This window comes from Ovis canadensis, chromosome 3, assembly GCF_042477335.2.
Source record: "Ovis canadensis isolate MfBH-ARS-UI-01 breed Bighorn chromosome 3, ARS-UI_OviCan_v2, whole genome shotgun sequence".
In the NCBI taxonomy this organism is placed as follows: Eukaryota; Metazoa; Chordata; class Mammalia; order Artiodactyla; family Bovidae; genus Ovis; species Ovis canadensis.
Window position 1 is genome coordinate 139,130,790 of NC_091247.1, and position 140,618 is coordinate 139,271,407.

The 140,618-nt window shown below is 49.0% G+C and overlaps 4 protein-coding genes, 1 long non-coding RNA gene and 1 pseudogene across 13 annotated transcripts in view; 4 read left to right on the forward strand and 2 right to left on the reverse strand.

Annotated features, from left to right (window-relative positions):
• Positions 1–34,835: 34,835 nt before the first annotated feature.
• On the reverse strand, positions 34,836–39,741 carry KRT18 (keratin 18). 6 transcript variants are annotated; one of them, XM_069580735.1, is made up of 9 exons: positions 39,534–39,741; positions 39,094–39,189; positions 37,968–38,906; positions 37,105–37,187; positions 36,664–36,820; positions 35,954–36,118; positions 35,726–35,851; positions 35,316–35,539; positions 34,836–35,022 (listed from the first exon to the last, which is right to left on the reverse strand). In XM_069580735.1, the coding sequence occupies exons 3-9, from the start codon at positions 38,379–38,381 to the stop codon at positions 34,902–34,904; spliced, it is 1,290 nt and encodes a 429-aa protein (XP_069436836.1). In that variant the 5' UTR covers positions 38,382–38,906; positions 39,094–39,189; positions 39,534–39,741; the 3' UTR covers positions 34,836–34,901. The 6 variants fall into 6 exon arrangements, with proteins under 6 accessions (XP_069436836.1, XP_069436839.1, XP_069436842.1 ...); XM_069580738.1 differs by having other exon boundaries at positions 39,388–39,628; XM_069580741.1 differs by lacking the exon at positions 39,534–39,741 and adding an exon at positions 39,388–39,531 and having other exon boundaries at positions 37,968–38,885.
• A 17,990-nt stretch (positions 39,742–57,731) lies between these two features.
• Positions 57,732–71,748, forward strand: LOC138435747 (uncharacterized). 4 transcript variants are annotated; one of them, XR_011255219.1, is made up of 5 exons: positions 57,732–57,821; positions 66,075–66,256; positions 67,132–67,173; positions 67,346–67,583; positions 68,460–69,026. It is a non-coding gene; the product is annotated as an uncharacterized lncRNA (long non-coding RNA). The 4 variants fall into 4 exon arrangements; XR_011255218.1 differs by lacking the exon at positions 67,132–67,173 and having other exon boundaries at positions 68,460–71,748; XR_011255217.1 differs by lacking the exon at positions 68,460–69,026 and having other exon boundaries at positions 67,346–67,613.
• A 4,000-nt stretch (positions 71,749–75,748) lies between these two features.
• KRT8 (keratin 8) lies at positions 75,749–83,367 on the forward strand. Its single transcript, XM_069580742.1, has 9 exons — positions 75,749–76,260; positions 78,711–78,919; positions 79,552–79,612; positions 80,057–80,152; positions 80,735–80,899; positions 81,171–81,296; positions 82,055–82,275; positions 82,394–82,452; positions 82,935–83,367. Exons 1-9 carry the CDS (start codon positions 75,916–75,918, stop codon positions 83,105–83,107), a joined length of 1,455 nt encoding a protein of 484 aa, XP_069436843.1. The 5' UTR covers positions 75,749–75,915; the 3' UTR covers positions 83,108–83,367.
• A 30,947-nt stretch (positions 83,368–114,314) lies between these two features.
• On the forward strand, positions 114,315–128,444 carry KRT78 (keratin 78). The gene is made up of 10 exons (XM_069581944.1): positions 114,315–114,330; positions 120,685–120,856; positions 121,110–121,400; positions 122,436–122,496; positions 123,202–123,297; positions 124,108–124,272; positions 124,629–124,754; positions 127,028–127,248; positions 127,498–127,532; positions 127,614–128,444. The coding sequence occupies exons 1-10, from the start codon at positions 114,315–114,317 to the stop codon at positions 127,934–127,936; spliced, it is 1,506 nt and encodes a 501-aa protein (XP_069438045.1). The 3' UTR covers positions 127,937–128,444.
• Positions 128,445–128,537: 93 nt separating this feature from the next.
• LOC138438179 (cytochrome c oxidase subunit 7A2, mitochondrial pseudogene) lies at positions 128,538–128,907 on the reverse strand (annotated as a pseudogene).
• Positions 128,908–133,359: 4,452 nt separating this feature from the next.
• Positions 133,360–140,618, forward strand: part of KRT79 (keratin 79) — a 10,615-nt gene continuing 3,356 nt past the window's right edge. Inside the window, exons 1-4 of the mRNA XM_069580744.1 lie at positions 133,360–133,836; positions 135,717–135,937; positions 136,997–137,057; positions 137,178–137,273. Of these exons, the coding sequence (XP_069436845.1) occupies positions 133,360–133,836; positions 135,717–135,937; positions 136,997–137,057; positions 137,178–137,273 (855 nt within the window). The remainder of the gene's footprint in view (positions 133,837–135,716; positions 135,938–136,996; positions 137,058–137,177; positions 137,274–140,618) is intronic.

Sequence of the window (140,618 nt, forward strand, 5' to 3'; positions counted from 1 at the left end):
TTTTCCTGGCTCAACTATCTTGCGCCCCAGCTGACTGGCACCCCTGTGCTGCTCCTTGACAGAAATATCACTGCCTAAGTATGCTCTTTGGCTCCAAACCTTCTAGGTGTGCACAGGGCTGTTTAACAGGAGCACTGTTTGCACTGAGTGGTGGTGGTGGGGGGGGCGCTGGTGACTCATTAGAGCAGCAGGAGTCCACCCTCTTCAAAAGAAGAGTGGCAGTGAGCAAGCAACTTTCTTCTAGGAACTTTACATCTAGCGAGGACATGTGTGTCCAAATTCAGGTATAAAGTTAAACCTGTTGTCAATATCGGCCTCCTCCCTTCCTCAGGTATGTCATGTGACACTTTTACTTTCCAAACATCTTTCTGCTTAGCATGTGTGTCAGTCCCAGCATAGCCCAGTGAGTGAGAACAGGTGAGGAAATCCAGAGAAACCTCCAGAGCAGCTTAGTTGCGGACCAGATCGCAGGCCTGCTGCAGTTGCACTGACGCAGTGCTGGAGACTTCCTAGAGCCGGCCCCCTGGGCAGCCCGGTAGCTCTGACGGCCCTCAGTCCAGGCTGTACATCCAGGACATGCATGTGAACTCCTGAGATGATGTCGGTGGCAGTATGGTGTCCAGGAAGACCTCTATTCCTTTCTACTAGCCCCTGTAGCTGTGTGATCTCAGGCAGTCACTCAACCATGCTCAGTCTCAGTTTGCTTACTTGTAAGATGAGATTTAAGTTATACTATGAAATTACAGAAACTTAATAAAACCTGTAAACAGTGGTTACATCTGGAATAAGGTAAGAGGCTGGGCATCTGGGATAGGATGAAGACTTACTCTTTTTTGCTGTTTTATTCTCTGGTTTGTTTTATCTTATTTTTAAAATTTATTTATTTTTTTGGCTATGTCTTGTGGCATGTGGGATCTTAATTCTCTGACCAGGGATTGAACCTGTGCCCCCTACAGTGGAAGCCTGGAGTCTTAACCATTGGACCGTCAGGGAAGCTACTTTATTTTTCAGATTCCACATATAAGTGGTGGCTCAGACAGTAAAGAATCTGACTGTAATGCAGGAGACTGGGGTTTGATCCCTGGGTTGGGAAGATCCCCCTGGGGAAGGGAATAGTTACCCACTCCAGTATTCTTGTCTGGAGAATTCCACAAACAGAGGAGCCTGGTAGGCTGTAGTCCATGGGGTTGCAAAGAGTCAGACACAACTGAGCAGCTAACGCATACGTAAATGGTAACATACAGTATTTGTGCTTCTCTGTCTGACTTGTTTCACTTAGCATAACGCCCTCCAAGTCCATCCATGTTGCGGCAAATGGCAACATTTCATTCTTTTTTTATGACTGAGTAGTATTCCGTGTGTGTGTGTGTGTGTGTGCACCAAATCTTCTTTATCCATTTTTCTGTTTCATTTATTTTCAGCCATACCACATAGCTTGCAGGATCTTAGTTCCCTGACCGGGATGGAACCTGCGCCCTCGATAGTGAAAGCACTGAGACCTAACCATTGGGCCACCAGGGAGTTCCCTATCCATTCTTCTGTTGATGGATATCTTGGCTATTAAAAATAATGCTGCTATGAACATTGGGGTGCATGTATCTTTTGAATTAGTGTTTTTGTTTTCTTTGGATATATACCCAGGGGTGGAATTCCTGCATCATATATTAAGACATCCCTGGAGGAGGAAATGGCAACCCACTTCTTGATGGCAACCCCAGTATTCTTGACTGGAGAATCCCATGGACAGAGGAGCCTGGGAGGCTACAGCCCACAGGGTTGCAAAGAGTCAGACATGACCGAAGGGACTTGGCATGTACCCTTGTTAAGACATACTTTTCACTGTATATCTTTTTTACCATTCAAATTTGTGGTTGTGATGACTGAGTTTATGTGAACTTGACTAGGCTAAGACATGCCCAGATTGGTAATAAAATTATTTCTGAGTGTGTCTGTGAGGGTATCTTTGGAAGGTATTAGTATTTGAATCAGTAGATTGAGCGAAGAAGATCCTCTTCACCAATTTGTATGAGAATCATCCAGTCTGCTGAGGGCCTGAATAGAACAAAAAGGTGTAGGAAGGGTGAATTCGCTCTCTACTTCAGCTGAGACGTCCACCTTCTGCCCTCAGACATTGGTGCTTCAGTGGGTCCTTGCATCAAACCAGGACTTATGGGCCCCATCAGACCGTTGGGCCCCAATTCTCAGGGCTTTGGACTCAGAGTGAATAACACCACTGACTTTCCTGGGTCTCCAACTTGCAGACGGTAGCCTGTGAGACTTCTTGGCCTCCATAACCATGTGAGCCAATTTCCATTATTCTTGTCTTGGGAATTCCCTGGTGGTCCAGTGGTTGAGACTCCATGCTTTCACTGCGTAGGGCCCAGGTTTAATCCCTAGTCAAGGAACTAAGATCCCACAGGCTGTGAGGAATGGCCAGATATAAATAAATCAATCTTGTCCTTCATATCTCTCTATATTTCCTATTGGTTCTATTTCTCTGGAGAACTCTGACTGACAAGGTAATTGAAGGGCAAATGTTATTAATTCAATAAAAATGCTAATTGACCAAGAAATAATTATTAGCTCATAATAATTCTAATTAGCCAATAAATGTGCATGAGTTCTAAGTAACTTCAGTCATGCCCAACTTTTGGCGACTCTGTGGACTCTAGCCTGCCAGGCTCCTCTGTCTATGGGATTCTCCAGGCAAGAATACTGGAGTGGGTTGCCATGCCCTCCTCCAGGGGATCCTCCTGACCTAGGGATCGAATCCAAGTCCCTTATGTCTCCTGCATTGGCTGGCAGGCTCTTTACCACTAGTGCCACCTGGGAAGCCTCAGGCCAGTAAATAAATATATCTAAAAAATAAAAATAAAACTGTGTCTTTCTCCAGTGGCATACTTGAACACTCCTTCCTCTACAGGACAAAATTATTTTTAGAAAGAATTTTTTTTTCTTGATTCATTTTTTAGCTTCAGAACAATTAGAAATTTAAAAACATTTTTTAAAGGATTTCCCTGGCAGTCTAATGGTTAAGACTCATGACCCCCAGTATAGGGGTCATAGGTTAGATCCTTGGTTGGGGAAGTAAGATCCCACAAGCCATGAGGTACAGCCAATTTTACATATATATATATATATATATATATATATATATAATATACATATAATATATATATACACACAAGATATTCAAATTCAGTATAACATTTTATGTATGAACTAAAGTTTACAACTTACCAAGCAAAATATTCTACCTTGCAGTTTGTAGTCATTATTTTTAATTTTAAACACAAATAAAATTTTGAAATGTCCACACAGAATGATGAATTGGAGTAAGCCAAAGGTTGTTTCTTAATAATAACTGTGTGTGGTCATTGTCTATTTCTTATCTACAGTCTAAATAAACCCAGAAGATGTATTATCACAAAGACTGGCTGGGGAAGTTAGTTCAATTGCTCAGTTGAGTCCAACTCTTTTTGACCCCATGCACTGCAGCATGCCAGGCCTCCCTGTCCATCACCAACTCCCGGAGCTTGCTCAAACTCATGTTCTTCGAGTCGGTGATGCCATCCAACCATCTCATCCTCTGTCGTCCCCTTCTCCTCCTGCCTTCAGTCTTTCCCAGCATCAGGGTCTTTTCCAGTGAGTCAACTCTCGAATGAGGTGGCCAAAGTATTGGAGTTTCAGCCTCAGCATCAGTCCTTCCAATGAATATTCAGGACCGATTTCCTTTAAGATGCACTGGTTGGATCTCCTTGCAGTCCAAGGGACTCTCAAGAGTCTTCTCCAACACCACAGTTCAAAAGCATCAGTTCTTTGGGCTCAGCTTTCTTTATAGTCCAACTCTCACATCCATACATAACCACTGGAAAAACCATAGTCTTGACTAGATGGACCTTTGTTGGCAAAGTAACGTCTCTGCTTTTTAATATGCTGTCTAGGTTGGTTATAACTTTTCTTCCAAGGAGTAAGCATCTTTTAATTTCATGGCTGCAATCACCATCTGCAGTGATTTTGGAGCCCCCCAAAATGAAGTCTCTCACTGTTTCCACTGTTTCCCCATCTATTTCCCATGAAGTGATGGGACTGGATGCCATGCTCTTCGTTTACTGAATGTTGAGTTTTAAGCCTATTTTTTCACTCTCCTCTTTCACTTTCATCCAGAGGCTCTTCGTTTTCTGCCATAAGTTTGGTGTCATCTGCATATTTGAGGTTATTGATATTTCTCCTGGCAATCTTGATTCCAGCTTATGCTTCATCCAAAGGCTTGGAGAATTCTGAACTGTTACAAACTTCTCTCAAAATGAACAGGGTATTTGCTGGGTAAAGAATATTATGTTTATTGATAGATAAATAATGAAAATGTTCATTTGAAGTTTACACATTTATTATCAAAACTCAACAGTCATCATGGCAATCATTTAGCACTCGGACCAACAAAAGATTTCCTTATGAAATATTTGATCATTGACCTTATTTTTTACTTTTTGGCCAGGTGGCATGACTTGCAGATTCTTGCTAATAGTTCCCTGACCAGGGATGAAACCAGGGGCCCCTGGCAGTAAGGGCAAGGAATCCTAACCACTGTGCTGCTAAGTCATTTCAGTCATGTCCAACTCTGTGCGACCCCAGAGACGGCAGCCTACCAGTCTCTCCCGTCCCTGGGATTCTCCAGGGAAGAACACTGGAGTGGGTTGCCATTTCCTTCTCCAATGCATGAAAGTGAAAAGTGAAAGTGAAGCCGCTCAGTCGTATCTGACTCTTAGCGACCCCATGGACTGCAGCCTACCAGGCTCCTCTGTCCATAGGATTTTCCAGGCAAGAGTGCTGGAGTGAGGTGCCATTGCCTTCTCCGCCTAACCACTGTACCACCTGGGAATTCCCTTACTGACCTTGTTTAGAATTGTCTACATATGAAGATAAGAAAAAACAGGCTTTTAGTCAGTTTTATTTTTTTTAAATTTCTCTACTGACAACGAGCCCCCTTGATGCCTAATTCAGGGTGGACGGTTCCCACAGCTCCGCTCTCCTCACAAGGTCCTTGTTAAAGACCAAATGGGATAATATCCTCTTGGGTCTCAAATTCAACTGCTGCAGAGTGCAGAGAGGCACGTCTGTAAAGGGGTGTAAGTCACAGAGCGCTATGCGGTCCGTGGAAGACCAGGAGGGCGTGCCCTGATTAGAGATGTTCGCTATCAGTCTTCTTTCTTTCTTTCCTTTTTTTTTTCTTTTTTTTTTCTTTTTTTTTTTTTTCTTTCTTTCCTTTTTTTAAGTCATGTCAGTCCTGTGAGCTAGGCAGGAAGCACCTTTTAAAATTTTTTATTTCTTCTGGCTGTGCTGGGTCTTCGCTGCTGGGCGGGCTTTTCTCTAGCTGCGGTGCCCAGGCTTCTCATTGCAGGGGCTTCTCTTGTGGTTCCTGGGCTCTAGAGCTCAGGCTCAACAGGTCTAGTGCACAGATTTAGTGGCTCCCCGGCAGGTGGGATCTTCCCAGACTAGAGATCGAACCTGTGTCTCCTGCACTGGCAGGCAAATTCTCTACCACTGGACCACCAGGGAAGCCCTGTTTCCCTTTCTGAGACAGGTCCGTCTGTCCATGGGGTGGGCTGACAGTCTATGACACCCACCACTAATAAACAATTCAGACTTAGGTCTGGGCTGACTTCAAAGGTCTTTCCACTATACCATAGTGAAATATCTCCTTACTTTTAATTCATAGGTAGGTACTGACATATGTCCCAAGTCAGAAAAATAAACAAGGGAGCCCTGGAGAAGCGGAGAGCTGAAGCAGGTGGGAGTTATATGAGAAGTGCCTGCTGGCCCCTATGATACAGAAGGAGAGAAGGGGATGGACCACAGGGACGGCAAGTGTGGCTCTGTATGAGGGGAAAGGTGCAGGGTTGTTCTATCTGTGGGGTCCTCACAGTGGAACAGAGAAAGCAGCCCACCTATGGGAACATTTACAATGCGAAGTTATTTTTTAAATGATCAGAGAGATGTTTGTTGCAATTCAGTTTATGATGGCAGAAAACCAAAGTCAATGTAAATATCCCAAACTAGGGGAATGGTTAAATAAATTGCTTTATATCCATTCAATGAGGGGATACTCTTCAATCCTTAAAAATATTATTAGAGGAAGAATGTTTGACAGGGAAAGAAATGTCCATTATATATGTGATATGTGAAGAGATTATAAAACAGTGGGTACAATCTAATCTCACTTTTGTGAAATTAAAACAAGTATGTGAAAGTCGCTCAGTTGTGTCTGACTTTTTGTGACCCATAGACTGTACACGTAGTCCATGGAATTCTCCAGGCCAGAGTACTGGAGTGGGTAGCCTTTCCCTTCTCCAGGGGATCTTCCCAACCCAGGGATTGAACCCAGGTCTCCCCTACTGCAGGTGGATTCTTTACCAGCTGAGCCACAAGGCTCAAGCCCTAATAGCCACAAGCCCTATAAAAGACCTTGAAAGCTACACATCAAGGTGTTAATAATAGTTATCTCTAGGTGGCGGTATTCTGAAGGTTTAAACTTTTTCTTATTTCTGCTCATCTGTGTTTTCTAATTTTCTACAGTGAACACATCTTACTTAGGTACAGTAAGGAAAAACCACATTTACCTTTTTTAAAGCATGGTGAGAGTCACTGGATAGGAATCAAAGATTGTGTTAATAGGTTAGTGAAAGTGAAAGTGAAAGTCACTCAGTTGAGTCTGAGTCTTTGCTACTCCATGGACTATAGCCCCCCAGGCTCTTCTGTCCATGGGAATTCTCCAGGCAGGAATATTGGAGTGGGTTGCCATTTCTTCCTCCAGGAGATCTTCCCAGCCCAGGGATCGAACCCAGGTTTCCCTCCTTGCAGGCGGATTCTTTACGGTCTGAGCCACCAGGGAAGCAACTGAGCTAATCTGGAAGAGAACCCAGTAAAAGGCCAATGACTTTCCACCCAGGATGAAGGAGAGTGATAGGTGTTTGTGTGTGAGGAGGGGCCGAGGTGGGGTGGGGAGGAGATGGAGGGCATGACCAGGAAAGCTGGGATAGCTTGGGTACAAAGAAGCTGTCAGGGACTGGGGCTCTGCACCTGCCATTACCAGTCCCTTGACTGCTGGACCATGGTCTTTGCCTCTCTGTCCTTATCTCTGGCAAGGCCCTGCAGGAATGAACTTCAAGCATAGATGAACTCTGGATGTGACTTTGTCCACTGAGGTCATTTGCATTCCAAGAAGCTGTGATTCTATGAACTCTGCCCAGTGAGAAGGTCGAAAAGAAATTGGAGGTGAATATGGGTGATGGTTGTTCAGTCGCTCAGTTGTGTTGGACTCTTTGTGACCCCATGGACTGCAGCATATCTGGCTTCCCTGTCCTTCACTATCTCCTGGAATTTGCTCAGACTCATGTCCATTGAGTTGGTGATGCCATCCAAGCATCTCATTCCCTGTTGCCCCCTTCTCCTCCTATGCTTGATCCTTCCCAGCATCAGGGTCCTTTCCAGTGAGTTGGCTCTTCACATCAGGTGGCCAAACTATTGGAGCTTCAGGTTTAGCATCAGTCCTTCCAATGAATATTCAGGATTGATTTCCTTTAGGACTGACTGGTTTGATCTCCTTGCAGTCCAAGGGACTCTCAAGAGTCTTCCCTAGCACCACAGTTTGAAAGCATCAATTCTTCACTGCTCAGCCTTCTTGGCAACCCACTCCAGTATTCTTGCCTGGATAATCCCATGGACAGAGGAGCCCGGTGGGCTACCGTCCATAGGATTGCAAAGAGTTGGACATGACTGAAGGGACAGCATACACGTGCAGCCTTTTTTATGGTCCAACTCGCAAATCCGTACATGACTACTGGAAAAGCCATAGCTTTGAGTAGATGGACTTTGTTGATGAAGTGATGTCTCTGCTTTTTAACATGCTGTCTGGGTTTGTCATAGCTTTTCTTTCAAGGAGTAAGCGTCTTTTAATTTCTTTGAAATTAAAATTAAAAGAATGTGGGTGGAGCAGCCGACTGTTAATAGCTTTGGCCAGATGGTGGTGCTATAAGGCAGAAAATCAGAGCACAGCGCAGTAGTCCCGGGTTAGGCTGGACCAGCCATCTACTTCTGAAAAGCCACCAGGGGGCAGTCGAAGGTTAAGAGGATGCGGCTTCCCAAGGGCCTGCTGGAGCCAGCGGTGTACAACACCATTCAATAAAACGGATCATTATAACAATGAAGTGCCAGGGACAAAACAGAATAATTCAAACAGGTGCAGATCTTGAAGCTAAATGCTCAGAGGGAGCTCAGAGGACCTGTCCAGCCACTGCCCTCCCCCACCCCCTCTCCCCTACACACTCCTGGCTGTGAGCCTCCTCCCTCACCAGGCCTCTTCCTTTCCCCTCTCTGTTCTTCCTCCTTACCCCACATTCTCTGAGCACCTTCTGGGCACCAGAGCACTTGACCAGAGCCTGGAGTGGAAGCCAGAGCCTGACAGATCCCTTGAGGATGAGGTAGGAGGGAGCTAAGTGGGGGGCAACGCGTATGAGTAGCATGGGTGTGTGAAGTGTGACGGTCACTCTCAGGTCCTTGGGCTGGAAAGGGTGCCTGGTTACAAGAGCTGGGGGAAGCTCAGTGTCCCTGAAGGCTGGAGAAACTGTGTCAGTCGCTCAGTAGTTGCCCAACTCTTTGCAACTCCATGGACTGCAGCCTGCCAGGCTCCTCTGTCCATGGGATTTTCCAGGCAAGGATACTGGAGTGGGTTGTCATTTCCTTCTCCAGGGGATCTTCCCGACCTAGGAATCAAACCCAGGTCTCCCGCATTGCAGGTGGATTCTTTACCATCTGAGCCACCAGGGAAGCCCCTGGAGAGACCATGTAGTTTGCACATTTCTGAAACCACTGAAGGATTCCAGGTAGGTGACAGACATGATGAGATTTATTTATTTTTCGTTTCTTTGGCTGCACAGAGCAGCATGTGGGATCTTAGTTCCCTGACCAGAGATCGAACCCTCGCCCCCTTCAGTGGAAGCCTGGAATCTTAACCACTGTACTGCTGGGGAAGTTCCATAAGATTTATTTTCAAAGAAGACAGTGCTGGCTGGCCTGTCAAAGAAGGCTAATGGGTCATAGGTGGCCCCAAGAAGGCCTTTACTTAGGGAGACCGTGTAATACAGAGACGAGATGGCTGCAGGCTGGATGCCAAGTGTAGAAGAAGAGAAGGGAAAAGGTTTGGATTTATTTTGGAAGTAGACTTAGTAATTCATTAGGTGCAGAGGGATGGGGTAAGAGAGAAGAGGTCAAATATGATCCCCAGGTTCTGGGAGTGAGCAGTTGGATGGGTGTCACTTATTAAGCTGAGCAATAATTAACAAGGAGCTGGTGAGGAGTTAAGATCAATAGTTCAGTTTTCAGTTTTGAATAGGTTAAGTCCAAGATGTCTAAGAGAAATTCAAAGGGATGCATCAAGTAGAAAGTTCCATTGACTAGTCAGGAGCTCAGAAGGAAGGTGTGGATTGGACATCTAAGACTGGAAGCCTTTGGTCTATAGCGGATGGAGTTAAAGTCATGGCAACGGGTGAGATTACTCAAGGGAATAATACACAGGGATAAATGCAGAGGCATACCAATGTATATAGAGCAGATTAAAGGGATGAGCTGAGAAAAGAGGCTGAGGAGCTATACATCTGGAGGAGAACCTGGAGTGAGGTTCAAGGAAATGAGGGAAAGAGAGCGTTCCGAAAAGGAGTGTTTATGTTTGGCAGCTGAAAGCTAAGAGGTCAAGGAATAGAAGGAGTGTCAAGCATCCACTGATTTTGACAATGTGGAATTTCTTGGAACCTTGGCTGGTGCAGCCCTCATGGGAGCCCTGGCCAGCCTGGAGTGGGACGAGGAGTGAGTGGGGGCAAGGGAGGGGAGAGCCTGTGGAAAGGAGCGGAGAACTCAAAAAGGGGATGTGGTCCGGGGGCCTGTCTTAAGATGCGTGCCACTAGGACACGTTTGAGAGTGAGAAAGAAATCTGATGGAGGAGGGAGAGGAAGGCCAGTTGATGCTGTTTAAGAAGGGATGGAGTCCAGACCGTGGCTCATGCTCTTCCCTAAACATGCAGTGCCCTATCTTAGCACCGCCTTGGACGGATCCTTCAAGGACCAGCTCAAATGTCAGCGCTTTTGGGACATCTGCAAGACAAAGTTTTGTCTCCATGCACTCATAGTATATATATAGCTGGATTATAGCTTTTGTCATATATTATTGAAAACAGAGCGTCTGTGCCCCGGCACTGTGCCTGGCACATATATAACAGGCCTTAATAAATTACTTTGAATGGACAGCCAGATGGATGAATGGGTGAAGTGTCAGCACCCTATACCATGTGGTGAAGGAAGGGCGATGAGGGGGTTGGCACTGTTTTTTTTTTTTTTTTTTTCCTGCAGGAGTGGAGTCCTGACAGTTCCCAGACCCCCTCATATTATCTCTCAAGGAGCTTAAAGGATCCACCCAATGTGGACGAAGAAACAGAAATGCAGGCAATGCCCGGCTCCTACCAGTCTATCCACACAGCAAGCCTGGAGGTCAGAGGTGAGGGGGGCCAGGCTGGGGTGGGGGTCAGGAGAGGTGCCTGAATTCCTTTCTCAGAGCACTTAGCGGGGATCCTCAGGTATTTTCTAATTAAGATGAAAAGCAGCAGCAAGGGGCCTCTGGAATGTAAATGTCAGATAAGATCAGTACCCCTCCCCTCCAGGAAGCTCCCATTTTCTTTCTTCTAGGATGAATAACACATTCTTTCCCAGGAACTAGTTTCTGCCCCCTTTAGTCCCTGCAGTTTATCCTCTTTCCTGGGGAGAGTGAATCTTTGTTTCCCAAGTGCTTTCCTTGCCCCCAACTTCAGGCCTTGCCTCCAACTTTGGGTCTCTTTGCATCTCTATGGCTTCCTCGCCTTATTTGGGGCCTGTGCCTCTGAGTCTGGAGGGGAACATCTCACGTTCAGCATCATATGAACATCTCCTGGGTTTGGCCTGGGGATAACTGACCCCTGCTGTGGGCTTTTCTACCCTCTCTCTTCTTGGGGAGTAGAGCAGATGGCATCATAGAGCCAAAACACATTCATTCAAAGAAGCAATTCCAGCCAACATACGGGAGCAGGCACCCCAGAACTAAACGGACAATCTCAGCCAGAGGTCTTAATGAGAGGGCACCAGTTATCCGGTGCCAGAGCTGTGGGGAAGGCTTCAGGGAGGAGGTGTCCTTAGTGCTGAGCCTTGATGGACGTGTGGACCAGGAAAGAGAAGAGTAGCAGGGACAGAGAAGCGTCAGGAGGGAGCTGAGGAAGCATTGCGAGGGAGCAAAGAGTTTGAAGAGGAGACAGGCAGGCTAAGTAGGGAGACAAACACAGGGTCGTAGGAGAGATGGAATGCAAGGATAAGGAGGTCGGATTGTATGCTTTCAACAATGGGACTTCACTGAAGGTATCTGTTAGGGGAGGGAGTGATGATAGGGGACAGGTGTGGATTTACAGATTAGAGAAGTAAGGGTCCCAGAGTAGAGAGGTAAGGGTCCCATGCACTCTTATCTCCCCCACTCCTCAGCCTCTGCTGTTGCTGTTGTCCCAGCAGGCCCGGGAGTGTTTGGTCCAGGAGGACCAGGAGGCGTGGGGCTGAGACACGTGCCCCCATCTCTCTACCCAGGGATTCTCCAGACCTTGGGTCTACACTGTGCGAATGCTTCTGTCCACAGTGGAGCTTCCCTGCCTCCCGGGTGGCACAGGACAGGGTGAACTATTCTGGACCACAGGGCCTGGCATCTTACAGGGAAGGGTTTAGTTCCTTGGTACCACCTGACTTCTGCATAGCACACTGCGACCTCAGTCCACCGGGAGGGAGGCGGAAAAGTGGGGATGGGGAATGGAGAAATGGAGGGCAGAAATTCAAGAGCAAGGTGGTGGATGGTTTGGGGCTAGCTTACAGGGTTCAGGGGTATATCCCAGAGGCTCAGTCTAATCACAGAGGCTCCCCAGAATATCTCCTTTCTCTCTTGTGACCCCAGACCCATGCCTTGTTGACTTCTGGGGGTCAACTGCAATACACATGCTTTGCTCCTCTGGGAGTTACAAGTGAAGTGAAAGTAGCTCACTCGTGTCCACCTGCTCTTTGCGAGGCCATGGACTATACAGTCCATGGAATTCTCTAGGCCAGGATACTGCACTGAGTAGCCCTTCTCTTCTCCATGGGATCTTCCCAACCCAGGGATCGAACCCAGGCCTCCAGCATTGCAGGCGGATTCTTTACCGGCTGAGCCACAAGGGAAGACCATTCATAGCGAGTTACAAAGACCAGGTCTAATTTCTCTTCTCCTGAGTGACAGGCCCTCAGATCATAGAAAGCAGAAGGGAACTCAGAGGACACTGAAGACTAACCTACATTTTGTCAGTGAGGAAAATGACCCAGAGGGGAAAGAGCCACATTAGAGTTGCCTAGTGAGTCAGCCTGGCCCAACCCACTTCTCCTGACACCGCCCTGGGTGCTTTTCTTACCTCCCAAGCTTTCTTTTCTCCACCCCAAACTCTCCTCTCCCTGGAGATCTTACTTTGATCTTCACTTTTAATTGTGTGTGTGTGTGCACATCCTATCTCTCCTTGAGTTCACCCTGTAACTTATACAGTTTTGCCCGCAGGGGCCTGGCAGTACAGGATGGTCCAGGAAGACTTCACTGGGTGAAGGAACACTTCGAGTAGTCCTTACCCTCTGAGTTCCTTCAGTTTCAGTTCGTTTTGTCCCCAGCCGGAGCTCCTCCAAGGTGGGTTCACTTAAAGGATGAAGCAACCCAGGTGAGGAGATTGCATTGCTCAAGGTCGGACTGCTGAAAGGGTGAGGCCACGGCTGCTGGGCAGCAGGTATGCCCCCGGGCCGCCTCGTAGTTGTTGAAGTATGAAAACATTGCACTTGTGTCTCAGTTGGGAAATAGTCACCGCCTGAGCGGTCCCTGTCCCACCCCCTACTCTGTCTTGTCTTCCTGCGGTCCCTGCCCATCATCAGCTCTAAGGTGTTCAGGCTTGGAATCTGTTCGCTCTAAATTTAAGCCTGGGCTGATACAACAAGTCCACAACCACTGAACCCAACCCTGAGGTCCAGATGACTCCTGGAATTCAGAATCTTTTAGATTTTAGAAAGGAAACGGAGTGCATATAATGTTTAAAGAAAATCACAGTGGGGGTTGAGATGGCCCCTGGAATCATGAAATCAGATACTTTACTATTTCATCAGGGAGATGTAGGAACATTCCTCCCAGGTGAGATATATAAAACCTAGACACAGCCTCATGTCAGGGTTTCAGGTAAGTAAATTACAAAAAAACTTCTAGGGACTTCCTGGCAGTTCAGTGGTTAAGACTTCACACTTCCGCTGCAGGGAGTGTGGGTTTGATCCTAGGTCAAGGAACTAAGATCCCACATGCCACGCAGCCAAGCAAAACAAAACAGAATTCTGGTCTTCAGAGGTTTCTGGAATTTGAAACTGTTGGTTAAGGGCTTGAACATTATGATACTGCCTTTTAAGGATGATTTTTCATTACTTGGTAGGAGCTTGAACGAGCCAAAGAAGTTGCTAGGAAAGGCTAAGGAGATGTGATAGAGGCCTGGGAGGGGGTGGCAAACGAGAGATAGCTCCAGGGGACCCCAAGAAGACTTTGCTTTGACCAGGGCTGTCACAGTCCAGCCACCCTTAGCCCTGCCAATGGAGGGATCTGAGAGCTCTGAGAAGCAGAGAGATCTGAGAGCTCTGAGAAGCAGAGAGATCTGAGAGCCCTGAGAAGCTGGGGCTGGTGCCAGACAGGCCCAAGGAAGCACTAAGGTGGACAGCAGGCCTTGGCTGTCCCTTGCTCAGACCCTGGCTGAGCAGAGCCATGTTCAGCAGGCAGGATGTCACCTCCTTAGTTAGGTCTGAGATTTTGAGGCAGCTGAGGAGCTGGCATCCTAGATAGCAGCTGCAGGGACAAGACCTTTTTGTCTGTGCTTTTGGCTCAGCTCAGCCCTAAGGTATGCTCCTGTCAGCCTCAGGTTATCTCCCTAGAGATGGGCTGACTGCCTGACACCTGGCATTCGCCTACCCATGCTCTCTTGCCATTGCCATAGCCAAGAGCAGATGCAGGTTCTCTGGGGCGCTAGGGACAAGTGTTTATTGAATGCCTGTTATGAGGACACCTTCCCTGATGGCTTAGATGGTAAGGGATCTGCCTGCAGTGGGGGAGACCTGGGCTCGAGCCCTGGGGTGGGGAGAATGCCATGGACAGAGGAGCCGGGGGGCACTGTGTGCAGGTGTTAGTGTCGCTGTCATGGTTGACCTTGGGGACGGTGTTCTCAGTATTCTCTCATCTGGATTGCACACTGCTCCCAGTGCCTGTCTCGTTTACTGCCCTGCCATTCCCTGGCTTTGAATTCAGCTCATGACCTTTCTCATATCCTCGTCTCATACTTTGTTGACTGAATTTTTATTTGAGCACTCTGTTGTTTTGAATCAGTTAGGGCTAAGGTCTCTACCAGGAGTTCAGGCTATCTGAAAAATAGGAACCTGCCCTTCCTTTCTTGAACACGTGTGGAATGCAGGATCGACCCCAGGGGAGCCCTTCAAAGGAGAGGTGGAAAACGGTGCCTGGGGCCAATAAACATTTGCTCTGCACATTCCTAAAAGACAGCAAGATTTATAGTTTTAGCACGTCCCACTATAAAGGCTATTTACCTGACTGGGGGAGGCTGTATAATTTCTGTACCTGGAAATTAAAAAATACGGTAACTATATTACATGAGCTAAGTATTCAACCCACATACTTTAATATTCATTCGATAGCTTTTGTAATACACAGGATTTTCTTCTGGCTAGAATGGCTTACGTTGGGGCCTGTTGGAAAGTCTGAGGTTTCCTAATAGTGTGCAGCTGTGAAGTGGGGCCACAGACTGAAGAAGTTTAACCATTCTCCCAATGGGTTCTATTTCTTTGCACAAAGAGGGTTTACAGAGGGAGAAAGATGATTTTTTTTTTTTTTTTTTTGGCCATGCCACAAGGCTCCGTGAGGTCTTAGTTCCCTGACTAGGGATTCAACCCAGCCCTGGGCAGTGAGAGCACAGAGTCTTAACCACTGGACTGCCAAGAAATTCCCAAAAGATGACTGTGGACAACTTCAAAAATCTCCTTACTTGACCCCTGGGTCGGGAAGATCCCCTGGAGAAGGGAATGGCAAGCCACTCCAGTATTCTTGCCTGGAGAATTCCATGGACAGAGGAGCCTGGTGGGCTACAGTCCATGGGGTCTCACGGAGTTGGAGACGACTGAGGGACTAACACTTTCACTCTCCTTATTAATCTTTCCCTCAAGTGTTCTGCTTACAGCGTCCCATCTTGATAGGTTATTCACTCATTTATTTGTTCATTCATTCACTCATTCATTCAAGCGAGAATGAGGGGGACTCTCCTGCTGATTCAGTGGCTAAGATTCTGAGCTCCCAGAGCAGGGAGCTGGGTTCCATCCCTGGTCTGGGAACCAGATCCCACATGTTGCAAATAAGACCGAGTGCAGTCAAATAAATTAATTTTAAAAAAACTAATGAGAGTTGAGCTTTAAGCCAACTTTTTCACTCTCCTCTTTCACTTTCATCAAGAGGCTTTTTAGTTCTTCTTCACTTTCTGCCGTAAGGGTGGTGTCATCTGCATATCTGAGGTTATTGATATTTCTCCTGGCAATCTTGATTCCAGCTTGTGCTTCTTCCAGTCCAGCGCTTCTCATGATGTACTCTGCATAGAAGTTAAATAAGCAGGGTAACAATATACAGCCTGGACATACTCCTTTACCTATTTGGAACCAGTCTGTTGTTCCATGTCCAATTCTAACTGTTGCTTCCTGACCTGTATATAGCTTTCTCAAGTGGCAGGTCAGGTGGTCTGGTATTCCCATCTCTTTCAGGATTTTTCAGTTTATTATGATCCACACAGTCAAAGGCTTTGGCATAGTCAATAAAACAGAAATAGATGTTTTTCTGGAACTCTCTTGCTTTTTCCATGATCCAGTGGATGTTGGCAATTTGATCTCTGGTTCCTCTGCCTTTTCTAAAACCAGCTTGAACATCTGGAAGTTCACGGTTCATGTATTGCTGAAGCCTGGCTTGGAGAATTTTGAGCATTACTTTGCTAGCGTGTGAGATGAGTGCAATTGTGTGGTAGTTTAAACATTCTTTGGCATTGCCTTTCTTTGGGATTGGAATGAAAACTGACCTTTTCCAGTCCTGTGACCACTGCTGAGTTTTCCAAATTGGCTGGCATATTGAGTGCAGCACTTTCACAGCATCATCTTTCAGGATTTGAAATAGCTCCACTGGAATTCCATCACCTCCACTAGCTTTGTTCGTAGTGATGCTTTCTAAGGCCCACTTGACTTCACATTCCAGGATGTCCAGGTCTAGGTGAGTAATCACACCATCGTGATTATCTGGGTCTTGAAGATCTTTCTGTACAATCTTCTGTGTATTCTTGCCACCTCTTCTTAATATCTTCTGCTTCTGTCAGGTCCATACCATTTCTGTCCTTTATTGAGCCCATCTTTGCATGAAATGTTCCCTTGGTATCTTTAATTTTCTTGAAGAGATCTCTAGTCTTTCCCATTCTGTTGTTTCCCTCTATTTCTTCGCATTGATCACTGAGGAAGGCTTTCTTATCTCTCCTTGTTATTCTTTGGAACTCTGCATTCAGATGCTTATATCTTTCCTTTTCTCCTTTGCTTTTCACCTCTCTTCTTTTCACAGCTATATGTAAGGCCTCCTCAGACAGCCATTTTGCTTTTTGCATTTCTTGTCCATGGGGATGGTCTTGATCCCTGTCTCCTGTACAATGTCACGAACCTCCGTCCATAGTTCATCAGGCACTTTGTCTATCAGATCTAGTCCCTTAAATCTATTTCTCACTTCCACTGTCTAATCATAAGGGATTTGATTTAGGTCATACCTGAATGGTGTAGTGGTTTTCCCCACTTTATTCTGTCTCAAAAACAAAGACACCTGACTGTTTATAGGTGACTTACCATCTGCTGGAACTCTGCCAAGTCTCAGGGGTACAAGAGTGAGCAAGACAGCCTAGTCTCTGCCCACAGGGAGCTTTCAGTGTAAACTTCGCTGTGCAATACAGTAGTCTTAGCCACTACCCGCTACTATGACTATTTAAATTTAAATTAATCGAAATTAAATATAGCAAAAATAAATTTCCTCAGTCACATTAGCTATACTTCAAATGCTCAGTAGGCCCTATGGAGTTAATGACTAACATACTGGACAGATATAGTATACTTCCTTTACTGCAGAAAGTAAAAGTTCTTTTGAATGCTATCTAGAAGCAGAAGGAGGAAGAGGGATGGGTAAGACAGATGGGTCATATATCCAGATCCAGATACATGTCATCAAAATGACAGAACGAAGTGCTTTAGATTGTGGCCTTTAAACTTTTTTTTGATTAAAATCCACAGTAATATGTATACATACATACACACATATATATTTATAAAACAGATCTCTCTCTTCACATTAAGAGTTTCATGAAACAGTATAACAGTATCCACCCTTACCACATGGGATGCACTCCAATTTAGTTTATTTTACCCTATTCTATGAATTTTGTTAAAAAATTATATGTATATGCCGGTTAGACAGCTCTTCTGCTCATACTCCTTCATTTGAAAAACTCTGCCTTAAACATTAGAGAGGGTAGGGTGAGGTGATGGGGGAGAGAAGACTGATGCAGGAGTGAAGAAGTCTTCCCGGAAGAGATTGTAGTGGCTTTGGAAGACGAGGGAAAGGAGGAATTAGTCTGGCAAAGCGAGTTAACTTGGGGTGGAGGACCTGGGCCACAAGGGGCTGTAGTTCATTCCCCAAACCTAGGTGGCTTCAAAGTCTCTTCCTGCTCTCCTCCCTCCCCTCGCGGGCTCCCAAGCCCTTTCATCTGGCCTTGAGTGTAAATCATGAGCTCTAGCAGGGGACACAAAACAGCTCTCCAACACAGGTATGTGTGGGAAAGGCCTGGAGGAAAGTCAACACTCATATAAATGAGTGTCTTCAGATCCTGGGGGGTTGGCTGGTGGAGAGAGCTCAGCTACTTCGGTAGGGACCTGCTGACCCTACTGCCTGGGCTGGGGTAGGGGGGAATTCTGCCTGCTTTAGGCCCAGGGCATTGAATCCCTAGAAGTTTACCCTAAATCCCTCCTGTTGCAGCACCAGCCACTTCTTCATGTTCTGGTCAGGGCCTTTGGGAGAAGCAGCTTCCCAAGAGCTGAGGATCACTAAAACCATTCATTCATTCAAATTCTTTGTATGTTTTTAGGTAGAGCAGTGCTTTCCCAGCTTAGGCCCAAGCAGGGGGAGTCCAAGGCCAACAGTGGAGCTGAATCTGTACGCAGTGCTTGGGGCTCCCTCTACACAGGTTAGGAGAATAAGAATCACTCACAGATGGCTCAGACAGTAAAGAATCTGCCTGCAATGCAGGAGACCTGGGTTCAATCCCTGGGTTGGGAAGATTCCCTGGAGAAGGAAATAGCAACATTCCAGTATTCTTGCCTAGAGAATTCAACGGACAGAGGAGCTTGGTGGGATACAGTCCATGGGGTCGAAAAAAGTCGAATATGACTGAGCAACTAACACTTTCACTTTCACAGATAATATCTCACTGAGAAGGGAGTTCTGTGTAATTCTAGCGGGCAGAGCTGTGTCTTGAAGGTTACAAGAAGGTAGATTTCAGCCCACTATCAGTGGCAATAATACTCTAGTAACTAGAGTGCCCAATGGGGGCACTATCTTCCTTTCAACTTTTTCTTTAATATTAGAGTATAGCCAGCTAACAAAGTTGTGATAGTTTCAGGCGGACAGCAAAGGGACTCAGCCACACATATACGTGCTTCCATTCTCCCCCAAACTCCCCTCCCATCCAGGCTGCCACACAACATTGAGCAGAGTTCCCTGTGCTATGCAGTAGATCCTTATTGCTTATCCATTTTAAATATAGTGATGTGTGCATGTCCATCCCAGACTTCCTAAATATCCCTTAAAGGGACACTATCTTAAGTCACTTACAGGCTAGCTTTAAAAATGTTTTTTTTTTTTTAATTGAAGTATAGTTGATTTCTAATATTATATTAGTTTAAGGTATACAGCAAAGTGATTTCAGATACAGGCTATCCTTAAAAAGATTATTCATTTATTTTTGGCTGTTCAGTGTCTTCACTGATGCACACAGGCTTTCTCTAATTGTGGTGAGCAGGGGCTACTGACTAGCTGTGGTCCTCGGGCGCCTCACTGCAGTGACTTCTCTCGTTGCAGAGCACGGGCTCTGGGGCACATAGGCTTCAGCAGCTGCAGGCCTCTGGCTCTGGAGTGCGGCTCAGTAGTTGTGGCATACAGGCTTAGTTGCCCCACTGAATGTGGGATCTTCCCAGACCAGGGATCGCACCCGTGTCCCATGCGCTGGCGGATTCTTAACCACTGGACGATGGGGGAAGTCCTTTACAGGCTATCTTAAAGTCTTCACACACAGGACAGATGTCAGGAGGGCCACAAGGAAGATTCCTACCCTGAGAGACCAAATTTGAACCTTTGTTACTTCTGAGGACAAAGCAGACCCAAATCCCTAATCTCCTGGAGCCAACATGGCTGGGAGGTGGGAGGAATGGGAAGTCAAGCACTGAGTGGCCTGGGCCGCCTCCTAAAACTCTGGGACTGTAAAATGTGCGGAATTCTAGGGAACATCATGACTCACTTCCACCTGTATTATTTCAAGTAATCCTTACAGCCACCCATGAAGTAGTTAGGGCAGGGCAGGCCAGGCCGGTGTCTACACCTAATAAATGTGTGCTCAAGAAAGCAATATCTTTATTTCACTCATGAAAAAACTAAGGCCCCGAGGGTGGCTGACTCCAGGTCACAGAGGTAGTGACAGGCTGGGACAAGGATTTGGATTTCTTTTGCCATGGCTTGTGGGATTTCAGATTCCTGACTGGGTTCAGGGGTTGAACCTGGGCCCCTGCAGTAGGTGCGAAGTCCTTAACCTCTGGACCACCAGGGAAGTCCCAGGGATTCAGAGTTTAGAACTTCCCTGCTTTTCACACCCCAGTGGGTGACCCAGCCCAAGCGGAGCTGGAAAATCTTTCTCCTTACCCCTCTTCACCAAGGAGAGCGGAGACCTTCCCCGGGGTGGGGAGATGGGAGAGGGACCTGGGCCAGAGTGAGGAGACTCACTAGTTGGGAGGAGTCTGTGCGCCACCCTTCTGATTCCTTGTGACCAGTCGGCATAAGCAAATTGTGGCAGAGAGGGAAAGAGCAAGGGAGGGCGATTATGGAAACTGAAGAGAAGAAGGGGGAATTCTAGTGCTCACCTGCTTATCATAATATCCAGCCTTAGATAGCACTTACTATAGGTTAGACGTTGTACAGGAGGCAGTGACCAAAACCATCCCAAAGAAAAAGAAATGAAAGAAGGCAAAATGGTTGTCTGAGGAATCCTTCCAAATAGCTGAGAAAAGAAGAGAAGTGAAAGAGAGTGGAGAAAGGGAAAGATACACCCATCTGAATGCAGAGTTCCAGAGACTAGCAAGGAGAAATAAGAAAGCCTTCTCAAGTGAAGAATGCAAAGAAATAGAGGAAAACAATAGAATGGGAAAGACTAGAGATCTCTTCAAGAAAACTGGAGATACCAAGGGAACATTTCATGCCAAGATGGGCACAATAAAGGACAGAAACGGTATGGACCTAACAGAAGCAGAAGATATTAAGAAGAGGTGTCAACAATACACAGAAAAATATACACAAAAAGGTCTTAATGATCCGGACAAGGGCTTTCCTGATGGCTCAGAGGTAAAGAATCTGACTGCAATGCAGGAGACCCAGATTCAATCCCTGGGTCAGGAAGATCCCTTGGAAAAGGGAATGGCTACCCAGTGCAATATTCTTGCCTGGAGAGTCCCATGGACAGAGGAGCCTGGAAGGTTACAGTCCATGGGGTCAGATAACCATGATGGTGTGGTCATTCAACTATAGTCGAACATCCTGGAGTGTGAAGTCAAGTGAGCCTTAGGAAGCATCACTATGAACAAAGCTAGGGGAGGTGATGGAATTCCAGCATAGCTATTTCAAGTCCTAAAAGATAATGCTGTTAATGTACTGCACTCAATATGTCAGCAAATCTGGAAAACTCAGCATAGGCCACAGGACTGGAAAAGGTCAGTTTTCATTCCAATCCCAAAGAAAGACAATGCCAAAGAATGTTCAAACTACTGTACAATTGTGCTCATTTCACATGCAAGCAAAGTAATGCTGAAAATCCTTCAAGCTAGGCTTTAGCAGTACATGAACTAAGAACTTGCAGATGTACAAAGCTGGATTTAGAAAAGGTAGAGGAAACAGAGATCAAACTGCCAACATCTTCTGGATCATAGAAAAAACAAGAGAATTCCAAAAAACATCTACTTCTGCTTCACTGACTATGCTAAAGACTTTGACTGTGTGGATCACAGCAAACTGTGGAAAATTCTACAAGAGGTGGGAATACCGGACAACCTTACCTGCCTCCTGAGAAACCTGTATGCAGATCAAGAAGGTACAGTTAGACCTGGACATGGAACAATGGACTGGCTCAAAATTGGGAAAGGAATATGACAAGGCTGTATATTGTCATTCTGCTTATTTAACTTATATGCAGAGTACACCATGTGAAATGCTGGACTGGATGAATCACAAGCTGGGGAGAAATATCAACAACCTCAGATACAAAGACGACACCACTCTAATGGCAGAAAGGGAAGAGGAACTAAAGAGCCTCTTGATGAGGGTGAAAGAGGAGAGTGAAAAACCTGGCTTAAAACTCAACATTCAAAAAACTAAGATCATGGCATCTGGTCCCATCATTTCATGGTAAATAGATGGGGAAAAAGTGGAAACAGTGGCAGATTTTATTTTCTTGGGCTCCAAAATCACTGCGGATGGTGACCACAGCCACGAAATTAAAGAAGCTTGCTCTTTGGAAGAAATGCTATGACAAACCTAGACAGCATATTAAAAAGCACAGACATCACTTTGCTGGCAAAAGTCTAGAGAGCCAAAGCTATGGTTTTTCCAGTTGTCATGTATGATGTGAGAGTTAGACTGTAAAGAAGGCTAGGCACTGAAGAATCGATGCTTTAAAACTGCGCTGGAGAAGACTCTAGAGAGTCCCTTGGACAGCAAGGATATCAAACCAGTCAATCCTGAAGGAAATCAACTCTGAATATTCATTGGAAGGACAGATGCTGAAGCTGAAGCTCCAATACTTTGGCCACCTGCTGCAAAGAGCTGACTGGGAAAAGACCCTGATGCTGGGAAAGATTGAGGATATGACAAGGGGGCGACAGAGGATGAGATGGTTGGATGGCATCACTCACCAACTCAATGGACATGCTGCTAAGTCACTTCAGTCGTGTCCGACTCTGTGTGATCCCATAGACGGCAGCCCACCAGGCTCCCCTGTCCCTGGGATTCTCCAGGCAAGAACATTGGAGTGGGTTGCCATTTCCTTCTCCAATGCATGAAAGTGGAAAGTGAAAAGTGAAAGGGAAGTCGCTCAGTCATGTCCGACTCTTCGCGACCCCATGGACTACAGCCTACCAGGCTTCTCCGTCCATGGGATCCTCCAGGCAAGAGTACAGGAGTGGGGTGCCATTGCCTTAGTCTGAGCAAACTCCTGGAGATAGTAAGGACAGGGAAGCCAGGTGTAATGCAGTCCATGGGGTTGTAAAGAGTTGGACAAGACTTAGGGACTGAACAACAACATAGATTAGATGGGTCCAATAAGCTTTACATGTGTTAATTCATTTAATCCCCCCCAACATTGGAAGGACTGATGTTGAAGCCGAAACTCCAATACTTTGGCCACCTGATGTGAAGAGCTGACTCATTGGAAAAGACCCTGATGCTGGGAAAGATTGAGGGCAGGAGGAGAAGGGGACGATAGAAGATGAGATGGTTGGATGGCATCGACTCAATGGACATGAGTTTGGGTAAACTCCAGGAGTTGGTGATGGACAGGGAGGCCTGGCTGCTGCGGTTCATGGGGTCGCAAAGAGTCGGACACGACTGAGTGACTGAACTGAACTGAACAACCCCAAGAAGCAGGCACTACCCTTAGCTCTATCTTAGGAACAAGAAAACTAAGGCACTGATAGGTAAGGAATCTGTCCCAGGGTCACCCAGTCTGTGAGTGGTTTTCCTGGGATTTGAGGCTGGGCTGCCTAGTGAGGGGGCTGCCACCCCTCGGTCCAGAAGCCTCTTCCCTTCCTTGTTCCCTCAGTGGGCACCTGGCCAACCCACTGCCCTGGCACCCAGCGGGCCCTACTCAAACCAGATCACATCCAAGATCTCCTCCAGGGCTGCAGTCCTCCTGAGTGGAGCTGAAGGGCGAAGAGGAAATGTGAGAAATGTGAGAACAAAAAGAAGCTTTGTGTCGGGGTGGGATTCCCCTTAAAGCCACAGCCAAGGTGGAACGGATGGGGGTGCTGAGAAGGACGCAGAGACGGCGCCAGAGCGTGGAGCCGCGGCAGGAGGGGGTGGGGACCGGCGGGCAGGAAGCCGGACCCTAAATCTCAAAAATTCTCCTTAAAGGACTCTGTGGAGCTGGCGGAGCTGCTTCTCAGCTCTGCGCTGCCCGTCTCGGCTCGTTTCCCGAGCAAACCGCGTGGGGAAGCTGCATTTCGGCCCGCACCCTTGTTTTCCCACTGCGTCCCCACACCCCTGGGTCTGCCTCTCCTATCCCCAGTCCCCAGTGGCGTCAGCAGGGGGCGCCTGGGTGTCTGCAGCCCCAATTCCCTGTACCGTGGCCTCTGCAAATCTGGGTTCGCGCCCGGTGCAGGGCCTCTGTATCCCCAGAACTCCTCAGTTGGGTCTCCTGGTTTCCAGTTTGTTCTGGAACTTCAGGTAGCACCCAGGGCGAGTCCCGGGGCACCTGCAACGCCTCAGTCTCCTAAGATAAGAAGGAGGAGCACTTTCCTATCATAACACATAGAACTCAGGGGGAAAAATCTCAGGTATGTGTGTGTTGAGCGCGTATATGTTTAAGGTAAGGATCGAGTATTAAAAAGTAATCTTATGGTTATTTTTTGAGAGAATAAATGAGAAGCATTTTACAAACTCATTTTTAAGAAATTAAATTTTTATTTTGAGATAATTGTAGACACATGCAGTTGGAAATAACACAGAGAAATCCCACGCACTCTTTACCCAGTTCCCCCAAGGGTAGCCTCTTGCAAAACTGTAGTACTATAGATCACAGACAAGGCTTTGATCTTCATGAAGTAAAGATACAAGACATTTCCATCGCCATAAGGATCTCTGGTGTTATCTTTGTATGGCCACAAACTTTGCTCTGGCCCCATTTCCTTCTTAACACCCATGCCCCTCCCCCAACCACTAAATCACTAAGTTGTTCCCCATTTTTATGATTTTGTTATTTGGAGAATGAAATAGACATGGAATCATACAATATGTGACATTTGGGACTGACTTTTCTCAGCATAATTCCTTGGAGATTCACCTGTGCCATCGCATATAGCTGAGAAATATTCCACTGCAAGGATGTGGTACTGTTATTTAACCATTTACTTGTTGAAGGACATCTATATTGTTTCTAGTTTTTAGCTATTTTAAGAATACAGTTGCAGAACTTCTCTGGTGGTTCCAACAACTAAGACTCTGCGCTCCCAATGCAGGGGGCCTGGGTTCATTCTCTGGTCGGGGAACTAAACTCTATACGCCTCAACTAAAATATCCTGTGTGTCACAACGAATAAATCAATCTTTACAGATAAGTTAATTAAAATTTTTTTTACAAAGGATAAAGTTGCTTTTCCAGTACAGATTCTTTTTGTGAAGATAAAGTTTTTGTTTCTCTAGGATCAATGTCCAGGAGTGCAAGGCTGCATTGTGTGTGAGATTTTTAAGAAACTGCCAAATTGGATTTCAGAGTTGTGCTATTCCCTGCCAGCGATGTATGAGTGTTGCAGTTTTTCCACATCCACTCCAGCATTTGGTGGTGTCCATTTAAAAATTTTTAGTCATCCTAATTGGTGTGTCCTGATATCTTGTTGTGATTTTAGCTTGTATCTCCCTAGTAGTGATATTGAACATCTTTTCATATGCTTGTTTGCCATCTGTATATCCTCTTCAGGGAACTGTCTCTTCAAATTTTAACCCATTTTCTAATTGGATTGTTTATTTTTTACTGTTGAGTTTTAAGAATTCTTTATATGTTCTAGACAGTAGTACCTAGGAGATGTATGGTTTGCAACTAAGTTCTCCTAGTCTGTTGCTTTTCATCCTCTGAACAGCTTTTTTCACAGAGCAAACATTTTTAATTTTGATGAAGTCCTACTTAACAATTTTTCCCTTCTATGGAGCTTGCTGTTAATGTTAAGTTTAAGAGCTCTGCCTAGCCCTGGATCTCAGATATTTTCTCCTATACTTTTTTTCCCTTAGAGTTTTTTAGTATTGTGTTTTACATTAAAGTTTGTGATCAATTTTGAGTTAATTTTTGTACAAGGTGTAAGACATAGGGTTGAGATGGTGGTGGTTGTTTTTCATTTGTGATTGTCCAGTTGCTCCGATACTGCTTGTTGAAAAGGCCATTTTTTTTCCTTCATTGAATTGCTCTTTTCCTTTTGTCAAAAAGTGGGGATATTTGTGTGAATCTATTCCTGGATTCTGTATGTCATTCCAGTGATTTGTATGTCCGTCTCTCCACCAGTACTACACAGTCTTGATTACTCTAGTGAAATAATGTGTTCACATCATGTGGACTGATTTTTCCTACTTTCATGTAATTATTTTAGCTATTCTTGTTTCTTTGCCTTTCCATATACATTATATTTTTATTTTAAAAAGCTTTTCTTACTTTACTGTAGAGGAAAAAATAGTCTTGTGACTATAAAAAGATTGCAAAGATGTTAAAACTAATAATATCAGCTCCATTGGTTTGTTGTGAGGATTAAATGTGTGGGTTGTTGTTGGGAAGTCGTATCTGAGTCTTTGAGACCCCCATGGACTGTAGCCCGCCAGGCTCCTCTGTCCGTGAGATTTCCCACACAAGAATATTTGGAGTGGGATGTAAATTTTAGAATAATCTTGTCTCTACACACACACACACACACACACACACACATACACACACACACACAAAATCCCATTTCATTGTTGATGTTGGCAATTTGTTTCTTCTCTCTCTTTTGATTTGTCGATTTTGTCCATCTTTTCAAAGAAGTTGTTCTTTTAAAAAAAAATTTATTTATGTACTTATTTTTGGCTGGCTCTTCATTGCTACAGGGAGGCCTGGCGTGCTGCGATTCATGGGGTTGCAAAGAGTCGGACACGACTGAGCAACTGAACTGAACTGAGCTGAACTCATTGCTACACACAGACTTTCTCTAGTGGCGGCGAACAGGGCTACTCTCTGGCTGCAGTGCTCACGCTTCTCATTGTGGCCTACAGGCTTCGGTGCTTCACAGCACGTGGGGTCTTCCCAGATCAAGGATTGAGCCTGTATCTCCTGCTTTGGCAGGTGGATTCTTTACTACTGAGCCACCAGGGAAACCCCGCAAAGAAGCAGTTCTTGGGACTTCACTGGTGATCCAGTGGATAAGAATCTTCCTGTCAGTGCAGGAGACGTGGGTTCCATACCTGGTTGGAAAGGATTCCACATGCCTTGGGGTGACTAAGCAACTACTGAAGCCTGTGTCCTTAAAGCCAGTGCTTTGCAATAGGACAAGCTGCTGCAGTGAGAAGCCTGTGTATTGCAATGAAGAGGAGCTCCTGCCCCCACTTCTAGGGAAAGCTCTATGTAGCAAGGAAAACCCAGAGCAGCCAAAAGAATGTCCTTTCTTTCATTATTTTCTCTATTGCTTTTCTGTTTTCAGTGTCACTGTTTTCAAAATTTCTTCCTTTTAAATTTCCTTCTTTCTGCTTGCTTATGGTTTATTTTGCTGTTCTTTTTCTATATTCTTGAAATGGGAGCTGAGCATGAATTCCCCTCTCAACATTGCTTCATCTGTATCCTACCATTTTTGAGATAATGTATTCTAATTTTCATTCAGTTCATTGTGGTTTTAAATTTCTTTTGAGACTTCTTTGACTCATGGGTTACTTAGAAGTGTGTTTCATTTCTAAGTGTTTGGAGATTTTTCTCTTATCTTTACGTTGTTTTCTAGTTTGATTCCATTGTGGTCAAAGGAAACATTTTATATGATTTAAATTCTTTTCAATTTTCTGAGGTTAGTGCTGTGGCCCAGGATATAGCTTGTCTCAATATATGTCCAGTGGGCACTTGAAAAGAATGTATATTCTGCTGTTGGTGGTGGTGAACTGTTTTATAAATGACAGTGAAGTTTTATTGGTTGATAGTGTTTTTGAGTTCCTCTTTAGCTTTGCTGATTTTCTGTCTAGTTGTTCTATCAGTTAGTATGAAAGAGCTGTTGAAATCTCCAACTATAATTGTAGATTTTTCTGTTTCTCCTTTCATTTCAATTTTTTTACTTCACATATTTTACAACTCTGTTGTTAAGTGCATGCACGTTAGGATTGCTGTGTCTTCCTGGTGGATTGAATTCATATCATTATATAGTGTCTCTGCTGCTGCTGCTGCTGCGTCGCTTCAGTCGTGTCCGACTCTGTGCGACCCCATAGATGGCTGCCCACCAGGCTCCCCTATCGCTGGGATTCTCCAGGGAAGAACACTGGAGTGGGTTGCCATTTCCTTCTCCAATGCATGAAAGTGAAAAGTGAAAGTGAAGTCGCTCAGTCGTGTCCGACTCTTAGCGACCCCATGGACTGCAGCCTACCAGGCTCCTCCGTCCATGGGATTTTCCAGGCAAGAGAACCGGAGTGGGGTGCCGTTGCCTTCTCCGATATAGTGTCTCCATGTCTGGCAATTTTCTTTGCTCTTAAGTCTACTGTATCATATTTATACTGCCACTTCTGCTTTCTCTTGATTGATATTCCATTACATAGCTTCTTTTTTCATTCTTTCCCTTTGTATACCCTTGATTTTTAAAAATTTGATACATTTTTCATGTCAATATTCTAAATAGATTTAACAACTCATTAGATTTAATAACTCATTAAACAATTGTTCAAAAATGTATTCAACCAAGTCCCTATGGTTGGGCATATAGATTATTTCCAAGTTCAGGACATTGTAAAATTTTGAAACATTTCTAATATTTTTATGTCCTTGATTTGAAGTGAATTTCTTTTTAAAATTTTTTATTTTTAATTAGACAATATTTACTTTACAATATCATGATGGTTTTTGCCATACATCAACATGGCTCAGCCATAGATACACATACGTCCCCTGCCTCTTGAAGCCCCCTGTCCCACCACTCTAGGTTGTCACAGAGCCCTGGCTTTGGGTTCCCTGCTTCATACAGCAAACTGCCACTGGCTATCTGTTTCACATATGATAATGTATATGTTTCAGTGCTCTTCTCTCAAATCATCCCACCCTCTCCTTCTTCCATTGTGTCCAAAGTCTCTTCTTTATATCTGTGTCTCTTTTGCTGCCCTGCACATAGGATCATCAATACTATCTTTCTAGAGTTCATATATATGCATTAATATACCACACTTACCTTTCTCTTTCTGACTTACTTCACTCTGTTTAGAAATGAATTTCTTATAGACACATTTGTAACAAAAAAAGATGGTTTTTTGTTATAAAAACTGCCCAATTATTTTAGAACTGGAACCATGTGACAAGCTAATTACTGCCAAAGGTTCCTGAAAGTCAGACCATTTTGATTATTACAACTGACCTTGTTGCCTTTAAGGTAACGAAACCCACTTTGCCTCTGGTGGTCAGCTGCTGCCTCTGGCCTCTCCATACTGGTATCCATCATTGCTATGGAAATCAGGAAGCCCATTTCCATAGCAGCCTGTCCATCTTCATTCCTGACTGCAGAGAAAAATCAGCACAGCCCTTTTAAAGAATGAGGCACTTCTCTCATCAGAATATTTCTCAGTGCCTCAGTGAAGGACGTTTCCCTTAGGCCCTCTTGGGGGAATTATTTAGGGGTGAGTGAATGGATTGTACATGATAAATCCCCTTTAACATTCCTGTCTAAGTCTTTGGATTTCTTTTTCTGTGTTATACAATAGGATTTCTCATATTACAGCTTCATTCCTTGTGTACCACTCCTGAACCCAGGTTTTAACAAATTAAGGAAAGAGATAAAAATCATTCCTAACTGCTGGAGTTAGCACACTGAGTTTGGAGTCTCTGAACCCATATTAAAAAATTCAGCCCAGGGAATCCCCCTGGCAGTCCATTGGTTAGGACTCTATGCTGAAGAGTCCCAACTGCTGAAGGCCGGGTTCGATCCCTGGTTGGGAGCTAAGATCCTGCAAGCCATGCAGTGGGGCAAAAAAAAAAAAAAAAAAAAATCAACCCAATTCTAAACCTGTGCTCCTTCCTCTCTCTTTAGGATCCTTAGAATCCTACTCTATACACTGTGCTTCATAAACTAGTAAATGTTTGCAGTTTTTGTGAGTTTTCTCCTCTGGGGTCAGATTTTGTGTTGTCCCTCTAGTTGTGTGTCTGAGCTGTCCGTGGCACATTGACTGCTGCAAGTGAGGCTTTTACAGAGTTTCCAAGTAAGACAAAACCAGCCTCATTATACAGAGAAAGAGGGGCTGCCTCTGCCAGCCAGTGAGATTTAGCAGGGCCTGGGCATTCAGCATCCTCAAATATATCCCAAAGCCCCTTTGCCTATTCTTAGGATTTCTCCTTAATCTCTTGGCTTTTCCCATAAGACCTGGCAAGGTTGTGATTTCAATGTATGTAATCCAACAACCTGCAGAATCAGGCTTCAGTTGCATCAGCCCCATGGCTACAGGAGTTAAGAGATTCATTTAGGAAGTCTTTCTGAGGATCAGCCTGGTCCCCTTAAGCCAAGAATTTAAAAGGTCAAGCTTGCCATTTCCTTTCCTTAAGCTCATTAGTACAGCCAAAGCAGCCAGACCACACCAGAGTCCTTGATCTCCTTTTCCTTTCCTGCATTAGGAGGGAAAGCCATGGTACTGACCCTCTGTACAAACTGGGTCTGACTCTCAACCTTGCCTGCCCATTGGAATCACCTAAGGGCTCTTTGGGGCTTCCCAGGTGGCTCAATGGAAAAGAATCCATCTTCCAATGCAGTAGACTCAGGAGATGCGGGTTTGATCCCTGGGTTGGGAAGATACCCTGGAGGAAGAAATGACAACCCATTCCAATATTCTTGCCTGGAGAATCCCATGGACAGAGGAGCCTAGTGGGCTACAGTTCATAGGGTCCCAAAGAGTCAACACGACTTAGCGACTGAGCATGCACACCAGACTCTTAACATTTGCCTTGAGTCCTGTGCCCCAACCTCAGAACAACTGAGTCAGAATATCTGGAGATGGGACCTGGCCTTGGTATTGTTTATGAATCTCACTAGGTAATTCGAATGTGTATCCAAGGGCTGGGACTCCAACCCCCGCTTTCCCCCCACTCCACCCAAACCCCAGGTTTAAGTTGTAATCCACAGAGGAAAGAGTCTGGGACTGGGAATCTGGAAATGTAGTTTCCTGTGTTAAGCTTCTTGCTCTGTGGCTTCAGACCTGTCACATGATCTCTGTGAACCTCAGTGCCCACCCCTCTGGGCCAGAGCCAGTAATAACCGCTGCCTTGCATACCTCACAGGATTTTAATGAGGATCAAATGCGTGAGCGCCTTGGGAACTGTAAGACATTGTCCAATGGGAGGGCTAGTCACACCAAATGTCTCATCTCAGGTTACTTCGATCATTTGCCTCAGTTGCAAGCACTGCTCGGGCTCTGCCAGGGACTTTCTGCTTCACCCTCGGGCAGGTGTGTGTGTGTGTGTGTGTTTGTGTGTGTTAGTCACTCAGTCATGTCCAACTCTTTGTGACCTCTTGAAGTCTAGCCCACTAGGATCCTCTGTCCGTGGAATTCTCCAGGCAAGAATACTGGAGTGGGTTGCCATTCCTTTCTCCAGGGGATCTTCCTGACCCAGGGACTGAACCCAGGTCTCTTGCATTGCAGGTGGATTCTTTACCATCTGAGGCACCAGAGAACCAGGTACACATCTCATACTATTTGCTGAGGTCAGTCTAGTCTCAGACCTGTCTACTCGCTGTCCCACATAAGTCTCTTTGTTTTAGAGGCCTGAGAAAAGCTAGATTCCTCTTGACTAAATTTCAGTGAGGTGACTTTCCTGGTGGTCTAGAGGTTAAGACTCTGTGCTTTTACTGCAAGGGCACAGGTTTGACCCCTGGTGCGGGAACTCAGACCCCACATCCTGTGCAGCGGGGTCCCCCCCGAATTCCAGTGATGGCCCACCAGTGCAGTGGAACACGTTGTGGGGGGCTCATCAGACTTCTGGGGCACCTGTGTGGTCAGAGGGGTCACTTGCCATGTGATACTTACACGTTTGGAAAACGGTGGAGAGGACCGCGCCAGAGTACTACCTCAATGACCTTCCTATAACAAATCTCAGAAAGTAAAGCTCAACCATCTTGCCCCAAGGTTTCATTTCCTGTAGACTCCTGCAAAGATTAGCGTGGGGGGATGATAGCGGTTGGGGAAGAACAAGTCGGATAAGTGATTGTTATTTTATGCAGGGAAGGTAGGTTTAAGAAGGGTGAGAAACACCTCACTAGGGCACCTTGCTTTCAGGAAGGATGTTTTGAAGGACCCAGGTGACCTGCAGAAGCTCCCAGATGACCTCTCATTGTGACTCAGGAAAAGTGACCCTTGCTGTGCTCACTTCACCCACCCTCCGACTCATCGTCTCTTGGGGAGCCTACTGAGGTAAAGATGCCCAGTCCCTTCCTCTGGGGGCTTCCCTGCGCCCTCGGGGCTGCCTGTCCTGGCGCCACTGTCCTCTGGGCCTCTCAAGGACAAAGGGGCTCCAACAGTACTATTTGTAGCTTTTCTTCAAGGACCTTCATGTTTTTAGAGATTGCAGAATAAACACACTGTATTTCTTAAGTAAAAACTCAGTTTTCCATTTCAGTCCGAGATTCCTTATCCTGGGGTCATCACATTTGTACTTTGCTGACTACAGTCTTCCTGGCTTGCTCTTTCTGGCCTCTGACACTCAACTTCTTGCGAACACGCTGGATTGCAATTAGTGTCCGTTTCCTGTCACCAGAATATAAACTCCATGAGGACAGATATTTTGTCTATTTTGTTCACTGAAAATCCCTAGTGCCTAGAAGACAGGCTGGTACATGGTAGGTGCTCAGTAAGTACTTGTTGAAAGAATAAATAAAAATGCACATCCTTTTGATCATTGGGCTGTGAGCCCCATGAGGTAGGGGCAATACCCACTTTGTTTACCACATATAGGCTGACAGGGCCTGGCGCAAAGTAGGCACTGCATAAATGTTGATATTTGGTAATGTGGCAGTCCAACATGTAATTTTTATGAATTTATAGATAAATTCCTAGATATTCTCACATACGACATATTAATTAGATATTAATTTCACAATAATCAATATTAATTGCAAAAACAAAACTACTGGAGACCAAGACATTCATTGCTAGAAGATTCAGGTTAAGTAAATTCATACTCCACACACTAGAATACCAAGCAGCTGTTAGAAATAATGAGACGTATGATGTGAGATCAAATGTAATAGCCCCTTTCCCATCAAATGACAGTTTTTTTTTTTTTTTTAATTACTGAGACCTGAGAGAAAATTACTGAGGATTCTTTTAAAATAATGATACCAGGGCTTCCCTGGTGTCTCAGAGGGTAAAGCGTCTGCCTGCAATGCAGGAGACCTGGGTTCGATCCCTGAGTCGGGAAGATCCCCTGGAGAAGGAAATGGCAACCCACTCCAGTATTCTTGCCTGGAGAATCCCATGGACAGAGGAGCCTGGTGGGCTACAGTCCACGGGTTGCAAAGAGTCAGACACGACTAAGTGACTTAAAAAAAAAAAAAAGTGATGCCAACATCATTCCTATACAGATGCACTAAGAAGTCTTATGTAAAGTGGTATCGTATTTTGTATGATGTTTCTCAAACTAGATGGATGAAAAATTACTAAGGCAAGGATCAAGAAAAATCTAAATATCATTTCTTGAATTGGTCTGTGAAGTATGATTGAACCCTATACAGAGCAAGGTTCTGATTTTTTGAAAGAATTTATAGAGTGTAGTAGTTACTCTGTATTGCAGATTAAAAGGAGATTTATGTGATATAAGGACTTCCCTGGTGGCTCAGATGGTAAAGCGTCTATCTACAATGTGGGAGACCCAGGTTCGATTCCTGGGTTGGGAAGATCCCCTGGAGAAGGAAATGACAATCCACTCCAGGACTATTGCCTGGAAAATCCCATGGACAGAAGAGCCTGGTAGGCTACAGCCCATGGGGTCGCAAAGAGTCGGACACTACTGAGCGACTTCACTTTCACTTTGTTTCACTTATGCGATATAAACATTCAACTGGACAATGGGTAAGAAAAATTAATTGAAATTGGCACCAAAGCAGGATGTGTGACAGAATGCATAATCATTGCAATTCTGTTTTTTCTTCCTCTCTCGATCCTGGACTAACAATTTTTTTAGTAAATGGAATATGCATATGGGTTCCAAATGAAGGCAGAAGAGATTCCAAATTCACTTATCTGGGTAAAAAAAAAAGGTAGGTCTACATATATTGATTCAGAAAGGTATCCGAGATACGTTGTGAATTTAAGAAAACAGAATTTAAGAAATCGAGGTGCAGAACAGTATGATCCTACATATACAAAATAAATTGTGTTTGTATATGTCTAGTTTAAGAAATTTTTATAGTGGTTGACTGTGGGGAATGGAATGGGACAAATTTAATTTTCTTTCCTTATTTCCTTTTGAATTTTGTGCATTAAAAAAAAACTTTTTAATAAAAAAAATAAATTACCATTCCAATCAAGGCATGATTAATTTTAGCCATCTTTTTTTTCACTACTAGATGACACACTTCCAATCAAAAGGACCAAATTGTGCAACCAGTCATATTAAATAAGTCAGAAGGAAAAGACAAATACCATATCACTTATATGTGCAACCTAAAATATGGCACAAATGAACCTATCTACAAAACAGAAAGACTCACAGACATAGAGATCAGACTTGTGGTTGCCAAGGGAGGAGATGGGGGAGGGAGGACTGGGAATTTGGAATTATCAGATGTAAACTATTATATACAGGATGGATAAATAAGGTCCTACTGTACACCACAGGGAACTATATTCAATCTCCTGTAATAAGCCATAATAGAAAAGAATATAAAAATAATAAAAAATGTTTCTATGAAGTAAAAGAAAATGGGATAGTATCTACTCCATTGGGTTGATCATGAGCATTACATGAAACAGCCTGGTAGAGGACCAAGCAAGAAGCAAACTTTTGATAGTAGCAATTAACTATTACAGTTATTTACAAGAAACGCACTCACACATATACACACACACACATCTGTCCTTGGCACCACTTCTTCCTTAGGCTCAGATTTGTACCAAGGAGCACTTGTCAGGTGGGAACTTAATGATCACCAGTTTTCTTAACCTTAGATTCACAATTCTATTGCAATTTTCCCCACTGCCCTTGGACCATCTCATCTATTAGCTCCCTCTTATTTCTCTGAGAAGCTGTTTCCCAGAGCCCAGATACTTCCTCTGCCCATACCCCCACTCATATGAAACCCCTGAACTTAGAGGCGATTTCTGCCTGATCAGACAGACAGGTCTATCAGGTCAGGGCATTCGTACGCTCATAGTATGGAAACAGCCACGGAAGACACAAAGTGATATGCAGTAACGTCTCAGCTTTTATTGACCTCCTGCCCCCCAGGGGACCCTGCTTCTGCTGCCTCAGTGCCTCAGAACTTTGGTGTCTGAGGCCTCAGACACCACTTTGCCATCCACGAGCCTGAGGGTGGTGGTCTTCTGGATGGTTTGCCTGGAGTTGCTGCTGTCTAGAGCGTCGCCAAGACTGTAACAGAAGACAAAGCCCCAGTTATAAACAGCCCCGAAGAGAAAAGAGAAACAAAGAAACTGAAGAAAAATAAGCCTGGCCTTATTTCCTAATTCCCCTTCAGCTGCTTAAGCCAAATTCCACCTGTGCCTTAAGAACAGCTAGGGACAACACTTGGTCAATTCTCTTCTCGGGGCACACACAGAGCTCCAGCCCAGTGCTCAGTGGGCCAATGAACAGGCATATGGGGGCTTAGGGATAAGTGGTAGCTTGATCCTAGCTTCTAGGGGTAGGAAGAGAGCCTCACTCACCTGAAATCCTCCCCATCTTCCAGCAGACGGCGGTAGGTATTGATCTCAGCCTCCAGCTTGACCTTGACATTCAGCAGGGCCTCGTACTCCTGGGTCTGGCGTTGCCCCTCTGCCCGGGTCTGGGCCAGCTCTGACTCCAGGTGCAGGAGGACTCCGTTGAGCTGCTCCATCTGCATGGCGTAGCGGGCCTCCACTTCCCTCAGGCTGTTCTCCAAGCTGGCCTTCTGCAGGGGCACAGGGAGGAGAGTGGGGTGAGACAGAGTGGAGAGAAAGACTCTGCAGCTTTCAGGCCTCTTTGAAACTTTGCTGAGTGCCTCCTATTTGCCAGGCACTAGGCTAGTGGGTAGGAGCAGTGGGAAATGCAATGGGAGAAACAACTGTTTCCAGTGAAAGGAGCTGAGGGTTCTTACCAGATTTCTCATGGAGTCCAGGTCGATCTCCAGGGACTGGACGGTGCGCCTCAGCTCTGTGAGGGTCATCTCAGCAGCTCCTATCTCAGCGGTCTGCGAGGTGACCACCGTGGTGCTCTCCTCGATCTGCAGGGTGGATACAGCCCTCAGGTTCCTCCTTCTCCGTCAGCCTCCCTCCCGCACCCTCACGCTTCTGCGCCGAGCCTGGCATCCATCACTGTCTTGTACCTGCTGGGACCAGTACTTGTCCAGCTCCTCTCGGTTCTTCTGAGCCAGCTCGTCATACTGGGCCCGGATGTCTGCCATGATCTTGCTAAGGTCCTGAGGTTTGGGGGCATCCAACTCCACGGTCAGCCCAGAGTTGGCAATCTGGTTTTGTAGACCCTTTACTTCCTAAAAGAGAGAGGGACAAATGTGAGAAAGGTCTCAGGGTCAGAGCACCAGGAAGCCTCTTTATCTGTGACTGCTTCTCCCAGGAGTCCTACAGGATCAGCTGGGGAACAGAACTGAGGAATCTTTTGACTTTGCTCTCTGGGCAATGCCAATTCTGGGCTTCTACTCCATATGGGTAAAATGCCCACTGTTAACCACCCATGCCTGTTGCTCACAGGTGGTGGTTTCTCTCTCCTTTCTTCACCCTGTCCCTCCATCTACAGAACTACTCCTGGCACCTTCCTCCCTCACTATCCTCTATCACATCTCACCTCTACTGCTAGCTGTTTCCACCTTGGTCCTCATCTCATCCTCTCACCCACGTCTTTTTGACCTCACCATGCTATAATTCCAGTTAACCACTGAGCATGGCAACAGTCTGATTAAGAAGTGCTTAGGCTGGTGGTTCTCAACTTCCCTGTAAGTCTTCTTGTACGTGGCTTGTTCCATCTACTCCCCGACCCTGACTTGTCTTGACCCCCTGGTGGCCAGGGGCCACTGCTTGCCTCCTCATGGTTCTTCTTCATGAAGAGCAGCTCCTCCTTGAGAGCCTCGATCTCAGTCTCCAGCTGCAGCCGGGTGACATTGGTGTCATCGATGACCTTGCGGAGCCCGTGTATGTCACTCTCCACAGACTGGCGCATGGCCAGTTCCGTCTCATACCTAAGGGGAATGGAGGTGATCAGAAGGGCCATGCCTCTGGTCCCAAGCCTTCTCAACCCATGCCACCTCCTAAAAGCAGCCTCATGCCCACTGCACACCATCCACCTAAAGTCAGGAATCAAGCACTAAGCCTCTGAAAACCGTTCCTGGCACTTGGGGGGCAGAGTTCTTCACACTGAGTTACATGAAGAGTAAATTGATGGTGCTTTACTCTCATCCACCCAGCTCCACCCACAACTGAACAAAATCCCCTTGACCCTAGCTTCCTAAACCCCCAGGCTTACTTGACTCTGAAGTCATCAGCAGCAAGACGGGCATTGTCAATCTGCAGAACGATGCGGGCGTTGTCCACAGAATTTGCAAAAATCTGGGGATATTGTAAACAGAGGTTGCTCCATGAATAGGAGTTCAGTGATGAGGTGGGCTGAGTGGAGGGTGTTATGTGTCTCTGAAAAAACCTTCCTGGTCCCTGGAATAACCAGAGGCTCTCCTCGTATACCTAGGCCCTTCCACTTGTGCTCCTCATCCTGCTCCCTCCTTTCCTGGACTCCCAAATCTCACCTTTCCCAGTCTACCACTGCCTGTCTTTCTAGGCTTCTGCTGGCTGGCCTGCCTACTAAATGAGCAGCTACTGAAGAGTCCTCTCCCGGGTTCTCTCCTGATTTTTAGTGCACCTGCTCAGCGCCGGCCCCATTGGCCTCTTCCACAGGTAGGCCGTCTGTTTACTCCAGGATGACTCAGCCTTAGCCACATCCGCTTAACCCCTCCAACAGTCTTCCAGAAGCCAGAGTGTTTGGGTCCTCTGTGTGGGCCTGTTTCGCCTCCCTGCATGCTGTCCACTCCTCTGTGAAGCTCCCCCTCCTCTTCCCACTCTCCCCCGGGGAAGCTCTCCCGTGCCCTTTCAGCCACCCTTGGGGTCCCCGTGAAGCGGGGGTGGGGAGGCGGTGTGTATGGAAATCCGGGACATCCCTAATCCCCGCCGGGTGGAGTTGGGGGCGGGGCGGGAGATAGGGAGGGGAGAGGAGTGCATACACCTCCCCCTACTAAAATTCCTTTCCTTGGGGTAGGGGGAGGAGAGAGAAGGGAGTGGGTGACTGGAGGGTCACATTGGTTGGGAGTGGGAGCCACTCCCGCCGTGCCCGCTCACCTGAGCCCTCAGGTCCTCGATGATCTTCAGGTAGTGTCCCCAGTCTCTGACCTGGGGTCCCTTCTTCTCCAGGTGTTCCCGGATTTTGCTCTCCAGTCTCCGGTTATCCGCCTCCAGGCTCCTCACCTTCTCCAGGTAGGAGGCCAGGCGGTCATTCAGGTCTTGCATGGTCTCCTTCTCGCCCTGGATGCCCCCTACCCCCACCAGACCCCCGGCCATCCCGGCGCCCAGGTTCCCGGACCCCCAGCCGCCCCGGACGCTGGTGGTGCGGGACACGGAGATCCGGGAGCCCGAGCCCCCGGCGCCTGCATAGACGCTGGCCGCGCTGCTGGCCGGTCGGACCCGGTGGCCCGACGACTGCACGGAGCCCAGGGACCGGTAGTTGGAGAAGGTGGATTGGGCGCTGAAGCTCATGATGTTTGTTCTCGAGGAAAGAGCGAGGCCAGGACTCTAGGTGCTGGACGGTGTAGTGTGTGAGGTCCGCAACTCAAGTTATAGCTCCCAGGGATGGGGGGGTGGGGTCCGGCCCGGAAGCCCCGCCCCCGCCATCAGAGTCGCCGCTGAAGCCTGGTCACAGGTGGGACCGCGGGGACTTGGCGCCCTTGGTTCCTCACCCTCCCGGCCTTTCCCCGCCCCCTCCGCACCACCCCACCGGGGCCTCCCTCCACCCCCCAGGGAGGGGGTGAGTGAGTGGGCCCGGGCCAGCCAAGGGCAGAAGGTGAAGCTGACTCTGGCAGCTGGGATTTCAGGGCAGGAAATGACGTTCTTGTACCCCTCTCTCCCAGGTGGAGGAAGTACTGGCCTCGTAGAGAATTTGGGGGATGAGTGACGAGTTGTGTGTGTCGTTGTCCTCAGCCTGCAGGCCAAGTTCTCGCCTGCAGGGGGCGTCTTGGGGGAAATCCCAAAGCCCCAGGAGTCCTGAGGAAGAAAAGCTGGGGGCTGGCGGAGAGGAAGAGAGACGCCATCCTGAGCCTCAAGTCCCGCTGGTTTATTCTCGCCCCTGCGGCCCGTTGTTCCCTAGCACACACTCAGACGCGTGCTGTCATTGCCCACAGACACACTCACTCACCAGTTACGTTCAGACTCCTGAAAACTCACCCTGAACCTCCCCTCCCCTGTGCCTCACCTCACTCCCATGGAGGCCTGGTCTCCTTGGGAGTGCTTTGTGGTCTCAGCTGGAGTCTTCACTTCAACACGCCTGTGTATCAGCCTTACCCACACCCTTGGGTAAACAAATAATTTCTGAGCACTCGCAGTTTAACAAGTATTTGTTAGGCACCTGCTGTGTGTCAGGCCCTGTTCTAATTGCCCGGACAGCAGCAGGGAGAAAAGACCAGTAATCCCTCATGGAGAGTGTCTGAGAGGAGAAACATTCTAGCTGACACTCAGCCCTGGTGGCCAGCTCTCTCTCCCCCCTTACCAGGACTTTTCTGCAGGGCCCCTGCTTTTCCTCCAAAGGCTCCCTGCATCCCATGCCTGTCTCCAGGGGGTTTCCTCCTCCAGGAAGCTTATGTCAGGACATGGGTGAGACGATGGAAGTAGGGAAGTACCCCCTTTCCCCTTCACCTCAGAACCTGGATGGTGACCCCCTATTGAATGAGCTGGAGGAATCCTGAGATACTGGGCCTTCAAGTCCGTCACCACTGGAAGCTCGTTTGTCTGGCAGGGCCTGGCATTACACGCCTGTCTGTACTCTTTGCTCTGGAGTGGACCTATTGATTCTTATCAAGCTGCCAGCTGAACTGAAGAGAAGGGGGCAGACAGGAAAGGAGGCCTGGGAAGAGAAGGGGTCCCGGGAATAATTAGGTCAGTGGACCAGGCAGGCACAGGTCAAATGAGGGACTTGGCCTTGGATCATCCCAGTCCTGGCATCTTCTGTTGGGGAGAGGCCCCTACCCAGCGCCCTGTACCCAGCAGGAGCTGGCTAGGGGAGGTCAGAGTAGGAAATGGCCAGGGGAGGGTTAGGGTCTGCTGAAGGCCAAGAGGCAAATGAGATGCAAATTTGCATACAAATGAATGACCACTAGGTTTGCCTGGAAGATTTCTGGGAGCTTAGAAGTCCCAGACAGTCAAAGAAGTTTCTCCTGCTTTCACCTTCACATTCTCCCACGAGGTTCCAGAATTGTCTCGTTGTGCAGAATTGCACAATAAGGTGTAGAGATTACATATATGATGTATTGCCTTTGCTGTTTTTGCTTAACTTGAAGTCAGCCAATTTGGGTACATTGCCAGCTGTGTGACCTTGGGGAAGTCACTTGACTAGGCACTTCAGTTTCTTCTTTTGTAAAAGAAGAAAGCGTGACCAGTCTAACTCCTGGGATGGCAGTGGATACTTATGTTAATTATCAGTCACATATTCACTGAACAAATGCCGATTACTTACTGTGGGATAAATCTCCAAAAGGGCAGATGTCTCCAGGATATAAGGACTCTTTCTAAGTCACTTAAGACCCCTGGGGGACTTTGAATTCCAGCGGGGATCAGGTCCAGATCTAAGGATTCTTATCTAAGCTCTTTCCAGATCATTCTCTGACTGCTGCCTGACTCCAACAGCCTGGGACATTCTGGGGCCTGGGGAGGGAGGTGCTGTCTGGGGGTGGTGGAGGAGCGCAGCCAGCTGGGTCTTATCTCCCATAGCTGATGTTAGTGACCACATTCCTGACCTCTTGCAGCACTGGGGCAGATACTGACCTCAGGTTTCCAGCACCAGCCTGCCCTTTTCCACCACATCTAGATTCCTCTGTGGTTCAGAGCATTTTCACTTTTATCTGAGTGTCTCTGGGAGAGCTAGGGAGGGGGCATTTTTGAGCACCCTGGTTCCCAGCACTCTGAGGCTCTGAGTTGGGGGTGGGAGGCCAGGTGGGAAGGGGGATGGGTGATTGTGAGGCCAGTCCTCTGTGAAGGGGGAGCAGGAGGAGCCCTTGAGAGAGGCCAGAACAAAGACATTGAAGAGAAGGCTAGCTGAGTAAAGAGACTTGGCTGAGCGGGGGGTGGTCCTGAAGGAGGGGATATGGCCCCCACCTCCATCCTGCCCTGGGTTCCGGTGTCCTGCTGAGGGCTCGCTGGGGAGCTGGGGACCTGAGAGACAGGTTTAATTCCTGAGTAAAGTCTGAGATGACCCTGATAAGGAGGGGTCAGCTCTTTCCTCCCCCTCCCCACACTCTCCTGGGGAGGGCGGGAGCCACAGCCCTGGGAGAACTAGATAGTGGGGGGATTAAGGGATTGGGGGATCATGAGGGCCTGGTGCCCCTTAGGCTTTGCTTTATCATTTAGGCTATAAATTTTGTACCCAACCCTGAGAAGGTGGTTGTTTAGAAAAGGAACTGAAATGTGAGGGTGGGGGTCTATAGCGGGGAGTTATGGGGTGGGGTGAGGGTTGGGCACGTGTCTGATTCTCCTCATCTTCTCCAACAACTGAAGGATAGAGAATGACTCCAGACAGGATTTCCAAAAGTGTGTGTGTTGCAGGCTGTGAGAGGTCCTTGCAGGGACAGTAGGGGGCAGTGAGGCGGGTGAGCAGTTGGCCTGGGAGGCTCCCTTCAGCTCCCCTCAGTGGAGGGCCTGGCTTGCAGGCTGCCCACAGGACTACAAGGGGTCCTGAGTCAGGGGCAAAGCCTAAGAGGAAGAGAACAGACAGAGGTGGGGTGGGAGTGAAACCCGAGGAAAAGAGTCTGGGGCTGTGTGAGAATTCTTGGCATGTAAGGGAAGCTCCGTAAATGACTTTGATTCAAACCATTAATGAAAAGGGGACTCTAGGAGAGGCAGTGGCGGGGGTGGTCAGGAAATGTGGTTAGGTAGGCTGTGGAGGCCGGTGGGATGATGGGGATGGCGACTGGGTTGGGAGCAGGAACCCATGAGAATCCCTCATGACTTTTGGGAATTTCTTTGAAAGTGTCCTTGTGCCCTGTGGAGGCCCTGGACCTGCCTGTCCAGTGTCAGTAGAAGAGGGCTTCTGGGGGTTCTGTCCAGGCCCTGTCCCTAGGGTTCGGAAGGTTAAAGAAGGCTCTGGTACTTTTATATCATTAGTTCAGTTGGATTTGTATCGTGGCTTATTTTCCAGGGATAAAGTTCAGCCCTGAGAAGCAGCTAAATGCTTCTCAGGAATTTCCAGTGATAAAGCTCAGAGAAATCAGGCCCTTCCGGAGTCCCCTCAGCTCCCTGGGGTCCCCTGCGGTCTCCTCTGACAAAGGCAGCTCTCACCTACCAGGACAGGGGTGGCCGCTCCTATTCTTATAACCTCTTCCCCTTCCCTGCTTCTGACCCTGGTGCTCCTGGTCACTCTCCAGGTACCTCAATGCCATCCCCCAGCCCATCACCTCCTTTAAGTCTGCCAAGAGGTGGGTGGGGCATAGAGTGAGTGTGGCACTTGGTGTCCAAAGACCTGGGTTCAGGGTCCCACTGCTGGCTGGGTGAGCTTGGGCAAATTTACCTGCCTTGGTCTCCTCAGTTATAGAATAAGGATAGTAGTTACATCTACAACTAGAGCTGAAGAAGGAAATGGCAATCCACTCCAGTACTATTGCCTGGAAAATCCCATGGACAGAGGAGCCTGGTAGGCTACAGTCTATGGGGTCGCAAAGAGTCGGACCCGACTGAGCGACTTCACTTTCACTTTCAGAGTTTTCATGAGGATCAAATGTGACAGGCTGCCTGGAAGAGCTTTGACAGCAGAATAAGCTAGTCAGTTTCCTTTCTTGTCTGGTTTGCCCACATTTATTCCTTTTCTTCCCAGACCCTTTATTTCACTCTCACTACCTTCTAGCTTTCTGCTCCCTGCTCACTGTTTCTTTTACTTTCATCTTGAGCACGGGGCAGGGGTGACTAAAACGGAGTCTATGGAAAAGGGATGAAATGGAAAAGTAGAGTGTCTGAATACCCATTTCAAACTCATCCCATCAACGTCCACGTCTCTATCAGCCTCTCTCGCTTTGGCTTGGAACCTGGCAGATCTACCAGCAATGTCTGGGGAAACTGTCCTGTAAGCAGCTAGACAAGCAACGCTACAGCTTGAGTGAGGCATGAGGTATGGAATGCAGCTTGTGGGGCCAAGGCTAGCCCTCAGGGCCTTTGCACAAACTGGAGGAAGTCAGCCTCCTTGTCCCTTTGGCCTGGTGCCCTTGTGCAATGACCGACTTGCACAGGCAGATGTGGTAGCCCTGTCTGAAGCCACCCCCCTTGGGGATTTGGGGAAAACCCTGGTGTGGATGAGCTGGCCCGTGATAAAAGATCAGACAAAAAAAGTGGGCAGAGTCTGCACAAAGGGACCCAAGGCAAGAAGAGGAGGAAGAGACAGAGGAAAAAGAGAGGAGAAAGGAGAGGAGGTCCAGACGCCTGTCCGCTCCCAAAAGAGGCCAGGGGAGAGGGCTGTCATGAAAGCCAAAGAGAAGGAATTTCAAGGAAGGGCAGACACACACAGAGATCATGGGGGCCGAGGACAAACACAGCACTTCCGATAAATCGATGGAGACCAAAGCCAGGTGCTGAAAGGACAAGGTGTAAGTGGCTAGTGCTAAGTGGAAGCAGAATGTAAACTTTTCTTTTTAATAAGTTTGGTAGTCCAGGGGTTAGGACTTTGAGCTTCCACTGCCGGGGTCCAGGTTCAATTCCTAGGCGGGGAGCTAAAATCCTGGACTGAGTGGTTGAGTGGCATTGCCAAAAACAATGTTTGTATATACATAAACATACATATGTATGTATATACAAACTTTTTGCATATATATGTATATATAATATGTATGTGTGTAGATTTTGTTTATTTAGCTGTTTAGTCTCTAAGTCATATCCAACTCTTTTGTGACCCCGTGGATCCCATAGACTGTAGCCCTCCAGGCTCCTCTGTCAATGGGATTTCCCAGGCAAGGATACTGGAGTGGGTTGCCATTTCCTTCTCCTGGAGATATTCCCAACCCAGGGATCCAACCTGGGTCTCCTGCATTGCAGACAGATTCTTTACCATCTGAGACACTAGGGGAGCTCCGTGTGTGTATCTTTTTTTAAAAAATAGTTGTATTTATTGTCGGCAGTGCTGGGTCTTCCTTGCTGCATGGCTTTCTCAAGTTGTAATTCGTGGCTTTTCATTGCATTGGCTTTTTTATTGCAGAGCACAGGCTCAGTAGCTGAGGCACCTAGGCTTAGCTGTCCAGCAATAAGTGGAACCTTTCCCAACCAGGGATCGAACCTGTGTCCCCTGCATTGGCAGGCGGATGCTTTACCACTGAGCCACCAGGGAAGCCTCCTTCTTAAACAATAAAGAATCCGCCTGCAATGTAGGAGACTGGGTTCAACTAAGTTTGTCAGGGATGGAAAGGAGAAAATGGGGTGATATCTTGTTGTAGGTAGCAAGGTTGATGAAAGGTGTCCTCAGGGTGGTACTTGGTACTCTTTAGCCAGGCTGATCAATAATTAAACAAGCGAAGACAATGGAGTGAGGTTAGTGCTGTGCCTAAGAGGCTGGAGGAAGTGACATTTCAGCTGAACCCTAAAGAGGGCTAGTACTAGTAGGTGGCAGACCTGGGGTTTGTCTTATGTAACTTCTACATGTTTCGGCCTCCCTACCAATGTGAGGAGCAGGACAGAGACAAAAGGAGTCTGTATCTACATGCATGCGGTACACCAGGTTATGTGAAGGTCACGTAACATGGCTATGATGAGGTCAGCCACATAAGAATCTGTATCCTCGGGGAGTATCTTGCTGAGAGAGGGAGGGAGTGGTGGAGACTCAGAAGCAAGGGAATCTAGGCTTACCACATTGTTGAAATAGACTCTTGGGATGGGTTGAGTGGGAAAGCTAAGGCAAAGAAGACCTCACAGGAAAAGGAGTTCAGGGCTTGGGAGCTGACATGACGGATGGCAGCAGCTGTCTGGAAAACAAGGGAGCATACAACGTGGCCTGTCAGAGAGGAGACTGTCAGAGTTTGAGGTCAGAGCAGATGATATCATTCTAGCGTGGCCGAAGGTGCTGAAAACCACCGAGTTAAGCATCTTAAGGAAAAGAAAGGATAGGGAAAAAAGCATACATGTTAGAGTCAAACAGATCTACCGTTCTAGTTCTGTTGTTTGCCTGCTGAGTGACGTCGTTCACGTCAGTGCCCAAGCCAGTGAACTTCTCTGTGTAACAGTTTCCTCGTCTGGTGTTGCAGGAATTAAATGAGCCTGGTAGGGCCTGGAGCATCACAGGTGCTCCCCTGCCTCCTCCTGGAAGAATTATCAGCATGGAGGTTCAAGTCTCTCAGTTTGGTTCAGTTCCACGGTGAGCTGGGGATACAGAGATAAATAAGAATTAGCAACAATAATCAAGGAGAAGACCATTATTAGAGGGGACAGATAACTGTATGATAGGTGCTATGAAACGTCCTAAAGTACTATCAGAGGATGGAATAATTCATCCATTCATTAACAATTTGTAAGGCAACTGTTTTGTGCCAGCCATGTTCTAGATACTGGGGGTACAGCAAAGAAAATTCAGATGAGGTTGTTGCTCTTACAGAGGTCACATTTTATGTGTTGAAGGATTGGGATCATGGAGAACCTCATGTAGGAGGGAATGCGCTGAACTTCAAAAAATGAGCAGGAACTTGCTAGAGAAACAAGGGGATCAAGGAGAAATCTTTCCAGGTAAACCAACCAGCACTGAGACCTGTTACAGGATCCAACAGAGTCCCCTCCTCTGAGTTTCAGACCTGTATCTCCTGAACTTCACTGGCTATTGTAGCCAGTTGGCGATTTCCAATAAATCTTTTTTTATGTTTTTACTGTCTCATTTTTGGCCTCATCTGGAAGCTTGTAGGATCTTAGCTCCTAGATCAGGATTTGAACCCATGCCCTCGACATTGAAAGCACGGCATCCTAAACACTGGAATTGCCAAAGAAATCTTAAAGCTATTAGATCTAAGGCATCTGTTTTTTTTTTTTAATTTTTTCTTTCTTTAAAAACATTCAGGAATAAAACCACCATATGACCCAGCAATCCCACTCCTAGGCATATACTGTGAGGAAACAAAAATGGAAAAAGACACGTGTACCCCATTGTTCACTGCAGCAGTATTTACAACAACTAGAACATGGAAGCAACCTAGATGTCCATCGACAGATGAATGGATAAAGAAGCTGTGGTACAAATACACAATGGAATATTACTCAGCCATAAAAAGGAACACATTTGAGTCAGTTCTAATGAGGTGGATGAACCTAGAACCTATTATGCAGGGCGAAGTGGGTCAGAAAGAGAAAGATAAATATCATATTCTAATGCATATATATGGAATCTAGAAAAATGGTGCTGAAGAGTTTATTTATAGGGCAGCAATGGAGAAACAGACATAGAGAACAGACTTATGGACATGGGGAGAGGGGAGGAGAGGGGAGATGTATGGGAAGAGTAACATGGAAACTTACATTACCATATGTAAGATAGATAGCCAATGGGCAATTTGCTGTATGGCTAAGAAACTCAAAGAGGGGCTCTATATCAACATAGAGAGGTGGGATGGGGAGGGAGATGGGAGGGAGTTCAAAAGGGAGGGGATTATATGTATACATATGGCTGATTCATGTTGAGGTTTGACCGGAAACAACGAAATTCTGTAGAGCAATCATCCTTCAATTAAAAAATAAATTGAAAAATTCAGATTTATTGAGGTACAATCTGCATACAATAATGTTCACTCTTTTAGGGATACGGTTCGATGGGTTTTGACAAATAATACAGTTATAGATCTGCCACCGTAAATCAAGATATAAAACTTTTAATCACCTCAAAAAGTCCCATTGTACTCTTTCATAGTCAGTCTCCCTCACCCACCCCCAACTCCAGGAACCATCAGTTTGCTCCTATCATTTTTCCTGTTTCAGAATGCCATGTAAATTGAATCACACAATATGTAGGCATTTGTCTTATATCTTTTCACTTAGCATGATGCTTTTGCGTTTCACCCATGTTATTGTGTGTATCAGTAGCTTGTTCCTTTTTATTGCTTATCTGTTATTTAGTGGACAAGTTGTGTCTGATTCTTTTTGCGACCCCATGGACTTAGCCCACCAGGCTTCTCTGTCCATGGGATGTTCCTGGCAAGAATACTGGAGTAGATTGCCGTATCCTACTCCAGGAGATCTTCCCGACCCAGGGATTGAACCCGTGTCTCATGCATTGTCAGGCAGGATCTTTACCACTGAGCCACCAGGGAATATTGCTGTGTAGTATTCCATTTTGGTGGAAGTACACAACTTGTTTATTCATTCACCAGTACATGGATATTTGAGTTGTCTCGAGTTTTTAGTAGTTATGAATAAAGCTGCTATAAATATCTGTGTCCAGTTCCCTGTGTGGCTTTATGTTTTCATTTCTCCTGGATAAGAGAAATGGGATGGTGGGTTGTGTGATAGGAATGGGATGGTGGGTTGTGTGATAAGTATATGTTTAACTTTATAAGAAACTGCCAAACTTTTTTTTTTTTCAGTTGAAATATAGTCAATTTACAATATTGTGTTCAAGCTATTTTCTAAAGTGGCTGTGCCATTTTGCATTGCCACTAGTAACGTATGAGAGTTCCAATTGTTCTGCACCCTCACCAGCTCTTTATTATCTTCTTTTTCTCTTCTTTTTAAGAAACTAACCTTCCCTGGTGATAATTTCTCATCAATTTTCTTTCTTTCTTAAAAAGATCATTATTATTTTTTATTTTTGGCCGCCCTGGGTCTTTATTGCTGCACTCAGGCTCTCTCTAGTTGTGACGAGTGGGGGCTACTCCCTCGTGGAGCACGGGCACCAGAACGCAGGCTTCAGTAGTTGTGGGCACGGGCTCAGTAGTTATGGCACACAGGCTTAGTTGCTCCACAGCATGTGGAATTGTCCTCAACCAGGGATCAAACCCATGTCGCCTGCCTGCACTGACACATGGCTTCTTAATCACTGGACCACCAGGGAAGTCCTATTATTATTATTATTAATATTTTTACTCTTTTTTTGCTGTGCCATATGGCATGTGGTATCTTCCCTGACCAGGGATTAAACCTGTGTTTCCTGCATTGGAATTGGAAACACAGAGTCTTAGCCACTGGGCCACCAGGAATGTTCTGTTTATCTTTTTTTATTTTTATTTTATTTTATTTTTTTCTCATTAACATCAGAAGATACTTTTATTTGTTAAAGACTTGATAAACCCTTCAGCTATATTGGTAGTTTGCCTAAATATATTTGTGACTTAAAATATCTTGTTTCTGTATTCCTGAAAAATATCCTTATGCCAAGTTAAGTTATTACAAAAATAAGTTTTCAGTTAAATATTATAGACCTACAACTTGCTGGAAAACAGAGGTATAACAGCATTAAAATAATTTTGTATACCACTTGTCTTCTGTACATGCAAAATTGCCTTTTTTGTTTCTAGTCCTCAGGAATGTTAATTCTTCTGTGTGAGTGAAGCTGCCCAGTCGTGTCCGACTCTTTGCAACCCCATGGACTGGAGCCTACCAGGCTCCTCTGTCCATGGGATTTTCCAGGCAATAGTACTGGAGTGGATTGCCATTTCCTTCTCCATATCTTTTTTTAAATTATAGTTTTTTTTTTGTGTGTCTGTGGTGGGTGCATAGTAATATCCCATGGTAGCTTTAATTTGCCTGGAGAATCCCATGGACAGAGGAGCCTGATGGGCTAGAGTCCATGGGGTCGCAAAGAGTCGGACACAACTGAGCAACTACACTTCCTTACACTTCGTAATGACTAATGACATTGAGCGTCTTTTTTATGCACCTTTGGTGCCATGTATACCTCTTTGATGAGGTGTCTGTGCAAAAGATTTGGCTTAATCTCCAAAATACACAAATAGCTCACACATGTCAACAATAAAAGACCTAAACAACTCAACTGAAAACTGGACAGAAGACCTTAATAGACATTTCTCCAAAGAAGAAATACAAATGGCCGGTAGACACGTGAAAAAATGCTCAACATCACTAATTACTGGAGAAATGCAAATTAAAACTACACTGAGGTAATTCCTAACGCTGGTCAGAATGGCCATCTTAAAAAGCCTGCAAGGTTTTCCTAGTGGCTCGGGGTAAAGAATTCACCTGCCAATGCTGGAGACACGGGTTCGATCCCTGATTTGGGAAGATCCCACATGCCACAGAGCGACTAAGCCCGTGCACCACAGCCATTGAGCCTGTGCTTTAGAGGCTGGGAACTGCAACTCCTGAAGCCCTCCTGTGCGCTGGAGCCCGTGCTCCACAAGAGAAGCCATCACAATGAGAGGCCCTCGCACCACAGCTAGAGGGTAGCCCCTGCTTGCTGCAACTGGGGAAAAGCCCGTGGAGCAATGAAGACCCAGCTCAGCCATTAACTACATAAATAAAATTATTGAAAAATATTGAAAAAATCAAAAGTCTACAAATAACAAATGCTTCTGGAGAAGGTGTGGAGAGAAGGGAATCCTCTTACACTCTTGGTGGGAATATAAATTGGTGTAGCCACTATGGGCAACAGTGTGGAGGTTCCTAAGAAAACTAAAAATAGAATTGCCATATGATGCAGAGATCCCACTCCTGGGTTTATGCACAGACAAAACTATAATTTAAAAGGACACATGCACACCTATGTTCATAGCAGTGCTATTCACAATAGCCAAAACATAGAAACAAATGTCCAGCGATAGATAAATGGATAAAGAAGACATAATACATACGTACATATGATGGAATACTACTCAGTTATAAAAAAAAAAACAACAAACAACAATGCCGTTTGCAGCAATATGGAGGCAACTAGAGATTATCACACTCAGTGAAGCAGGTCAGAACGAGACAAATACCGTATGACAGCACTTACATGTGGAACCTAAAATACGGCACCAAAGAATCTACGAAATAGAAGCAGACCCACAGACTTCTGGCTGCCAAAGGGGTGGGAGTTGGGGAGGGCAGGACTAGATATGTGGGATCAGCAGATGTAAACTATTGTATATAGGATGGATAAACAACAAGGTCCTCTTGTGTAGCACAGGGGACTATGTTCAGTCTCCTTTGATAAACCATGAGCTTCCCTGGTGGCTCAGCTGGTAAAGAATCCGCCTGCAATGCAGGAGACCTGGGTTGGATCCCTGGGTTGGGAAGATCCCCTGGAGAAGGGAAAGGCTACCCACTCCAGTACTCTGGCCTGGAGAATTCCATGGACTGTATAGTCCATGGGATTGCAAACAGTCGGATATGACTGAGTGACTTTCACTTCACTTTGATAAACCATAATGGAAAAAAAAAATATGTATATATATATAAAGCAGGTCTATATGTGTATAACTGAATGACTTTGCTGTACAGAAGAGCTTGGCACAACATTGTAAATCAATTGTACCTCAATAAAAAATTAAATTAAAAATATTGTGTTGTCTTTTTTATTATTTATTTTTGAGAGTAAAAAATATATCTAGATTCAAGTTCTTCATCATATATGTGATTTACAACTATTTTCTCCTTTTGTGTTTGTAATTCCATATTCTTCATGGTTTCTCTTTTGGAGCAGCTATTAATTAATTTTGAGGAAGTCCAGTTTATCAAGGTTTTACCTTAAAGGGTTATGCTCTGGTGCTGTATTTGAGAAATCTTTGCTTATCTGAAAGTCACAAAGATGTTTTTTCTGTTTATTCTAGAACATTTGTGATTCTAGATTTTATATTTTGGCCTAAGATTCACTTAAGTTAATGTGTTTGGCAAACATTTTCTTCCAATCTGTGGCTTATTTTTATATTTTCTTAATAGTGTCATCACAATAGGTGAAGTTTTTAATTTTGGTAAAATTACATTGCCAGATTTTCCTTTAATGGTTTATATTTTTTTGTGTTCTAAGAACTCTTTATCTAACCTGAGATCACTAAGGTTTTTCTTATGTTTTCTTCAGTTTTATATTTTTAGGTTTTTTGTTTGGAGATGATTCTTATCACTGACAAGCAGAGCACTTGGGTTGAGGTTAATTTTTTTTTTTTTGGCACGAGGATGTCTAATTGTTCCAGCACTATTTGTTGAAAGGCTATCTTTTCTGCAATGATCTACCTTGATACCACTGTGTCCATTGCGTGAGTCTATTTCTGGACTCCTTTGATGTATATATCTATACTTATGCTGATACCCCACTGTCTTGATTACTGTAGCTTTATGGTAAGACTTGAAATCAGGTGGCATGAATTCTCCAACTTTCCTCTTCTTTTTCAAAATTGTTTTTACTAGTCTAGGCCCGTTGTTTTGTTCCTGATCTTGTGAGGAAAGCATTAATTCTTTCAGTATTAAAAGGGATGTTAACCATGCTTTTTTGTAGATGCTGTTCATCAAATCATCTGATGAAGGTCATTTTTGCTGAGAGTTCTTAATCACAAGTGAATGTTGAACTTTGTTAAATGTTTTTCTGTGTTGATTGAGATGGACATACAATTTTTCTTATTTAGTCTATCAGTAAAATAAATTATATCAATTTTAAATATTTGGCCCATCTTCTGTATCTGGGAGAAATCCTATTTGATTACGATGTATTGTTCTTCTTATTTGTTCCTGGATTTGATTTGTTAATATTTTGGAAAAGATTTTGCATTAATGTTTCTGGAAGATATTGATCTATTCTTTTCTTGCAATGTTTTTGTCTGGCATTGGTATCAGAGTAAATCTGACTTTATAAAATGAGTTAGAAACAGGTTCCTCCTCTTCTATTTTCTGAAAGAATTGTGTAGAATTGATATTATTTTTTCTTTAAATGTTTGGTAGAATTCATTAATACAGCAATCTGAGTCCAGGCTTTACTTTGTGGAAGGTTTTTAATTAAGAACTTATTTTTTTAAATAGATATAGAACGGTTTAGGTTTTCTAATTCTTTTGCATGCTCTTTGGTATTTGACATTTTTAAAGGAATTAGTTCACTTCATCTAAGTTGTCGAGTTTATAGGCAGCAATATTCCCTTTTTATCCTCTTAACATCTACAGGAGCTGAAATCCCCTCTTTCATTGCTGATATTGGTAGTTTATGTCTTCTCTCTCTTTTTTTCTTTCCCTGTTAGATGAATTTTACCAATAGTTTTCATTTTCCAAAGAATCAGCTTTTGGTGTCACTGGTTTCTTCTACTGTTTTTCTATTTTTAAGGTCATTGATTTCTGCTCTTAAATTTATTATTTCCTGCCTTCTGCTTGCTTCTTGCTTTGGTTTTAATTTGCTTTCTTTTCCAGTTTCTTAACTTGGAGGCTTAGGTTTTTATTTCAAGGGTTTCAGTTCAGTTCAGTTCAGTCGCTCAATTGCGTCCGACTCTTTGCGACCCCATGAATCGCAGCACGCCAGGCCTCCCTGTCCATCACCAACTCCCAGAGTTCACTCAGACTCACGTCCATTTCGTCAGTGATGCCATCCAGCCATCTCATCCTCTGTCGTCCCCTTCTCCTCCTGCCCCCAATCCCTCCCAGCATCAAAGTATTTTCCAATGAGTCAACTCTTCACATGAGGTGGCCAAAGTATTGGAGTTTCAGCTTTAGCATCATTCCTTCCAAAGAACACCTAGGGCTGATCTCCTTCAGAATGGACTGGTTGGATCTCCTTGCAGTCCAAGGGACTCTCAAGAGTCTTCTCCAACACCACAGTTCAAAAGCATCAATTCTTTGGCGCTCAGCCTTCTTCACAGTCCAACTCTCACATCCATACATGACTACTGGAAAAACCATAGCCTTGACTAGACGGACCTTTGTGGGCAAAGTAATGTCTCTGTTTTTGAATATGCTATCTAGGTTGGTCATAACTTTTCTTCCAAGGAGTAAGTGTCTTTTAATTTCAAGGGGTTAAAAAAAAGTAAATATTTAATGCTATAAATTTCCCTCTGCTGCTGCTGCTAAGTTGCTTCAGTCGTGTCCGACTCTGTGAGACCCCATAGACGGCAGCCCACCAGGCTCTCCCGTCCCTCGGATTCTCCAGGCAAGAACACTGGAGTGGGTTGTCATTTCCTTCTCCAGTGCACGACAGTGAAAAGTCAAAGTGAAGTCGCTCTAGGCACTGCTTTATCTGTGTCCCAAAATGTTTAACTAATTTAAAATATTTTCTAAATTTCCTTGTGAGTTGTTTTAACCATGGATTATTTATATGTAGCTTAATTCACAAATATTTGGAGATTTTCCAGATATACTCTGCTATTAATTTCTATTTTTAAGCCTCTTATGGAAGAGAACATAGATTGTATGATTTCATTTCTTTTCAATTTGTTGAGATCTGTTTTTTTTTTGACCCAGAATATAAACTATTCTTATAAATGTTCACTTGAAAAAAATATATATTCTGCTGTAGTTGGGTGAAATTTTTTATGTATCAATTAGATCACATTGGTTGATGATATTTTTTGAGTCTTTTACATCTTTACTGATTTTCTATTTATCTTATTAATTACTGAGAAAGAGTATTGAAGCCTCCGAGTATAATTTTGGATTTATCTACTTCTCCTTTCAGTTCTTTCAATTTCTCTTTTATGTTTTTAAAAACTCTGTTGTTGAGTGCACACACATCTAGGATCACTGTAGCTTCTTGATGAATTGGCCTCTTCGTCATTCTATAATGTCTTTCTTTATCCCAGATATATTCTTTGTTTTGAAGTCCCTTTTGTCTGATATTCGTGTGACTTTCTTCTAATGTTCCCCTTCTCATGGAATGGTATCACCATCCGAAGAGGTGCGTAGGGCAAAAACTGAGGTGTCATCCTTGACACTTCCCACCCTCCATCACCATATCAGCTTAGGGGCAAATCTTGTCCATTTTCCCTAAGTTTTTCCCTACTTTTTATTTATTTATATTAAAAACAACTTTATTTCTTTGCTTTTGGCTGTGCTGGGCCTTTGTTGCTGTGAGGGTGTTGGGCCTTTGTTGCTGTGAGGGCGTTGGGCCTTTGTTGCTGTGAGGGCATTGGGCCTTTGTTGCTGTGAGGGCGTTTCTCCAGTTGCAGAGAGTAGGGTCTACTCTTTGCTGCTGTCCTTGGGCTTCTCATTGCAGTTGCTTCTCTTGTCGCAGAGCGTGAGCTCTTGGTGTTCAGGCTTCAGTAGTTGGGATACACAGCCTCAGTAGTTGCGGTTCCCGGGCTCTTGAGCACAGAATCAGTGATGCGGCGGACAGCCTTAGTTGCTCCATGACATGTGGGATCTTCTTGGGCCAGGGACTGAACGTGTGTCTCCTGCATTGGCAGGTGGATTCTTTACCCAGGAAGCCTCAATATTTACATGTTCATTAGTATGAATATTAAGTTACTATCTTTCTCTCCAACTAAATTGTAAGGTCAGGGGCCATGTCTATTTCGCTTACCCTTGTGTCCTCAATGCCTGCATTTATTAGGTGCTCAAAAAATATTTGTTGACTATGGGGAGAATCAATGTGTAGTGGATAGAAGGAAGAGGCAGAAGATGAAATGGGAAATGTTGCTGAGGGCCAAGTCAAGGAGGACCTTGCAGGCTTTGTAGAGCTTTTCCTTCTTTGCGTCTTAATTTTCCTTTACACCAGATACATCAGGGAACGTGTTATGAGTGCATGTGCCAAGGTACCCCCTAGGCTTGCAAAGGATTGGGGTCTGAACCCCTATTTATAACAAGCTCCCTAGGAGGACACCGAAGGTTGGGGGCTACTGTTTTAGGATCTAGGAAGACAATGAAGATTAAGTAGGGAAGTGTCATGGTCAGAATTGCATTTTGGCAAGACCATTTTGGCTGTATAACTTGGGAAAATAGGAAGGAACAAGACTGGAGATTACTGCAGTCATCTAGGCATGTGATAATGAATGCCCAGATTAGGGGAGAATTAGTGTGGAAACAGTAGAAAATAGATTCAAGGGAAGTTTAGAAGTTAGAGCTGGCAGGTCTTGGTATCTAATTAGATATAAGGGGGAAAAAAGATGAAAGAATGGCAACCATAATATTGAACAAATCACATTTAGTCTCATAACAACCATATTAGGCATGTTATAGAGTACCATCGCTGGGTTACTCCCAATTTTCTTGCTTTGGAGGCAGTAATGGTGTCTACCAGACAAGGATTATGAAAGGAAGGAAGGCCAGGAGGGTGGTGTTAAGGCGATGACTTCAGTTTGGGAACATACTGACTTTGGGACTTGGGAGAGATATTCAGGTGGCAATCAGGAATATGGGTCTGAAACTTTCCTGAGAGTCTGGAGGTGTGGGTCTACGAGCTGTCATCTTTGGGAGTGGATGGGATTGGCCAGAGGAGGTTGAGGTACCATCCTGGGGATCCTAACATCCAAGGCTGAGGCTCTCAGTCTGGCTTTTGTGACGGTTTCCTGAGTCCATGAGCCCCCTGAGTTGTATGGGAGATGCTGAAAATCTGTGATTGTGCTTTAGAGTCTCAAAAGGGTGCAGTTCAGTTTACCTCAGTCACTTGATCGTCACTCCAACCCTTTGCGACCCCATGGACTGCAGCACGCCAGGCTTCCCTGTCCGTTACCAACTTCCAAAGCTTGCTCAAACTCATGTCTATTAAGTCAGTGATGCCATCCAACCATCTCATTCTCTGTCATCCCCTTCTCCTCCTGCCTTCAATCTTTCCCATCATCAGGGTCTTTCCCAAGGAGTCTATTCTTCACATCAAGTGGCCAGAGTACTGGAGCTTCAGCTTCAGCATCAGTCCTTCCAATGAATAATCAGGACTGATTCCCTTTAGGATTTACTGGTTTGACCTCCTTGCAGGCCAAGGGACTCTCAAGAGTCTTCTCCAACATCATAGTTCAAAAGTATCAGTTCTTGAGCGCTCAGCTTTCTTTATAGTTCAACTCTCACATGACTACTGGAAAAACCATAGCTTTGACTAGATAGACTTTTGTCAGCAAAGTAACATCTCTGTTTTTTTATATGCTGTCTTGGTTGGTCATAGCTTTTCTTCCAAGGAGCAAGCATCTTTTAACTTCATGGCTGTAGTCACCATCTGCAGTGATTTTGAAGTCCCCCAAAATAAAATCTGTTACTGTTTCTATTGTTTCCCCATCTATATGCCATAAAATGATGGGACTGGATGCCATGATCTTCATTTTTTAAATGTTGAGTTTTAAGCCAGCTTTTACACTCTCCTCTTTCACTTTCATCAAGAAGCTCTTTAGTTCTTCGCTTTCTGCCATAAAGGTGGTGTAATCTATATATCTGAGGCTATTAATATCTCTACTGGCAATCTTGATTCCAGTTTGTGCTTCATCCAGCCCGGCATTTCACATGATGTACTCTGCATTTAAGTCAAATAACCAGGGTGACAATATACAGCCTTGACGTACTCCTTTCCCTATTTGGAACCAGTCTGTTGTTCCATATCCGGTTCTAACTGTTGCTTCTTGACCTGCATATAGATTTCTCAGGAGGCAGGTCAGGTGGTCTGGTATTCCCATCTCTTGAAGAATTTTCCAGTTTGTTGCAGTATGGCCCACCAAAAAGATTAAGGGCTACAGATACAAATGGTGGGTAGATAAAGAGAATTCAGGAGTGCAAAGAAGTGGCCAGAGAGATAGTAAGAAATTCCGAAGGCGATGTCAGGAGGTTAAGGAAATCATCTTTCAAAACAGAGGGAGTATCCGCTCTAATATTGCAGGAGGTCAGATAAGGAAAAGCTTGAAATGGTCTACCAGACTTGGCTCTCAGTTGATCATGGATGGCTTTAATAACTTCTGGGACTGGTGGCTGGGGTCAGAGTAGATAGGAAGAGATGAAAATAGAGAACAAATATGGCCTCTTTCTTAGGGGAAGAACAAAAAGAGGGGTCAAGGATAATTTCCCTCCCTCCTTCCCTCTTTCCCTTCTTCCTCACCTTTTTTTTTTTTTTTTTGTCTATTCTATTTTTGTCTGCATGACGTGTGAAATCTTAGTTCCCCGACCAGGGATTGCACCTGTGCCCCCTCAGTGGAACTGTGGTGTCTTAACCACTGGGCTGCTAGGGAAGTCCCCTTCTTTGCTTTTTTAAGGGCAGAAGGGTCTTGAGCAAGGATACAGATAGAGGGGAAAAATCCCTCCTAGGATGAAGGTGAGAGGAGCAGGACCAGAGAGAGAAGCCAGTTGATGTAGTGAGGTTCTAAGGGGTGGAGTTCGGAGTGCAGCTGAAGGGCCTGACTCAGAGCACAGTGAGGGCCACATCCCAGAGTGGGGAGGAAAGGATGGGAATGGATACAGGCAGCGGGTGAGGGGATGTTGTTAAGGATGGTAGTGGCAGCCATGACGGTCCCTTTGGGCACCAGGAGTTTATGATTCTGACGAGTAGCCGAGGAGAGTGATGGTGCATCCGGCCTCACGTCAGCTAAGAGGACACTGCTTCTTCCTTAGCCTGGATCACTCTCTTCCTTATATGGGGCCTTGGAAGCCTTCCTTGACCGCCACCTCCACTCTGCCCTTTCCCAGTACATGCCTCAGCTCCCCGTTCCCTTTTTGCCTCAGCACAGAGGCCAAGAGCTCCCCTTGGCTCAGTGTCTGTCTGTCTGTCTGTCTCTTGTCATCAGAGAGAAGGCTCAAGGAAGGAGGTAAGGAGGCGGTGGGAACACATGTGAATCTGTAAAACGGGTGGATTCTCCCTCAGGACTGTCCCCCCAGCTCTCAGGACAGGCTGTGCCCACAAGGGGGTGCTCGGCCAGAGAAGGCCTGCGTGGCACCATCTGGGCAAGTGGCCCAGTTGGCAGGCTGGTAGCAGGGCCCTCACTCTTGTCAAGACCTTTGCTCCCTGCCCAGATGGCCCTGGCCTCCGTTGCCATGGCTACTTTTTAGTTTGAGGTAAACAGAGCTCTTCCTCCTCCTGTCCAGACACCTAAGTGTCTCTCTGGGGAAGGGTTGGAATTTCAAGCGTCCAGGTGTCCCTCACTCCCCTTCCCGGAAGGCACAAGGGCGGTGAGTCATGTGCTTAGGCCCCTCTCCACCCCCTCACTGCTCCCAGGCTGCCCCTGCTTCCCCTCCTGCCCCACCTGGCTCTGGACAGAAATTGGGGAGGATGTGGTGAGGGCTGGGTCCTTGCTATCAAGCTGGGTGTGGGGTGGAGGGCAGAGCCTTCTTGTCCTCCCATCTAGGGGCCTGGATCCTGGGGCCTGAATCCAATCCCTGGAATCAGTGAGAACAATTACAGCTTCTTTCCTCCTTATCTGCTGGATCCTTAGGGCCTAGGGTGAGAGAGAGGAGAGGACAGAAAAAACAAACGCGGAGGAGAAGAATAGGAGAGCGGAGAAAATGATTCACCTGGATAGAATTGACTCTTGGAACCATTCATTCATTCATTCTCTCATTCTGTGAATCAAACAAATTCCTGTGCTGGGTGCTGAGGGAGATGGAAACTTGTAAGACAGAACCCTGTTATGTTTTTTTTTTTTTTTTCTGATGTGGTCCATTTTTAAAGTCTTTATTGATTTTGTTACAATATTGCTTCTTTTTTTATGTTTTGGTTTTCTGGCCGTTAGGCATGTGGCGTCTTAGCTCCCTGACCAAGGATTGAAACTGCCCCCTATGCACTGGAAGGCGAAGCCTTATTAACCACTGGACTGTCAGGGAAGTCCCACCACCCTGATTTTGAGGAAGTGCCTTAGAGAGCAGGCGTGAAGGCCCTGGATTGGAATCTGGGGGCCCTGGCTTGAGCCCCAGATATAACTGGATGGGCAAATCACTTCTCTAAGCCTTGGGTTCCTCGTCTGTGAATGAGGATAAAGATACTGAACTCCCAAGGTTACTGTGCAGATCAGATGAGACGAATATGGACGACTGCTTCATTCGCCCTTGTCCACTGCCTGTCAGATGCCTGTGGCTCAGATTTACAATCAGGGAGGGGTGCTCAGATAGGTATAACCCAGCCCAGAGTGTAACAAAGGTCGGTTCTTGGGGTCTCTGTGGGAGGGGCCATTTCCTACTGTGCTGACTGTGGCGGGTGGTGTGGGGAGGTACCTGGTGTGTGATTTTCATTCAGTAAATGTTTGCAGAGTGCAAGGGTTTGCTGGAGCCAGGGCCTGCAGCAAGGGTAAGGTTTCAGCTGGTGCAGGTGCCAAGGATGGCGGCAGGAGGGACAGGCAGAGCCCTGGGGCTGGGACAGGAGGCAGCTAGTGCCAGGCAGGAAGGACCCAGCTCCATCCTTCATGAGGAGCTTGACCTTTACTCTGAAGGCAAAGGAAGTTCTGAGCTGGGGAGTGACAGGATCAAAGTGGTGTTTGTAGAACAGTCTGCCTGGGCCCTGGGCCCTTGGAGAGGACGACCTGGAGCAAAGCAAAGCAAGCGCAGTGCGGAGGCGGTGGGGGGCTGGGCCTCAGGGAAAAAGCCTACGTGTCTAGGAGCCTCAGACGGGCAGTGAGGTCACCTCTCCCCTAACTCTGCGAGGAGGAAGAGGAGTGCATTCGCGGCTGCACGTCTTTGTCCCTGGGGCCCCTTCTCACCTCGGGAGGGAACATGGCAGGGAGCTGGAGAATTTCTCAGGGACACAGACAGCAAGGAACACTGCCTCTTCTCTCCTCCTTCCTCCACGGAAGCCAGGGCTCTGCTCAGGGGGGAAGGGGGACAGACTGGAATTAGGATTGGGCTCCCTTCTGGGTCCTGTTCCAATCCCCCAAGAAAGAAGGTGAGCCAACTGCCATTTTTGAAGCTGGAGAAGTAGTTGATGGTGGCAGAGAGAGGGAAAACTCACAGGCCACAAGAAATTCACTGTCCTGAATGTCCAAAGCTGCTGCTTGCAATACAGTGCTGTCCAGCCCCGGGACCTAACTTTCTTGGGAGAGAAATTTCTGGCTAGGGGCTGGCTGATAGGAATCCAAGACACTTAGCCTTTGTTGGCATCAGCGATCCTGGCCATTCTTTGCTCCCACTTCATTTCCGGATGGACCACCCATTCTGGGGTGACTCAGGTGTACGGCCCAGGCCTCCCAACCCCCAGGGCTGACTCAGCCTGAATTCCGGGGAATGCAGAGATAGCTCTCCCCAGCTCTCCGGGGGTGGAGAGATAAGGTTTATGGCTAATTCTCTGCAAGGTGGTGGGCTGTGCGGACATACCTCCAATTGCATTCTTCTTGGGCCTGACTTTGCTACGCAGACTTTTTCAGGAATTTCAGGTGTCTCAGCACCATATTCAGAAATCTGCTCCTTGGCACCTCCTCCCCCAGGAGGTCTCCTCACCACCCAGGCTGTGGCTTGCTCTTGTCCCCTCGAGGCATGCTGTTCCCACTGTCCTCTGGGCCTGGGACTCTGGGCCCCATGTCCCACTGTAGGTCTGAGTGAAAAGAGACACTCCCCGCCCCCCGCCCCCGCCTATCGCTACACCGCTTCTTTTGCAAAGGAACATCCCTTCCTTTCCTTTTCCCTCATTCTACTCCTCCTTGCATTAGCCGGTCCTTGCTTCAGTCTAGCCTTTTCTCCCTTTCAATACTTAAACTTCCACTTAATTTAATATTTATTTTCATTTCATCTCCACATCACATTTTCTGTATTAAAAAATAGTCATATAATAACAACAAATGGAGTATGACCTTTCAAAATTGTGACTATATTGTATATGCCTTTAACTCGTATGATATTGTACAGCACTAAAAAAGACTTCGTGAGTATTGGGACTTCCTTGGTGGTTCAGCGGCTATGACTTCAGGCTCCCAATGCAGGGGGCCTGAGTTCCATCCCTAGTTGAGGAACTAGATCCCACATACCCCAACTAAAGACCCCACGTGCCACAGCTAATACCTGGTGCAGCCAAATAAATAAATAAATATATATATACAGACTTGGTAGATATTGAAAAAATTTGGATTTGGGGAAAAATTGTATATAATCATACTCACTTCCTGCATCTCCTACCCCATCAGAGAAAGAAGTGAACTTTACACACTTTGAAAGATGGGATGCACAGAGAAAAATGCACCTGAGTAACAAAGAACGCAGAGGCCAAACAGCAGACATATCAGAAGCACAGACGAGACAGCTCAGGGCTCACAGCAGAGAGGAGGAGTCACAAACAGGCTCAAGCTTTGAAATACCATCGCTGGGGCCTTATTGAAAGGGAGAAAAGACCAGACTGAAAGGAGGACTGGCTAATTCAAGGAATAGCAGGAGCAGAAATCAGTGAAGTAGGGCGGTGATGCTCCTTTGAAAGGGAGGAAGGCATTACTTTGGAGAAGGAAATGGCAACCCGCTCCAGTATTGATGCCTGGAGAATCCCATGGACAGAGGAGCCTGGCAGGCTACAGTCCATGGGGTCGCAAGAGTCAGATATGACTTAGCAATTAAATCATCACATCAAGGCATTTACTTAAAGGAGCTGATGCTGTTTTGGTCAAGGGTTGGTATTGCAGGGATGTAGCATTGGAGAAGGAAATGGCAACCCACTGCAGTGTTCTTGCCTGGAGAATCCCAGGGACGGGGGAGCCTGGTGGGCTGCCGTCTATGGGGTCGCACAGAGTCGAACACGACTGAAGCGACTTAGCAGCAGCAGCAGCAGACTCTGGAGGGCAGGTGAGAGTGGACGTACCACAGGAGCCCCTTAACGGAGGAGGAGGCAACAGACAGGGGATGGGTGAATTCTTGGAGGAGAGTTTATAGTTTTCACCCATCAGAGTGGTAGGTTTTTTTTTTTTTTTAACTTAAAAAAAAAACTTTTTCTTTTATATGGGAGTATAGCCAATTAACAATGCTGTGATAGTTTCAGATGGACAGCAAAGGGACTCAGCCATATATATATATATATATATATATACATGTCTCCATTCTCCCCCAAACTCCCCTCCCACCAGGGTGCCACATAACAGTGAGCAGAGTTCCCTGTGCTATACCATAGGTCCTTCTTGGTTATCCATTTTAAATAGAGCAATGTGTACGTGTTGATCTTCAACTCCCTAAGTATCCTGTGCCCCTATCCTTCCCAGCAGTAGTTCTATATGGGGACTGCACAGGGGTAAAGAAAATCTCTTGCCAACATTAGCATTATAGAATTGATTTTATATAGGAGAGAACAAAGCTGAGTGCCCAAATCAGGTGTGATTTCAAGCTTAATGTTTTCCCCAAGACATTGTAATCACTTTGGGAAGATCAAAGTTCTAAAAACGAAACGAATTTAAATGTCACTAACAATAACATGTAATTTCAAGGAATTTTAAAAATAAGTGGGATTGCTCCTTCATTGAACAGATGCAACAACTGTAGCTCTGAGAGGGGAAGTGACCTGTCTAAGATCACACAGCAATTCAGAGACTGAGTTGAGACTGGTTATTTGATTTCCCAGTTTAATCGGCTGCGGCTGTATATGTTGTTTCAAGAACTGTTGAAAACAATTCTTAAGATGAAAATGAAAAAAAAAATAAAGAATTCTCATGACAAAGCCTAGAGCACTTTGGAGGTGGTGGAGGAATTCGCAGAAGTGAAAGGTCTTGAGGGTGTGTCAGCTCACAGGATTTGTGAGCTGGGCAGGGAATGGGAGCAGGAGGTCAGCTAGCGCTCTCAGCTATCCTGGGGTTCCTACGCCCCCACAGATCAGCAGGGCAACTTCTGGAGGCCTTCTGGAAGTCATCTTCCTTTGTCAGAGGTGCTGGCTGATGACTGAACGCTTTCATGCTGGCCTGGAGGATCTGTACCCTATCCCCTGTGTCTGGTTAGACTTAGGACGGGGAAACCCAGCGGGACTGGGAAACCTAACTGGGTTTCGGAGCCAGAAGAGTTGGGCTGGATTCTGATCCTGACACCTAGGACCTTACAGAATGGATCTAAAGTTCCTAAACTTCTGCATGTTAATGTATAAATAAGACTAACTGTACTTTCCTCATAGGTTTAATTGTGAGGATTAAATGGGGTTATAAAAAGTCTATGATTCAGGGAGTGCCTGGCATATGGTAAGACCCTGAAGGGATGGGGAGAGAGGGAGGGGTAAGGCAGGGAGGCAGACAGGGCCCAGTTCTCCCGTTAGAGTTATTCTCAACCTTGATGCTCAGTTTCCTCAGCTGTAAAATGGAGACAGTGCTGATTTTATAGTTTCTCTAAGGATTAAAAGCTGTCATTATTGCCTTAAGGAAACTCCTAAGTCATGGGTACTTACACCCATGCCCAACTTTGGGAGACCAGATCAGAGTCCTGGATGGGAAACCAGGGGAGAAGTCTGAGAGGGAAAGTCTGGGAGGGCTTCCTGTAGGAAGGAGTGGAGCCAGAGAGAGGAGAGTCTGGTGAAGAAACCAGGTGGAGAGGGAGTTTGTGTAGGAGCTGGCTGTCATGTGAAATAGAGTCAGGCTGTGGGTGGGGAGGGGTGGTTGCAGGGGGAGGGTTCTTGTGGCTGCAAATGTGGGGGTCGTGGGACCATGGGCCCATGGGACTAGGAGGAGGCCTGGGGACTCTGACTTTTGCAGCGGGACACACCTGAGCCAGAAGCTCTGATCTGGTAGGGAAATGGCCCTCTTGTAGGGAAATGGCCTCCCTTGAGGCTCAGCTGGCAAAGAATCCGCGGGCAATGTGGGAGACCTGGGTTCGATCCCTGGGTGGGGAAGATCCTCAGAGAAGGGGAAAGGCTACCCATTCCAGTATTCTGGCCTGATGAATTCCATGGACTGTATAGTGCATGGCCTCGGAAAGAGTTGGACATGACTGAGCCACTTTCACTTTTGTCTCCCATGTCATGGAGGCCGTTTCTGTGGCTTGTGCTTCTCCTAGCTTTCCAAGATGATCACCTGGGAAACCAAGGAAGGAGAGAGAGGGCAGTACCGGAGCAACGCCTTGGGGAATCCTGGCCTCAGGCTGGAATTCTGTTGGGAATGCAAAAACACAGACTGCGTTGTGTTGCCATAGAAGCTTGCCTAACACTCCTTGGGGCTAAACAGGTTCCAGCTGGCTGGGCTGGCTGGGACCAAGCCCAATTCCACCTTCCAGGTCAGCAGCTTTGTCACTAGACCTACGGGTTGTGTCACTGTGATCTGTTTTGGAGTTGTCTTAGCCCTTAGAGACCAAGGAATCCCGGAAGGTATGTTGGATATTGGGTGGTAGGTAGTACCGACCGGATCTGCCCTGAGCTGCTCTCCTACCCTCTCTAATACACACACTTACACACACACACAATGGCATAGACTGAGCAGTGATTAGTGAATTCATTCATCATATGCTGGAAGGTGCTTTCTAAGCACTTTCTAAGGCTGCAGATATAGTAGTCAGTAAAGCAGTCAAGGTCTCTGCTCTCATGGGCTTTCTTTTTTGGGGGAGGTGTCCCCTAGGTCTGTCTGGATTACTAAGTAAGAGAGGTAATTTAGATGTTCAGTGACTGAATATAATATATATATTTTGGATTGCTAAATAAAAGAAGACAAATTTTGGGGGGACATTTCTTCTGGGTTATTCACACAGACTCTATAAGAAAGCATCACTGAAAACAGCATGCCCAGGCTTTGGACTTATCCCAGACTTGAGGTCAAATCTTGAAGGACCTTTAGACTCCTTATCTGTAAAGTGGGGTAATGTTTCCTTCCTCCTGGGTTATTTTATGATTATAAATATGTAAGAGATCTAACACTTTGACCATTAGTGCTGCTGCTGCTGCTGCTAAGTCGCTTCAATCGTGTCTGACTTTGTGCGACCCGATAGACGGGGGCCCACTGTCTCTGGGATTCTCCAGGCAAGAATACTGGAGTGGGTTGCCATTTTCTTCTCCAATGCATGAAAGTGAAAAGTGAAAGTGAAGTCGCTCAGTCGTGTCCGACTCTTAGCGACCCCATGGATTGCAGCCTACCAGGCTCCTCCGTCCATGGGATTTTCCAGGCAAGAGTACTGGAGTGGGGTGCCATTGCCTTCTCTGACCATTAGTGGGAACCCAGCAAATGAAAGCTGACATCATTATCACCATCATTTATTTCCCACATCATCACCTTCATCATCATGAAGGATGGCAGGGAAAAGAGCCCTGGGTTGGGAGCTGGGGAAGCAGAGTGGGTGTCACAGGCAGAGCTCAGTTTGCATGGCTGGCTTCCTTGGAATTGGATTTGCAAGCTTCTGTTTTGCATTGCAGCAGAGTTTTGCATGTTATCCCTTTATTACAATCCCAGAGACTCCTTCTTATACTCGCAACCACCACCTCTCTCCAGTTACCCTCAACCCTTCTGAACGATCGCTCTCTGCCTTGTGAACACCTCCCATGGGCTGAGTGGACACTGCAGAGGACACAGAGATGCATGAGGCATGGTCCCATCCTTCAAGGACTTCATTTTCACCAGGCAAATGAGTCAAAGTGGGTGTGAACACAAGTTCCATGGGCTGCTGGTCCTGAAGGTGGTGAAGGAATGGGGAGGCTGCACATGGGGGAGAGGTGATGAGAGTCGAGCTAAATTGATTGAAAATCTACAACTGTCAACTTACCTGATCATCAGACCAGTCCTTAGGTAGTTCCATTTTCAGCTGCGGAAAAGGAACCTCAGAGGGATTAAGTAGTGTGCCCAGCTTCACACAGTTGGGAAGTGGTTACAAAATTCTTCTGATCGCATTCAGTATCCTTTGGCCTTCAGTCACACTGGCTGCAGTAGGACATGCATCAGCAGGCTTGGTCAGGCCCACAAGTGAGGAGTCCACTGCGTTCAGCCCAGTCTTCTTCAGAGCCATGTGGACTTGAGCACTTACCCATCCTTGCCTGGATGGATAAACTTACAAACTCTTCGCAAGTTTCCACGAAGAGAAGTTCACAGTGCACATAGTAGGTCTCAGAACATGTGTCTGGGGCCCTGCCAACCCATCTGTTGAACTTCTGCCACCACTTCCCAGGTGACAAGGCAGGCTGCACTTGTCCAAAGCTTGAGCTTTGGGGAGTCTTTTCTCACAGAACTCTCTCTCTGGGGGCCCCTTCCTGCTGGTGCTGGTCATATCCCAGGGGCCATACAGATGAACTGGAGAAGGAAATGGCAATCCACTCCAGTATTCTTGCCTGGAGAATCCCATGGGCAGAGGAGCCTGGCAGGCTACAGTCCATGGGGTCACAAGAGTCGGACACGACTTAGCAACTAAACCGCAATCACCACCACACAGATGAATGCCCCTTCTTCCTCTGGCAGTCTGTGCCTCTTCTCCAAGGAGCATACTCTCAGTGCCAGCTACCTAAGAGGTCTGCAGAATGTGGTTTGCATTCATCTCCTTGTCCCAGACATCTCTTTGCATTGGCTACCTTTTGTCCAGGTCCCTCGTCAGAGTCAGACAAGAGCCAAACCCTGTTCTCCAAGCATGGCATGATGGGAGGGGAGAAAACAGGTTCTCCCAGATTTGGATCTCCTGTTGAGGACCACAGAAGATGTCATGGTGGCCTCATCACCCTGTTGCTGGTGTGAGGGTGTGTGGGTGCGTGCATGTGATGAACAAAGGTAAGGTGACGGGTGTAAACTGTGTGTATTCAGGGGGGAGTCTACACATTCCCTCTGCGGCATCTTCTCTGGATGGATGCCCTGCCAGACAGAGGTTGGCGCAGGGATGGGAACCAGACATAGATACTAGTGGATGCTGTCCTGTCTGCAAGAAGCTGTGCCCTGACTCTAAGGTCCAGCAGCTCGTGGTGAGTGTGAGCTGCAGTCTGCTAGAGCACAAGGTGCCAGGGTCAGAAGGGAGCTACTGGAAGTGCCTCTGAGTCACCTTCTCGCTTCCCTTCATGTTGGACTCAGCCAGGCAATCAACTGCCATATCCTGTTGGTTCTTTCTTCTTACCATCCTCTCACCACCCTGCTCCTGGCACCCCACAAGCCTTCTCACTTGTGCTGCAGTTTACAAGTGAGAAGGCTAGTCTAGTGTCCTGCCAGTTTTAGCCCCTACCATCTAACCTACACATTGCAGCCCCCTGAATCTTCCTAAAGCACTGCTTTAACCGTGTCTTCCTCCCAGCCCACATCTTCCCTGGCCCCTGTGACCTATAGGATAAACTGTCTGGCCTTCAAAACCCTCAATCCCATCCCCTCCTCCCCACCTGGCCTTGCTCTTTCATAGGAAACCTGTTCTTATCCAATAACTCACTGCATTTCATAGATTTCTTTTCTAAACTCACTTCCATCAAGCCCAAACTCTTTTTTTTTTTTCAAACTCATTTAAAACAGCTCTTCTCTTTCTCTGAATTCCTATATCCTATGTCTGAATCATTCATTTATCTGAGATCAATATTTCCTTGATAAGTAGAAAAGGTAGACTTTGACCAGGCAGGATTTATATTTATACAACGGCTGGGTACACCAATATCTTTTTATCCCTACAGCCTCTATATTTCCACATCTCCTTTGTGTACATTGGGATTACAGTGAGTAGCGAACACCTGTTGTTTTTACCTGCCCAGCATCTCTTCTTCTTCTTTTGGTGAATTACCTTCTTCTGCCCTTCTTCTATAGAGTTTGGGAAGGGCTGACCACCTTGTCCTCTGCCTGGCCCACAGTCTGGTATCCCAGTCCCCCCGCTACTGTGATTGGTTCCAGGAGGAGCACGTGACCTCAGTCAACCCAATGGGAGTCAGCTTTGGAACTTCAGCCATACAGACTGGGAAAGTGGCTCTCCGTTGTTTGCCATCCTTGCTGCAGCGTGGACATGGTCAGCTGAGAAGGAAGCCCACACAGAAGGAAACAGTCGAGGGAAGGAGAGAAAATCCGATGCCATGATCAAGTCCCTCATCTGGCTATACCAAAGCCAAATATACATCTCGAACTTCCCAATTATGTAAGCAAATACATGCTGTTTCATGCTTAAGCCCATTTGACTTGGGTCTCAGTCACTTGCAGTCAGGAGTCCTCAGCAATAATGAATACCTGGGTGTCTTGGTTTGGATGACTTAGCTGTGTGTGTACAGGGACTTGTGTGATGGGCATTGAAGGGTGGCATGCACGTGGCTGTGATGGGTGGGAGAGGTGGCACTACTCACGCTTGGACGATGAGTGTGTGTCTAAGCGGGGAGGGTAAGGGGCTGACTAGCTGTTAGGATCAGAGGGGATGTATGCACACAGGGTGGGCATGTGAGTGGCTGTTTGTCCTTGGCTCCTGTGTGTCCTGAGGGCAGGGGCTGAGTTTGAATTACATGTATCCAGGGAGAACTTAGCAGGTGTTCAGAAAATACCTGCTTATCATCATTAGGCTCTACCCTCTGGAGAAAATCCCCATTGTTTTCAGATTGAAGGCAAATTCCTTGGACTCCTTGAGTGATATATAGAATCATAAAACTTGTGTTAATGTTGACGGCTGGCTATCCCCACCCCTAATAACAGGAGAGGAAACAGATCCATATAGGAGTCATTTGTCAAGGCACAGCCAGATGTCACTAGGTGGAGTCTTTACTTCCTTCTTCTCCAGGAGGTGGGAACAGAGGTGGGCAGGGCTGGCCTTGGGCACTTTTGAGGAGACCCCCCCGCACCCCCAGTCCTGCTTCTCCATGATCTGTGGTTGAGTTTATGGTAGGTGATTAACCTCACGCTGGATGTTTATGGTAGAATTTCTGGGAATTTATCGCCAGCTCCCATGAATCTTGATCTCTGAGCCCTTTCTCCAATGTGGGCTGGGCCATAGCTGCTTGCATCTCATTTCTTTCTGTTCCTCCCTCAGCTCCTTACTTCACCAGAACAGAATGGCCTCCCCAAGCCAGAGCTTCCCTGCCAGGGTGGCTGGTCACACCAGCTGTGCCAAAAGTGAGCTATACCTGTGTGATGCACTGGGCCCACCAGCTCTCTGAGTGTCAGAGGGAGGCTCTGCGTGGCCAGAGCACACCTATTCCCAAGCATTTACCCCAGCTTACCATGCACAAATGATCACTTCCTGTGGGCCATGACTCTTGACTGCGGAGACGGTTTGGAACGGCCTAAGAAGTGGCTGTTTCCCGGGATGAAGCGGTGAGATCTGGAGACCGGGAGAGCTCTCAGAAGATCATGCCTTGCCCATGACTTTTCACCACCCCACCTGCATTGTGCAACTTTCTCTTCTGAACCAGATGCGGAAGGGTCACAGCTCCTGTGCATCAGGAGAGCAAGAAGGGGCCCTTCTTCTTAACCCAGGGCTGGACTGGGTGCCTGGGCTAGTGTATCAGAATGTGCCTTACCCTGGGACTCTGATGAGTGTGAAGTATCAAGGCATTCAAAGGCTCTTTTTTTCAAATTGAAGTATAGTTGATTCGTAGTGTTGTGTTAGTTTCAGTTATACAGCAAAGTGATTCAGTTATACATGGACATATGTATATGCTTTTTCAGATTCTTTTCCAATACAGGAAAGATATTGAATATACTACAAGATATTGAATACAGTTCCCGCTGCTATACAGAACATTCTTGTTGTTTAGCTATTTTATATACAGTAGTAGTATGTGTCTGTGATTTTGAAGTGTAGAGCTGGAGAAGACTTGAGAGTCCCTTGGACAGCAAGGAGATCAAATCAGTCAATCCTAAAGGAAATTCACCCTGAATATTCATTGGAAGGACTAATACTGAAGGTGAAGCTCCAATACCTTGGCCACCTGATATGAACAGCTGACACATTGGAAAAGACCCTGACGCTGGGAAAGGTTGAGGAGAAAGGCAAGAGGAGAAGGGAGCGATGGATGATGAAATGGTTAGATGGCATCACTGACTCAATGGACATGAATTTGAGCAAACTTTGGGAGGGAGTGGAGGACAGAGGAGCCTGGCATGCTGCAGTCCATGGAATCGCAGAGTGGGACACGACTTAGTGACTGGACAACAACAGTGTGTATTTGTTGATCCCAAACTCCTAATTTATTCCTCTCCAAAGGTTCCTATTCAACCCCACTAGTTGTGGGTTTTTAAAGGGGTATCTGGGGGATGTTTTTCAGACCACAAAGGGCTCTTTTCAAGCAGATCCCTAGATTTCTCTGAGGCTGGGGGATGTGGGCTGAAAAATGAATACTCAGAAGTCCGTCACAGCCTGAAACTTCAGGCAATGTTTTGGTAAGGGAGCTCACCTCAGCATCCTTCCCCACCAGACCTCCTGCCTCCCCAGAGGGCACTTGGACTCAGTGCTGACACTCGGTTCTTCTTCCCATCAAAGTACGCTGCTGTCCTCAGCCCCCCTCTCTCAGGCCCTGCCCCTGGGAGTGTCAGTTTGCTGATCTGAAGGTGGTCTCCAGGCTGCTGAACCATCAATATACCAAGTTAGCGACTAAGGGCTCCTAATATTCACCTTTCAATAGAAACCTTCAGGCTATACCTTGCTTAATTCACAGGAGGCTCCTACCTGCACTGAACTGGTATGAAAGGAACCAAAAAGCTATTTCCCCACACTGTTTTGGAGCTTCCCTGGTGGCTCACTGGTAAAGAATCCACCTACAACGCAGGAGATTCAGGAGACTGGGATTTGATCCCTGAGTCAGGAAGATTCCCTGGAGGAGGGCATTGCAACCCCCTCCAGTATTCTTGCCTGGAAAATCCCATGGACAGAGGAGCCTGGCGGGCTATAGTCTGTGAGGTAGGAACACCACACTGTTTAGGGTATTGTCTGATGAGCAAATACCCTAAGTGGACGAGTGAGTGAATGTGTGAATAAAAACAGGAGGGAATAAAGGCCTGGAGTTCCTTCCCCTAACTCCCCGCCTTTGTCTTCAGGTTGCTGGGCAGGAAATTCAGAACAAAAGACCACTGGACAATAGCTCCATTGCCAAGCAACCCAGGCCACTGGTGGCTCAGATGGTACAGCGTCTGCCTGCAATGCAGGAGACCCAGGGCCAGGAGTGAGGGTAGGCGTGTGGGCTGTAGTGGAGACCCAGGTCCCTGCAGTTCCTTTCCCCCTCCTGCACTCCTGTCTGGTTACCTGAATCACCCTTAGGAATGCTTTTTTCTGGCAGTGGAGGTATGTGGGCAGGTGGGCTGTGCAACTCCTTCCTTAGGGGCCCATCCTCCTGGGGAGCCAGTGACTCTGTCTCCCCTTCCCATCACTCAGACCTCCTGCACGTTGTCCTCACCTCACCCCATCTGGGTCCTCTCTCAGTCTCTGGGTGTGTCCCTGGAGTGTCAGGCTCTGGGGACTGGTCACTATCTTCTTTCCTGAAGGGCAGGTATCTCATTCTTTCTGACCATGGACCCTGAAGTGCTCTGGACTTGTAGCCTACATCCTCTTGGGAGAGGAGAAGGGTGTGTTTCTGGAGGTCTTCATGTGAGAGCAGAGCCAAGGCCAAGAGCTCAGCCCTGGCTGCTGCAAGGAAGCTGGTGGGCTTCCCTGGTCGCTCAGGGGTAAAGAATCCACCTGCAAATGCAAGAGACACGGGTTCAAGCCCTGGTCGGGGAAGGTCCCACATGCCTCGGATCAACTGAGCCTGTGTGCCACAGCTGTTGAGGCTGCACTCTAGAAGCAGAGAGCTGCAGCTACTGAGCCCACAGGCCACAACTGCTGAAGCCCGTGGCTCCCAGAGGCTGTGCTCTGCAACCAGAGAAACCACTGCAACGAGAAGCCCGCACACTGCAACTGGAGAAGCCCCTGCTCGCCGTAACTTGAGAAAAGTCTGCAAAGCAATGAAGACCCAGTGCACTCAAAAATAAATTAGTAACATCATTTAAAAATTAAAAGAGTTCTTGTATTAAAAAGAAATACAGGGGCAGCCTGGGCGATTTTGGTGTGCATGCTCCAGACAGAGAACCAGAATTAAGAGGAAGGACGACGATGACTGAGCTACGGTTGGCTGTCTGTCCAGTAGACGGCTGCGTCCAGTTTGGCATCAGTGGAGACCAGGGTATAACGAAGGGAGAGCAGGCTGGAGACCTCATCACCTCCAGGCTGTAGGCTTGTCTCCTTTCTTCCATTAGGAGGCTTACCTTCCTACTTGTCTCCCCGTGCCTGTTCTAATAATTTCTGACTACATCTTCTGTCAAAATAAAAAGTTTGGTTTGGAGGACATTCGTGGTTGTCCAATCAAAGCATGTACGTTCTGTGACAGCAGAACATGGATCGAGGCTCTCAGAGTGGGGAAGATCGGGAAGTTCTGGTCCAAACCCCTACGTGAGTTAAGAACCCCACAGTGAACCCAGAGAACAGCTGGTTAGCACGCCTTGTTCTCCAGACTTCTAGGGACAGGAGCTCGTTGCCTCTCTAGGCAGTCTATTCCCATTCGGACTGGCTTGAATCATCAGAGCTGTGTTTATCACAATGACAAATAGTCACCATTTACTGAGCACTGACTACGAACAATTTTGGCCTTGAGGCACAGGGCACAAAAATGAACAATCAGATCAACTTTATTATTCATGACATGGCTTACTGATGGGTTTTCCCACCATCTGTGGCTTTCCACTTAAATTGTTGTTGCTGCCTCAGCACTAAACTCAGATATTTCCATGTCAACAGGAAGACTCAAATGCTCATCTTTTAAAGTGACTTCAGTTCTTTGGATACTCTGCTCCACCTACCTTCAGCATCTAAACAAAATCTTCCCTTCTGTCCCCTGGATCCTATGCTGGTCTGCAAAGTCCCTAGTTTATATATGTGGCTGATTTATGCTTTTGTGGATTGCCTGTTTTTGTGACAGCTTTATTAAGCTATAATTCACATACCACACAATTCAACCATTTAAAATGTACAATTCAATGATTTTTACTATTTTCACAGGCTTGCACAATGATCACCATAATTGAGTTTAGAACATTTTCTTAAGTCCTAAAAGAAACTCATATTTTCACCGGTCACTTCCATTCCCCCCAGCCCGGAGGCAGTTTGGCAACCATGGATCTGCTTTCTGTCTCTATAGATTTGCTGCTTCTGGACATTTCATACAAGTAGAATCATGCAATACGTGATCCTGTGTGACTGGCTTCCTTCACTCAGGATAACGTTTTTCAAGGCTCATCTGAATTGTAGCAGGCGTGGGTGATTCATTCATTTTTACTGAGAATGGTATGCCATTGTAGGGGGATGTCGCCTTTTGTCTCTCCATTCATCAGCTGGTGGATATTCGCGTTGTTCGCATTTTGGCTTCTGTGAGTAGTGCTGCTTTGAGTGAGGTGTTTCTGTGTCACCAGTCCTGATCCCTGAGAAGAATGTGTTCAGACCATCTTTTCAGAGGATTGTGAGTGACGTATGATAAGAGCTACCCTGCTCACCCATCTCTGCCCTCAGCCTTGACCTGAGGCCTCCGGACCTTCTTGGTGCCAGCCTGCGCCATCACCATCAGGGTGAAGGGGGTGAGCATCTCCTCCTTCCTTCTTCTGGTTTCTAAGAAAGGCAGTTTGGAACAGAATCTGGGTCTGGGTTGGGCAGTCACCAAAAACACTTTCCCTTTTGTTGGGTAGGAAGCACTGTGCAGACCTCAGTGGCCGGAGACAGCTTTACAAGTTGTCCCCTCAGGCCACCTCGGTTCCATTTTCTGCTCCCTCATAACTTGGCCCTAGTCCTGAAAGTGAAGTGAAGTGAAAGTAGCTCAGGTATGTCCGACTCTTTATGACCCCATGGACTGTGTAGCCCACCAGGATCCTCTGTCCATGGAAATCTCCAGTCAAGAAGACTGGATTGGGTTGCCATTCCCTTCTCCAGGAGATCTTCCTGACCCAGGGATTAAACCTAGGTCTTCCGCATTGCAGGCGGATTCTTTACTGGCTGAGCCACCAGGGCTTCCCTCTATTGCTTCCAAACTGGAATCCCAGGCAGGGGCCACAGGAGTGGGCAGCTCTGGCCTATTCTCTTGCACCCTAAGCTGGGTTTCAGGCAGGGGGGAGGGGTTGGCTGGGGCTCTGGGCAATAGGGAGCTGACAAGAAAGATGCAAGCACTTTCCACCCTGGATCGTTCTGGGCTGCCCCAGCAAAGAGGAACTTCCCCTGGGTGAGATCTGGGCCTTCTTACAGCCTGAAAACCACACGGTCCTTGTAGGCCGCTTGTCTTCATCTTAAACAAAAGACAGTCCTGCAACCAGGGGACCAGGTGGCTTGGGCTGGGGGTGGGAGGGCTGAGATTTCAGGGGAAGGCTCTGGGCTGCAGTTCTGTGCTCAGGACTTCAGGTAAGGCCTCTCCCCTCTGAGTGTGCCCAGGTTCGCTGTGTGGACCACAGCGTGGGGGAGGAGAAGCAGGGAGCTGCCTGGTCGTCCCTCCCCTAGGCTGCCATACCTGTCTGACCAGCCCCTCCCTCTCTCCTTCCGCCTTCTCTGGGCCTGGTTTGGCACCGGGCCCATACCTCTCCTTTTGGTCTCAGGAAAGCGAAGTCTCTTAGCTCTGCTAGGTGTGGGTGTTTGTTGGGGAGGGGGGAGCTTGCATTCAAATCACTCCTTGGAAAACTAAGCATTGTTTAAAGGGGCTGAGAGAGGGCCTGGTACAAACAGGTACTGCCTGGTTCTGTGTGGCAGGAGGCCAGGCCTGGGGAGAGTGGGAAGAGAAAAGAGGGGAGGGAAGAAAGGGATGTCGTCATTGTGTCCCCTCTGAGAGACTCTGGGTTTGTCTTTCCAGAAGGGACTTCAAAGTTCGTTCCTGTGTGTGTGTGTGCGTGGCCTGGAATGTGTGATCTGAGGGGAGCTTATCTGCATGTCTGTCTTTGGGGACTTGTCCGACTCCCAGGGAGAGGGTTTCTGGGTCTCGCTGTCCCTCTGTAAGGGCCTCTGCGCCTGTGCTCTGGTGCCAGAGAAGGACGGAGAGTCATCCACTCACCTGCCCTGGGGACAGGCATGGCAGCAGTCACCTCGGTTGGGGCTTGGGGGCTATGGGCCGCCGGTCCCTCTCCTCCAGGGAATCTGTTGGTTTCTAGTGAACAGCCACCCACTCCTCTCCATTTCATGCCCTGCAGGATCTATCAGAGAATCCAGCCCCAGCCATTAGGTAATTGCTACTGGAATCTCCGCCTTGGGGACCCAAAACTTGTGCTTTCCACCCACAGCCTGCCTCATCCTGCCCCACCCAGGCCCTGGGTGCCTTATTCAGCTCCCATTCTCCAGCCTTCTGCAGGTGCATGCGGTGCCCCAACCTGCTCTCCTGACTCATTTTCTTAATGGGTTTGGGGAGACAGGTGCAGGGACTCTTTTCTTTCTCCTATGGCCAGCAGGGGACAGGGGGGTGGCTGGGGAAGAGAAAGAGAAGCTGCTGGTTGACTCACCATTGGGGCTCCCCACTCCACCCCCACCTCACAGTCCTGCCTCTTTCCTGTGATTCACCCACTGGGGGCTATGGGAATGACTCCTGCAAGCAGTGGTGAGCAATGAGATGATCCCCCGATGCAGCCACCTTCTCTCCTGACCTCCCCCAGCCTGCCCTTTAGCTCTTGTTCATCCTTCGCTGTGCCTTTCAGGCCCAAGAATCCTGCGATCTTGGGAGGAGAGAAAGACGCCACTGCGTTGTGTCCTGGAAAAGCACTGTGTTGGATCTCACTTTAACTTTCACATACAGCCCCATAGCTAAGACAGTGAATGTTCATTCATTCATTCATTCCATGAATATTTTCCCAGTGCCTCCTGGCACTGCACCAGGGGCTGAGGGCACAGCAGTAACTGAGGAAAGAGTAGGCAAATGGTTGACCTCAGGTTCAATGATTTGGGACCCGTGTCCAGCCTGGGCAGACCTTCGTAATCACATGAAGTGGAGGAACGAACACAGGGTGGTGTCTTTGGAGTATCGGCTGCTCAGAGGAGACTCAAATGCCAGGGGTCCCTTGCTGGCTGTGTTCCCCAGTGTGTGCATTTATTTCCCACAGGAGGGAAGGAGATAAGACCCAGGATTTGGGGCTGCAGTGGCTGGGCATCCCTGGGCAAGCTCTGTTACAGGCAGCTTGTAGAGGCTGGCAGAGTCCTTGTACTTTCACATTAACAGAATTGCCTTTTCCTGGGTTCCAGGGTGGTGCAGGCGTGGGCTCCGGGGTGGGAGCAGCTCTCTGCTGCCCCCACCTGAGTCCGGCCTGTAGGTGGCAGGTGTCAGGTTAGGCCCTGCCCCCTCAGGGCCTAGCCACTCAGCTACAAGGCCAATCCCCTCCTCCTGGGCTGGGCTCTGTTTTATAAAAGGCCATCGGGGAGCTGTACCCCACCGAGAATCAGCTTCTCGACTCCTCGACTCTTACTCAGCTTCGGCCTCCTCGCCTCCTCTCCAGCCTCCACCATGTCCATCAGGGTGACCCAGAAGTCCTACAAGGTGTCCACCTCTGCCCCCAGGTCCTTCAGCAGCCGCTCCTACACCAGCGGGCCCGGCTCCCGCATCAGCTCCTCGGCCTTTTCCCGAGTGGGCAGCGGCAGCAGCTTTCGGGGTGGCCTGGGCACCAGCATGAGTATGGCTGGAAGCTACGGCGGGGCCCCAGGTTTGGGGGGCATCACAGCTGTCACCGTGAACCAGAGCCTGCTGAGCCCCCTCAAGCTGGAGGTGGACCCCAACATCCAGGCCGTCCGAACCCAGGAGAAGGAGCAGATCAAGACCCTCAACAACAAATTTGCCTCCTTCATCGACAAGGTGAGGGCTCCCCTCTGTGTGGCTGGCAGTGCCTGGGGCTGGACCAGGATCCCAGCCCTTTCTCTTTGTCACCCCACCCTCCATGGGCACATCTCCAGCCCCTCACTAGTGTCCTGCTGGGCCCCACCCACTCTGGGAACATTCTGCCTTCCAACCAGTGACTTGGCCCCTCTGCGCACTTGGGTTTGGGCAGGGGAAGGGATAGGGAGGGATCTTGGAGGCTTCTGACTGTAAATCTTGGGGGCCCCTGACTCACTCGCCCATCTCACCCCAAGTCTATAAAGCTCTCAGCCTGGAAGTGTTCCAGGTGTTTAGCTGTCGGGTGGGAGGGGAGTTCCTCCCTCAGGGTCATCCTTCTCTTTATCCCGGCCCCAAGGGCCTTTCCAGTAGTGCTCCTGTGCTTAAAAAAAAATTTGTTTTTTTAAAAATAGGAATTTGATAGGATTCTAGGAGAAGGAAGCAGCAGTCCTGATTCAAGCAGGCAAATATTGATCCAGGCCTTTGGCGTCCCAGGGATCTGAGAGTGGGGGGCATCAAGATGAGTCATAACTTGGCCAGGGCCCCGGGAGCTGACCTTGTGGGCGGGGCCGGGCGGGGCAGAGACCCGCCCCCACGGAGGGGTGAGGGGCAGAGGCTTCGTGCTGGAGACCCGCTCCTAGTCTCCCGGGGAGCACTTAGCACCTGGGGTTTCGGGGGTGGGGGTGGGGGTGTGTGTCAGGGTGGAGTGGGGTGGGGGTGGGGGTGTGTGTCAGGGTGGAGTGGGGTAGGGGTGGGGTGGGGTGGGGTGGGGTGGGGTGGGACGCCAGGGACTGGCTTCAGGAAAGCCCATGCAGGATTCAAAGTCTGCGGGCGTGGGACACCCTACCCGCGTTTCACGTCCTTTTAAATCCCAGGATTTATGGTTTCAGATAAGGCGCCTATCCGCCAACGCCCCTCTTCCCCCGCCTCGGCCCTTGTCCCCTCACTCTTCGCTCCTCGGCTCCGCCCCAATAACCTGGCTCCACTTTCTCAGGGAAGGCGCCAGGCCAGGTTTTGCAGCCTGGGGTTGGGAGGGGGGAGTTGCTCCCTTAAGGCCCCAGGGCCCCCAGCGCTGGAGGACGAGTTCCTCTCTGCTGACTGGCTCCTGGGAGGCATTGTGGGAGCGGAAGGAGGGAAATCCTGGGGCAGATTGGCGTCTTTAAGAATTGGAGTCCCCTGGGAAACGGGACCTCCCCTGTTTTGGGGGAAGGCTTGGTGGTTCCTTGGTCTTAAGGACCCTTGACTTGACTTCTTGATTGCCTTTTGCTAGCTCTGGGGTCTTCCCAGTGAGTAGTTAAGCAGAGGCTGAAGGTCCCCAGTGCTCTCTACCCTTTCCTTTGGTGGACTAACTTGCTAAATCTGATTTCCTCATCTACAAAATAGGCTCTCTAATCTCCTAAATCCAAGAGGTTTTGCCTGTTCAGGCATATAATGTATGTAAGAGCTTAGCAGTGCTTGGCCTACATTAAGCACTCTAATAAGGGTAAATGTTATAATCACTTATTTTTTATAATTTTGGGACAGAATGAGCTGGGGAAGAAAGGGATTTACAGAGTTGGATTTGCTGGATCTGAACCAAACCCTTAAGACAAACTTCTTTTCCAAGTCCTCCTAATTTAAAAGAAGTTCCAACTTCGGGTCAATTAAAAAGAAAAAAAGCATTCTTCCTTTTGGGACCAGTTTATTATTCTTTCTTTAAAAAAATTTCTCTTCCAACATGGTTTAATTTCATCCTAAAATCTGGATTCCTCTAACCCAAGGAACCTAGGACCTTTGTGTTTTGGACAGGAAAACAGGATTGTGGATTCAGGGTGGAGTAGGGTGGGGTTGGAAGTTGGAGAACTCAAAGAGAGGGCTGTGGGGAGGAGGGTCTTCAGTTTGCAGACAGATTTACCTAGTTTCTTGCTCTTAGAGATGGGGTTCGGATAGGGCTTGCCTGAGATCTTCTAGGACATTGCAGGGTTGAGGAGACCTGGGCTCAGAGAGGGGAAGCAACTCAAGATCAGTAGCAGCATTAGGCTAAAACCTAGGTCTTCTGGCCAGTGCTTTCTAGATTGTAGGGCTGAAATTTCCCTGTAATCTATGAGTCTCTCAAAGCCACTCCAAATAATAATCATGATTGTTTGATATGAACCATCTATATTTCTTTCAATCATGAAAAGTGTTAATCAAAACTTGGCTACTTTTACTGATGTGTAATATACAATCTCAGTCAATAATACCTATTTTTTTCCTGAAAGTATAACCAACATAATTCCTAGATATCTACTTCCAACCATGTACCCCCTTGTCTCCCCGCAGCCCAACACTAATGCAGTTCTGGAGACCCAACTGCTTGGGGGGTAGATTAAGGGAAAACACAGTGCTTGCTTTGTGCCAGACTTTGCACCCTGGCCTGATGTGACTGCGGACTTTTCTGTCCCATCATACAGGTGCGGCACCTGGAGCAGCAGAACAAGGTTCTGGAGACCAAATGGAACCTCCTGCAGCAGCAGAAGACTGCCCGGAGCAACATAGACAACATGTTTGAGAGCTACATCAACAGCCTCCGTCGGCAGCTGGAAACTCTGGCCCAGGATAAGCTGAAGCTGGAAGTGGAGCTTGGCAACATGCAGGGGCTGGTGGAGGACTTCAAGACCAAGTGAGCCTCCGTCCTCCCCAGCTGAAATCATCTCCCCCTGCCTGGCCCCTTGGGACCAGAGGTTTCAGACCCCAAGGCCCTCTGCTTTTTGGGCAGTGCAGTCCTGTATAATTAGGGTGACCCCAGGACAGTCTAGGTGTATGTCCATTGTTAATAGCACTTCCCCTCCTCCTTCAATTGCAGAACTGTCTTGATTTGGACAACAAATTATCTTCTAGAGTTTACATAGTAAATCTAGGATGGGAGCAGAAGTAGCCAACAGGCCTCTGTTGTATATTAACAGCCCTGGCCCTTATTTCTTTCTTATCCCTGATTTCCGGCACATTCCAGAAAGTTCTGTCAAAGGTCTCCTGTCAGTCACTGTTGCTAAACCTCCTCATATGCCTAATCCAATATATCTTCATGGATTTGGGGAGACACTTCCTGCTCTAGGCTTCCTCACTGACTGGGGATGGCGTGGGGTAAGGCTGGGGAGACAGTAGTGGTTGGGGCAGAATGACCAGACCAACTATCTCATATCTTTTTACGTTTCCATTAACTGAATTTTCTAGATATTCTTGCCCCCCTCAAAAGACCCATGGCAACCTCACCTTTCCCTTTCATCCTCTCATTCTATGTCTCTTCCTTATCAGGTATGAGGATGAAATCCAAAAGCGCACAGACATGGAGAATGAATTTGTCATCATCAAGAAGGTGAGGGAGCACCCCTACCCCCACCAGACACAGAAGGCTGGTGCTTAGAGACTCAGGCTAGACTCAGGCTTTCTGTTCTTAAATGTTTCTAAGTCATGGGACAACATTTGGGTGCCTCCTAGGTACTGAACATGGAAGGACAGAGTTAGGTGCATGTGGACAGAACTATGGGTGTTGGGACATGGCTAAGAAAATGGAGCAGTGGAACTGGAGGTCCAGCTATAGGAGGCTTCCAGGACGAGGGGGAGAGGAGGCGGAGGAGGCGGAATGGGCAGGAAGTGGAGGTAAAAGGGGCTGGGAATGCAGCTGTGGTGGGGCAGAGACCGCACTGGATCACTGAGGTGGGAAGGTGATTAGCAGGTTCCAAGGATAGGCCACTGGGTGTCCCCGGCTTGGAATCAGGAGTGGGCACTCAGCTCTGGCTCCCCTTGCCCCACCCCGCAGGATGTGGATGAAGCTTACATGAACAAGGTAGAGCTGGAGTCCCGCCTGGAGGGGCTGACTGATGAGATCAACTTCTACAGGCAACTGTATGAAGAGGTACGTTCCTAGTTGCCGGAGACTGGAGGTCCCTGGCCCCGTCAGAGACTCCTTCCGGCCCCGCCAGTGCACCAGCAGACAAGGGCCCAACCCGGAATAATTGTGACTGCCAGTAGTAACCTGGCATGGATGTCCTTTATGTTCTGTCTCCCAAATGAGCGAGGGTTTATTACCCCATTTCACAGATGAGAAAACGGGCTCGGAGAACTGAGAGAGACTGTCCAAGGTCATCATACATACTGCAGAGTGGTGACCCGGCTACCTCAGACCTGCTCTATCCCTAGGGTTTAGATAGATCCTTTGGGCCGTGTGGGAGCCCTCTGGGGGTGCCATACTGGTAGCTGAGAGCGTGGAAGGGCTCTGCCCCTCTGGTCTCTCACCCAAAGCTGGATTTCCTTTTATTCTGGCCTCATTTCATCTTTGCTTCTCTCCAAGTTCTAGGTCTTCGACCCATCTTCCTTCTTTAGGAACTTTGCCTTCTCTCCAGCCCTAACTGTCTTGTCCCCTGTGGAAGGCCCTTCTCCAGAAGGGGACTCCTTGTGTGCAGGGCCAGGGCCTCACCACCTCCCCTTCCTGCCACAGGAGATCCGTGAGATGCAGTCTCAGATTTCTGACACGTCTGTGGTCCTGTCCATGGACAACAACCGCAACCTGGACCTAGACGGCATCATCGCTGAGGTCAAGGCCCAGTATGAGGAGATTGCCAACCGCAGCCGGGCGGAGGCCGAGACCATGTACCAAATCAAGGTAAAGGGCAGGGGCTCAACCTGGTGCTCCCCTTTTGGGTAGTTCTGGGTGCTAGTCCTTCCTTGAGGGAGAAGCGAGATTTCAAACTCTGCCTGCTGTGAGCAGGGCTGCCGAGTCATGCCGGGGACAGGGATGGGATGTTCCAGGCCCAGAGGTACGGAGCCGGGTGGGTGTGAGATGACCTGGGCTCTGGTGACTTGGCTGAGGGTACTCTTTCCTTGGAGGGACCAGGAGTCCCCTCTCAACCTCACTCCTCGTCTCATCTCTGCAGTATGAGGAGCTGCAGACACTGGCTGGGAAGCACGGGGATGACCTTCGTCGCACGAAGACGGAGATTTCTGAGATGAACCGGAACATCAGCCGTCTCCAGGCTGAGATCGAGGGTCTCAAAGGCCAGGTATGGGCTGGGCTGGGGGTGGGAGAGGGTCCTGGGACACCTCTGGGGTGGAGGAGATAGTACAGAAAGAAGTGAGGTGTCTGGGGGTTGGGGAAAGGATCCTGGGAGTTGGAGGGGTAGCTACAGTCCAGACTGTTCTGGGAGGCTGAGGGGTCAGAACAGGGGTCACGGGGCTGGGCAGGTAGGTTGGTGGTCCAGGATGGGTTCCCCAAGCTTGCTTTATCTGTCTTGTAAATCAGGGTGCTTATATATCAGATGCCTTAAGGGGGTTTAGAAAGCAGAGATCTAGTCCCGTTGGGAGTGGGGATAATACTGTACAGCATCCCAGGTGAGACGTGTGTGCAGGAGGGATCTGGAAGCTGCTCATATTCCCCCATTTCACTTCCTGAAGCTCACCCACCAGTAACATTTTCTTCCTTTTTTAAAAAATTATTTACTTGGCTGCTTTGAGTCTTAGTTATGGCACATGCACTCTGTTTCGTGGGCTCCAGAGCACACGGGCTCAGTAGCTGACATGTGGGATCTTAGTTCCCTGATCAGGGATTGATCCCCTGCATTGCAAGGCAGATTTTTAATCACTGGACTGTGAGGAAAGTCCCCTCTAATATTTTCTTGGAATAAGGCAGGTGGAGTTGGTTAGTCCAGGTTGTGGAGAGGGGCTCCCCAAAGGAGGGGAAAGGGAGAGTGGGTGCAGGTGGAGAAGGAGAGGAGGCAATCAGACTCCGCTTTACCTGCTTGCCTGTCCCCTCCCCCTACAGAGGGCTTCCCTGGAGGCTGCCATCGCTGACGCTGAGCAGCGTGGTGAGATGGCTGTCAAGGATGCTCAGGCCAAGCTGGCTGAGCTCGAGGCTGCTCTGAGGAATGCCAAGCAGGACATGGCGCGGCAGCTGCGCGAGTACCAGGAGCTCATGAATGTCAAGCTGGCCCTGGACGTGGAAATTGCCACCTACAGGAAGCTGCTGGAGGGCGAGGAGAGCCGGTAGGTGTGGGGGTTCCCTGACCACCCCCGGTGCACCATCCCTGGAGTGTGGGAGATAGGACCTGGGTCCTCAGGGCCAAGGGTTGGTCCTGACATTCCATGTGTCCTCTGGGTACAGGCTGGAGTCTGGGATGCAGAACATGAGTATCCACACCAAGACCACCAGTGGCTACGCAGGTGAGTGTCTGCGTCTTGGGGGCCAGGGCCGGAGGGCAGCCTCTACGGGTCCTTCTGGTGCAGCTGAGGAAGCTGGGGCCCAGCTACTGTCCTGTGCAAGGTCACACGCCTGCGTGCTTTTGTGCTCCGTCACTCAGTCGTGTCCGAGTCTTTGTGACCCTACGGACTGTAGCCCACCAGGCTGCTCTGTCCATGGGGTTCTCCAGGCAAGAATACTGGAGTGGGTTGCTATGCCCTCCAACAGGGGATTTTCCTGACCCAGGACTCGAACCCAAGTCTCTAACATCTCCCCAAGGTCACATAGCTAATAGCAAAGCCCTGTCCCACCCTGCTCCTGGTTTTCACCCAGTCATCTTGGAGAAGTAAACCAGGGCAGTTCCCCCTCCTTGGGGACCACTTCTGGGGTGTCAGGGAAACAGGGGGAACAGCACGTGATGTGAGCATAGCCTCCCATACTCACGTGGCTGTCTCTTCCTGACCAGGTGGACTGACTTCGGCCTACGGGACCCCTGGCTTCAACTACAGCCTGAGCCTGGCCTCTGGTGGGGGCCCTGGCTCCTTTAGCCGCACCAGTTCCAAGGCTGTGGTTGTGAAGAAGATTGAGACCCGCGATGGGAAGCTGGTGTCTGAGTCCTCTGATGTCCTGTCCAAGTGAAAGGCTCCTGCGGTCCCTCCCAGCTTTCCCCCGCTCACTGGCTCCTGCAGATGGGGCTGTGTGGGGGAGCATCTGCGTGGGAGACCTGGGGTTTCACCCCTGTCCTCCACCCACACCTGGGGGGAGTCGACTGCCTGGGGTTGCCCCTTTTGCCCATGACCCCACCTAAAAGCCAATGTAAGCGTCTTTTTCAGAATAAATCCAATTTGAGTTGTCTTTTTTTTCAGAATAAAGCTTCAGTTGGCTCTGCCAACCCGCTATGCTGTGTGCAGCCCTTGTTTGTGAGGTGGGAGAGAGGTTGTCAGGAGACCTCTCTCGGGGATCAGAAGCTGGGGTGGGGGGCCACGTGGAGGAGAGTCTGGCCTCCTCCACGCTGTTCCCAGAGAGACTATTTTTGCTGAAAAACTCATTGATGCCTTGGTCTCAAATGCCCCACTTGACTTTTATCTGTGCAGCAAACCCTGTTGGGGAGCAGAGCAGATTTTGGGTGGGAATATCAGGAGGGTTTCCTTTCTGTAGGCCTCACAAGTGATTGGCATCAGGATCAGGCCCAGAGAGACCAAGTAGGCCAAGTTAGGCCAATGGCCTAACTAAGAATCAGGTATTCGAACCCCGCACCATCCAGTTCTCAGGCCTGTACTCCTCAACCAGGCACATGGCGTTTTCTCGGTGGCCAGAGATACCTTTGTACCATCTTCATTCCTTAGCACCTGGGGACAAGGAATCCCTAGGGACACAAGAAGTTCCTTCAGAGTCCATTCTTGGCAGCTGGGTGTGTCACACCCACAGTTTCTAGAAGCCAAGATGGTGTAGGGACTTGGCCTGCACTGATGCCCCCTTCCCTGCTCCACTCAGTCACAAGCACCCTCCCCAGCCCCTGCCCATGGTTCCTCCGTGCTCTTTCCCACCCATTTACATGCAGTGTTTGTGTGATATACAGCAGAGTGTGTAAAGGGCGTGTGTGTTGTTTGCACATGGAGGGTGTGTTGTGTGTATATGGGTGTGGATGGGTTCTGTGGAGTGTGTATAGGGGATTTGCTTATCTCGTAGGAACACGGTCTCCAGGGTTCAGGGCAGGAGCAGGGCTGGTGAAGCAAGGCGTCTCTGGTAGTTGGCTCCGCAACCACCACCACCACTCCTGGAGTTCTGGGCAGATTCCCTGGCCCCTCAGTGCTGGACAAAGTGAGTCCTTAGCACGGCTGAGATGGGGGGCATTTTCAGATTTTCCAAAACGCCAGGGGAGAACGAACAGGTGGGGGCTGTCTCACTATCAACCTGCTGCCCACCTCCATGGAGCTGCTTCCAGACCCAGCTGAGACACTCTGCCTCCTCCGCCCCCGCCACCCAGCCCGGGACCAGGGCCAGAGCTCCGTCCTCTGTCACATGAGAGGACTTCACTCTTTGATGACAAAACTTAACAGCATTATTATCCGGAGCAGTGACTCTTAACTACTGTGGCAGCAGCTCTCAGTACAAAATTCATTTTTATCAAGACCTGCAGAGTTTATATCCATATAAATGAAGGAAAAATTTCATAAGACAGTATCAGCCATCTGCCCCCTGTTCACATGTGACTGACCGTCTTACTGGGAGCCCAGAAGATGGTGTTGGAACTCAAACAGGCGCAGCAAGCATCCAGTGAGAGAGATCTCCCTCCCACTGAGGCCCCAAGTCAGTATTTCCAACTGTGCCCCACAGGTGGAAGCCAACCACCTGTCTTATCAGGCCTTGGCCCTGGAGCGGTGGGCACGTGGTGGTGGTGGGGGTGGGTGGGCAGCCATCAAAGGTCCCATCAAAGCTCTCCTGGAGTTTCCACCCCTCCCTCCACTTCCCCTGCTGTTTGGCTATAGAAGAAATCTCCAGGGAGAATTCCCTTTCTCTCTCCCACTCCTCCTTCCTTTCCTGGTTATTGTATATCTAAGACACCACCTTCTCTGGCTTTCTGTATTTAATCCCGTAAAAGAGCCGGGTCCTCCAGTTCTCGTTAGATGAGACACTGCTGAAGGACGGACGCTCACATTTCCCTCATACCTGCCTGGTGGTAGATCTTGTGCTTCATCGCATTTCAAGCCTCCGAGGATCCAGGGAGGCAGGTATTAGAAACCCCCGCTTCTTTCAGGAGCTGTTTTTCCAGCTCCAACCCCATGGTTCTGGTGGCCTGCCCCTAACAGCACCTCTTCTCTGGGGCCAGAGAGGTGGAGGGAGCGAGGCTTGGCCAATCACAGGCCCCTTTGTGAGGTTAACAGTAAATGCAATAAAATGCAGGCAGTGTTCAATGGGTTTCTTTTGACATTCACACTGTAATGGAGAACATTGCCTGTGTCACAGAAGATTCCCCTGGGCCCCTTGCGAGGGTGCAGCTTTTCTTTTAATTGAAGTATAGTTGACTGACAATGTTGTGTTCGTTTCTGGTGTACAGGAAAGTGATTCAGTTCATCTATATACTCACATATATACACACATATATTCTTTTCTAGATTCTTTTCCATTACAGGTTATTGTTATTGGTCAATCGCTCAGTTGTGTCTGACTCTTTGCGACCTCATGGACTGTAGCCCACAGGGTCCTCTGTCCATGGGGATTCTCCAGGCAAGAATACTGGAGTGGGTTGCCATTTCCTTCTTCACAGGATCTTCCCAGACCAGGGATCGAACCCGTATTTCCTGCTTTGGCAGGTGGATTCTTTATCACTGAGCTTCCCAGGTGGTAAAGAAGCTGCCTATCAGTGTCCGAGACTTAAGAGAGGAGGGTTGAATCCCTGGGAAGACCCCCCTGGAGGAGGAAATGGCAAGCACTCCAATATTCTTGCCTGGAGAATCCCAGGGACAGAGGAGCCTGGCGGGCTACAGTCCGTATGGGGTTGCTAAGAGTTGGACAGGACTGAAGCAACTTGGCGCATGTGTAGCATACAGTGGGAAACTGTTGTTTATCTATTTTATATACAGTTGTGCGTATTTGTTAATCCCAAACTCCTAATTTATTCCTTCCTCCGCCCTCCCCTCTTCCCATTCGGTAATCATTAAGTTTATTTTCCATGTCTGCAGAGTACACTTAAAAAAATGCAAATCAAAACAAAATGCAAATCAGATTCAGATACTCTCCTACTTAACCCCTAGAATGTTGACCCCCAGGATAAAACCCCGAGCCCCTTCTGCCTTTGGCCCACAGCCTGGGCCAGCTCAGCCTCCATCCCCCCTTAGCACCTCCCCAGGCACACCTCCCCCATCACCCCCTGGTACCAACTCCCTTCCCCGCACCGTCCCCCTCCCCCCAGGGTTCTGCAGCTCTGCAGCATTCACATCACAGTCCTTCCACCCTGGGCCACTGCACATGCTGTTCTCTGCTTGGAGTGGGATGGCTTTTCTCAGTGTAGGAGCTTCCTAGGCAGGTAGAACCTTCCTGGACCAGGGATCGAACTTGTGGCTCCTGCATTGGCCGATGGAGTCTTTACCACTCAACCACCAGGAAAGCCATATTTTCAGCCATTTTAACCTTTTGTAAAACTCTTTCCTTTTGGGAGAAAAAATCCATTTGCTCAGGCCTAGTCCATGAGCAGCTTATGTATTGATTTTTAAAAGTGTCTCTCTGCCAAGTGGACTTAGCCCCATGTGAGCAATAGCCAGTCCTCTGTAATGGTTTGGGTAGGAGTGGAAAAAACAGAGTTAGGCCTGCTGCTGCTGCTGCTGCTGCTGCTGCTGCTGCTGCAAAGTCGCTTCAGTTGTGTCCGACTCTGTGCTACCCCATAGACGGCAGCCCACCAGGCTCCACCGTCCCTGGGATTCTCCAGGCAAGAACACTGCAGTGGGTTGCCATTTCCTTCTCCAGTGCATGAAAGTGAAAAGTGAAAGTGAAGTCACTGAGTCATGTCCAACTCTCAGCCACCCCATAGACTGCAGCCTACCAGGCTCCTCCGTCCATAGGATTTTCCAGGCAAGAGTACTGGAGTGGGGTGCCAGAGTTAGGCCTGGGTTGGCCTAAATGTGCCTAGCAGTGTGCCTGGTACCTGGAGGGTGGGGAGGCGGATGGCAGAGGTGAATGCGAAAGAACTAAGTTAGATCTTAGTCTATTTCCAGCTTACTTGGGAAAACACAATAGATATCTCAGAGTATCTTCTCAGTGTGTTCAGTCATGCAAACATTTATTGGTGATCTGGGGTGAGCCAGACACTGGAAAAAGGTCCAAATGCTTGGCACATGGCAAGGTGAGGCGCTGCTATGCATGGTGGTCTCAGCAGTGATTTAGTGCCCTTCCCTGCTGTTGGCTCCCAAATCCCTGTTCCTCCTCTTTTCCTCAGTAGATAGAACTCTGCTTTTTAGCTGGACACATGGCTACCAGGGAAAAAAGACTAATTTTTTGCTTGCTTTGCAGTTAGTTGTGGCCATGTGAGAAAGGGATAGAAGTGGCAGTGGAGGGTGCAAGTTCTGGGAAGTGTTCTTAGAGGCAGAGAGCATGAGCTGTTTCAGCTCTGTTTTCTCTTGGCAGGAATGCATACATAGTGGCTGCAATTCAGGGGCCATATAGGACCATGAGGCGATCTGGGGAATGGAAGCCACCCTTGGCAGAGCAGAAGAGGGATGGGAGCTGGGTCCATGGCACCACGAAATGTCAATCCTGCATTGGACAGAATATTTCCATGTGTCTGGAAAACTGAAAGAGAAACAAGCTTTTGTCTGAATTAAACACTGTTATTTTATTTTATTTTTTTCTGTTACTCCCAGCTAAGCTAATTCTAATACAGTAAGCATATCTGCCTGTCTCAGGTGGGTAGCTGCTAGAGGAGTCCCAAGGATGAACGCAGAGCACACTGCAATAAGCAAACTGGCTTCTAGCCCTGGCCTGCTTCCTGCCCTTGACTTGCTCTGGGATGTTTGGGGAAGCCCTCACCTCTCTGGGCCTCAGTTTCCTGTTTTGAACAAAGAGGGCTGGACTCCAGGGTTGCTATGATATCTTCTAGCTCTGCCATCTTGTCTTCTGGACATCTTGGTGAGTCATGGAGACCTGGAATGCTGAACTGAGAAATTTGTACTTGATCTCAGAAGCACTAATATCACTAAAGATTTTTTTTTTTTTTGGTGGAGAGCAAGGAAGTGAATTGACGGAGGCAGTGCTTTAGGAAGATGAACCTGGCAGTTCCCCACAGGGACACGTGACTAAGTGGGACTGGGCACTGGGTGAGGATCAGAAGACCTGGGTGGACACCCTGGCTCTGCCGATCACGGTGTCTATGACCTTGGGCATAGTGCTTCCTCTCTCCGAACCTCAGCTTGCAGTCAGTTTCATGGACAATCAACACCGCCCAGAGTGGCTGTGAGGCTGGAACTGGTCAGCCATGTGAAAGTGTCCTGTGGACAGTAAATGGAGACGCTTGCTCTTTCCCCATCCCACTCAGGATGAATGCTCTCTGTCCCCCTTCTGTATCTCCCCCACCCCATGCACTATACTACTCCCCATAGGACCAGGGAGACTCAAGAAGCAGCCTGCAGCTGAGAAGCAGGCAAAGGGGTCCCAAGGCATATCTCTGCTCCCCACTCCCTCCCCGCTTTCCTTAGGTTTCTCCTCCTCACTTCTGTGTGTATTTGGCTTTGCAATTTTCAAAGTGGCTTCATTTGGTTTGGGTTTGGTTCACTCACTCTTCCTCTCTGTGAGGAAGGTTCAAGTCTTACTTTATGTTTTTATACTACAAATCCTAAATTTTTTACTAATAAAAATATCCACTATTATATGAAGTAATAACTCCAACTCACTATAATAGAACTGTATTGTGCAGGATGCGCCTTTTATTTAATACAGTTGTGAGTCTCTAAACTCAGTCTCCTTCTATGGTGACCCCTTTCATTCAGAAATATACTTGGAATATTGTCAAGTCTCATTTTATAGGTGAAGGTCAAGACCCAAGATCAGGGAGGGGAAGACACTTGCTCAGGGTTGCTTGGCTGTCTGGGGGCAAAACTTGGATCAGAACAAGGACCTCAACCTATTTTTCCCAGATTATTTTATTAATACTTGCCCAGACTGTTATCCTAGGGGGAAGTTGCAGGATTAGAGGAGAGGGCTGAGGAAAGGACCACCCTGGTGGATGCGCCTAGGGTGAGGGGAGAGGTGGTGGTGGTGGTTTAGTTGCTAAGTCGTGTCCGACTCTTGCGACTGTAGCCTGCCAGGCTCCTCCGTCCATGTCCATGGGATTCTCCAGGCAAGAATACTGGAGTGGGAGAGGAGGGCAGTACAACCTCGGGTTGGCGAGGTCCATAGGTAACTTTACTCAGGCTTCTGGCGCCACCTGGGGGAAGATTTGGGACGTGCACCCAGACTAGCCTTCCCCACTAGCCGTGCTCCTGGCTTCTGGATGCTTCCTCTAAACCCCCTTCTCCTTCTAGATGCTGGTCTATTTGGGGGGCTTATTGGAACAGATGTAGTTAACTTGGAGCTTTTTGTTTGTTTGTTTGTTTGTTTTTTTTTTTTGGTTTAGGGGGTCAAAATTCAAATGCTTACAGGGGTCAGACCACTAATGTGAAAGGGGAAAGCGGGTCTGGGATAAGGAACTGTGGATAAACACTCGCTGTTTACACACAAAAAAACGCTGGAATATCCTTCTGCTCACAAAGAATTGTGTTTTACATTGTCTTGTTTTGAAACCTGCTGGCCTTACATTCTCCCACCGGAGACTGAAAGACGGACTCAGGGATGGGTTAATTTCTTTTTATCTCTATTATAAGGTGCTCCAAGTGTAGAAAAGACATCTGCCATTTCTTTGGAGTCACTGTTGGGACAGTAAGAGGGAATGGTGGACTTCCATGATGGTTCAGTGCTTCTGGGTGGACACAGGTTCGATCCCTAGTACAGGAAGTTTCCACCTGCCATGGGGCCACTAAGTTCAAGTGACACTTGCTGAGCCGGCACTCCAGAACCCCACACTGAAGCTACTGAGCAGAAGTGCCTAGAGCCAGCACACTGCAACAAGAGAAAGCCTGCCTGCAGCATCGAAGACCCAGCACAGACAAAAAAGAAAAAGGGAATAGTGAGGACTCTGCCAGCTAGAACTGCTGATAATCTCTGGGCCAGAGGCATCCCTGCTATGGGGCTCTTGTTTTATCAGGCAATCCTCTGTTACCCTCTGGCCGTGACTCTCGATCCTTGGTGAGGAGTCCGAGGCACCAAGGAAGTGCCCACCCAGACAGAGCTGTGTCTTCCTGTTCCTACCCAGACGCCCTTGAGCGCACTTCCAGGAAGTGGGCATCTTCCTTGGGCTCTGTCTGCTGCCGAACCTCTGGTTCTGACAGTGGCTGTGGGATGGCTGAGTTGGGGGTGGACGGGTGTCCAGAGCTGCCACATCCCATCAGGCACCACGTGTGGCGATGGAGGACTTGAAGTGTGGTCTGGCTGAACTGGAATGCACCGTAAGCATAAAATGCAAGGCACATCTTGAAGGCACTATGAGAAAAAATGAATATAAACTATTTATGATTCAAACTGTCGATTATATGTTGAAATAATATTTTGGGTATATTAAATTAAAAGATGCTTGCTCCTTGGAAAAAAAGCTATGACCAACCTAGACAGCATATTAAAAGGCAGAGACAGTACTTTGTCAGCAAAGGTCCATCTAGTCAAAACTATGGTTTTTCCAATAGTCATGTATGGATGTGAGAGTTGGACTATAAAGAAAGCTAAGCGCCAAAGAATTGATGCTTTTGAACTGTGGTGTTGGAGAAGACTCTTGAGAGTCCCTTGGATTGCAAGGAGATCAAACCAGTCAATCCTTAAGGAAATCAGTCCTGAATATTCATTGGAAGGACTGATGCTGAAGCTGAAACTTCAATATTTTGGCCCTCTGATACAAAGAACTGACTCATTTGAAAAGACCCTGATGCTGGGAAAGATTGAAGGCAGGAGGAGAAGGGGACAACAGAGGATGAGATGGTTGGATGGCATCACCAACTCGATGGTCATGAGTCTAAGTAAGCTCTGGGAATTGGTGATGGACAGGGAAGCCTGGTGTGCTGCAGTCCATGGAGTGGCAAAGAGTCGGACATGACTGAGTGACTGGACTGAAACTGATGTTAAATATGTGTGTGCTGTGTGCTCACTCGCTCAGTTGTGTCTGACTGTTTATGGCCCCAAGGACTGTACCTGCCAGGTTCTCTGCTCATGGAATTTTCCAGTCAAGAATACTGGAGTCGGGTGCTATTTTCTACTTCAAAGTTAAATATATGTGCTATTAAGATGAATCCCCCTATTCCTTTTTACTGTATGAGTGTAGCTACTAGAAAATTTAATATTCCATATGTGGTTGGCATTTGTAGTTCACCCTGTATTTCTTGTGGCTCAGCTGGTAAAGAATCTGCTCGCAATGTGGGAGAGCTGGGTTCGATCCCTGGGTTGGGAAAATCCCCTGGAGAAGGGAAAGGCTACCTACTCCAGTATTCTGGCCTGGAGAATTCCATGGACTATATTCCATGGGGTCACAAAGAGTCGGACACGATTGAGTGACTTTCACTTCACTTCACTTATATTTCTTTCTTTTCTTAAGCATTAAAAGATCTATCCATCATTATTCCTTTTTAGCTTTCCTTTATTTAGTATTCCTTTTTTATTGAAAAGTTTAATTAATGAATGTGAAACAAGGCATATCTCAATGTGAAATTATCATCATCAATCAAATGTTGGCTTTTTATCATCACTGAGTCAATCTTGAGCATTTGCAAATAAAGGTCATAATTTTTAAAATGGGCAAAGGAGAGTCAAAGGTAAAAAGAACAAAAATACAGAATCATAAATTAAAAAATAATTTAAAGATGAAATCCAAACTGTATTTTTCTTGACCGTCAAAAGCATCAAACTGAAGAGAGAGCCAAGTATGTCTGTGACCACATAATAGCATCTTCTGTTGTACATCAGTGCTGCTTAGCTGGGCGGTTGAGAGGGTATTTGCCCTTGAGAGGGTATTTGGTATCATGGTTGAAGATAATGTTGGCTGTTAGGTTTCACATTATATTTCTACTGGGCTGGCACATAGGGCTTTTGGAAGAGTTTTTAGGGTGTTCACAGGTCTGTGCATGAGGGCCTTTCAAATGCAGGGTGAGATTCAGGGTGCAGCTGGGTTAGAAGAACAGGGGGTGGTGGGCCGCTCTCTGTGCCCTGTCCTACCTCCTCAAACAATTGGGCCAGGCCCAGGGCAGCCTCTTTCCTCAGGGTCTGCCTGATACAGCCACTCAGGGATTCCAGAATTTTCAGTTTTGCAACAAAAATCGGAAATCTGGATTTTTACAGAAACTCTCTTGATTTAAAAATGTTAACAACCGGAACTTCCCTGGTGCTCCAGTGGTTGAGACTCCGTGTTTCCAATGCAGGAGAAGTCGATTCGACCCCTGGTCAGGGATCTAAGGTCCGGAAGATCCCACATGCTGCAGAGCAACTAAGCCCGTGAGCCACAACTATCGAGTCTGTGCTCTAGAGCCTGGGAGACACAACTACTGATCCTGTGCACACCTGAGCCCATGCTCTACAACAGGAGGGTAGCCTTCGCCTGCTGCAACTAGAAAAAGCCCATGCAGCAACAAAGATCTAGCACAGCCAAAAAGAAAGAAGTAAATAAAATTATACACATATTTTAAAAGGACTGAGGGGAAGCAGATGAAAGGGGCTGTAAAATTTCCATCACCAGCTCCCACCTCAGTCCAGCATCTGTTTTATGGGGAACTGAAGTGGTGGAGACCCAAGGGACCCAGAGAGCTCTAAAATTTCCTCTTTCCCTGCAGCCTGTTGCTCAGCCTGTCTGCACTTCCGAAGAATGGGAAGAAAGTTGGGGCTGTGCTCAGGGGAAGGAGGTTCAGGTCAGTTCAGTTCAGTTGCTCAGTCGTGTCTGACTCTTTGCAACCCCACGAATTGCAGCATGCCAGGCCTCCCTGTCCATCACCAACTCCTGGAGTTCACCCAAACTCATGTCCATCGAGTAGGTGATGCCATCTAGCCATCTCACCCTCTGTCGTCCCCTTCTCCTCCTGCCCCCAATCCCTCCCAGCATCAAAGTCTGCCAATGAGTCAACTCTTCACATGAGGTGGCCAAAGTATTGGAGTTTCAGCTTTAGCATCAGTCCTTCCAAAGAACACCCAGGACTATTCTCCTTTAGAATGGACTGGTTGGATCTCCTTGCAGTCCAAGGGACTCTCAAGAGTCTTCTCCAACACCACGGTTCAAAAGCATCAATTCTTTGGCGCTTAGCTTTCTTCACAGTCCAACTCTCACATCGATATCTGACCACTGGAAAAACCATAGTCTTGACTAGATGGACCTTTGTGGGCAAAGTAATGTCTCTGCTTTTGAATATGCTATCTAGGTTGGTCATAACTTTCCTTCCAAGGAGTAAGCGTCTTTTAATTTCATGGCTGCAGTCACCATCTGCAGTGGTTTTAGGTTGTGCTTGGGCAAAAAGGAGGTTCATCAGGTGTCCACAGTGGGGCAGCAGAGGAGCAGGGAAGTAGCAGCTCTATGTGTTAGAGCAGAGCTGGCCTGCCCGTGGCATCCTCCCTGTTCCAGGAGGCAGCGCTGGGAGGTGGGTTGCAGGCCACCACAAGCCCACCTCCCAGGTCAAATCAAGCCCACCACCATGATTCGATTCATGCAGATCAAAGGACTCTCCTGTCCTCCGGGGGGTTGCAGTCCTTGGGCAGGCTCTTGCTTACTAAGTGAACAGAGCTGGGGGTGGATTTTGGTCTGCATCCACCTATGTGCTATGGGATTCCCTGGTGGCTCAGATGGTAAAGAACCTGCCTGCAAGGCAAGAAACCTGGGTTCGATCCCTGGGTCGGGAAGATCCCCTGGAGAAGGGAATGGCTACCCACTCTAGTATTCTTGCCGGAGAATTCTATGGACAGAGAGAGGAGCCTGGTGGGCTAGTTTTTGGGGTTGCAGAGTCACACATGACTGAGTGACTAACACACACACACACAGACACACACACCTATGTCCTACATGCCTGGCAACCCAGAGGCCACGGTTGCAGTGGTTGTGGTGTGGTTGTGGCAGTGGGGGAGTGGAGGAGCTGGGGGCTGAGGGCAGCCCAGTTCTGGTGGATGAGTGTCCTCTCCTCTGCTGCTTGAAAACTTTGAGTTCCAGGTGAGGGGCGGCAGGGGTTCCCCAAGAGGGCGCCACACTGCCAGATGCCAGCTGCTGGCTCCTGCCTCTCCTAGCAGTTGGCAGGCTCCAGGCTCCAAGCTCCATAGGCAAAGCCAGACAAGCTGGGGCAGGAAGCTGTGCTGTGGAAGGATCGGGGGCTGGCAGGTGAAGCTGGGGAGGCAGATGAAGTTGGCATGATCCAGGAGAAGCAGGTATTGGAGGCAGGTGGGATTCCTGGCCCTGGAAAAGGGATACCTGCCCCATTGATGCAGCTGGCACCTGGCACCACAACCCCACCACCTCCCCCGTGAAAAGCAGCCCCCACCACCCCCAGCAGCTCAGCTCCTTGCAGGTTCCCAGAGTAAGCGCAGTCTCACACTCCTGGCTCTTCACTTGAGCTTTCCCCTGTGGCAGTGTGCCGACATGGGGCTCCTGTCTTAAGTAGTCCTGAGGCTTCTGAATCCTGACTTGTCTGAGACTGGGCTCTAGGCTCCCCTGCATTCCAACCCATGGCTCTTTTCTTTGCATTGAATTCTGCCCCCCTAGCCTCTATGCCCCAGCAGATGGTGAGCTTGGTGAGTCTGCCTGGAATGCCTCTCGTATCCCTGTTCCTGGCAGGAAGGCCTGACCAGCATTCCTTCTCCCTGCTCCCAGCGGCAGCCTCACCATCACAGAAGACCTGCAGGGAGCTGGCCACGTGTGTGCATATGTATGCATGTGTGTGTGTGTGTGTGCGCGCGTGCTCATATGTGTGCATGGTAAGTGCACATACAGAGGGCCTCAGGCGGCAGAGGCCAGACTAATCCACATGGGAGGTGACATGTGTGCAGGCGCAGACAGGCACAGACAGGCCTTTCACATCAACCCAGAGAGACAGAGCTCTGTATGCAGTGTATGCAGTGTGGGGTCTACTGAAAAAAAAAAATTCTTTCATTGACGTACATAAACACATACACACAAGAAGCACTCACATCAAAAGATCCCATGGGCCACAATGAGGCCTGGTACAGCCAAATAAATAAATAAGAAGACACAATTTTTAGAAGTGTACAGCTTGACGGGTTTTCACAGGCTAAACACACCATGCTACCAGCGCCAGATGAGGAAAGTGCAGGGCAAGCACTGGAGGCCACGTGGGGCCTTTTTAGAGGCCTGTGCCTTGACTCTGAAGATGGGGTCTCCAGAGGGCGGAGGAGGAATCTTGGGGGAGGTTCTGACTTTTGCCTGTCTCCCCAAGGGGCCAGACTTGGGAGGGCATGGCTGCTGGGGTGACATCCGCCCCAGACAGGCTTGTCATAGCTCCAACATACAGACAGAACAAGAATTAATGAAATCCACCTCAATGTCCTAGAACTGCAAACACAAGGAGGGTACAAAGACCTGCCCCCTAAAACCAGCACTCCCAGGATGGAACTGGCTTGATTGTGTCTGGGACAATTATAAATGCCCAGGGACGCTGTGCAGGTCTGAGTGACTGGACATGCACAGGGACACTGTTTCCCACTGTATATTTTACAGAGACTGCATGGAACCCTGTGTGTGGTGGGGGTTTGCTGTGTCTGGTAATGTTGGGGCACTGGGTGTGACAGGCTGGGAGTGGGTGGCTGGGTGGCTGTGCATGCAGGGCTGCGTATGTGGGGCTGTGAGAAGGGCTGGTTGTGTCTGCATGCTGGGGAGCCTGTGTTTGGGCACAGATGTCTATGGGTGAGGGGACAGCGCCGGGAGAGCTGTAACTCTACCCAGAGGTCGATGGAGAAGGAGAAGGGACAGTGGGTGGTGGTGGTGGAAGGCTGCCAATGGACTGTTCCTTTTCCCAAGGGTCTTGCCAGTGGGCCCCTTCTCCTGGCTCCCAGCTCTGGGGGTCAGTCGCCCTGCCCACCGCCTGCACTAACAAGCTAGGTGGAACCCAGGCTGTGGCCCAGATGCTGAGGTGGCAGGCAGGCCTGGGAGGAGGGGGTGGGGCCAGCGACATGCCAGAGCGGCAGCCAGCAGCATGGGGCACCCTGCCCTGTGCTGAGCTGGCAGCTGGCGCTGGGAGCAGGCGGGGCCCCACCCAAGCAGGCCAGGGCAGGCAGGGCAGGGTCTGTCTTGGGCCAGGGAGGGGATAGAGCTGATGGGGCAAGCCTGGACCTTGTCTGGCCAAGAAGGAAGGTTGAGGGGCAGCTGAGAGGATTCCTTTTGTGCTGAGGGCAGAGTGTCCGTGCCTGCTTAGTCTTATGGGTGCCTGTGTGACTGATTTGCTTATGCATCTGTTTTTCTCTCTTTAAAAAAATACTTATTTTTAATTGAAGGATCATTGCTTTGGTTTCTGCCATACATCAGCATGAATCAGCCATAGGTATACATATGTCCCCTCCGTCTTGAACCTCCCTCCAGCCTCCCATCTTTTCCCACTCCTCTAGGTTGTTACAGAGCCTCAGTTTGAGTTTCCTGATTCAGCAAATTTCTCTCTTGTATGCATGGATCCATGGGCCTGTGTGAGGGCCACAGGTGGTTCTGTGTGTGTGACTGGCACCCAGGCATGTTTGTGTGAGGGTCTTGCACAGATGTGTTTATGGGAAGGCTGTGGCCCCTTTTGGAAAGATGCACGTGACTTCTGTAGGTCACGTCTGTGGCAGACAACTGCCTCAGTCAATGCAGGCTTTCTCCAAGGCTACATGTGTGTGCAGGTCTCTCTGTGTGTATGTGAGTAGTTCAGGTCTTGGGTCTGGAGAGCAGAGGGCCAGTGGTTGGTAGTGGCCTGTCCAGGGTAGGTGGTGTGGGGACGGGGAGGGTCTGGGTTTCCTGAACTGGAGCTTGGCTAGGCTCTGGGACCAATCTGTTCCTGCAACAAATTCATGTGTTCTTCCCACTCCACCATTACTCCTGCTTTAAAGGTTCTGATAGTGTGTGTGTGACGACCCACAAACCAATGCAACTCTGTGTAACCAGTCCACTGATCCATTACAATATGCTTGTGTTTGTAACAATCCTAAAGACCATGTGTGCACCATGTGAAACATGCATGTGTAAGTGTGATACACTCCTACGTGTGTCTGTGTTTCTGTGTGTGACGACCTCACAAGCCACTGGATATGTGCCTTGGTGTGTGTGGGTCCCACGGTCACCGTGCACGTACGGTCGCTTCTCAGCCCTGGGACCTGGCACATACCTCCTGTTGCCTCCTGAAAAGCCCACATGTGCTGACACTCAGCTTCTTTCTGCTCCTTACCCCACCCCTTCTCAGCCCTCAGGGATCCTTCCTGGAGACAGGAACCCTGGGTGGTGAAGTTGAGAACTGGGCCTCCTGCGGAGTCGGCTGTTTGCCTCCCAAGTGTGCTTTAGTGTCATGGGGCCAAACAGAGGCCATACCAGCTAGGAGCTCAGGGGGCGGCCACGGCCAGGGCCAGTGGGAAGAGCACATGGCAGAACTGGGTTCAAATTCAGACTCACACACCACACCTGTAGGACCTTGGGCAAGCCATGCTCTATGCCTCAGTTTCTCCTGTTTATTTCTGGAGTTGCTCTGACAAGCAACAGGTGAACAGGATGCTCCCGGCAGTAGGTTAACAGACACAGGAGTCTCTGGACAAATGTGGATCCTCTTCAGTGTAAGGGATCACTCTGAGAACACTTGAAGATCACCCTGAGATCTTGCAGGAAAGAGCCACAGGGGTTGGAGAAGGTGTCTGGAGCCTGGTCTCGAGGTAGCATCTGAGATCTGACCGTCAGGGGCCCTGCAGTGTGGAGATGAGCAAAGCCATGGCTGGAGAACTCTCCAAACATGCAGCCCCCGCCAGGGCCCCCACGGCCCCGCCTGTCTGAGAGCGCCTTGGGCCTTGCACCCCTCTCGGAGAGTGGCATTGAGGGGGCACCCATAAGCTGTGTGGAGGGGCCTGTGGAAATGATCTTGAAATGGTGGTCATAGAATGATACCCACAAAAAGTCAACTTGCAGGCTCCAAAAGACCACCGTCCATTAGCTGAACCCACAAAGATCCAGGTGAGGAAGACACCCTCAAAAAGAGAGGACATAGCCTCCCATTTCAGAGGGACAGAAATCCCCAGCACCCCAACAACGACCCTTGAAGACCGCACACCAGACATCCTTCCCCTCCAGAGGGCCCCGATTCTTCCAGAAGGGTGGACACGCATTCCCCACCCCCTCGCCCCTGGGGGGGACGCGCAGAGGGCGGCAGGCAGGCCCCGCGCCCCCTGCTGAGTCAGGCTGTCCCAGCTTAGCCGGCGGGTGTTCGGTGGCAGCCGCTGGGCGCCAGTCCAGCTCCAGGGGTGGGGCGGAGGGTGAGTCACAGAGCGGCCTCCGGAGCCGCCCAGGCCGCTCCCCCCCCACCTCTCCCGTGGGAGCGCGAGGGCTCAGCCAATCGGCGGCCGCCACCCGGCCTGGCGCTCCGGCCCCGCCCCCCGCCGTGGGCCGCCGGCCTCTAGGTTCCCAGGCCCCCCCCCTCGCCCCCGTCGCAGGTGGCCCGATGGAGCCCCCGACCTGGCACCCGGCCAGAAGGAGCCCGTGGTCCCTGCCTGGGGAACGAGGTGCAGAAGACGGAGCACGGGGCTCTCAGGGAACAGAGCTCCCAGCCAGGAAGTCTCAGTCCCTCCCCTGGGGTCCCCCTCTCTGCCATTTCCACCTGCTGGTTAGGGGCAGGAGTGACTCTGTCAGTGACGGCGATGGGGTGGGAGTTGTTTTTCAGTCGCTCAGTCGTGTTCTTTTTGAGACCCCATGGGGTGCGGATGGGGTGGCGAAATGGCCTCCTCTGGCGGCCCTGTGAGCTCTCCCCAGATTGTCCCCTCCTTGAAGGGACTAGATTGGCTTTGTGTTTGGGGTCTGGTACTGTGCTGGCCCACATTGGCACAGTCTTGATGGCAAAAGTTCTCTGGCCAGAGTCAGCCACATCACAAGCTCTGTTTTCTGCTTCAGACATGACAGTCACTGTTCTCAGGTTGTCCTTCCTAAGACTCTGGTGATCCCAGCTACTGAGCCCCACCTGGCCAGGGCCCAGGCTTGATCCAGACACACAGGCAGGTATGCACAGACTCCCCTGAGCACTTAGAGGTTATGTGGACACACAGACAGACCTGTCCAGATCCTCACGTACATGTAACACAGAGACATTTTCAGCACAATAGGCAAGCATCACAGCTCTGTTCCTTTCTACTTTCCTGACTTTGAGTCTGTCATCAGATTTTTCCAACTGTTTACCTGTAAAATGGGGATAGCTAGAATCCCTTCCTTACAGGGAGGATTCAAGGAAAAAAAAAACAAAACACCTAGAGAGTGCCTGATACATTGTAATAACTCAATAAACATAGCTATAATGATCTCCCAGACCCACAAGAATATATCCTCACAAGCACACTCATAGACCCACACCAATATACACACACACACACACACCAAACTTCAGACATCAATACATAGGCAAGCACCAGGTGTGCTTGCATATAGAAACACAAACAGCCACCCCCGTGCCCCCACTGCCGCCCCCAGAAAAACAGCAACCTCCGCAACAACCATAAAAGCAAGTTTTACTGCCCAGGGTGTGATGGGAACAGCCAGCCCAGCTGGGCGGGGGGCGGAGGCCTCAGCGTCGGGCGGTGCCCGCCCTGCTCAGGCTCCCACTCAGCCCCAGGGAGAGGACGCTTTCATTCTTCCAACACGCCCCTCTCTGCCCTGAGAACAGTCACCTCATCCTGTCTCCACTGTCACCTGAAATCAGGCTCCACTTTCTGGCAACACTCTGAGCCCCAGGGTGGGGGACCCCAGGGATTTGTGGGGTCGGTGGGGGGCATGGTGGCCTGGCTCTCTGGGGAGGGGTTGAGGGCCGGCAGGGTGGCCCTGTCCCCACCACTTCTCTGGGTTGGTGGACCCTGGAGGGTAGTGGTTTGTGAGCATTTGGCTGCTGGGCCCTGGAAGCAGCCAGAAGGGGAACATCTGGAGCTGGGAATACCCCTCTGGGCTTAGATTCCCCTGGACCCTGGACAGCTCTCAGGAAGCTTCTACTATTTATTTTTGTCGTGATAAGAATGCTTAACCTGAGATCTACCCTCTTACATTTTACCTGTACAACATAGTATTGCTGCATGCTCCATGTTGAAGCATCTAGAACTTACTCATCTAGAAATTGGACCACCTTCTACTTCGTCTTGTGCTCCGCATCCCCAGCTCTTGCTGGACCCTCAGCTGTCCCCAGAGGTGGGGACATTTGTGAGTGGTTCTTCGGGTCTCAGGGAAAGCTAGAGGGAATGCTGCCTCCAGCTCTTTTGTGAGAAACCGTGGCCACAGCAAACTGGTCTTCTACTTTAAGCAGGTTCTCTTTGCCTTCCAGTCCCCTCTCTCCATTAACACACAAGGATACCGGATACTCCCGGTAGCATAAGCTGTCAGAGCTGAAAGGGCACCCCAAGGTTACTGACACAGACCCAAGACGGAGGGCCCCGGGTCTGAGGTCGCACTGTGAGTGTGTAGAGGCAGCAGCGGGACTGACCCAGGGCTCCTGTCTCCTCGTGCAGAAAGGCCCGAGTCTCAATGCTGGCGGTACCCCTCCTTCCCAGTCTCCCTTGTTTCACAGGGCTGTGCCCTTCCTGCATGCCATCTGATCCTAGGAGCTGGGAAGGGGACTCAGGCTGTGTCCTCAGGGACTCCAGCCTGATGGGGAGGAGGGTGTCAGATCCAGGGAACAGAGAGGCTCATGCTATACATGGGACCTGAACACACCAGACCAGAAGGTCTCACAGACTTGCGGAGGTTATCAGGCAGTTGCCCAGAGGAGGGTTTTGAGGGAGAAGAAGAATGTGGGCAGGTCCAGCGGGGGTGTCCTCTGGACCGTGGGAGTGGGGGTCTTGAGGGAGGTTGGACAGGCTTGCTCTGTTGCCTGCATGGAGTAAACCTCTGCTTCCCACTGTGGGGACTAGATTGTGGGGGTTGCCATGAGATACCAGGTGACTCTGCTTTAATGTTGCAAATGACCAAAGGGAGGCCAGAAAGTCTTGCAAGGACTGGATGTGGTTGTAATGACCTGTAATGTAACCTCCAGGGCGGGGACACTGGTCACCCTCAGAGACTGGTCTCCCTTGGAGTGGGGATTGGGGGGGAAGAGGATGATTTCAATAATGTCTTGCCAACCTTCACTTGCCCACAACCCAGCCCAAGCTTCCTAGAGACCAGCTGGCCCTCGAGTGTGGCCATGTCCTGACAATGGGTGCCCAGAGGACTAGGAAGACTTCTCAAATGCCCTGGCCTGCAACAGACCCTTTTCTTTCCTGCTTTCAGATTTCCTGCCCCCTTTTGCCCTCCAGGGCTGGGATGAGCCAGAAGGGTGGGGATCCCAGTTGCCAAGATCCAATTTTGCTGGCTGGGAGTTTTTCAGGTGCTAATTAAAAGGAGCCACCCAGAGAGAATGACCTCACTTGTTCACACACACACCCTGCGCCCTGCCCTTTCTTCTGCCCCCATTCACACGCCCAGCCAAGGCCAGGGCGGCCGGCAAGGGAGCCCCACAGGGAAAGCAGGATTGTGAGCCTGTGTGGCTGTCAACAAGCAAACTGCAGGCTCAGAGCATTTTTGACATTTTTTTCCTCCTAGTCAAATGGTGCAGTCTCAGCATTTCCCCTGTTCCCCTCCCAGATGAACTGGATGGGGAGGGGCCCGTGAGGGCACCACTGTGGGGAAACACTGAGGCCTAGCTTCAGTCCAGCTAGCTGCAGCCCTGGTGGGTGGGGGGCAGTGGGGCTCTTGGTGGGCTCACCTTCAGTACAGGCAGTGAAGGCTTCTCCCTTCACAGTCCTCTCTGCTCTCTAAATTCTTCCAAAGATAAAACCACAATCCCTTCCATTCTGGGCTGCAGGATGGGAGCATCATGCCCGAGGTGGGCACTGGCACAGAAACAGCGGTATCTTAGGAGAGGTGTTGGAGTGTTGCCGAGAACTCCCAAAGGTTCCTGCGTTGGTGCTTGCTACAATCCCCATGGACCCCTTGGTCTCGGCTAGTTGGGAGGAGGCATGCGAGTTTCTGGATTCTGTCAGGATCGGGGCATGGTGCGGGGGTCTGCCCCCGACTCCAGGTGCCGGGGAGCGGCGCTGCACGTGGGAGGCCAAGGGGCTGGGCGGCCGCGCCCCGCGAGGAGCTGGGCGGAGCCGGCGCCGGCCCGTTCCCTCGCCTCTGTTCTGGGAACGTCCTGCAGGGGTCGCCCTAAGCCAGGCTCCTGGGCGCCGGGGACGGTGCGGGCTCTCTCCCGAAGCCGGGTCCCAGCTCAGACCCCAGGTTCCAGACTTGGGCTCTCTTCTCCCTTCGGGGTCCTCCGGCCCTCAGGAGTCTGGGAAAAGCCACGAGGGAGGGACAGAGACAACGTGGGGTCCAATGGCTCTGAAGCGACAGGAGTGACAAGTGTCGTTGGCTCGACAAGGCTCATGCAAATGACATGCAAATGAGCCCAGCTAATCCGCCTTGGCCAGAGCCGGCATGTTTTTGACTCGGCAGGGGAGATCTTGTCTCCAGTTTTCCTCCGGTTAGGATCCCATCCCTCCCTCCAAGTAACTGTGCCAGTGCTGTGCTAAATGCTTTGGCTACTTCACTTAGCTGTCATGATAAGCCTCTGGTAGGGACCATCATCCTCATTTATATATGGTTCCCATGGGTTTGGAGTAATGTGTCCCAGTTTTTCCTCTTTTCCCTCACAAATCACCAAGAATCAAATGAGCTCGAACAGAATATAACAGGACCCATCCCCCATCCCCAGGGAAAGCAGGGTCCTTCTGAGAGGTCCCTGAGAATGGAGATCTTGGTCTGTGATTTGGCACAAAAGGACTCCCTGAGGATTAGGTCAGGACTTTGAAGAAGTCATCTGGAGCAGTCCCGGCCTCTGTGGGGCAGCCTTTCCCTGCAGGACCTGGGTCAAGGGGACCTTGAGCATTAGTGACCCACACTGCTCATGTCCTTTGTCCTTTCCTTAATGGTGTCAGAGGTCTGACTCCATCCCCGTCTCTGCAGCACTGGCCCATTCCTCTGGTGATGGGCCAGGCTTCCCAAGGGACTTTTAAAGGGGGGGGGGGGTTCGCTGCAGTTTCTGTGCACTTTTCTTACGAAAGGCCTTCATGGAGCTGGGGGCCTGTGGGTGACACTGATCACTTTCCCAGAGTAGAGTCCTGGAGAAAGCAGAACTGAAGCCTTCTTCCCCAGGAGGTAGGCACAGTTCTTCTTGGCACTTGGCTGGTCCTGGGGCTGGGGCCAGGGGATTTGTGCCCCTCCTCCTCCTCCTCCAAGTGCCTGACAGCATCCTGGTCTCAGGATAGAATCTCCCCTCCCTACACCCAATTCCTCCCCAACATCTTCATTTACCCTGCCCTGCTATCTCCCCCACCTCCTACTCCTCCGTGGCCCCCGCCCATCTTCTCTCTCCTGGATCTTCCGCCAGGCGTTCCTCCTCTGTCACTGACCATTTGGGAACCTTGGAGACCTCCTGTGTTTCTCTTTCTTGCAGGCCTGGGGCCTTGGGTGCTCCTCCCAGTTGCTGGGAATGAGGTGGTTTGAGGAATGAAGGTCTGGCACATTCCAGAGTTCGGAGGTGCTCAGATGCCCAGCACCTGGGTTCTTTGGCGTCTGAGACGCCTGGCCCTGCAGAAGCCACGCGGCAGATGGCCCAGGCCTCCTTGGGGTACTTTGGGGGGCTCAGAAACCAGGCCTCAATTTCTACCATTTCCATTCCCCACTCTGCCACACTGCGTGCAACCATGTGCTGCCCTCCCCAGCTGGCCGTCACAGAGGTCTGGGTCCCCCTTCTTATCCCCTCACTCAACAATCTCTCCCTCTTGCTTCCTGAGGCCCTCCATACTCCCCTCTTCTGCAAGGTGCTGCCAACTGCCCCAGCCCACTGTTCCTAGAGTTGTTCCATCTGGTCTGAGCAGGTTTCTATCTTTCTTTAGATTCCCCATCTCCCCAGGTAAACGGGGAAGAACAGAGGTGCTCATTCAGGTTGAGAACAGGTAGATACAGGCACAGACCTGAGAAAGGTTCAGGATTTATAGACAGACCTGGTTCAAATATTGACTCCACCACCACTGGTTGTATGAGCTAAGACAAGTAATTTAACTGGACTGACCCTCAGTTTCCCCATCTATACAGTAGGGTTAATTAGAAGCACAATATGGAAAGCACCTGGTATGTAGTAGTTGTGCATTAAATGATAATTCTTCTTCTTCTTCTTTTGACCATGTTGTGTGGCTTGCAGGATCCCAGTTCCCCAACCAGAGATTGAACCCTGGGCCATGGCAGTGAAAACCCAGAATCCTAACCACTAGACCATTAGGAATCCTCTAATTATTCTGGATACATATAATAGTATTAAAAATTGAGACAACTTCCTGGAAGAGAGGGCTTCTCTGGAACCCCTAAATGTAAGGAAAGACCCTTCTTGATGTCGAATCCCTGCCCCCTAGTAGCCTTTCTCTCTGAGACACCCTTCTCATCCAGTTCTTTATTGGGATTTTGTCTTCTTAGGAGAGGCATGGTGGGGTGGAGTGCCTGCCTCCTGGGAAGGGGTTTGGTTGTGGGCTTGAAGATGATGCCTTGCTCTCCTCCAGCCCCAGTTCCCCTCTTCATGAAGTTGCCAGCTGCCCCTGGTTGGGCCTGCCTGGGCAGGTAGGCAGAGTGCTCTCAAAGCCAGCAGAGGGGTTTAAGCGATCTCATCAATGCCTGGGAGCTGCCCCGGGCACCCTCGGAGGGGCTGGGGAGAGCAGGGAGAGGGTGCGGCCTGAGCAGCCAGTGGGAGGTGGGGGTGCAGGGTGGGGACGGCTGGTGCTGGTTTCCTTCCCAAGTTTCGATCAGTGGGGCGGGTTTAAGGCTGGGCTCTGATGAGCTAGCAGCTTTTCTTTAGGAAACCCGAGAGCTTTGAAGAGAGAAAAACAAGTTTGTTCCACATCAAGTCAGGGGCGCTGGGGAACTTTTTTCTCTGATGAAGCACCATCTCCAAGAAATGTGTGCCTTGGGTGGGGCTCGGGACTGGGGACATTCACACACAACCCTCATACACACACATCTCACACACAACCTCACCACACAGTCACACTCCTCTCTCCCCTCTTTGCACACCTTTATACGTTGATGTACACAACGTCACAGTGTCTTCTACCATGCATATTCACAGAAGCTGTGTATTCTCACTCTTACCTTACACACACTGCTAGCTTACACATTCACTCCCAAACTGCTTTCACAGCTCCCTACACTTTTACTCGAATGCACACACATGTGGCCTTGCATGATCATGTCCCATCCCTTGTATGTTCATGCTCACTCCCTCACATTGTATCAGCTCCTGATGATACACTCCCCGCGTGTATTCACATGCTTGTCCCTGCTCTCTTTTACCCTGGGAGGTCAGAAGGGCAGTTGTCCTTGGACAGCAGTGAGAGCAGGGGAAATCCTGGGAAAGCCAGCCTTTATTTAGTAGGCTAGGCCTGGTTGGTGAGTGGAGGCTCAGAAAATGATAATAATAATAAAAATTAAAAAAAATCCTAATAGTTGATGGGTACCACCCTGTGCTAAGTACTGTTCTGAGCATTCCTCGTGTATCAGTTGTTTGGCATAATGCAGCAATCCTAGGATTGGATTGATTGAAATAGGAATGATTATCCTCTTATTAGAGTCGGGGATGCAGAGGCACAGAGAAGTTAAGTCACTTGCCTGAGGTCACACAGCTAGTCAGTAGTGGAGACAGTATCTGAACCCAAGCAAGGTTGGGCCAGTTGGGACTTCTTGAAAGTTCAGAAACATGCCCAGAAATCACCAGGGCTTAGGTCTCCATTAGGGGGCCTGTTTGGGGCCTCTATTTCTTTGCATTGATCGCTGAGGAAGGCTTTCTTATCTCCTTGCTATTCTTTGGAACTCTGCATTCAAATGGGTATATCTTTCCTTTTCTCCTTTGCCTTTAGCTTCTCCTTTTCTCAACTATTTGTAAGGCCTTGTCAGACAAGCTTTTTGCCTTTTTGTATTTCTCTTTCTTTGGGATGGTCTTGATCACTGCAAAGAAATAGAGGAGAACAATAGAATGGGAAAGACTAGAGATCTCTTGAAGAAAATTAGAGATACCAAGGGAACATTTCATGCAAAAATGAGCACATTGAAAGACAGAAATGGTATGGACCTAACAGAAGCAGAAGACATTAAGAAGAGGTGGCAAGAAAACACAGAAGAAATGTACAAAAAAGATCTTCACGACCCAGATAATCACGATGGTGTGATCACTCACCTAGAGCCAGACATCCTGGAATGTGAAGTCAAGTAGGCCTTAGAAAGCATCACTACGAACAAAGCTAGTGGAGGTGATGGAATTCCAGTGGAGCTATTTCAAATCCTAAAAGATGATGCTGTGAAAGTGCTGCAGTCAATATGCCAGAAAATCTGGAAAACTCAGCAGTGGCCACAGGACTGGAAAAGGTCAGTTTTCATTCCAATCCCAAAGAAAGGCAATGCCAAAGAATGTTGAAACTACTGCACAATTGCACTCATCTCACACACTAGCAAAGTAATGCTCAAAATTCTCCAAGCCAGGCTTCAACAGTACGTGAACCGTGAACTTCCAGGTGTACAAGCTGGATTTAGAAAAGGCAGAGGAACCAGAGATCAAATTGCCAACATCTGCTGGATCATCAAAAAAGGAAGAGAGTTCCAGAAACACATCTACTTTTGCTTTATTGACTATGCCAAAGCCTTTGACTGTGTGGATCACAGCAAATTGTGGAAAATTCTGAAAGAGATGGGAATATCAGACCACCTGACCTGCCTCCTGAGAAATCTGTATGCAGGTCAAGAAGCAACAGTTAGAACTGGACATGGAACAACAGACTGGTTCCAAATCGGGAAAGGAGTACATCAAGGCTGTATATTGTCACCCTGCTCATTTAACTTATATGCAGAATACATCATGTGAAATGCTGGGCTGGATGAAACACAAGCTGGAATAAAGATTGCTGGGAGAAACATCAATAACCTCAGATATGCAGATGACACCACACTTATGGCAGAAAGTGAAGAACTAAAGAGCCTTAAAAAAATTTTTTTTTTTTAAAGAGCCTCTTGATGAAAGTGAAAGAAGAGAGTGAAAAAGTTGGCTTAAAGCTCAACATTCAGAAAACTAAGATCATGGCATCTGGTCCATCACTTCACGGCAAATAGATGGGGAAACAATGAAAACAGTGAGAGATTTTATTTTCTTGGGCTCCAAAATCACTGCAGATGGTGACTGCAGCCATGAAATTGAAAGATGCTTGCTCCTTGGAAGAAAAACTATGACCCAACCTAGACAGCATATTAAAAAGCAGAGACGTTACTTTACCAACAAAGGTCCATCTAGTCAAAGTTATAGTTTTTCCAGGAGTCATGTATGGATGTGAAAGTTGGACTATAAAGAAAGCTGAGAACCAAAGAACTGATGCTTTTGAACTGTGGTGTTGGAGAAGACTCCGAGTCCCTTGGACTGCAAGGAGATCAAACCAGTTAATCCTTAAGGAAATCAATCCTGAATATTCATTGGAAGGACTGATGGTGAAGCTGAAACTCCAATACTGTGGCCACCTAATGCGAAGAACCGACTCATTGGAAAAAGACCCTGATGCTGGAAGGGATTGGGGGCAGGAGGAGAAGGGGACAACAGAGGATGAGATGGTTTGATGGCATCACTGATGTGATGGACAGGAGTTTGAGTAAGCTCTGGGTATTGGTGTTGGACAGGGAAGCTTGGCATGCTGCACTCCATGGGATCGCAAAGAGTTGGACACGATTGAGCGACTGAACTGAACTGAACTTGGGGCCTCTGGCCTTCCATTGCCACCAGGCACTATGGAGGCAGTGGCAGAGAAGGGATTCAGGGAAGTCAGGATCAGCCTCCCCGTCCGTTCTTTCCACTGCTGCAGGACTGGTTCCTGCCTAACTCCTAGGCCTGGCTCCAGGTGTTCAGGTAGCCTGCAGGGGGAGTCAAGACTGGGAAAAGCCGGGCTCCAGCTCCTGCCCAAAAAGGAAAGCTGGGAATGGGTCTGTGCCCTGGAGAATCATGGAAACAGGTCTGGGACCAGGATTAGTTTAGACCTCACAGTCAGCTGAGGAGAGAGCTGTCTTCCATGTCTGCAGTGTGCAGGCACAGGCTCCCGTATGTGTGTGTGTGCGTGTGCGCGTGCATGTGCGTGTGTGTGTATGTGTGTGCGTGTATAGACTGGGTTTCCAGAGCAAGGTTCAGGTTTCCTGTGGGAAAGAAATCAGACAGTGGACCTGGTGAAAAATTCTGAGACTTCTTGCAAGGGAATACTTCTGAGCCATTCATGATAATCTAAGTGTATATTTACTGACAGATGGAGCGAGGGTGGGAACTGGCTAGAAATCTGTGTGTGTAATATGATCCCACTTCTGGGAAATACATATTTGCATGAATAAATGGTGCTTACAGTAGCTATAATACAACCCTGTACTAGGCATAGGAATACACATATGACTACACACATACACGTATATGTCATCATGAGATGCAAACTCCATAAAGGCTTGGATATTAAAAAACATATTTATTTTTAATTTATTTGGCTGCATTGGGTTTTTAGTTGAGGCGTGTGAACTCTTGGTTGTAGCATGTGGGATCTAGTTCCCTGACCAGGGAAAGAACCTGGCCCAGCTGCAGGGAAGTTCCCAGGGCATGGGTTTTTATCTGTTTCATTTACTACTTTATCCTTAGCACTAGAAAAATATCTGGCACATAGAAAGTGTCCAATAAACATAGATTGAATGCATAATGAGAGATATCTACATATGGAAAAGTCTGGAAGATTATACACCAAAATCTTAATAGTGACTGCTTCTAGGAGGTAGCAGAAGAGTTTTATTTTTCCTAATTTTATGATGTGCTGCTTTGAAATTTTCAACAATAAATTTGTAATATTTGTATAAAGAAAGGGAAGTGCTACCAGCTCTGAACTCTTCTTCCTCCACATCTTGAGACTTTAAGAAGCCAGGCAGTGGGTGGGATCTGCCTTTTCTTCCCTTTCCACCTGCCCACCCACCGTCTTCCTTCCCTTCCTCTCCTCTTTCTGCCCCTTCTCCACCCACCAGCTTCTGCTGGCACAGCTACCCAGGCTTTTCTGTGCTACCTTAGCATAAGAAGGTTTAGGCAAAGTCACTGGAACAATGGGCAGGCTGACTCAGGAGCCAGGAGAGGGCTCTGTGCAGCATCAGCCTTCTCCCTCCCTTCCAGGCCAGGCTAGCAAGCAGGTGCTTCTGGGGCCAAGCGGGACAGGTTGAAGTTGCAGCAGGAAGGAGTGAGATTAGACCCGAGACCTTCCTGACAGTAATAAGAGTCTGGAGCAGGTCAGAGAGGTTTTAGAGCCAGTCTCCTTTCCTGGAGGGCAGGAGGGGCACTTCCTTTTTACCTGGAGGAGATTAGTTGGTGTATCTCCGCATGCCAAGCACAGTGCTTGGTGCTGAGAAGTGCCCAGGAAGTTTTATGGGTCGATGATAGTGTGTGTGAGCTTGTTGGGATGGTGGGGGCTTGGGGTCCTCTTCTACGGTCTCTCTCCTAGTCGCATGACTGTCCGTAGTGCAGGATGAAATGAGTCCTGGCTTAGTGGACTCTAGTCCTATCCTTGCTGTGTGCCCTGGGCAGGTTGCTTGCCCTCTCTGGACCTCAGTTTTTCGTGCTATGAAAGAAGGGTGTAGGATAAGATGACCTCTCAGATCTCTCTGCTCTGACATCCTATAATAACAGGCAGGTACTATGCACGTGTAGGGGGGTTTTGCTGTCTGGTCATTCTCCAGTTGTGAGTATTCTGGTCTTAACAAGACTCTACGATCCTCGAGACCTGGTCTGTGTGGCTGCGGCATACACAGGCTGGCCTGCCTTGCCTTGCTTTGTTGGCAGTCAGCACGCTGCTGTCTGCACTCCCCAGTTATGCTAACTTTCCCTTCCCTGGACCCAACCAGTGGTTCTTGTCCTTGTCACTGTTGTGACTCAGAGGTTACGTGGAGCAGGGGGCTATGATTCTTCCTTTTGGAGAGTGGGTGGGCTGCAGCGCAGAGCAGGCATCAATGAACTGAGGGATTAGATTGGGTCTTAGGAGAATTTCCTAACTTTCAGGATAGATTGAGAGAGGTCTTCGCTCTCTGAGTCCCTGCTCCTAATCTTGCTTTCATTACTGTCGTCCATCTATAAAAGCTTCCCAGACTAAACCTCTCTTTTCCCATCCCCGAGTCCTGACAACTGATGCCACTCCAGGTTCTGGTCTTATTTCTTGGGTTGTGTATGTCTGGGGGTGGGACCACTTCCTCTATCAGAGGGTTATTCAGCTTTTTGGGACCATGATCCCTGGTAAGAAATGCATTTTATATCACAGTTCTGTATGTATAACGCACACTGAACACAATTTTTTTTTTGAACAAAATTTTATGGTGATACACTCTGATATGCTGGTTGACATCCATTAAATTAATTTCACAACCTACTAGTAGGTTGTGAACCCTACTGAACCCAAGTTCACAACCCTAGTGAACTGTAACTTGCAGTTGTTTTTTTCTGGTTGCCCTGGGTCTTCACTGGAGTGTGTGGGTTTCTCTAGTTGCCGTCTGTGGACTTCTCTTGTCATGGGACATGGGCTCGAGAGAGCATGGGCTCAGTAGTTGGGGTGCACAGGCTTAGTTGCCCCATGTGGGATCTTAATTCCCTGTTCAGTTCAGTTCAGTTGCTCAGTCGTGTCTGACTCTTTGTGACCCCATGCACTGCAGCACACCAGGCTTCCCTGTCCGTCACCAACTCCCAGATCTTGCTCAAACTCATGTCCATTGAATTGGTGATGCCATCCAGCCATCTCATCCTGACCAGGGATCGAATCTGCATCCCCTGCATTGGAAGGTGGATTCTTAATCTCTGGACCACCAGGGAAGTCCTGTAACTTGCAGTTTTGAAAATACTATTCTCTCAGGCTGAAGTCTGAAAGCAAGGAGACCAAACCAGTCAGTCCTAAAGGAAATCAACCCTGAATATTGATTGGAAGGACTGAGGCTGAAGCTGAAGCTCCATTACTTTGGCCACCTGATGTGAAGAGCTGACCTGTTGGAAAAGGCCCTGATTCTTCGAAAGATTAAGAGCAAGAGGAGAAAGGGGCAACAACAGATGAGGTGGTTGGATGGCATCACCGACTCAATGGACAATGAGTTAGAGCAAATTCTGGGAGACAGTGAAGGCTGGCATACTGCAGCCCATGGGGTTGCAAAGAGTTGGACACAACTTGGTGTCTGAACAACAGGCTGAAGTTCCTTGGGGATGGAGGCAGAAGATTCAACCCCCTCCCTAGGGCTTGTTGCTTCACATGGCCACGAGAGGGATGCTGGTGAGAGGGGCTGAGGAGGGGCAGGGAGCTGGTCCAGGTAAATCCCCAACTTCATCTCCTAGTCTAGCAGTTCCTACTGGGCCCTGGACCTTATTTTCCCAGGGTTGTAGGAATCCTGGGACCTTTCCCCTAGAAGTTGCCTCATGGGCCTTTCACCCTCGGGTGTTGGGAGGCCGTCCTTAGTAACATGCCACATAAATATTTGCCAAACCAGGAGTGGTTGCTAGAAGCAGGACACCCAACTGGCTGAACCTGATTGGGTCTGAGTGGCAGTGACTGCGTGCTGGGCCCTGATGGGCAAGTCAGGGCTCAACTCGTGTTTTCTCATCTGTACTCTTCCGCTTCCCTCTCAGCCCAGCCCTCTTTCCTCTCCAGATACCATCAGCTTGCTCCTAAAGGGGTGTCCGTGGCTCCCGTAGTCTGGGACAAGTTGTGCTCCACAGAAGGGCTTCCTCCTTCCTCACCCTGGGCCAGTGGTGTGCAGGAGTCAGTTTGTGCAAACTCGCGAGAGCTGATCATGTTCACTTCTTCCCAGCTCTGCAGTCAGTGGCATAATGCTGGTAGCTTGAAATCAGCCGCGGTGGGAGCGTTTATACCCTAGAAAATGATGGCAAACACCACAAAGCAGAGATGTGTTCTCACAACCCTGCACACAGCCAGCTGTTATCCTGCAGCACCCGCTGTTCAGCCAGTCCCCTCGCTGGCTCCTCTCCCCAGCTCCTAGCAGAGGGGAGGTTTCTGGTTCTCTGTTGACTAGGGAAACACGTGCACAGGCCTGTTCTCAGTGGAGGCTGTGGCCTTCCTGAGAAGACTACAGGATCCTTAGAAGAGCTGGGTTCTCCTCCTGGCTGGACATGTTCCTCGCTTCAGGATCTCTTGGGTAGTTGCTTTTGTTTCTGTGTCTGTGAACAAGAACAATACCCAGTTTTCAGACTGTGGTGAAGACCAAAGAAGGCTAAGTTTCTACAGGGCCTGGTACAGTGATTGGCACTCAGAGGCTCTGCAATAAAACTTATTTTGTAATAAAATTAAGTTGTTTAATTAAAGTATAGTTGATTTACAATGTTGTGCTAGTTTAAGGTGTAAAACACGGTGATTCAGTTATACACACACACACGTATATATGTATATGTATTTATTTTCCTTTATAGATATTACAGAATGTTGATATATTTCTCTGTGTTATACAGTAGGTCCTTGTTGATTATTTTATTTATTCTAATTAATTAAATTGGAAGATAATTACTTTATACTCTCATGATGGTGTTTTGCCATACATCAACAAGAATCAGCCTCTCTAGTTTATATCTAGTAGTATGGAGAAGGAAATGGCAACCGACTCCAGTACTCTTGCCTAGAGAATCCCGTGGACAGAGGAGCCTGGTGGGCTGCTGTCCATAGGGTCGTACAGAGTCGGACACGACTGAAGCGACTTAGCGTGTGTGCATGCATTGGAGAAGGCAATGGCAACCCACTCCAGTGTTCTTACCTGGAGAATCCCAGGGATGGAGGAGCCTGGTGGGCTGCCGTCTATGGGGTCGCAGAGAGTCAGACATGACTGAAGTGACTTAGCAGCAGCAGCAGCAGCAGTATATATCTGTTAACCTCAAACTCCTAATTTATCCCTTCCCCCCATTCCCCTTTGGTAACCATTGTTTTTTTTCCTACGTCTGTGGGTTTCTGTTTTGTAAATAAATTTATTTGTAACTTTTTTCAGAAAAGCGATTCCTTGTGTAAGAGATGTCTCATGGTGTTTGTCTTTCTCTGTTTGGCTTACCTCACTGAGTATGACAAGCTCTAGGTCCACCCGTGTTATTGCAAACTCTTTTTTGTGGCTGAGTAATATTCCATGGTGCATATGTACCACATTTTCGTCATCCATTGCTTTGTCGCTGGACCTTTAGTTTGCTTCCACGTCTCGGCCATTGTAAATAGTGCTGCAGTGAACGCTTGGATGCCTCAACAGAATTTTAAAAACATGAGCACATTGTCCATGGAAAATGGAGATCACTTCAAAGTCAGCGTTTGGTGTTGTCCCTCCACTCCCACTGTCAACCTGGAAATTGGAGATACACTTTTAAATTCTGAGCTCCCGGGAAAGCTTAGAAAATGGGTCCTTTCCACATTCTTGGGAATGTGCTCCCTGTGGGTTTTGGGGGCTCACTACCTGGGCACAGAGGGCCCACAGAGGCAGTAGCTTGGCTCACCTTGGGGGCACCCTTCCCTGTCACAGGAAGCCCATCCCTGGGTGGGCATTCCCTTCCTTCATCACCAGTGTGGTGAGGAGGGCAGGGGCTACTCACCCCAGCCCAGCAGGCAGAGCGGACTGGTGTGAGGGTGCTCTCTCTGGCCTGGGGGAGCGTGAAGGGCAGGCCTTTCATCTCCCCCCGGCTCCTGCCCCGACAGGCCGGGAGAGCTGTCAGCCGTCTTGCAGGTGAGATAGAAATCAGCCGCTCCCACGGGTGCTGCTCCTCCCTCCCTCGCTGGCTTTAGGAAACTTCGAATAGGGTTGAGGTTGACCTGTGTTCTGTGTAAACCAAAGCACACAGAAGAATGTTTTACATTTTAATAGTTAGTCCTCATGTGAATATGAATTAGAAAAAGATTAGAACTAGCACACAAAAGCTACATTTATGGATATTATGGTTTAGGGTCAGGATAAGAAAGAGGTGAATCCATTTAAATTCCATTTTAAGAATTTATTAAGGACATACCAGTATGTCTGGCATTACACAATGGCATGATGTTGGAGGCTGAATGTGAGTGCCTGATATTTGGGCGACTTGAGAGATTCTGGGTTAGAATTTGGGATGTATTTCTCAGTTGCAAAGGCTGAGCTGAGGGAGGGGTCCATGGTGCCTAGACTGAGGAAGTCATGGGCTGTCTGTTGTCGAGAAAGGGGGACTGATTAAAGGCAGGCACAAGACATTTGAGCCTTTCTGGTCCAGCTCCCCTCAAACAGGATGGGACAGGAACCAACTCCTTTGTTGAATTTTGAAAGCCAGGAAGACCTAAATGGGTGTGGGTAGCCGTGCCTCACCTTGACCCTAGGCGATGACTTCTGTTCTTTGGGGATGTGCCCAAAATAAGCACACCTGCTTTTTCAAGAGGATGCCAGAACCACCAGAATTGTACCTGCATCTATAGTGGTATCTACAGCACTTATTGCATTTTCAGTTTAGTTCAGTTCAGTCACTCCGTCATGTCCGACTCTTTGTAACCCCACGGACTGCAGCATGCCAGGCCTCCCTGTCCATCACCAACTCCTGGAATTTACCCAAACTCATGTCCATTGAGTCGGTGATGCCACCCAACCATCTCATCCTCTGTTGTCCCCTTCTCCTCCTGCCTTCAATCTTTCCAGCATCAGGGTCTTTTCAAATGAGTCAGCTCTTCGCATCATGTGGCCAAAGTATTGGAGTTTCAGCTTCAAAATCAGTCCTTCCAGTGAACACCCAGGACTGATCTCCTTTAGGATGGATGGGTTGGATCTCCTTGCAATGCAAGGGACTTTTACTGGTCTTCAAAATATATTCCCCATGTCTTCCCTACTCCCCTTCCAGACTGCAAACACCTTGAAGGCAAGAACTTTCATTAAATTTTGTTTAACTTGGGCTGGCATAGTGTCTGGCACCAGCTAGTGTTTAATTAGTGTTGATCAGGGATGAATGTGGAGGAATGAGTTTCACTTTTGGATCTGCTGTGTGATCTTGGGCAAGTCATTCTACCTGTCTGGACTTTAGTTGGTTGAGGTGTCCTTCAACATGGACGTTTCTAGGTCTCCTAGAGGAGCGCAGTGAGGTTGTTAAGGGCAAAGACTCTGGAGTCCGTCTATGTATGTGCATGCTCAGTCGCTTTGGTCATATCTGACTCTGCAACTCTATGGACTGTAGCCTACCAGGTTCCTCTGTCCATGGGATTGTCCAGGCAAGAATACGGGAATGGGTTGCCATTGCTTCCTCCAAGGGATCTTCCCGACCCAGGGGTCGAGTTGGAGTCTCCTACATCTCCTGTATATTACAGGCAGATTCTTTACTGCTGAGCCGCTGGGGAAGCCCTCTAGTCTATCTCCCTTTGTTCAAATCTTGGCTCCATTCCTACTAGCTGCGTGGCCTTGGGAAAATTATTTTTTCTCTCTGTGCCTCCCTTTGTAAGGTGGTGATAATCCTAATACCTACTTCGTAGGGTTGGGTTGTTAGGATCACATGGTTGCTATATGTAAATGGCTGGGTAGATTCCTGAACAGCTGAGCATAGAGCCACAGCTGACTTGTAGCTATATGGGGATCTGTGAAGGAGCATGCTAGAAGGAGGGAACAGCAAGTGCAAAGGCTCTGAGGCAAGAGTGTTCCTGGCATGTTTGTGAAAAAGTTAGGGGATAAGCTGAGTTAGGCCTCTTTCATGCCCTGTGCTTTCCCCAAAGACGTACACTGAGAGACTGCAAAACGGCAGCGGAAGGGCTTCCAGTGGCATGCCGCATGCTCTGCCCTTGTTCTCCTTCAAAAGGAGAATCCCTCGCGACCATGACAACACGTCTACTTGCACCCCAGGCCAGTCTCTCTCCGATTTTCCTCCCCATTCTGCATTCGTATGTGCGTTCTCCATGGCACTGTATAACAGTATATTCTTTTCAGATGGGAACGGGGCCTTACCCATCTTATGTCTCCTGTATCATTAGGCTCAGTGCTCAGCCCACAGCAGGAGCTCAGTAACACACACACACACACACCCCACACTTGTGCACATGCACACACACGCACGCACACGCACACACATGCACACACATGACTACGTTTGCTTGCTCCCAACCTTGTCAGGGAGTGAGGTGCTTTGGAGAACAGAATCGAGAGTTACAAGAATATCCAGAGGTTGAAAGATGAAGGCGATCAACAAGATGAAATTGAATGGGGAGTCATTTATTTAACAAGTGTTTACTGAGCACCTACTGTATTAAGCAGAGTTCTAAGCACAGAGGATATAGAAGTCAGCAAAGAGACCAAATCCTCGCATTCGTAGAATGATCTTCTAGAGCAGGAAGACGGACAAACAGAATGAATAAGTGAAATATATGGCGTGTTAGAAAGTGCCAAGTGTTGAGCGGAAGGAGATAGAGCTGGGAAGGGGGTAAGAAGTGTCAGTGCAACTCGGCGTTTCAGTTTTGGTTTGGGGCAGCCAGAGATGGTGACTTGTAGCTATACGGGGTTCTGTGAAGGAGCATTCTAGAAAGAGGGAATAGCAAGGGCAAAGGCTCTGAGGCAGGAGTGTTCCTGACATGTTCGAGAAAAAAAATACGGGATAAACTAGGTTAGAACTCTTTCATGCCCTGTACTTTTCTCTCCTTATTATAATTGCAATTAAATACATGTTTAATTGCCGTTCAATGTCTCTTTCTCTACTGGACTCTAAGTTTTCTTAGTGTGGGAGTTGGGCCTTGTTCTCGGCTAAATTCCTAACTCTCAGCATAGGTCCTGGCACATAGGAGGTGCTTCATCATAATTTTTCAAGTCAATAAGTAAATGTGGTCCAGTGGTTAGGAATCCCAATAAGTAAGTGTAGGGACTTCCTTGGTGGTCCAGTGGTTAAGAATCCGCCTTCCAATGCAGGGGTTGCGGGTTCAATTCGCAGTCAGGGAACAAAGATCCCACATGTCTCAGGGCAGCTATGTCTGCAGGCCACAGCTAGGGAAGCCCAAGCACTGCAATGAGAAGCCCTTGTGCTGCAACAAGGATCCAGTGCAGCCAAGGTTAAAAAAATAAGCTCATTGTGAATAACTGGCTATTGGGTAAAAGCATCCACTGCACAAGCAGAGCAGGCTTGAGTGAAATTAGAGGGAAAGAGGTTGAGGAGTCTTAGCTGCAGCCAGAGGTGAACTCAGGGTGGAGCAGTAAGAAAAGGGGCCGCTGGGGAGTGGTTAATACAAGGAGCTGCTCTGTCTGGGTATCCTCGAAGGCAGGACTGGGGTAGGCAGGGATTGTGGGGCTTGAGGTGTGGTTGAGGCTGGTTGACTTGGAGCAGGAGATTTAACCCAATGGGTAAAACCCACTGGAACTGTCACATGCTGGGTTTAACGTTAAGTCCACGATTTGAGCCATTTGCACTTTGCTGCCCCGTAAGTGGGACCCCTTTGTGTACCTTTGTGTGTAACACTTAGGCTTCCCAGGTGGTGCTAGTGGTAAAGAACCCACCTGCCAATGCAGGTTAGGCATAAGACTCGCAGGTTCAGTCCCTGCATTGGGAAGATGCCCTGGAGGAGGGCGTGGCAACCCACTCCAGGATACTTGCCTGCAGAATCCCCATGGACAGAGGAGTCTGGCAGGCTGCAGTCCATGGGGTCGGAAAGAGAAGGATATTAGTGAAGTGACTTAGCACCTGTGTACCACTTAGCCTCTGAGGGGCCTAGTATTCAAATCTCCAAATCACTTTGTCATTCTCTCCATCATGGCATGATTTTTTTTTAAATGGAGGAAAACATGTTACACTAGTGTTTGAGAATTTAAGGGGATTCAAGAAGGTCCCTAGGTATAACTGTCATGGGTAAGAATTCATCTCTTAGACAAGTGCTTTGAATGCCTAGTGTAAGCCAGACCCTGAGCTTGATGGAGGGGTGGACAAGGCAGACATGGTGGAGTCATGATCAAAGGTCTATTTATGGGCTGTTCCTGGGTCAGTGGTCTGAGCTGGGTGGGGTCTCAGGCTCCAACCCAATCAGCTGTGTGGGTGGCCTTGAGCAAGTTGCTCAAACCAGAGTGATGGGTCAAAGTAGGCTTAGAGGTCATCTGGTGCAATCTCTTCGATTACTCAAGGTTGCACAGTCTCTGCGCCTATCCTAAACCCTATGGGGTCTCAGAGTCCTCAAGTGAAAAACAAGGGCTTTGGACCAGAGGACCCTGAAGCTCCCTGGCTTTAATGCCCTGTCACGTGCTCAGTCGCTTCAGTCGTGTCTGACTCTCTGTGACCCCCTGGACTGTACCAGGCCAGGCCCCTTGGTGCATGGATTTTCCAGGCAAGTATACAGGAGTCAGTTGCCATGCCCTCTTCCAGGGGATCTTCCCAATGAAAGATCAAACCCGTGTCTCCTGCGGTTCCTGCATTGCAGGTGGGTTCTGTAGTGCTGGGGAAGCCCTTCTAATACTCTGAAACATTACAAATATGGGGAAGTTTCAAGTGTGACCTCTGCCTGTCACCCTCAGTACTGGTGGGGGGGAGTGGTTGAACCCAGCCTGCAGAGATCTTTCTCCAGAACGTTTGTGGGAGGAATGTGCCTCTGTGGAGTGGTCCCAGGGGGCAGGGTTTGGAGGTAGGTCCTCAGTGGGATTCAGTCCCTTCCCCAGATTCCCTGTCTAGACTCCAAGTCCAGCCGCACTGCCTCCTCTCTTCTCTGTGTGCCTAAATCGCTTCTTGGATCGTTTTCCTTCCTTCTCTTTCTTACCTGAGTCCTCAGTTCCTCGATCTCCTTTGTTTTCCCCAGAGGAGGCCTGGCCTCTTCCTCCCCTTGAGGTCATCTGTCATTCATTTCCTTCCGGGTTGTCTGCTGGATGGGGCTATAGGGGAAGGAGGAAGGGACTTTTAATCCTCTAGAGGGAGGGGAGACACGCTCACCGTTGTCTGGGTCCAGGGGTGGAGTGTCTACGGGATTGTTTGCATTGCTAGGACTGACTTCCTCATAGCACATCTCTTGCGTGTTCGTTATTCTGTGAGTCTCTGTACTGGCTTTGAGTTGCATTACCAAAGACCCCAGTACCCCGGCTTCAGGGTGCATCAGGCTCTAAGAAATGGGGAGAGGAAGAGGGAGAAATAGCCCTCCCATCATGGAAAGTAGACATTTTGGAAATTTCTGAAAATCAGAGCTGCCAGCCCTCTCTGCCCACAGTGGGAGGGCAACAGGGGAGGCAGCTGAATGCTGCCTGGGTCCTCCACCAGGTGGGAGAATCGCTGAGTGATGAACCCTGGGGCTCCTCCAGTTAGCAAACTCTCAGGGCAGAGATTGAATCTATCCAGCGGCTGCCCCAAAGCTGCTATGTTTGTTCCCAGTCCCCAGGGGAAGGGTGTTTCTAAATGCACATTTTATTTTATAGCCTGGGAGCTCTGATGAGTAACTCGACGAACAGTATGAGACCCAGATTGATGGCGCTGGTGCTGTGTGTTTGTGGAAGGGACACAGGCTGGGCTTAGGAATGCTTTATCTGCCTCCATCCCAGGTGGAGAGGCCTGGTTTGAGTGGGGTGGTGCCTTGTCGATGATTGCTGGGTTGGGCAAGAGGAGGGACTTGGATACCCTGTTTTTCAGTTTTATTTCCAAATCTTGCAGTGTCTTTGAGCCAACGATGACAGTAACACCTCTATTAACCTCCCGGCTTCTCCTGGGCTGCAAAGTGCCTTCCTTCTCCTACTCTTGGATGTGGATCCTCCTTTGAGAAGTTGTGCTCTCCTGTCCAGCATCTGCAGGGCACTCAGGTGCTCCACTTGAAACCCCTCCATCTTCTCCCCTTGAATGTGCCTCCCTTCTTACCCATCTCCTCCTCCAGGAAGCCTTCCCTGAATGACTCTCAGTGACTTTGCTCAGGGCCTTCTCTCCCCATCCCCCAGCACTGAAGTCCCAGTCTCTGGCTGCTTCCTGGTCTTCAGAATGTGCCCACACTTCCTGTAGCCTGGGAGCTCAGAGGGCAGGCTCTGGGTCTCTTCCTTGGGCTCTGCACGTGCCGGGCATCTATTCCCAGGCGTGTCAGAAGAGGTCAGCTGGAGCCAGTGACAGACACAGTCAGGCCAAGAGCATCTTGCTCTCCAAGGCCCAGCCCAGGCACGGGAGGGGATAAAAGTCTCGTGCCGGGCCTCAGGGCAGGAACTTGCTCTTGACGATCCTTTGCAGCCCTGAGACCTTCAGTCACTGCCATGTCTCTCTCTCCCTGCCGGGCCCGGAGGGGCTTCAGCGCTCGCTCAGCCTGTTCTGCCCAATCGGTGGGCCGAGGCAGGGCTGGCTTCAGCAGCAGGAGCCTCAGTTCCTTTGGGGGTTGCCGAGGAAGCTCTCGTGGAAGGACCTGGGGTTCGTGGGGAAGGCTAGAGGTGCGGCTTGGGGAGGGGAGTGGTGGGCCTGGGCTTTCCCTGTGCCCTCCGGGAGGCATCCGGCAAGTGACCATCAACCAGAGTCTTCTGACCCCACCGAAGATTGAGATCGACCCCCAGTTCCAGGTGGTTCGGACTCAGGAGACCCAACAGATCAGAGTCCTCAACAACCAGTTTGCTTCTTTCATTGACAAGGTGAGGGTCCACTCAGCTAAGCCCCTGTCTCTGTGCCTGCCTCCTTGGAACTGTTTTCGATGGGCTTGGGAATGGGGCAGTCAAGCCTCCTACTCCTTTTCTAATCACTTCTACAGCAAGGAAGTCCCTCTTGTGGTCTAACTGGAGTCTCTCTGGTTATGCTGAGGCTATGTTTAATTGGTGTTTTGAAATTCCCTTTATAGAAATGTCTATAATTCATTGAGTGTGTGGGCAAATATTTATCAAAGGCCTCAAAGGCTCCAGGCCGGCCAGAGGGTTGCTCAGGCTAGAGAGTTGTCCCGGAGGCTGTGCCCAGGCAGGGATTCTGGCAGGAGCCTCGGGATCTCTGCTTGTGCGGCAGGTGCGGTTCCTGGAGCAGCAGAACAAGGTCCTGGAGACCAAGTGGTGCTTGCTGCAGCAGCAGGGACTGAGTGACGGGCCCCAGGGCCTGGAGTCTTTCTTCGAGGCCTATCTGGTCCGGCTCAGGACACAGCTGGAGCAGCTGCAGAGGGAACGAGGGTCTCTGGACGCTGAGCTGAAGTCCTGCCAGGGCCAGGAGGAGGAGTACAAAGCTAAGTATGTGAACCACAGCATCCCCATGGGGCCTGGGGGCAGCTGGGAGGGCTTGAATCAGGCTGTCTGCTGGAAGTTGTCCCTCCTCTGAGCTCCCGGAGTCACAGGACGGCCCTCCCCTCTGGCCCCTCTGCATCCCCACTCTCTCTGATTCTCAGGGGGCCCCATCTGCTGCAGGTAAGAGGCCCCCCAGCCCCTGATACCCAGGACTGGAGAGCCTCGATTCTAGCAGGCCCTGACTATGAGGGCCATGTTTCTGGTCAAGGTGGGGAGGGGCTTATTTAAAGAATGTTCCTGCGGGTTTTTTTTCTTGAGAAATTCCCGTTGAGCAGGCTGTGGGCTAAAGTGACTCAGATATTCTCTGGTCTCAGAGGTAGAAGGGAATTCACTTAGTGGGACCATCCCTGGTCCTGTGGCATGATTCACGGCTGGCTGCAGTCCTGGGTTCCCCACAAGGTCACCTGGTGGTAACGGGGAGAGCCCTGAAGCCACAGAAGGCTCATGTTTGGTGACTGTGAGCAAGGAATAGCTGTGTGGCCTTGAACAAAGAATCTCACCTTTCCCAGCTTCAGTCTCCATATCTGTAGACTGGGATAATGCCTTTCTCGTGTTCCAGAGCCATTGGGAGGTTGGCTCCAGGGCCCAGGTGGAGGGTCCTAGGAAGACTGGGGACAGGAGACCTGGATTTTAGATCTGCATGGGCCACCTAATTATCTGTAACCTGGGCATAATCTCTCTGATAAAATCCAAAATGCCTGCTTCAGGTGATGACTGTGAGTGGTAAGTGAGAAGTGTTTGAAAGCGCCTTCCAGACATGGAGGTAAGTGACCCGATGTCATAGTGGACCTGGGCCGAGAGTGAAGAGGGACATAGGACATGACAAAACTTCCTGAAGGAAGAACAGAGGTGCAGGCTGCTGGTGGGTCCTGCTTTGGAGCATCAAAACAGGGTGACCTTCTCTTGGGGACTGTGCTTGGAGAGAGTCCTGGGCTCTGATGCCAGTACCCTAGGCAGCGTCTTTCTGTGCTTACTCGGCAGGTATGAGTGCGAGGCCTACAGGCGTGCCACTCTGGAGAATGACTTTGTGGTCCTCAAAAAGGTGAGTGGGTTCAACTGCTCTACCTGATTTCTTTTTTTTTTTTTTTAATTCATTTATTAAGCTTCACTGGGTCTTAATTGTGGCATGTGGGATATTTAGTTGTGGCAGGCAAACTCTTAGTTGCGGCATATGGAATCTAGTTCCCTCATCAGGGATTGAACCCCAGCCCCCTGCTTTGGGAGCATGGAGTCTTAGCCACTGGACCACCAGGGAAGTCCCTCTACCTGAATCCTGAGCCATTCATTGTGCACAGAATCTGGGCTGCGAGAGCTGTGTGTGTGTGTGTGTGTGTGTGTGTGTGTGTGTGTGAGTGTATCGGGGGGATTCTCACGCACAACATGCTGTCAAATGTCTACTGGGACCCTGTGGAGAAATGGAACACACACACAGACACAGGGACCCTTGGACAAGATCTGATTGAGGGACTATGGGATGAGCTCTGGGAGTCACTGTGGGAGAGGGTGGGGAGGGAGTGGAAGAAGCCCAACTGGTTGGGATGAATTAGGGAAGGCTTCCTGGAGGCGGTGTGGGTCAATGTCAGACAAAAGAGAGCAGGGCAAGGCGGGGCTGAAAGAGGAAGGAATGGGAGCCGGAGAGGGCCATGGGGGTGTGTGTGCTGGGCAGTGTGTGAACAGAACTCCTGGGTCAGAGTGGGACCCCCAAAGAGGGAGTGGGGGCACATTGCTTTTGTCTCTCTGTCCCTAGGATGCAGACGGGGTTTTCCTGAGCAAGATGGAGATGGAAAGCAAGGTGAAGGATCTGAAAGAGTACATCTGCTTCCTGAAGCATCTCTATGAAGAAGTGAGGATTCTCCATGGGCAGAAGCGATGGTTTGCCTAAGGCAGGCAGGATGAGGGAGGGGGACAGCACAGGCAGGCTCCCTGTGGCCACAGCATAGTGAGAATGGCCAGGAGGTGAAGCCTGGTTAGGGTGCCTTAGACACTGGCCATTCAGTCCTTTGACAAACAATTACTGAGAATGTACCAGGTGAATTGCTAGGTATTGAGAATACGCACATGAATGACCAGACAGAAATCACGAGGCTGGGAGATAATAAAGACAATAAGCAGCAGACCTGGTAAATAAGTAAATTACATAGCATGTTAGAAAGTGATAAATGCTATGGAAAAAGGAAAACCAGAACAGGGAGAGGAGGATTGGGAACGTGGAGGGGTAGGGCAGGTGGCAGTTTCAAATAGAGTGGTCAGATGGCCTTATTTAGAAGATGAAATTGGAGCAAAGATCTGACAGAGGTGAGGAAGTTAGCCACATGGTGGGGGGCGGTGCGAGGGATTCCAGGCAGAGGGAGCCGGGAGCCTCCTGGTCTTTGAGGAAAGGCAAGGAGGAAGAGGGAGGGGATGTGATAGGAGGTCAGGGAGTGACGTGGGCCAGGTGACGTGGGGCCCTGAGGACGTGTTGCTTTGACGTCCAGGAGTTCTCGGGCTGCCCTCACTTGCAGATAAGAGGACAGGGCATGCTCAGTGCAGCCGGCATGAATGAGGGCTGCCTCTGAAGGAGGCAGGAAGTCAGGCACTCTGCCCACTTTCCCCGGGGTTCCAAGGGGAAGGGGAGCCGGGAAGACTTGGGACACTGAGTCAGTCCTGCCCGCAGGAGCTGGGCCAGCTGCAGACCCAGGCCACTGACATGTCCGTGGTGTTGTCCATGGACAACAACCGCTGCCTGGACTTCAGAGACCTCATCGCCGAAGTCCGAGCCCGGTACGAGGAGATCACCCGGACCAGCAAAGCCGAAGCCGAGCTGCTGTACCAGACCAAGGTGCTGGGGCTGGGGGGCTAGCACTGAGTTAGAAAAGACTGGGTCTCCCTGCCTGCCCCGCCTGGGGCAGTCGTCCACCTCAGTCTGGCTGGGGCTGTTCTGATGACCTGTCTGGAAGGGCTGGGTGGGTACCACGTTTCCCCCTCTCCGGGAGGGAGGCAATGCAGGGAAACCATGAGAGATGAGCCTGGAATTCCACAACCTCATCCCACCACGTCCTGGTCTCAGCGTTTCACCTGCATTCTGGATGAGGATGTGAGAAGGTAGAGAGCCGGGGCCATGGTCAAGGGTGAGGGTTAAAGGTCAAAGGTGGGGTGCTGTCCGCTCACGGTGTCACCTCTGTTCCCCACCCCCAGTACCGGGAGCTTCAGGCATGTGCCCAGCTTCATGGGAACAGCATGAAGGAGACCAAAGTCCAGATCACTCAGCTGCAGCAGACAATTAAGAAGCTGCAGAGTCAGATTGAGACCGTCAAGAATCAGGTAAGGGTCCCGAGCCCCCAAGCCCTCTGTCTTACCACCTTTGTTCAGAGGTCACTGCGGGGTTGGTGTGAAACTTTGATAACTCATTGGAACTTCGTATAATTTGGGATTGAGAGTACTTTGAGCCCCACATCAGAGGGGTTCGGCTGTCCTCCAGGGGATTCTAGCCGCACGGGCTCTGCACAGCCAGCCCTGGCCCAGCCTTCTCACTGCATTCCATGCCCACGTGCGCTTGGTGCTTTCGGCTCCTAGGGGAGAGGGTTAATTCATCTTTTCTAATCTCTTCTTTTGGCACTTACTCCTCAAGTCCAGCAAGGACTCTAAGGCCGTGCACTGAATTTCCTGGTCCCCTGTTGGGGAGGGACAGAACCAGGATCTCAGGGAGCAGGGGACTCCGGCAGGATTGTGGGGTGCCGAGGCCCCCCTAGGGTCAGGTGATGCTGTGGATGGGAGGAGCGGGGAGAGGAAGATGGAAGGATGGCAAGGGCAGGGAGGTGGTTTCCTGCTCCTCTTGGAGACCTCACTTTCAGATGTGAGGATTACAGATTCTTAAGTTTGCAAGTGTCTTTGCTCTCACTTTCCCCAAGCGCAAAGAATCACTCTTTTGGGATCAACAGAGGGTTGAGAGCTGAGACCACAGAGTCAGAGGGTTTCCTCAAGCACTTCAGCCTGATTCCCAAGTCACGTGTGGCCCGTGCACGTGTGAGCAGGGCACAGATCCTGGAGAAAGTTCTTGGAGTACAGATCATTCAGAGGCCATCCTCAGTCTCCAGACGTCCTGACCTGCTCTCCTTTGAAGTGCAAGGCAGGACCTGAGGTGAAGGTGACCAGGTCCTATTACTCAATTTGCTGCCACTTTCTTTTGCCCATCGTTTTGGACTTTTTGCTTTGGAAGCTTGGGGATTCTCTGGGGTGTCTGATAAGATACAGATTCCTGAGCTTCCCACTGGCAACAGGGAATCAGAGTCTCTAAGCGTGGAGCCCAGAAACCTGCTTTCTCAACAAAGCTCACCCAGGTAATGACAAAGCGCGTGGAGTCTGAGTCCAGTGGCGAGCGCCTAGGAGAGTCACTATGTGCTCACGTCTGGGAACCACAGTCCTCCCGTACAGCGAGGTGTCTTTCCTGGGAGACTCCCTCTTGGGGACCCATCCCCTTTTACTCCTCCTTTGCATGCACAACCCTGATGAACAGGGACTGCAGTTAGAGCAGTGGACCGAACCTCAGATGTCCTGGGCTGGGGTCCCAGCTCCACCTCTCACCTCCTTTCTAGGGTTCAGTTTCTTCATCAGGAGAATGGAGACAGTGTCCCCATCCACGGGGTGCTTTGTGGAAAATGAATAATGAGAGCCTTTAGGGAATGCCTTCCTTCCTGACCCGAATGTGAGGGTAAATCGGCTAGATGGCTGATTAGACAGGGATGCAGTCTTTCCTCTAGGAGTTTTCTATCGGATTGGAGAGGTGAACACAGAGAAAGTGTTTTTCAAATTGAGGCCCATGATTTGATAGACTCTGACAACATCGGGACAAAGTATTTGAAATGGGGCTGTTCTAAAAAACACATGGATAATGAACCCATCCAGGACAGGAGGAGCTGTAAGTACCCTGGGAGAGAGAAGCTATTCGAGGGATGGTGCTGAGGGTTAGGGCTAGGGGAAAAAATACGGAAAGTCACTGGGGAAAGTGGCAAAGGAGATGGATTCATTTCCTGTGGCCGCTGTGACAAAGTATCACAAACTTGATGGTTTGAAAGAGCAGAAAACTGTTCTGTCTGGTCCAGAGGCTGGAAGTCTGAACTCAGGTGTCAGCAGCTGTGCCCTCTGAAGGAGCTGGGGGAATCCTTCTTGGTGGCTGGTGGCTCCAGGAATTCCTTGCCTGGTGGCTGCCTCACTCTCATCTCTGCCTCCATCTATTTCAGTGTCTGTATCCCCTCATCTTTTTCACTGGATTTAGGGCTCATCCTAAATACAATATGATAGCATCTTGAGATCCTTAACTCATTACATCTGCAAAGACGGTATCTTTCCAAATAAGGTCATGCTCTGAAGTTCTTGGTGGACATGACATTTTTGAGGACACTATTTAACCCGCTCTAGGACTTAAAGAAGCAGAAGAGGGAACCCTTCCTTTTAGAACGAGAAGAGCTGGGCATGGCCAAGAATAATTTAGGGCTCATGAAATTATGGTCCATCTCAGCTTTTAAGTTATAGTTGGTACTTTGGGGGCCTGTGCCATGCTGATAGTCACTTTCTCCCTTATCTCCACGCTTTGCTAGAATGCCAGCCTGCAGGTCGCCATTGCTGATGCTGAGCAGCGTGGGGAACTGACCCTCAAGGATGCTCAGACCAAGCTGGCCGAGCTGGAGGCCGCCCTGAGAACCGCCAAGCAGGACATCGCGCGGCTGCTGCATGACTACCAGGAGCTGATGAGTGTAAAGCTGTCCCTGGATGTGGAGATTGCCACCTACCGCCGGCTGCTGGAGGGCGAAGAGTGCAGGTGAGGGGCTGGTCAGGGTCCTGGGGATGTGTGAGAGAGGTGGGGGTGGGGGATGCCAGGCCAACACAGGATGCTGAGAGATTTCTCCATACTCTGAACTGCTGAGGGCCACCCGTTCTGCTGGGAGCGATTTAAAATTGGGGGATTTTATCTGCTCAGAGGGTGCTGCTCCAAGAGGCTGAAAGCATCCTGGGACACATTCTCTGCAGCCTTTCTTAGTGTTTCTTCCTCTTGTCTTTTCTCCCCCAGGATGTCTGGGGAATGCGCCAGCCAGGTCACTATCTGTGAGTATCAGGGGACTTTGGGAGAGGGGTTGCCATGGAGAATCGAGGACTCTGCTGTGACCCTGGCCCCTTTCTTGGCAGCTGTTGGAGGAGGCAGCACCGTTGTGTCTGGAGGAGCAGATGGTGGCCTGGTGGGCTCTTGTGGACTTGGAGGCGTGAAAGGCAGCTTTGGGTCTAGCTGCTCCAGCATCGTGAAGGGAGGCTCCAGCGTCGTGAAGGGAGGCTCCAGCGTCGTGAAGGGAGGCTCCAGCGTCGTGAAGGGAGGCTCCAGCATCATCCTGGGCTCTGGGCAGGGCCCCGTTGTGGGCTCTAGCTCTGTGTCCGGCTCTTCCTCCAGCTCCACCAGCCACACTATCCTAAAGAAGACAGTTGAGTCAAGTCTGAAAACGTCTGTCACATACTGAGTGACCCAGAGGCCACCTACTCACCCCTGCTTTCCTGAGCCCTCTTAGGTCTTCTCTCATCCTCATCATTCCCATCCCTGCGCTGCCAACTCTGCATCCACTGCCCACAGCCTGAGCCGGCCACAGGGAACTCTGCAGAAGTCAGCGGGTCCTGCCTGCTTGCTGTTCTGAATGCTCGTCCAGTCTAGCCTTGCTCTGCATACTAATTTGCATCTTACTTGTCTGCTGCCAGCCCCAACCAAGGAGCACAGTGCCCAGCCTCAGCCCACCAGCCAGCCTCGTCCTCCCCTCTCTCTGCAGCCTTCGACCGAGATGGGAAAACTCCTGATTGGGCTTGGCCAGATTGCATCTCCATCCCAAGGGAGAGGCTCGAGGCCCACTGACCAGAACCTGAGGGCTGGAACCAAGGGCCACACCTTTGCCCTCTTCACCTGCCTCTGGGCCACCATTTCTGTATTTCTGTCCATTTATTTTCTGTGAAATAAAGCAGCACCCAGTTATCCCTGCAGTGGGTCTTCCTTTCTTTCTCCCTCCTGCTTCCCCACTCCTTCCTTCCCATAAATTTTTTTTTCATGGTAAAGACTGCTTTATTGGTGGCAGCTAATACAAGTCAGTTAGTATTGATCCCCAAAGAACTCAGTTATGTATCAGATTACTGGTCCACAGAGAGCTGAATGCAATTGAACCAACTGATTGCTGGGAGGATAAACTGAAGTCAATCCTGCTTCTTGGGAAATGAAGCCAGAGCCAGTTCATACATGGCGTGTGCCGTTCCACCAACTGCAAGAATCATGGTGGTTCTATACAGGACGGCATCAGCTATCCCACCCTTCGGATGCACTGGAACTCCATTATCCTCCTGAAACAGCTTTTGTTTCTCTGGAACCCTATTTCCAAACTGCCTGCGTGAAGCAGTACTTGTGGTCCTCTGAGCAATCTGACGGAGAGCCAGAAGATTCTGCAGCATCTTGGCTCAGGTACTGCCCACCAACCGCGACAACTGACCACCAGCAACGAGAACGCCCCACGCTGGAACCGGAACTACCTCCTCCATAAGTCTTTTTCAGTGTCAGGACTAGGGTTACTCTGGTAGTAAGATCAGCCCTGCCGTGCTCTCCTAATGTGTCTCTCTTACCCCTTCTGTCTCCAGTATAACGCTCTCATTCATGAGAGCCAGACCTTCCTTCTTGGAGCCCTTGATTTCCAGGGACAGAGTGTGGTTTAGTCGCTTAATCATGTTTGACTCTTGCAACCCCATGGACTGTATGTAGCCTACCAGGCTCCTCTGTCCATGGGATTTTCCAGGCAGGAATACTGGAGTGGGTTGCCATTTCCTGGTAACTGGCCCTTTACAGCTAATTCACATACCTGGGTTGGGAGATCAGGATTTGTGCTGAGGTCCTTTTGTGTCCTCTTGCTTCTTCCAGTCTCCTCCCAGTGATGTGCTGGTTCTAGCTCCACCCAGGGTGGTAAGCTTGGGTCTTGTTATCTCACTTCCGTCTCTCACCTCAGAACTTTAACCTGCCGCTTCTCCTGGGCAGGTTAATTCAGCACCGAAGCTAAGACATAGCCTTATACATGTGTTCCAAGGGCATTTAGAGGACAGGCTGCAAGGCAGAGACAAAAGTTCCTTTTGGCAATGTGCAGCTTCTCTGCCACTCCTTCCAGCAATTCTCAGCAATTCTGCTCTGCCCCAGGCTTGCACAGCTCACCTCCCTCACCCCCACCCCACAAAACAAAAGCTACGCAGGTACCCAGCTCACTCTCCTCAGAAGGCAATTTATGGAGTATCTACATTGTTTGAGTGGGTCCTGTGGGCATCTCACACCTCACATCAATCAGATCATTCAGGGATTCCTTCCAACCCTCCACTATGCTCCCTGGTATGCCCTCCATCTCCTCCATCCCCACTGATGTTTAAGTAGCTCTCATAGCTTGCTCCCTAGTTAACTGCCTACAGTAGGCTCTGTTCCCAACCAAGGACAGCTCCATTCATCCCTGTTTTTCCTTCTTCCCAAGATTGCCACTCCCATCACCCCCCTCTTCCCCGTCTGGCAAGGGTGGCCAAACTCTGATTTGTCCAGGGCACAGAGGTTTTCTGGGGTGTGGGATTTTCAGTGCTAAAGGAGGATGTTCAAGCATGTTAGTTGCTCAGTCATGTCTGGTTCTTTGCGACACCATGGGCCTTAGCCCTCCAGTCTCCTCTGTCCATGGAGATTCTCCAGGCAAGAATACTGGAGTGGGTTGCCATTCCGTTCTTCAGGGAAACTCCTCAACCCAGGGATTGAACTGGGGTCTCCTGCATTGCAGGCAGATTCCTTACCATCTGAGCCACCAGGGAAGGGGCTAAAGTGGGATAGTCCCAGGAAAATCAGGAGGGGATGGTGACTCCGTGTAGAGCTGAAGAGATGAGGAAAAGAGTGGATGACTGATTGGGTGGTAGAGATGTAGGAATAGGTAGAAGCTATAAGCATGGAGGAAGGCAGCCACCCCTAGAGCAGGGAGGGGGCTGGGAGGAAGTGCCTCCCATGTCTCCCAGGCCTCATGCTAATGTCCCCTCTCCTTGGCCAACCCACCCACCTCTGGAAGCCAGAGAGCCAGGGAGTGGCCTGCAGGGGTCAGGGAGGTCGGGGAGTCAACTGGAGCAGAAAGGATGCTTGTGGAGAACCTCCAGTGCGGGGGCTGGATGTTTTTGTTTCGAAGGTGTTTTTGTATCGAAGGTATCTGCCCTGTAGTGAGTGCTCAATAAATGCTGACTATAATAATTGTTCCTATTAGATGAGAAAACCCTGCCCTGGATGGGGCTCCTCAAGGGCAGTGACTGTTTTCTTCACCGCTGCATCTTTCCTATCGTTCAGCCCATGTTGGGTGCCAGGTTGATGCCATCGGTTGTCTCACCTCATCCCTTTTATATCAGCAGCAGCATTCTGTCCCCTCTGCTCCTGTGTCCTGTGCAGGGAGGGGCCCTGGACAAGAGAGGGTCTCTAAAGATGGAGGCCCTTGGTTCAAGCAGCAGAGGCGGGGAGGGAGCCATGCCTCCTCAGCTACGGAAGAAAGGTCTGAATTGGGGTGTCCTGTATAAAGATGAGTGGAGAGCCAGACTGGAGAAGGCGGAGTGGCTCCCACGCCGTCTGGGCTGGGGCTGGTGAGACTGTCTCTGATAGTAACTGTGGGCTTCCTCCGTGGCTGTCAGCAACCCCCGGCACACACCTTGGCACTGAGTGCCAGGTAAACACAGGAGGGTGTCAGTCCCTGGGGAGGGCTGGAGGGTGTGTTTGCGGCCAAGTCTGCTCCCACCACCCTGCTGTGCCTACTCACATGGCTGACGTCACTCCTTTCCCCACTTGCCCCTGTCTCCCCTCCCATGCTCCCTGGGGAAGAGATAAGGGAGCTGAAGAAGGGGCTACAGCCTCAGGGACAGGACACTGAGCTCAGCAGGAAGTGATGGTTCGATCTTGGGATGGAGGGCCAGCGCTTTTGAAAAGACTTCCCTGGCAGGCCCTGGTCATAAGCAGAGGCCGGGGGGCCCAGAGAAGTTGAATGTTGCCCAAGGACACACAGCTCAGTGGGGGTTCACCTCCCAGCTCAGCTCCCCCAAATGCCTGGTGTCCTGACTCCAAGCAGGGAGGAAAAAACCCTTTCCTGGCCACCGAGGGACTAGTTCTGGGAGCATCTTCACCCCCATCCAGTGTGGGAAAGTGAAAGTGTGAGTTGCCCTACTGTGTCTGACTCTTTGCAACCCCGTGGAAACTGCCAGGCTCCTCTGTCCATGGAATTCACCAGACAAGAATACTGGAGTGGGTAGCCATTCCCTTCTCCAAGGGATCTTCCTGACCCAGGGTTGAATACAGGTCTTCTGCATCACAGGCAGATTCTTTATCATCTGAGCCACCAGAGAAGCCCTAGGAGCCTGGATTCAACTCCTTCAGGCAACTGGGAGCCTCCCAGCCTCCTAGAAACCATCCCACAGCCTCCCCTGGGCCCAGAGCACCTGCTCTCTGCCTGTTTCCTGGGGCAGGAGGGGTGGTCCCTTGTCCTCTCCTTTGGAACCCCGATCCCGGCCCTGGCAGCTGTGTGGGGACCCCAACAAGAGCTGTCCCTGCTCCTTTCTTCGGGCAAGTCTCTCTCCTTCTGGGATCACTTCCTTGCCGAGAGTTGAGGTGGGTAGTCAGTGGCACAACCTCACCACTTCTTTGTCCTAACAGCTGGCTAACTTTACATCTCCACGTCCTTCCTCAGGGATGTGTTTGGTCCCAGCCGCCCCAGGTGGTAGGTACGGACGAGACCCTGTGAAGTGATTTGAGGAGCCCTCCGGCCTCTTCTGGATCGAGACCCTGGGCTCTGTGGCTGGGAAGATGGGATGTTGGGGGTATCTATAGACTTCATGGGGCTTTTGTTGGAGACATCTTATTTTTTTCCAGCTGTACCTTGCAGCATGTAGGATTTTAGTTCCCCGACAAGGGATTGAACCTGTGTCCCCTGTAGTAGAAGCGCGGAGTCTTAACTAATGGGCAACCAGGGAAGTTCCGACGCTTTTTGAATCTGTACTATGTCCAGCCAGGGTGGGGTGTGTCCCCCACCCACTTCCAACTCCTCCCAAAATGGCTGGGCCTTTCTGAGGGAATGCTGCCAAGGGGGACTCAGGTGGCTGTTGAAACCCCTGGTCTTTGCCTCCCTCATCTCCTGGCTTTGGCCCTTCTACCTCCTTATTATCAAGTGCCCAGGCCTCTGAGTCAGGCCGGGACCCTCTCTGTCCTGTGTCCCCTCTGCCCAGCATAGGCTCTCTACCGGGCAGACAGTCTGCCAGTGTACAACAAAAGAACTGTCTATCCCCAACCCAGACTGGCACCTGTGGCCCCAGCCTGGACCTGCCAGAAGGCGCCGAGGCTGTGGGCCGGAATGGCAGGACTGGAGCAGGCCCGGGCACCCTCTCCACAGCCCATTGCCCAATGCTTCCGCCCCCACCACCCACACAGCCCGGGCCCTGGGGCCTTGGCTTACCACAGGGGCTGGGACCAACCCCAGACAGAGCCCCACAGACTCAGAGCGGCCACCAGGGCTGGGTGGGAGGAGACCAGTCAGCCACTGGGTGGTGGGGGTGGCCCTGGGAGCCCGTATCATCCTGTTTCAAGTCAGGAGCACCCCAGGGCGGGGAGAAGGAGGTGGCATGCGGCCCCAGACGGTTGGCTCAACCCCAGCTCTGGAGCTCAGGTGATGACTGGGAGCAGCCCCTCCCTCCCGCAGTGGGAGAGGAACACCCCCGGCCCTCAGGCCCCTCCCTCTCTTCCTGGGGCGATGGGGCAGGAGTGTCTGTGGAGCCCAGGAGCCAGCCCAGCTGGGAAAAGATAAAAAGCCCACCAGTGGCCCAGCAGCTCACTGTGCCCCCTCCCAGCTCTCCTGTCTGGTCTGGCCCCGCTGCAGCGATGAGATCCTCCGTGTCTCGGCAGACATACTCCACCAAAGGGGCCTTCAGCTCCAGCTCAGCCAGTGGTGGGGGTGGTTCCCGGGCCCGCACCAGCTTCAGCTCGGTGACTGTGTCCCGGAACAGTGGCAGTGGCGGGGGGCCCCGCTGTGGCCCCAGCATGGGTGGCTTTGGGAGCCGGAGCCTCTATAACTTAGGGGGCAGCAAGAGCATCTCGGTCAACATGGCTGGAGGGGCCTCGGCAGGGCGGGTGCTCGGAGGCTTTGGCCTTGGCGGTGGGGCCTACATGGGCCTGGGGGCTGGCAGGCTGATGCTGGGGCCCGTCTGTCCTCCTGGTGGCATCCAGCAGGTCACCGTCAACCAAAGCCTGTTGACCCCCCTCCACGTGGAGATTGACCCGGAGATCCAGCGGGTGCGCACGGAGGAGCGGGAGCAGATCAAGACCCTCAATAACAAGTTCGCCTCGTTCATCGACAAGGTGGGCCCAGGTGGAAGGAGGCAGGAAGGGGCTGAGGAGTGCAAGCTGGGCCCCTGAGAGAGGGTGGGCAGGGCGGAGGCTGTTGCAACCCATGTGCACTGGGGTGGGGATGGATGGAGTGACTTTTGAAGCCCTTCTGGGATGCCTGGACCTGAGTGGCTGGATGGTCTTTAGTTGCAAGTGATGATGACTCTCGAGTTGCACTCACGAGGCCTTTTGGCCCAGCCCAGCTTGATGGTGTTGCAGTCGTCATTAATGGGGCTACACAGCAGCCTTATTGTACAATTCAATAGTGGATTGTCCTCATTATTCCTCTTAGTGGGGTGGCCCTTCCTGCTTCCTGTCATTTTGTAACTGGGAAAACTGGCCTGAGTGTCAAGTCCCCAAGAACCCCATATGTTGCCTGTTCTGTTAGTTTTGGAGGAGTTCTAAGGACGAAAACGTTATCAGGACACAGTGCAGCGGTGGGGAGTTCCAGAGGAAGTCTCCTTTTGGCTTCTCCAATCCTTCCTTTCTGTTCCACCCAAGAAGCTCAGGGTGGGGTGGACATGAGTTCACTGGTCACAGGCCGCCATGACTCAGGAATATGCAGTTTGACCTGCCTCAGATCAGGGGTATCCTGACCCCTTCTCTGGCTCCCAGGCCAATGAGGCAAGCTCCTGTGCTAATGTCTGGCATTTCCAGGCCCACTTGGCCGCACAGTCTACCACTACCCCAAGGCCCCCAGGCAGTGGGCCCATGATAAGGAGAATCCTGGTGGATGACCATACCTTGGTTCAGTGATCTGTGGGTTTCCAAAGGACCCTGATGCCCCCTTTCCCATCTGATACCCACAGTGTTTCATGAGAAGTCAGTCTGGCTGACAGTGTGTCTGTTTTTAAAAAGAGAAATTTGAGGTCTAGAGAGACGAAGTGATTTGCCCAGGATCACCTGGAGGCAGTGGGGGGCCCGGGACTCAAGTTCATGGCTTTAAGAGGTCACTGCTCCTGGCAGGTACACCTGCTGCATGGTGCCCTGGGGCCACGGACCCATGGGCCTGGGGTGCTGTGGAGGTGGGATCCGGAGAGGCCAGATGGCAAAGGATGAGGCAAGCTGTTTTGCCCGACCCCTCGCCGTCTCCCCGAGTGACTTTTGGTTCTTCTGTGGGACTGTCCCAGAGGTCAAAGAAGCAAACCCTCTCAGGCTCTCAGAATCATGGCCTAGGACCTGGGGGTCTGACAGTTTGTCCGTGTCTGGTGTCTTAGAAGCCTGGTTGGGCAGAGAATCCCCCTGGGGGCTCTCACCATGAGCATGCTTCTAAGTCTATAGAGATAGGGCTGGACATTCGTATTTTAAAAACTTAAAAAATGTCAAGTTTTCAGAAAAGATTCAATAATAGTACAATATATTCCTATATTTCTTTTCACCCAGGTTTACCAGTTTTTAGCATTTTGTCACTTTTGCTTTCTTTTCCCCTCTTTGTAGGTATATTTGTATATATCCATATGTACATACATATCCACACATATACTATAGATGTATCTGCATTTAAAATTTTTGATCTTAATGCAGAATTAGGGTTCAGAAACATTGATTTAGTGTGATTTACCCAGGATAAATGAGAAGAGGAGACCCAGGGAGAAGTGACTTGACTGTCACCAACCAGTAAATGGCCGAACTGGACCTTTTACGTTCATTAACCCTTTAGAGTCCTTGTCATTGGATCAAACTGTCTTTTTCAGCAAAGATGGTTCCCTCAGGAACTCCTCCCCAAAGCAAGGCGTAGACCCTGCACTGCCCCATGGTGTGTCCTGGTCAGGATGGATGGTGACAATGAGCCTGGTCTTGGTCCCTTCTGGGGCTGGGGGAGGCCGCAGCCCACCCTTCTTGTTCTGGCTCAGGTGCGGTTCCTGGAGCAGCAGAACAAGGTGCTGGAGACCAAGTGGGCGCTGCTGCAAGAGCAGGGTCAGAAATCGGGCGTCACCAGGAACAATCTGGAGCCCCTCTTCGAGAGCTTCATCAACAACCTGCGGGGGAAGCTGGACAACCTCCAGAGCGAGCGGGGGAGGCTGGACTCAGAGCTGAGGAATGTGCAGGATCTTGCTGAGGACTTCAAGACCAAGTGAGGAGGGCTGGACCAACTGTGGCCACGTGTGGATGGGGAGGGGCAGCATGGGGAATCTCCCAGGAGAGGGCCACCCCGTTCCTGGGTCCTAGGACCCAGCTGGGTGGGTGCTCAGACAGAGCTGTTTCCCATGGGGGCTCAGGCTCTGGACCCATGGCCTCCTGGAGGATTGTCACAGTGTGTCGTAATTTTAAAAACTATTATAAGATAGGGAGAAAAGTGTAATGAACCTTTGTGGTCTCATTACCCAGCTTTTATAATTATAACTCACAGCCAATCTTGTTTTGTCTATACCCCTACTCACTCCCTTTCCCTCTTCCCTTATTGTCTTGAAGCAAATCTCATTCATCCAAGTCATTTCACTCACAAGCATTTTTACTGGATGTATTCATAGGTTCATCTGTGTAACTTGACTTAATAATATACAAACACAATGCCATAAGAGCACCTAAATCTTTTAAAACAGTAATCCTCAGTATCATCAACCATCTAATCAATGATTGAATTTGCCCTTGTTCCATTAGCATCATAAATTTTAAAAATACAGTTTATTTGAATCAAGATGCAAATAATGTACTACCCAAATTCACATATTATGACTGGGTTGAGCTGTATATTTATGAATTTAAGGTATAAACCTTCATAACTTTCCCCACTGCTTGACACTGGCAATTTTAAAATCTTAAAAGTCTCAGTGAAAGCAATTGGACAGAAGTTGGAGTTTTCAATGACATCCTGTTGTAGAAAGTGAATGCAAAGGTTAGCCACTGTTGACACGTCTTCACCTGTTCCCATAAAGCCTCCCAAGAGCTCTGATTCAAAGAGATGGCCGCTCTCAGTTGCCATATTATTGCACAAATACTGTGTTCAGTTTCTCAGAAAGGGTGGGTGGGTTATTTACAGACTGTATCCCAGTTTCTCCATTGGTTGGCTGCGTTACAGAACTGCTCCCCAAAGGTGTTTTTGGCCGTTGTGGGACCCATTAGGGACTCCTTAAAGCCAACTAGGTTCAGTGTCTTAAAAGGTGAACTGGGCTGAGTCTCCCTTGTGTAACAGGTATGAGGATGAAATCAACAAGCGCACTGCGGCAGAGAATGAATTTGTGGTCCTCAAGAAGGTGAGCAGGGTGGCGGGGAGTGGGGGCAGGTGGTCTTTATCTGCCAGGGTGCTGGGCTGACTTGGAGAGGGGCAAGAGTCCTGGCAGCTGAGCCCACTGCCCTCCTCTCTCTCTCCCCAGGACGTAGATGCCGCATACATGGGCCGAATGGATCTGCATGGCACGGTGGATCGCCTGGTGGAGGAGATGGACTTCCTGAGGCATCTCTATGAAGAGGTGAGACAGCCAATGGACAGGGATACTTACATTCTGATACAGTTTTGGGGATTCCTCCTGGAAGTCTGATCAGAATTCAGTAGTGCAACTTCATTGATAGAATATAGCATCTGGACCCTTAATCAATACTAGCATCCATGTCTTATGTGCTTATGATGGGCCAGGAACTGGGCTAAGTTTTTGATATAATCCTCTCAACAACTCTGTAATATAGGTACTGTTATTGTCTCCATTTTATAGTCTTGGACTCTGAGGCTCTGAGTAAGTTGTCCATGCTCTCATAGCTAGCTAGAGGCAGTTGTGGAGTTAAAACTTTGTCCTTAGACTGTTTGTTATACTGTTTTCCTTATTGCCCAGTTTATAACAGAGCAAAGGATGGAGGATTTCAGATGGGTAGAGAGTGGGGATTGAAATTCCAAGTTAGAGCAGGAGGTGAGGAGTGGGTAGCAGGTAAACTGCAGAATTTAGGAGGGATTCCAGGAAACAAAGGGGCTTTGAAGACTGAGGCTTTGAAGAGAAGGAAAGACGATGTCTTCCAAAAAAAAAAAAAAAAAAAAGAGTCTTGGTCAAACACATCCACGGAATCTTTTAGTGGTTTGGTAATACAGGCATAAAAGAAAATCTATTTGGCTTGACTTTTCCTTAGGGGTGTCTTCTTGGCTCCATGCCTTTCACACACAGTTTAGAGTTCATTCTAGAGGCTCATGGGAGATTTATGTCAAGTTTAACTTGGAGAAGTCTAAATGTCTCCCCTTTGAAAATGAGGATATTTCCATGTCTCAGGTTCTGGAATCTCTTCTACCGTATTTCTCACGGATCTCCAGGGGTACTTGTTTCCCTAGCCATGGCCATGAGGTCCTAGTATTTGTTCCCCTGGCCTGGACCACTGATGTTGTCAGCAAGGCGAAGGCCTTTCCTACTCTCGGTATCTGTCTCGGCTTCCATTTCTTCCCAAGCATCCTGCCCTTTTCAGTTTACTGACTGTTTCCCTTGATAGGAAAGAGCAAACGATGTAGGAGTAGAGTTGTTGGCTTTGCCTGGTTGTCTGTAGGGTTAGCCCAATGCTGCCTTCTTGTTCTTCTTGCCTAGAGCTTATCTAAAGGCCGCTATCCATCGACCTTTGCATTTCCTTGAGGATGAACTCCCCCTGTTCATCCTTGGCTGTGCTGCTCTCCTTCAAACATCTCTGTGTGTCCTTCAGGATGAGCTTGTTGGGGAGTGTTCTGTGTCATACTGCTGATTTCTTAGGTGTCTCCCTAGCTTTTTCTTTACTAGGATCATTGATGGTCATTCACCATCTGGGATTTCCTCATTCTCTTCTCTTAGGATGGTCTCTCTTTTAGGACAGGTCAAGGGTGCCCAGGCCCTTTTCTCTCAATGGAAAGGAATTGGCTTTCCTAGTGTCTTAAAAGCTTTCCTTTCCTTTGCTGTTCCCTGTCCACTTGCTGCATATTGCTGAGTGCCTTCTGCACAGCCCTGGCAGGACAGTCTGCCTCTGCAGGCTTCCATATGATATGCTGGGAGCCATGTTGGGACAGGTGAGCTGCATGGGACAGGCTGTGGCTGGCTCTTCCTGGGAGGGCTGGGAGAGTTTCAGAGGAGACAGCAGTTTGGATTTTGAAGGAAGGACGGGATTTGTAAAGAAGGGGCAAGTAGAATCTGCCAACTGGGGCCCCAGCCTGCACCATGATACTGAGGTGCCAAAGAGCAGTGTGTTTGGAGAGCAGCCAGTGAACCAGGCATCAAGTGTGTGGGAGAACGAGGCGAGGAGGTGAGCAAGGAAGGTGAGCTGACCAAGTGACCAAGCCAGGGCCACTCCTGGTGCCTCCTGGGGAGGTAAGAGTGAAGACCAGAGCAGTTGTTCCCTTGCTTGCATACCAGCTGTGATGGCTAACACAGCACTCAGTAATCGATTTTAAGGCCTGGTTTTGATCAAGCCAGATCTTAAGGAAATTCAGAAGGCCAATCGCCAATCCCTGGCATGTCATACAGGGCAGGAAAGTTACTTGTGGCTTCCCTCTGGCCTGGGGGGGTCCCTGTGGGATCCAGCCCTTGCTCTGATGCCATCACTTCATCTCTCTGGCTCCTTTCCCCATGCATAGATAAAAAGCTCACACCTTAACGCCACAGAGTTCTTCTCTCTCCACTTGCATTCGCTCTTTCTTTGGAAAGCCTGCCCTTTTTATCCTCTAGTCCTAGCAAGAACATCCTTATCCACTCTTGGTGGTGTTTGGTAGATAGTGTTTGCCTCTTGTCTGAAAAATTCCAAGTTAATTTTCCTCAGGACCACACTCTGGCATGGGGCTGTGGAGGGACCCTGAGCCGGGGAGGGTGATGAGTGATGCTGCAAGATAATGCTGGCAACGTACGACTGCGACACTGATTTCATCTGTGGCACATGCTTCATGGGCATATTGACTGACCTTTGGAGAAGACTGGGCAAATAATGCATTTTACTGAGCACCCACCATGGGTCATATACGAATCTGAATCCTCAGATCAACTACATTATGAAGGTATTATCATGACCATTTTACAGAAAAAGAGACTGAGGCCTTGTAAGGCTTAGTGAGGACCTCAGTACCACAGCTGGTGAATGTCAGACAGGCATTTGAACTTAGCTTTGTCTGTCTTCAAAGCTTGTGTCTTTCTGCCTGGCCCCTACCTCCAACCCATTCCACCTTTTAAAAGCCAGTCTAATCTGACCATTTAAGTCTACTTCTACACAGATATCAGTTTTGGCTTTGGTAGTCCTTTCTTTCTTAGTTTTTAAATTGAAATATAGTTGATTTACAATATTGTGTTAGTTTCAGTTATACAGTGAGGCGATTTGATTATACACACACACGTATGTACATATGTGGGCTTCCAGGTGACGCCAGTGGTAAAGAACCCACCACTAATGCAGGACACGCAGGTGGCGTGGGTTCGATCCCTGGGTCGGGAAGATCCCCTGGAGGAGGAAATGGAAACCCACTCCAGTATTCTTGCCTGGAGAATCCCATGGACAGAGAGGCATGGTGGGTTATAGTCCATGGGGTCGCAAAGAGTTGGACATGGCTGAAGAGACTTAGCCCAGCACAGCACAACCTCCTGTGGGCCAGCTGTGGCCCTGCCTGCCTCCCAGGGGTTCTGAGGATTAAAGGTGAGCCTGCTGGCTCAGGGCCTGGTAACAGCTAGAATGCACTCCTTCCTTCCTTAGGCTCTTGGAAGCCTGCAAATCCATACCAAGAAAGGGGTCTATCCAACTGGGAGCCCTGTTTCCAGCTGGAAAGACTGAAACTCTGCTGGCAGCCATAGATTCCTTTTAGGGTGGATCCTGGAGGGGCGGGAGCACGTCCTTCT

Coding starts and splice junctions, on each gene's coding strand:
- KRT78 (XM_069581944.1), top strand. Junction 120,857..121,109: donor TCAGCTAAGCCCCTGTCTCT/GTGCCTGCCTCC, acceptor AGGGTTGCTCAG/GCTAGAGAGTTGTCCCGGAG. Junction 127,249..127,497: donor CTGGAGGGCGAAGAGTGCAG/GTGAGGGGCTGG, acceptor TTTCTCCCCCAG/GATGTCTGGGGAATGCGCCA.
- KRT8 (XM_069580742.1), top strand. CDS start 75,916: ATGTCCATCAGGGTGACCCAGAAGTCCTACAAGGTGTCCACCTCTGCC. Junction 78,920..79,551: donor GTGGAGGACTTCAAGACCAA/GTGAGCCTCCGT, acceptor CTTCCTTATCAG/GTATGAGGATGAAATCCAAA. Junction 80,900..81,170: donor AGACCATGTACCAAATCAAG/GTAAAGGGCAGG, acceptor TCATCTCTGCAG/TATGAGGAGCTGCAGACACT.
- KRT18 (XM_069580735.1), bottom strand. CDS start 38,381: ATGAGCTTCAGCGCCCAATCCACCTTCTCCAACTACCGGTCCCTGGGC. Junction 37,188..37,967: donor TCGAGGACCTGAGGGCTCAG/GTGAGCGGGCAC, acceptor CAATATCCCCAG/ATTTTTGCAAATTCTGTGGA. Junction 35,023..35,315: donor GAAGATGGGGAGGATTTCAG/GTGAGTGAGGCT, acceptor CTTCTGTTACAG/TCTTGGCGACGCTCTAGACA.